Here is a 136687-nt window from a genome sequence, read left to right as displayed (position 1 = left end):
GAATTCAACAATACCCACAAACGAAATCCCAAAACGAGGAATACCCTTTAAGAATACCAGGTAAACTTCGCATAAATAAACCCCCCACCCCTCCCACTTCCACTCGCCTCGCTGATCAAGATTAATCACTGCTCAAAGCTTGTTCTTTTTCTTCTAATGACTGCTCAAGATTTGTCGACTGAAATTCATCAAAGATGCCCACCCACCGAACTAGACCACCCGTCGTCATCTAACGATGCTAATTAACGCCGATTGGCGAGATCCAAATGCTAAAGAATAAAGACAATATACGAGATCGCAAACGCAAGAAACGGAGCGACAAGAGAGCACGAACAGCTTAGCGAGGAGCTCGACGAGGTGGGGCTTCGCGAGGGGCTCGAGAAGCGAGCGGAGGTGCTCCTCGGAGTCGGAAGAATCGCCATTTCCGGCGATCTCGTCGAGCTTTCTCTTCTTCAAATCTTCCATTCTTTGCTGCGCTGAATCTGCCCTGTTCTTCTTCAAAGCGTCGTGGCTTCTGCTTCCTCCGGGTCTGCTAGGGTTTGTGGCTTTATTGATTGGACTCCTTGCGGGGGTTTCCACGTCACCCGTCAGATTTATTATCCTCGAAAAATCTTATTTTTTAACTCTTTTTTTTTTAAGTTAATAGCACAGAAAATCCTAAATTAATACGCTCGCTACAAATTTACCCTCACCATAAAAAAATTCTAAATTAAATTCGTTATGGGTGTACAATTTTTTTGGTATTAACCCTTTTGTTTATCGATCAAATCCCTGCATTTGATTTAAATTTTATTCTTTGAGATGATAAGTCTTGATTTTGGGATGTCTTGGTTCTGCATGAAAACTATTCTGGTTCTGTCCAGAATTGGTTTTTTATTCTCAGAATCAGTTTTGGACCAGAAACCCGTTTGGTAACGCAATTTCATTTTTCTATTTCCGGGACAAGTTTGCTTCCAAAACTGATTCTAAAACCAGAAATGAGAACAAAAAAAAAAGTTGGTTTTTCATTTCTGGAACAAAAGTGAGAACCATTTCTGAGGAATTCATTTTCTTCAACACACATATTCATATGGAAGTCACGATCTTTGAGGTGAGAAAAAAAATCAAAAAATCAAAAATTTCAAAACTTAACAGAATGGTTTAGAATCTGTGGCTACCCACTTTCAGTGAAATTTAATTTTTTTTAGGTACCGGAAAAAATAAATAAAATAAATAAAAATAAAAAATTTCAAAATTTCACAAAATGGCTTAGAAAACCTATGGCCACCCACTTTGAGCAAAATTTAATTTTTTTAGTTGCCAAAAAAAAATAAAAAATTCTAAAATTTAAAAACTTCACAGAATATCTTAGAATACCTGTGGCCACCCAATTCGAGCGAAATTTTATTTCTTTAGGTGTCGAAAAAAAAAAAAGCAAAAAATCAAAAATTTCAAAACTTCACAGAATGGCTTAGAATACTTGTGGCCATCCACTTTGAGTGAAATTTAAAATTTTTTAGGTGCCGAAAAAAATAAAAAAAAATAAAAAATTTCAAAACTTCACAGAATAGCTTAAAATACCTGTGGCCACCCACTTTGAGTGAAATTTAATTTTTTTTATATGCCAAAAAAAATAAAAATAAGCAAAAAATTAAAAATTTCAAAACTTTACAGAATGGCTTAAAATACCTGTGGCCACCCACTTTGAGCGAAATTTTATTTTTTTATGTGCCGAAAAAAATAAAAATAAAAAGAAAAAAAGAAAAAATTTCAAAACTTCACAAAATGTCTTAGAATACCTGTGGCCATCCACTTTAAGCGAAATTTAAATTTTTTTAGGTGCCGAAAAAAATAAAAAAATAAAAAATAAAAAACTTCACATAATTGCTTAGAATACCTATGGCCACCCACTTTGAGTGAAATTTAATTTTTTTTAGGTGTCGAAAAAAAATAAAAATAAGCAAAAAAGAAAAAGTTTCAAAACTTCACAGAATGGCTTAGAATACATGTGGCCATCCACTTTGAGTGAAATTTAATTTTCTTTAGGAACCAAAAAAAATAAAAAAATACCATTTGGGCTTCTAAAAAAAATTAAATTTTACTCAAAGTGGGTGGCTAGAGGTATTGTAAGTCATTTTGTGAAGTTTTGAAATTTTTGATTTTTTATGTTTTTTTTCACCTAAAAAATTTAAATTTCACTCAAAGTGGATGGCCCATGTATTCTAAGTCATTCCGTGAAGTTTTGAAATTTTTTATTTTTTGCTTTTTTTCACCTCCAAAAATTAAAATTTCACTCAAAGTGGGTGGCCACAGGTATTCTAAGTCATTCCAGAAAGTTTTGAAATTTTTGAGTTTTTGAATTTTTTTGGGCACCTTAAAAATTTAAATTTCACTCAAAGTGGTGGCCACATGTATTCTAAACTATTCGTGAAGTTTTGAAATTTTTGATTTTTTGATTTTTTTTGGGCACCTAAAAAAATTTAAATTTCACTAAAAGTGGGTGGCCACAGGTATTCTAAGCAATTCTGTAAAGTTTTGAAATTTTTGATTTCTTGATTTTTTTTGAAAAAATTCAAAAAATTTCTTATTTTCCCGAAATCTATTTTTTTTTTATTTTCTCGACATTTTGATGATTTTTTCTGGAATTTTTCAATTTTTTGGGATTTTCTGAATTTTTTTAAAGATTTTTATGAATTTTTCGGATTTTTTATTATTTTTATTCCATTTCTAAAAAAATGGATTTTTGTTCCTGGAAATAGAATTTTCTGTTGTTTATCAAACGGGTTTTTATTTCAGGAAATAAAAATTTTGTGCTGTTATCAAACGGGTTTCTGTTCTAGAAATAGAAATTTTTTGTCATTATCAAACGGGCTTTTTTCCTCAGAAACTCATCCAGGAACCAGAAATAGAAAAATCTATTTCTGGTTCAGGAACTCATTCCGAAACAGAATGGTTATCATTCGCTACCCTTATCTCTAACTCTTTTTTTTTTTACTTTTGCTCTGCCTATTTACAAAGCACAAGAGTCAAACCTTGCATCTATGATACAAGCCTTCTCACCCTCCAATCCCTTTACTAGCGGGGCCGCATTCCTATTAGCTCCACCTTTCGAGAAAATATTGCGTGAGTGAGATATTCCACATCAGCTATGCATAACACCACTGAACGAATGACATGTGGCAAGCGAGCCCCACAGATCAGATTTATTAAAAAATCTAATCTGAGCGAATGACCTTCTCTCTCCCATCGTCCGGTCAGAGGGGGCCCACCCGGTCAGACCTCCAATTTTCAAAATAAAGTTCTCTCGCGCCCGAACCTTTCTCTCTCCTCCTGGATAATAAGGCGCTCGCGCCACCCCAAAACACCTCTCTCTCTCTCTCTCTCTCTCTCTCTCTCTCTCTCTCTCTCTCTCTCTCTCTCTCTCTCTCTCTCTCTCTCTCTCAGAACTTGCGCTCCGTTCGACACCGCCTCCGACGCCGACGCCTCCGACTCCGACGCCGAGGCCGACGCCTCGACTCTACGCGCTCGCGCTCCCAACCTCTCTCTCCTCCCAGACGCGACGCCTCCGACGTCGACGCCTTCTGCACTCTGAGAACTCGCGCTCCCTCCGACGCGACGCCTTCGTCGCCGCCTCCGACGCCGACGACGAAGGCCCACCTTAGGGACGAGGTTGGGAGGTTGGGAGAGGGCATTTTTTCTTTTTGGTCTAAGGCGGCAGCTCGCAAGGTGAAGGTGGCTGCCGCAGCCGCCAAGCCCAAAGCAGCTGCGAAGCCGAAAGCTACGGCGGGTGTGAAGAGAAAGGCGGCCGAGAAGCCGAGGTTGACACCCGAGAAGAAAGCTGTGGAGAAGGTTGCCGCCGCGAAGCTGAGGAAGACGCCGGTGAAGAAGGCCAAGAAGTGAGTCGGTGATGTGTCCTTTACCAGGGTGAAGCAGAGGCCGAGGGGCGGGTGACCGCCCTCGACAAGAGCTTCGGGTTCTCAAGGTTCGCAAGCACGAGCTTGGGTACAAGGTTGAAAGAGGGCATTTTTTTTTTTTTGAAGGGAGAGCTAAATGTTAAAGTTTGTCATTCGGGCTGTGTAGCGTAAACAAAGTGTAGTGCAAGAGCCGGCCCTCAGTTGACTGAAAATGCTCATCGCTCATCAGGAAATAAAGGGAATCCAGTTCAATCTCTACTTGCTCAACTCAGTGGAACTTTTATTCCAATTTCTCTTTTGAAAAGAAAAATGACATTTCGTTTTTCAAAACATTGAGTAATATATACAAATAAAGACCCCATGATGATGGGCACAAGATAATAAACTACAGGCAACCATCGAGCATTTTCTTCAGTATCATGTTCTCGCTTGATATAATTTGTAACGAGAACCCAAATGAAAACAATGCAGAATCACCATTCAGTCAGCAGTTTCTCCGACCCATTTAGAGTTCTTGGGAAATCCCAGTGAGCCTCAGAAGGAGATGGAACTTTCAAAAAGCAATTCTGGCTCCAAAAAAGTTCAAAACGAATGCGCTGCGAAAAGTTTCTTATTTCCCACCCTTTTTTTCCTGTCAAATTAGATACGCAAGCGATAATTCCTACTTTTCTATGGTTGGAGAAACTGATGCAAAATAGAGAGTTTCGATACAGACAATTATCTATGGATCCAGTTTCGTCCGGTCCATGAGAGACCAATACACCATCTCACTCTTTCATTGGAATCTTTTATGTAAGATAAATTAATGCCTCTCTTCGTTTTACATTGCCATCGCCAAGAATAACATTATAGTTAGCGTGTGCGACGAGAAAGAAAAGAAACGGCCAGACCCAGAAGAAGAGACTGCCATTGGAGCACCACACAAGTCAGAGCTTTTCGATTCCCCATTATCAAACACAACCATTTAATAAAACCTCCCCTAGAAGCTTATATAGAATATGCGCTAACAAGAATAGAGTTAGCACAATTCAATAACGAAGAGAAAAAGAAAGAATAAGAAAGAAAAGGCTACGTCAAATGTTGCCAAACCATCTACACACAACCAAAGCCTCGTCTAAAATGCCGTCCCCTATGCTAGTAAAGGACACATCACCGACTCACTTCTTGGCCTTCTTCACCGGCGTCTTCCTCAGCTTCGCGGCGGCAACCTTCTCCACAGCTTTCTTCTCGGGTGTCAACCTCGGCTTCTCGGCCGCCTTTCTCTTCACACCCGCCGTAGCTTTCGGCTTCGCAGCTGCTTTGGGCTTGGCGGCTGCGGCAGCCACCTTCACCTTGCGAGCTGCCGCCTTAGACCAAAAAGAAAAAATGCCCTCTCCCAACCTCATCCCTAAGGTGGGCCTTCGTCGTCGGCGTCGGAGGCGGCGACGAAGGTGTCGGAGGCGGCGACGAAGGCGTCGCGTCGGAGGAAGCGCGAGTTCTCAGAGTGCAGAAGGGGTCGACGTCAGAGGCGTCGCATCTGGGAGGAGAGAGAGGTTGGGAGCGCGAGCGCGTAGAGTCAAGGCGTCGGCCTCGGCATCGGAGTCGGAGGCGTCGGCGTCGGAGGCGGTGTCGGACGGAGCGCAAGTTCTGAGAGTAGATCCGGGAGGAGAGAGAGAGAGAGAGAGAGAGAGAGAGAGAGAGAGAGAGAGAGAGAGAGAGAGAGAGAGAGAGAGAGGGGTGGCGCGAGCGCTTTATTATCCGGGAGGAGAGAGAAAGGTTCGGGCGCGAGAGAACTTTATTTTGAAAATTGGAGGTCTGACCGGGTGGGCCCCCTCTGACCGGAGGATGGGAGAGAGAAGGTCATTCGCTCAGATTAGATTTTTTAATAAATCTGATCTGTGGGGCCCGCTTGCCACATGTCATTCGTTCAGTGGTGTTATGCATAGCTGATGTGGAATATCTCACTCACGCAATATTTTCTCCCACCTTTCATGTTAGATAGTCATTCTTTAATTCACATGTTGCCACGCCAAGATTCAAAATGTCACTAAGCTTCATGATTGAATGATCTTTAGTAACTAAGGCTCCGTTCGTTTCGCGGAAAATATGATGTCAAGAAGTTATTTTCCAGGAAAATAATCGTATTTTCTGGTGTTCGGCTGAAACCTAAAAAATATCCGGAAAATATTTTTCACCTTTCGGTATGGAAAATCTGATTTGATTTGCTTCCTTGCACTCTTTTTAATAAATTTTTATTTTATTTATCTTTAAAAAAATTCAAATTTTAATTTTTAAATATTTTTAATAATTGTTTTTCTTTTCTTTTTACCCTGCCGGTCGTGGGCCACCGCGACGACCGGCGACAGGCCATAGGCTAGGCTCGGCCTTGCTCACCCGAGGCCGGCGACCTCGAGCAAGACTGAGCCTCGCCTCGCCGACCTCGCTCACCCGAGGTCGGCGAGCTTTGGCGTGGCCTAGCCTAGCCTCGCCTCGTCGGCATTGAGCGAGGCCTCGCTCTAGCTTGTCGGCCTCGAGCGAGGCCAGATCTGGCGAGGCCTCGCTCGAGGTCGGCAAGGAGAGGTCGGGCCTCACCCAAGGCCGAGCCTCACCTGTGGCCATCGACTGGCCTCAGAAGAAGGTCAAAAAAAAAAGAAAAAAAAAGAGAAAATTAAAAATAAAAAAGATACTTAAAAATTAGAATTTTTAAAAAAAAAATTAAAATGAATGGTGAAAGAATGAGAGGGGAAAATGTTTTCCTCTTTTCAAAAAGAGGAAAATATTTTCCACACTGTTGAAGGTGTTTTGTCCGTTGAGGTAAATTGTTTTCCATGATTAGTTATTTTCCGTAAAACGAACGCATGAAAACCCAGAAAATGTTTTCTCGAAAGTTATTTAACATGAAACGAACGGAGCCTAAAAGAATATTTGTACCCGATCGACCTCTCTAGTTTTCGAGATTAAAATTCTTTTACACAAGGATGATGCTTCTAGAGTCCCCTTAGGAATTGTTCCTCAAGAGTTGACAATTGTATTCTAAAAGATATATTCTAGTGTTTGTCTGTTGCGACAATTTGTATGAAAATTAGGACAAACTGTAGACCGTTACGATCACGTTACAATCAGAGACTGGTTTTAGAGGGACCACACTGGAAGACCCCTAGGGAGAAAGATAAAAAATTATATATCATCTATGAATGTGCAATGTGGAGCGGAGATCTATATCGTGATGTTCCTGTTACATTTTCGAGAAAATGTATTTTTCCTTCTGTGCCAGTACATTTCTAAAGGCATTGGTAAGTATAAAAAAAAAAAGGATTTTATGGCTTGTTTGTTTGCAATTGAGTAAAAAATTATTTTTTTTTAATTTTCCGCCATCAACTCCTTGAGTAACTGATGGAAGTAGTGTGATCCGCAATTGAGCAGTGAAAGAAAGATCAAATAATAAATATCCTATTCAAAGTCTTCGTTGCATATGGGTACCTTAAACGTAGGGGTAGAATTATTGATGTGAGATGGATCCAGATAAAAGAGGAATTTAAAAATATTATCTAAGTTCAAAATGTTACGGAAAAAAATGTATGTGAATGCTTTTTTTTTCCCTTTCAAATTTGGTCTTTTTCATGTTTGGGAGAGACGTGAGTGCTTTCCACGCTTCAGAATGGTTAACCCCCGTTAAAAAGGCAAACCCTATTTGCAGAAGTGAAACATTAATGAACAAATAAATCACAAAAACCTTTTAAATTAAGGGACGAAATTCGTAGAAATTACACATCGAATATTCCCGGGCCACTTTCATGTAAAAGATTGTGCTGTAACTCTAAACTTTCATTTAATTCTAGTCTTTAATTTTTTTTATAACGTATGTCAAGATCTCTTCACTGGTGTCACCATCCAAATTGACTAGAAAAATTAGTCAGCAAAGTTTTTCTCCCTCACCCCAGAGAATACTCTCGAGTTTAACATGCCAGAGTTTAGATTAAGTCTTTTAAGGTCATGTTCAGTACCTCAACAACCACCATAATTGCAGCCAATGAAAGTAGGAGAGAACAAAAGAAAATCAGTAACCTAAAGTCTGACATCTCAAGTCCACGTTAGTGAATCAAGGGATGATAAAAGAACGTGTGAAAAGAGAGAATAAAGAATCATGTTTAAAAGGGGGTGGAGAGCAAAATTACAATGACTCTTTTTCCATGACATGACAGACCTTTTAAGCATCGAGAAATTTCCTGTCAATTGTAGAGTACATGAAAGGGAAGAAGACAACCAATGCGTGGAAAAGAAACGCTAGTGAATAACTTCTTCTCTTCGCTCTTGATTTCTCCTCCTCCATGTTTTTTAAATTTCTAACAATCTACGTACGTGGTAAATTTTCAAATAAAAAGAAATCCTTTTCATTAGGTTGTTATAACTAGATAAAAGTCTTGGGAGAAAAAAAAAATATGGGTTGACTAAAAAACTAGCTTCCTTGGAGAGAAAGCCAAAGGATTTATAAATTAAATTATACAAACAATAATCCCTTGAAGAGCTCATCCTTGAAAGCTAGTTATTTCGTTAATCAACTTAAACGATTTATAAATGCACATGCACCATCACGTATTATCGATGTGGGACAAGTTTTATACATACATGATCTTTTAACATTGCTTTGTAGAGGCTCTTTAGAAAGAAGATACCAATTTTTTTTCATATGCACTTTCCCCCTAATAAATTATCATAATTAAATTTGTACACGCAATAATCCCTCGGAGAACTCATCCTTCAAAACTAGTTATCGAGTTTGTGGACTTAGAAATTTATCAACCACACACCATCATGTACGATTGATGTTGAACACTTTACGTATCATCTTTTAACAAAATTTTTCAGAGGCACTCTAGAGATGAGATATCGACTTTTCGGCATCGAAATCTTATCAAGTCAGCATTGGTACGTGCAATGGCACGAGTCAAGTAAACATAGTAATTAACATCATTTTTCAGAGGCACTCTAGAGACAAGATATCGGCTTTTTCTTCTCGAGTCTGCATCGGTACATGTAATGGCACGAGTCAAGTAAACATAATAGTTCCCAAAACCCTAAAATGTTTTACCTTTATAAAAATCGAAATCTCTTAGTCCACGAAGAAACGCTAATGAAGAAATTTTGTACGCTCTTGATTTCTCCCCTTCCGTGTTTTTAAAATTTCTGACAATTTATGTGCGTGGCTAATTAATTCATTCACATAAAAAAAGTATTTTTCATTATGTTATCTTAACTAGATAAATCTATAAAGTCTACCAAACAAATATCTTGTTTTTTTTAAGGATGAGCTCTCCAAAGGTCTATTGTTTGTGCAATTTTATTCCTAGTGTCCAAGTCCCGTCCCAAGAACATCAAAAGGATAGCAACGACGGATATTTATAGTTTAGCGAGGGCACCCGCATGCTCATCGATCCTGAGTTGCGCTTTTCTTTCGAAATCTCTCCTTCTTTACATGTTTCCAACACTCTTTTTGGCCAGAACGATTGACTTGAGGATGGAATCTTATGTTTGTTCCATTTAGCTGTTTCGTTGCAGCTTCAATCGTGCCTTGAAGTGAACAAGGAAAAGAAGTAATGAACTCCCTGAAGTCATCGAACTACTCCTTGTTTCAGTGGACAAAAGTCAATCTTAATGCTGAACTTACAGTAGCTTCTGCGATACTCGATTAGAACTCATGGGGGGCGGCGAGTGATTAATACTCATGCCAAATAACATTCGCGTTATCAAACTTGATATTTCTCGGCAAAACGGACATGATGGGTACATGTAAAGTGCAAAAGCTATTAAAACTGATAAACGATTTTCATAATGAGGCACATATACGTTTTAGTTAACATGATATATAAAAAGGCAGATAGCACATCAACTTTATTCCATATCTTTCCACTTGACCTCGCGGCCGCATTCGGTCACCTGTTTACGTGCATACTAGTGCAGAATTCTGAAACTCAATGGCCATATTTCCATGGGAAGCATCGCAATTTAGAGCACGACCCCTCCGTCCACTCGCTTCTGCATTCACCTCTCTCGCCGTCGCAGCACTTGCACTGGAGTCCGAGAGTAGCATACATTTTCGAGTCTCCTGCAAAATTCACAACAGGATCACCGATTCTGTCGTTATGAAAGAAAAGGGCAAATAAAAAAACTGTGGTTTACATGCTGCACATATCAGTTTGGTTAGAACTCTAGAGTTCAGAAAGAAATTAATGATGCTGCATATTTCTTGGTTAAAGACGTTGGAAATAGATCTTCATACGGAGTTGATGATGGATAACAGATGGAGCTGCTCCAACTTCTCTCGGGCTCGTGCACATTGCAACGATCACCATCACAAGGAGGCCGAAGTGCTTGAGATCACTCATTGCCAAGTGAATGAACAAGAGCAGATCTCTTTCGAAATGTTTATGTGACTAAGAAGGGAATGAAACCCTTCATATTAAGCTCCTATTTAAAGAGCTCTGGATCTTCTAGATAGGAGCCACGTGTTTTTATGGAAGGAGAGGAGAGTGCTACTAATTCAAAGTTTTGGAAATTTCTCAAACGTTCCATGCCGTGCAAGAGGCTATAGAGGAGGAATTATCGCATGAATTTAGTATCTATGCTAAATTAATTTAGACCATTGAAAATGATGAATCGTTTGTGGGTTTTACGTGGATCTCATCAGATCTGACGATTCAGATTAAGTTTAGTGTATATAATGGATCCACGGAAGCCTTGCTCGGCCATAAGACGCACGGCAACAGTGCGTATTGTCATGCATGGTCCTCTTCTTAGTTTCTACGTTGTTTAATTGATTTTGACACGCGTTTTTTTCTCTTTGTTTGAGGCGATAGGTCTTGATCTGTCGTGTAGCACGGCTTTGACTAAGAAAATTGCCACCTTTCGTGTTAGAAAGTCATTCTTTGTGAGTCTTTAATTCACATGCTGTCACCCGCGATTCAAAATATCACCAAGCTTCCAGATTGCTTTTCCTTTCGAAACGACCAAATCGGATGTCTTTAAAGTTCCATTTATTTCGCGAAAAATAAATAATTTAAAAAATATTTTTCATGAAAATAATTTTTTGTATCGCTTAAAATGACTAATTGATAAAAAAAAACAGTTTATGTTTAAATATTTTTGTAGATAGTGAAAATATTTTTTTGTCATTTCATTTTTATAAGCGATACAAGTAACATTTTTTAGGAAAATATTTTCCAAATTATTTACTTTTCGTGAAACAAATGCACCCTAAAATAACGAAGATGTTACACCCTCTAAACTTAAAGAACCTCCGTACACGATCAACCTCCGGTGCTTTCTAGCTTCCGAAGACTAGACTTCTTTTACACTCGGATGATGCTTCTACAGTCCCCTCGGGAATTGGTCCTCGAGAATTGATAGCGATTGTATTACGAAGAGATATATTCTAGTGTTCGTATGTTATGACATTTTGTATGAAATTTAGGACGAAATGTATGGTCGTTACGATCACGTTACAATCAGAGAACGGTTTTTAAAGGGACGACGTTGGCAGAACCTTGGGGAGGAAAAGAGAAAATTGAATATCATACATAAATGTACAATGTTAAAGTGAAAATCTATATCACAATTTTCTTGATACATTTTCGCAAAGTTGGATTTTTTTCTTTCGTGCCAGTATATTTGTAAAGGACTCGGTCAGTATGAAAAATACATTGGGGCTTGTTTGTTTACAATCGAGTAAAAAGTACTTTTTTACTTTTCCGCCAATCACTCCTTGAGTAACCAACGCAAGTGGTATAATCCTTAGTTAGGCAATGGAAGAAAGATTATATAATAAGTATCTGATTCAAAGTCTTCGTTGCATGTCCGGGCTCGTGTGGTACGTAGGGGTGAAGTTATTGCCGTGAGATGGATCTAGAAAAAAGAGAGATTTTAAAAATGTTATATAAGTTTCAAGAAATTACGAAAGAAATGTATGCGAATGCTATTTTAACCTTTCAAATTTGATATTTCTCATGCTTGAGAGAGACGGCAGTGCTTCCCACGCATCAGAATGGTTAACCCCTGCTAAAAGGCAAACCCCATTTGCAGAAGTGAAACATTCATGAATAATAAATCACGAACAACCTTTTAAATTAAGGGACAAAATTCGTGGAAATTATACTCGAATACTCCCGGGTCACTTTCATGCGGAAGAATATGCAATCACTCTAAATGAAAGTCAAGCCACTGGAATTTGCAGAAGAATCATGGTCGAAGTCAAGATTCTATGAAGAAAAGCAGGAGAGATCGATAATGGCGTGGAAAAGAAACGCTAGTGAATAACAACTTTCTTCGCTCTTGATCCCTCCTCCTCCTCCTCCATGTTTTAATTCTCTAACAATCTATGTACGGGGTAGAAAATAATGGGTTGAATGAAAAAAACTAGCTTCCTTGGAGAGAGAGCCTAAGGATTTATAATTAAATTAAATTATACAAACAATAACCCCCCGCCTTGAAAGCTAGTTATTTAGTCAATAAACTCAACAGATTTATAAATGCGCAGCGCACACACCATCATGTGTTATCGATGTGGGACAATGTACACATGATTAATATGCATATCGAATTAAAATTTAGCTTTCTTAGAGAGAGAGAGAGCCTAAGGATTTTGTACTGTGCACAACCCACATACACTTTCCCCTTAATAAGTTATTATTAATTAAATTATACACAGTATAATCCCTCGGAGAGCTCGTCTTTGAAAGCTACTTATTTAGTTGGTAGACTTAAAAGATTTATAAACTTACACATCCCATTACGCATCACCGGTGTGGTACGACATATGCATGATTTTTTAAAATAACTTTTTAGAAGCACTCTGGTAACGAGATATCAACTTTTTGACGTCAAAATCTTCTCAAGTCTGCATTAGTAGATGCAATGGCACGAGTCAAGTAAACATGGTCGGTTCCCAAAACCCTAAAATGTTTTGCCTTTCTATAAATCAAAATCTCGTCTGCTCTTGATTTCTCCTCTTTCACTAAATGAGAAAAGGCAAAAGAAAACTTATGTTTGCATGCTGCAAATATTGATTTGTATCGAACTCTAGAGTTTAGTGAGAAATTGATCATGATGCATATTGTTCGTTAAAGACGTTGGAAATACGTCTTCATACGAAGTGGATGATGGATAGTATTGGGAGCTGCTCCAATTTCTCTTGGGCTCGTGCACATCACAAAAATCATCATGACAAGGATGCCAGAATGCTTGAGATCACTCACTGCCAAGTGAACGAAAAAGAACATATCTCTTTTGAAATGTTCATAATACTAAGAAGGGAATGAAACCCTTGAAATTAAGCTCCTAATTAAAGAGTTCTAGCTTGCCAAAAGATAACTTAATTAAAAAATGAAAAGAGTTCTAGATCTTCTAGATAGGAGGCCGGTGTCCGTATCAAAGAGAGACAAAGCTACTAATTCAAAGTTTTGAAAGTTCTCAGAACTTTCATGCCGTGGAGGAGGCTAATGGAGAGAAATTATACGAGTTTAGTATTTTATTGACTGAATTTAGATCATGCAAAATGATAGATCTCTGGTCATATCCATCAGATCTGACGATGCAGATTAAGGTTAATAATATGCAATGAATTCATGGAAGCCTTGCTCGGGGACAGGACACTCAGCGACAGGTATACATTGCCATGCATTGTCTTCTTAGTTTCCACTTGGTTTACTTGATTTTGACATGCATGGTTATCTCTTTCTTTGAGGTGACAAGTCTTGATCTGCCATGTAGCACATGTTTTGGTTTTGACCAGAAAAATTTCCACCTCTCATGTTAGAAAGTCATTTCTTCATAATTCGTTTTTCCACATGCTGTCACCCAAGATTCAAAATGTCACTAAGCTTCCAGATGCTTTTTCTTTTCGAAGTGATGAAACTGTGTGCTTCAATCGAACGAAAATGTCAAGCTCTCGATACTTTCCGGTTTCCGATGACCAGTATTCTTTTTCACACGGATGATGCTTCTAGAGTCCCTTCAGGAATTCTTCCTGGAGAGTTGATGGCCACTATATTACGAAGAGATACATTTCATCCATGTATTAGAGAATTTTAGTGTTTGTATGTTACGAGTATTTGCGTTAAAATCACGACGATAAATAGATCGTCACGTTCACGTTACTATGAGAGAATGTTTCTCGAGGGACCACCTTGGACGAAGGCCCTTGGGGAAAAAGCGAAATTTGAATGTCGTATGTGAATGTACAATGGAAAGTGAAAAAGTTTATCCCCGTTTTATTGTTACGTTTTAGGTTTTACCAAAAAAAAATGGTGCTGGTAAATTTTTGAAGAAATTGGTAAAATAAAAATGAGTCGAATTAAAAACTAGCTTTCTTGGAGAGAGCCTGAGGATTTTTGTATTGTACGACACCCACTTACACTTTCCCCCTAATAAATCATTATAAAATAAATTGTGCACGCAATAATCTTTAGAATAGCTCATCCTTGAAAGCTAATTATTTCGTTTTGCCGTGACCTTCGTTTTCCGTTAAGGGTAAAAGAAACGAGTTTAGGGATATTGTCTAGTGGTGGGGCAATGGCTCTAGATTAGGCGCGGGTTCTCCCAAGCCCGTACCTCGCGCGACATTGAATTTCATTTTAAGTTTTAATTTTAAAAGATTTCTACGTGAGACGGGAGTCGCCACTAATCTATTGGGGTCGGTTAGAAACTAAGTGAGATACGGGAGTTTTATCTCACTTCCTATGCAACCAACAATTAATTAGGTTCAAGGACTTAATTATGCTAATAACCTAATGAGCGCCCTTTTGTTACCTATAACTTGGTGGGATTGTTCATCTAACCAATCAAACATTTTTGTTACCAATTATGGACCCAAAAGGTCATTCAATATCGCTAAGTGTTCATGTAATGGTTTTTATGAGTTTATTATGATCATAAGACTTTCCCTAATCATACGAATAGAAAAATAACAATCAATGTATTGAAAGTGCATGAATTAAATAACAAGATGTTGAATTTGTGTCACAATGAGTATAGTTAGAGATTTTTCGTTGTATATATCTTTCTTTTATAAGAAAGTTTGGAGCTACTTTTTTTTTTTTGGTCGAATTTTTTGGAGCTACTGACTATGCCATAAAAGAGGAGAAATTCTTGTCAAAACCCTGGCCAACGCTTAGATGAATAGAAGAAAGACATACTTCTTGACTAAACTCACAACAACAACCCTGACTTTTTTGAATGAATCTCGGTTGAGGACAAGATTAGGTCAAGAACATCAAGAAAGGAGTAAAATCAAAGATCAAGAGAGATGCTTCTTTATCTTTTTCCTTTTATATTAAAAAGAACACGTGTTGGGAGTACTAACCACGGCGAGAGGAAGTACCATGTTATTTATGGTCAATGGAATTCAACATAAAACAGTCATGAAATATGAAATTTAACCATTAATTAACACTTCATTGAAGTATATATATTCTTTGAGAGGGTGTTTGTAATGGGGATGAATAGTTAAAAGCAATTTATCAATTTGGTAAAATAGCATGGTTGAATTCTTTTTGAATCAACTAAGGTTTTGGACTTTTATATGATTTTGGTTATGAAATGGTTAAAAATCAATTATCAGTAATTTTGTTCACCTAATTCTCATTTTAGAGAAAAAAAACCATCATAAATTGGTGAAATAGACTTTAGAACATTTTGAGTGTTTCGTTATGGGATAATTGACTTCGAAGATGGTGGTCTGGCGATGACTACCTATAGAGACGAAAAAACAATCAATTGGTTAAATAATTGCTTTCGATTCGTTGTCATGACCTTGATTTCTGCTCGAATTTGAGTCCGAATAGAATCTCACACTATACAATTTGGTGTTGGTGATGTCGGATGAGATAAACCCAGATGTGTCTGAACAAAATAGCTGATGAGAAAATCGGAAACTAGGAGTGAGATAGATCTGAATTGGATATAAAAAAATCGTGAAGAAGACCTTTTAAGGAGAACAATCGAACAACACCATCATTACCGTTGAAGGCCTGAAGCTTGCACGTCCTCGGAGCCAACATCGACCCCGAAGGTGTAACAACATGCAAACACCAAACAACGGTCGCCACTAGTAGGTGATTACCGCACAATGGCAGCCTGAGATCCCCCCCTTTCTTTCTCATCGTCTGTGCGGAAGTCACAGTCCTTAGACAACCACCGATGGTGGTCGCACGCCCCAAGTGACATCGCCGCGATGCCTCAATCATCATAGGCTGCAACCACCACCCACGATGCCTGTACTTCTTCATTTTTTCGTCACCCTTGATGCCCTTTGATTTCTATCGCGCTGCACCACCGCGACAGTAATGACCACCATTGCGGTGGTCGCCAAGAAGATGACCACCGTGGTGGTGATGACCATTATCAATCGAGACCCATCGTGGCGATAGTAATCCTTAGATTTAGGATTTTCCTGTTGAGTTTTTTTAATTTAATACTTGTTTTTAGTTTTTTTACAATCATATCCTAAGTGCACCAAATACTTGATGAGATTAAACATATTCACATCCATAAAAAAATTTCTAGTTCCTCCAATACTAAATTCGGTTAAATCCAGCTAACAAGATCGGACAATGTTGTGGTGTGACCTTAATAAAAAAAAACTTTAATGTGGACATTTACCTGGGTATCCACATTGGCTAAATTTTATTCCTGTCATACTTCGATTTTATCAATTTGTAGCTAAATTTGTCCATACACGTACATATGGGCTTCCGCATACTTTACCCACATCATATTTTGGTCAATCAACTAAATCCGGTCGAATCTATTGTCCGAAGGATTTTACTAGGAAATCTATGAAAGCAAAAGGACCTGACTTGGTGGGATTGTTCATCTAACCAATCAAACATTTTTGTTACCAATTATGGACCCAAAAGGTCATTTGATATCGCAAAGTGTTCATGTAATGGTGTTTATGAGTTTATTATGATCCTAAGACTTTCCCTAACCATACGAATAGAAAAATAACAATTAATGTATTGAAAGCGCATGAATTAAATAATAAGATGTTGAATTTGTGTCACAATGGGTATAGTTAGAGATTTTTGTTGTATATATCTTTTTTTTATAAGAAAGTTCGGAGTTACTGACCATGTCATAAAAGAGGAGAAATTCTTGTCAAAACCCTGGCCCGACGCTTAGATGCATAGAAGAAAGACTTACTTCTTGACTGAACTCACAACAACAACCCTGACCTTTTTGAATGAACCTCGGTTGAAGACAAGATTAGGTCAAGAACATCAAGGACGGAGTAAAATCAAAGATCAAGAGAGATGCTCCTTTATCTTTTTCCTTTTATATTAAAAAGAACACGTGTTGGGAGTAGTAACCACGGTGAGAGGAAGTACCATGTTATTTATGGTCAATGGAATTCAACATAAAACAGTCATCAAATTTGAAATTTAACCATTAATTAACACTTCATTGAAGTATATATATTCTTTGAGAGGGTGGTTGTAATGGGAATGAATAGTTAAAATCAATTTATCAATTTGGCAAAATAGCGGGGTCGAATTCTTTTTGAATCAACTAAGGTTTTGGACTTCTATATGATTTTGGTTATGAAATGGTTAAAAATCAATTATCAGTAATTTTGTTCTCTTACTTTAGAACATTTTGAGTGTTTCATTACGGGATAACCGACTTCGAAGAAGGTGGTATGGTGATGACTACCTATAGAGATTGAAACAACAAATAATTGGTTAAATGGTTGCTTTCAATTCGTTGTCATGACCTTGATTACCGGCCGAATTTGAGTCCGAATAGGATCTCACACAATCCAACTTGGTGTTGGTCATGTCGGATGAGAAAAACCCAAATATGTCTGAACAAAATGCCTGATAAAAAAATCGGGTACTAGGAGCAAGATAGACCCGAATTGGATAAAAGAAATCGCGAAGAAGACCTTTCTAGTTAGAACAATTGGACGACACCATTATTTGGCATGTCTCCTAAATAATTGGCATAAATTTCGAAACCATTTTTTCTTTTCGAAAAGGCTCTGAAAACGATTTTTTTTCTCTTTTACATTCTATTACTTGCAATAGAGTCCCACCAACCACCACTTCGGATTTTGCTTAAATGCGTGCCGTATATAAAATTTTAATCTTTCGGACAAGGAAAAAAACAAAAAGAACATGAAATTCATGGAACGCGTGAAACATTACGGAGTTCTTAGTCGTTATCAGCAGACGGGCTGGTCCGAATCACGCCGGGTCGGCGGTCGGATCGTCCGCCGATGATCCCTCCCCACCCCCACACACGTGGCGAGATCACAGCCCATCCCCATCCCCCCGCCCGCTCGCGCGCCACAAAACGACGCCGGAGCGGATATTCCAAGACAGGCGCCGTCAGATGCTCGGCGACGGGGACCCGCTCCAGCCCTTCCCGCCCCACCGCAACGCCTCGATCACGACCGCCGAATCCCCCGACCGCGGGGGCCTCGCCCCCCTCGAAGTCGACTCAATCGACGGTCGCGATGGGTCGCGGGGACGCGCGTGTCGGTTCGGTAAACTTTGCCTTGGACCTCGAGTGACGCAACCCCTAACGCCGTCACGCCTCTCTCTTTTCCTTTTGTCATTTTCTTCACATGCGCGAAAATGACGCAACCCCAATCTGAACGATACGACGTCGTTCTCGGACCCGCGAGGTGCTGCTGCTTCTCCTCCTTCTCCTTCTTCTGCTTCGACTTCGCTCTCTCCGTTCAAATTACGCACAGCCCAAGGCCGAGCTCGGAAAGGAAAGCGAAATTTCCGAGGGATTGCGCGAGCGAAAGGGGAGGTAAATTCGTCGGAGCTCGCCTTAAATCTGCGAGGTTGCGAGGGCCTTGGCGATGCCGGAGAGGCTCCGATTTCGATCCCGCGCGCCGTCCGTCGTTGCTTCCGCGTGAAGTCTTCTTTCCTGAGGGTCGGTCGGTCGGAGGACGCGAGCCGGATTCGAGCCGATTTTTGCGGACGCGGAGAGAGAGAGAGAGGGAGAGGGAGGGAGGGGGAGCGATGCAGACGGAGGCGAGGGTCGGCGTTGTGGTGGAAGGAGGCCAGAGAGGGATCGGCTCGGGCCACGGGAGCCTCGCGGCGGTGGACGGAGCGGCGCGCCAATGCTCGCAGCAGCAGCAGCAGCGGCAATCGCAGCAGATCGGGACGGTGTCGCAGCTGCTCGCCGGCGGCGTCGCCGGTGCCGTCAGTAAGACCTGCACGGCTCCCTTGGCGCGGCTCACCATACTCTTCCAGGTTGATCTTTCCCCCTCCTTAGAGTGATTTCCGGTCTTTCTTCTGGTTTGAGAAAACGTGGAAATAGGGTAGGGCTTCCCGTTTCGGCTTGGGCTCGTGTCTTTTGGCTGTAGTAGTCGTGGATGGAAGGGGCTCGCCGTGTGTGCAGGTTTTGATGTGCTGGTGCGGATGCACCTTTGTGTTGTTCTTTCGATTGTTTTCTTCCTTCCAGGAGAAGGAGAAGAAGAGGCGCGGAGGATGGAATTTGTTTTGTGACATTGATTGCATTTTCCGTTTTTATGTGCCTAAGGAGGAGCAGCTAGTTATTCCCCACGGATCTTCAAGAAACTTATTTTTGTTTCTTCTTTTTTCCAAGTTTTGACTCTGAATGATGGAAATGCAGTTGATGTGGTAATCAAGAAGTGGATGGACAATCTTGTCGCATTGACTCAGCTAGGCAATCCATGAGTTTGATCATTGAAAAATTATGCTACCACTTTACGTTTGCGTGGCTTAAAGCCATGTGTGAGTAGGAGACTGTTGATGCCGATTCTAGTACTCGGATTTGACCTTTAGTTGGATTAAGGTCGTATATTTGATGCAGGAGTTTGTCGCTAAGGTTCTTTTGCTATGGGTCTTTATTTGGTGTACAGAGTACGGCAATTTAAATGGCTGGATTATCTTTAGTGATATGTGCTATCTAACAGGAAGTATGGATCAAGTTTGTTTGACTTGCATTGTTAGGCTGGATGCCACTGATGGTTAGCGAGGACTGTAGGACTATTCAGAGTTCCTATAAGAGGCATCAAGTTTTTTTTTATTATGACCTATGAAGAAAACCCGGGCATGGAAATATATATTTTATGGCTTAGACATTGCAATAAAATTTAATGCTAAAATCTGCGACTTTTTACATCTTTACTACACATTTATCGTATATTGACAATTTCCCTGTGGGCACCCTCTAACATCTTCCATTTATGTATTTCATGGAACTTGTGCTTTCAATTGTTCTGTGATTAGAGTGCAAATCAGTGCAAGTGGAGTTGTAGGCATCTAGGATATTGAGTACCGTGCTATTTCTCGGACAGGTATTCGATTGCTGTAATTACCACTATTCGGCCTCTCTGCTGATATTTTTGTATGCATTTTTAGGTGCAAGGAATGCATTCTGATTCAGCAACTCTAAAGAAGGCCAGCATATGGAATGAGGCTTCAAGGATTGTGCGTGAAGAAGGATTTAGAGCTTTCTGGAAAGGGAATCTAGTCACAATTGCCCATCGCCTTCCTTATTCTTCTGTAAACTTTTATACTTACGAGCAGTACAAGAAGGTGCTTAACTTGACTAGCTTTTGAGCTGTATGGTATCATCTGATTTTATCATGTAGGGGTTGTCTTATGCAGCTTTTTGATTTGTTGAATAATCTTTCAGTTTCTTCATATGATCCCGGGAGTGGAAAGTTATAGGGGAAATACAAGTACAGAGCTCTGCATACATTTTGTTGGCGGTGGTCTAGCAGGAATGACAGCTGCAACTGCTACATATCCCTTGGATCTTGTCAGAACACGTCTTGCGGCTCAGGTATTTCGGTAGACATTTGGTGTAAAGGCCAAGAGCTGAATGCTTTCTTCTTTATGTGTGCTTATGTCTAGAGGTTGATGGAGGCTTCATTTTGCGGGTTTAATTCTGCTGATGACATTCTCCTTTTCATGGTTGTGCTACTCGATTCAAAATGCACTTAACTTTAATCAGTTTCTTTATTTTTTTTCCTTTTCTAATTGTGTGGTATTGTCATCAAATTGTTCTGAAGTCTGGTTCGTTCTTACTCATGTTCTGAGAGATAATTGTTGCAATTTTCTGTAGAATTACATGTCTTTCGTCCTTTCGTTCCTTAGTAGTAAATTGTAGCTAGCTATTGCATTATTCATCATTTCTTTTGGTAGGAAAAAGACTTAAAATTTGCATTAATCATCAGTTGCTTTAATAGTGTTTCTACATGTGCAACTTGATTGGGCCTCACTTGGTTCTGTGGTTGTCTTTGAGCTTAGAATCTTGTGTTTTTTAGGGACTTCTGCTTTCTCTGTTGCATCTTTGTTGAAACTTTTCACTTGTTATAATTCTTAAATTGCTTTGATGGCTGTGAAGTTGTACTCTGTGAACTGTATGGTTGTCCCCAGTTTGTAGAATGCGAAATTTATTGATCATGCGCTCATACTGATTACTTATTGTTTCAATGAAAATCTGCAGACAAATGTTATCTACTACAGAGGTATCTGGCATGCTTTACGAACAATAAGCAGTGAAGAGGGCTTATTAGGACTTTACAAGGGACTTGGAGCGACTCTTTTGGTATGTGCTTAGTTTTTATTCTGCTTAGTGCTTAGGCTGTATAACTCGATTCTTGACTATTTGTTTGTCATTGTTCCAGAGTGTGTGCCCCAGCATCGCTATAAGTTTTTCTGTGTATGAGACCTTGAGATCTTCTTGGCAGTCACATAGGTGAGCCTGAGCACCTTGCCAGTTTATTTCTTTGATGTTGTTTGATTTTGTTTCACAACGCCGGTAGTCGCATGAAATTTCTTTTTTCGCATGCTAAATGAGCTTTCTAACAATTCAACCAGGCCTGATGATTCCTTTGTTGCTGTTAGCCTGGCTTGTGGCAGTCTTTCTGGTATTGCATCTTCAACAGGTGAGTAATCCGTATGACTAGAATATTGCATACTTATGGATCATATATAAGAGCTGCTTCATGAAGTGTGTATTTCACTTCCTTTCTATTTTCTTGAATGTCATCCTCATAGAATGATTCTCATAATACTATATCATACGGTTCTGAGTTCTAGGAATTGCTGAGTTTTTTTTTGGTTATGGGTTAAATGACTGCTTCTAGTGACACCCTTCTACAGCAAATTTAGTGACTATTCATAGATCTTATATCCTTCAAAGTTTGCACATCTTCAGATTACATAGTTTTAACATAAAACTGAGTAGTTAATTCGTGTAGCTTTTTGTCATGCTTTTGATGCAGAGACACAGGTTGTGGTCCAAGCTCTGCACTAAGTTTCTAACCTGACTGACCCATAGAACCAGAGAGCCAGAGTGGCGTTGTTTTTTATCTGGCATTTGTGGATTTTAGTAAGAAAACAAGAAATTATATCCTGTCTTCCATCTAACTGTATCTTATATGAAAACCTGTGATTAACCTCCATCTCTCCAACATTTCCCGGGTTAATCATCTCCCAAGATGCAGTCGGTTCCATGATTTTGGTTGTTATGCAGTCCTCCAAGTGAGAGGTTTCCTCAGTGAGGTATGCTTCTCACTTAGGCTTGCTGAAACAGTTGATTAATGGGTTATGGAATCCTTCTAGCATCACCATATATCTCTGAGTTGTAATATGACTTATTGGGAATGATAGAAATATCCTTTCTTTTTATTTTCTAGTCTCAGCTGTCTCTGGAAGTGCTATATGTGTACTTGGTGAAGTCCTGCTGAGGTCCTGTAGTTAATAGATAAATGAATCATAAGAAATAAGATGGGATAGGCTAGTGATTCTAGCTTGATAGAGAAGATATGCGACATAAAGTGTTGACTGCACATATGTTAGTTTGTGCTTCATTGGAACATATGAGTTGTGATTTGTCTGCCAGACCATCCTGGCTGGACATTAACATTTGAAATACGGAAAGTCATTCTTGCGTCATTGTAGTTTTGCATACTCATTGGCAATTCTTATACGTATTACTAACTCAATTTCGGAGGTTGCTTTGAGCTTTAAATAGATCCGATCTTGACAAAATTTTTGTGCCGTTATAATCTGCAGCGACATTCCCGTTGGATCTTGTGAGGAGACGGAAGCAGTTGGAAGGAGCAGGAGGCCGTGCTCGGATATATCAGACTGGGATATTCGGTACATTAAAGCACATAGTCCGGAATGAGGGATTTCGTGGTTTGTACAGGGGGATCCTTCCTGAATACTACAAGGTGGTACCAGGCGTAGGCATATGCTTCATGACCTACGAAACACTGAAAATGCTTCTTGCGGACATTGCTTCTGATTTGTAGTGTCGCTGCGAATTCCTGGACGCCATTGGTCGAGGGGGAAGGAGGAGGTGGATCATAGGAGCATGGTGCTGTTTTCGCTCCCTCCGAATTGGCTTAGGTTGATTTTATTTGATGAGTTTCCTTATGGCAGTTAAAAGTATCGCGTGCTGCCGTTTGGTTCTATTTATCCTTGTATAGTATAGGTGCAACATGTTACACGTCTTTAATTGCCAGCATCAAGAAAGTCACAAATATGCTACCTCAATGGAAAGTCATTTCTTAGTTCATCTCTCTCTCTCTCTCTCTCTCCCTCTCACAGTTAAAAGGGCTGAGATTGCGCATTCTGTGTGTATTTTGGTCTTTCGTGATAATCAATACTCAATAGCTGACATTTGGTCCAAAAGATTATTCCATTGAACAGAAGGAAGAGAGCAAGTGCTCCACGAATACCATCAGCGAGACTCCTCATCGTGAACCAATAATATGATAACTTTCCATTCTATACATTGTGGAGATCCGCTTCCCTTTTTTGGTTAGTTGCACTCATTTTGGTTTACACATGACATCATTTTCGGCTTAAATTTCGGTTTAGACCAATACGATGCATGACAAAACATTCACTGACAAGTTGAAGAAAAACCAATGAAATGTGCTGCTCGTTTGAGATTTACGCCCGAAAGAGCCGTTCATCTTCCGTTACCCTTTCTTTTAAGTCAAAAAAGCCAAAACTGAATATGAAACCACATAATGCATATTATTAGGCATTGTAAACATGCATCTTTGAGAACCCCTAAAAAATTCATGGGGGCCGTTTACAATTTGCCATGGTCCACTCAAATCTCAGAAGCCGAAAGCATTTCCAATTCACATAAGCAATTGGAGAGGTCGCAATGTGGGCGATGAATGCTTTCACTAAGGGAAAAGACCGGTCAATTTAATGTGGTCCAGCGTACGTCGCAGACCGTACTTGTTGACTGCTGCATTGGCAGCCCTGAAACCTCCTCCATATGCCAGGGAGGTGTCGTTGGCAATTTGATGCATGAAAAACTTGCCGAGTTTCTTCTCAACCTCAGACTTCCCACCTTTCTTGGAAGATGTAGAAGACGAGGAAGCTGCTGATGTAGATGGCGCACTTCTGTATTCAGGCACGACTTCTGATTCGAGCCACATGTACGATAAAACTTGACATATGCCTTCTTCTACCTCAGGATTAAGATTACGGTAACCTACGAATATAAGTTCAAAAGTTCAAGAGAAGCCCCATTTGGAACTGCAACCAACGGAAGATGATGCTGCAGGGTAGAAAGTGTTCACCTTTAAGGCGTAACCATCCGTGCATTAACTCATGAGCAAGAATAGCACCGGTTAGCAACCTATAATCAGCAACGAAAAGTTAGATTTCTAAAACATAAGACAAAATCAAGGTGATGAATACTTGCATTAAGTTTCGCATCTTTAGCATCCTTAACTTTCTTTTATTTTATAAGTAAGAGGTTTCCTTTCTGCATCCTAAATTTATAGTGAGATCTCAGCTAGTAAAGCCTAAGATAAATACGTTTCCAGATACATGTCAAATTTTCTTATATTCTAGCTAAATGCGAGGTGGCTTTTAGTACAACAAGGAAAGCCTACAGAAGCCTGTTATGTCTCCAACAAAAAATTCCTTTCCTTGAGAAAAATGCATCCTTTGATCTATACAAGAAGTTTCATTAGCATAAGACCATTTTTCCGAAAGCACTATACCGGGAGAGACCCTCTGTCACGGCTCAATGGGACTTCCTAACGACTATGCATTGGAAAAGTTCTCAACGACTGCTTAGGAAGACTCGCCAGATACGTGGTTGTTTGTCAACTCATCCTTAAAAAGTCTTTCTAACCTTCTAATTTTTAAAACTTGAATATGAAGAGCTATTGTGTACTTAATAAATATAATCACTACTTTGCGAAACAAAAGCTTTTCAGTCGCACTTACCTTGGTAGACCATAAAGAACAAGAATGGCCGTAACTTCGCATTTCCTTGTCAACTTCTGGGGTTGAGTTCTCATTCCAACAAGCCTGTGGCCTCCAACTCTGGGCCTTCTGTGAACCTGAACACGAGCACTGAAATGAGTGTAAAATCGGACAAGTAAATCTTGCTCAAGAATTTACTCTGGATTTCGTGAAAGCAAAATCAGTAAATGTCCAATATCATACACTGGACACGGTTTGCTCCTCAGAAAGACATAAACCTCTCGTCTCAGGCATGTGATGGTGGCCCTGCATAAAAACTAGCATCAGGAATGGTGCACCAACTTTGAAAGAAAACCCAAATCTCGTAACATGTCTTACATTTTTTTCTCCAACAATAGCCTCATTAAGTGCTTGTCTTTCAACCAGAAGCATTGGAATTTGCTGATCCAATTTCATGTTCATTCCTTCATAGTAGTCTCTGATCGCATGATAAAGTGATTGACAGTCACCAGTATCCATGATAGCAGATTCCATGCACTCTAGGCATAAACTCCGTCCATCTCCCAAAGATATGTATGTTGGGTTCCATGACTGTCAGTAGGTAAAAGAAATAAAAGAATAACAGAAAAATGAGTACAGTTGCTTCGACACGTTTAAAATTTACAATCCCTGAGATTGTGGGAACAAAGCATGACATTGCTTTTACTTGTGCTACCCTAGACCAGTACCTCCAAACGCTCGCAACTACAACATCGGGCTGTGTTGTCATGCTCGTGCGATGGACAGTACTTCTGGGACCAGAAAGGATGGCATCTATACTCAATCAAACCCGCTCCATTTGTTGGGATCTGTGAATTGAAATAGAAGCTTACTATAAAATCAAAATGCAAAAGACTTAAATTACCTTAATGCTATACTCTCTTAAAATTGCATAAACATAATTAACAAGAACAACTTGGACTCAGCTTCTCTCACTTCGATAGTATGCGTTTTTAACAAATCCCAGGTCTGCATACAAAAGGCTCAATGAGCAATATATTTTTTAATGAAATCACTCATTATGTTTTCACTATGTACTTTTCAAAAATTAGAAGCAATCTCTTGTTATCGTAGAGCAATTCGACTTGAGCTACTCCAGTGATGAGTAAGACTTTTTTTAGCTACCAGCATGACCACACACGGGAAGTCAGCATTGTGTGTAAAAGGACAGCTATTGCAGTGATGTACTACTTGAGAAGCAATAAATGTCATAAGCTTAGTAACATCGTCTCTACGAAATGTAAAAACTGCAAAAAATATTTGTCAGGTAAGATGTGGTAGATTGTTCTTACAAATTGATGGCAGACTTCACATTTTGGATGTGTCAACTCCTTGAAGCAAGACTGGTGATAAGGATCGCTTCCTGACAATGAAAACTTCAATCAACAGAAAAAAGGACTAGTAAGGGCTACCAGATAAAAGTTCCAGAATGAGACATATTCATGTCAAAGTTGACAGTGCCAGAGTGATAAAAGAAATACTGAATATTCACATGTATTGTAGACTGTAAATAACTTGAAGGTAAAATCTTAAACAAAAAGAGGAAACGAAAGATATTTCAAGAGGAACTACTTACGTCATATTCTGTAATGGGGTACCCGCAAGCACGACAGCAAAAGCATTCTGGATGGAAGAAAGTTCCCATACAACCCAAATAGTTGCCATAGCCTATTTCACGGTTGCAGCCACTACATACTCTGTACCGGTAGAACAAAGTCAATTCATGAATTGGTCCAATGACATTTCAAGTCCATAGAACAATAGTGCACAACATCTGTGGAAATTACTTTTAACTCTTCGCAACAGAACAAACTTGAGGCTCTCTGTCTATAATGACAACTTGGTTAATGACATAATGTTCCGGTTTACCAAAATCAACTTTCGCGTGCTATTTTGGCAAATCCAACATTTGTTTTCAATCACAACCAATGAAGTTAAACCCTCTGGACACCAAATACGCTGAAAATTTTCTTCTAGTTCATGATAACAGATATGCAGAGTAAGATCTGACTTGGTCAGCACTTCAGTCAATTTTGCAAAAATTTGCCAACCCGGTTATGAGGGCGAGAAAAAACCTTTCAATACTTTAGACAGCAACCTTGGAATGTTTAGTGACCTTAGTCTATCAAAGACACACTTTTGACTGCAAATTACCTAAATCTTCCTCTTGGATAATTTTGCGTACATGGGGGAGGAGGGTATGAAGGTCCATTTATACTATCATGAAGCTCCCTAGCAATGTTTTCATCGCTGTCTGTCCGCCGTCTACACCCTGGCAAATCCGCGACATGGTTAGACATTACTTTTTGGAGGGGGAGAGAGAGAGAATTATTTATTAGCCTCGGACCAAAATATGAAAGTCAAACCTACCATTTTGCCGCCTCAGATCTTCGGCCAAAGAGAGTGCAACTGCTCTGTCAAGGTCCTCTTTTTCCTTGTCACCTCTAGAGTGATCATCCTGATGATGTCATTAACAATAAGAAAGGGGTTACTGAATTCAAAAGCAAAATGCGATAAACATCACAGCATTCGAGAAAGCCAGTCGGTGGTAAATGGTGAGTAATGTACAGATGAATATTTTCCCAACAGACAGGGGCAATGATGATAAGAATAACAGGGAGTTTACCACTGATCTAGCAGGTGCGCGCCAGACCATGTTTTCGTCGCCTAGATACTGTGGACAACGACTAGACCCTCCTCGCCCAGATCCACTCTTAAAGAGTTTCCCCAGCCATCTCATAAAACGTGATTTTCTCTCTGCGTACGAAGACACAAAGTCCCCTGCTTAACATAAAAACCCGTCCAATAAACCCCCATCTATGAATAAAAAATATTGCGATACACCATTGTAAAAAAGAATAGTGTAACTCATGTCATCTATCTAGCAAGTAGCTACAGAGAACCCATACAAGAGATGGGAGGAAAAAAGAAACGGAGTCCAAACGCCAAAGTCCCATGTAAGGGACGAAAAAAGCAAGAACCCACATGGAGCTGATGGATCAATATAAACATTTCATAGAACAAGTGAGCGGCGACAAACCATTCGACCAAGAAGTACCGAAAACAGGGCCATGCTGCGTACCGTAAATACAAGGCTGGGAAAGATGGTTGACGCTGGAAGAAGGAGGAGCCATGTTGGGAACCGCGAAATATGTACAGAAAGTCGCCGGAATACGAACAGAGCAGGAGCGAAAAGGGGGGGAGGGGGGAAAAGGGAACAGGGCGGGCGGGGGGGGGAGGGCACAAAAGAAGGGGAGGGAAAGGGAGAATGGGGGTGGAGCATCGTTAAAGAAAAGATGATATGGGGGGTGGGGTGGGGCGTCGACGAAAAAGGAAAAGAGGAAAGCATCTCTTCCTCCCTTCTTTTTTTTTTTCCGGGGGCAGACAAGCGAGAACGAATTGTAAGCAAGCGGAGACGGATGAGATGGGTTGGCGAACTTCTCCTTCTGTGTGATCTTTTCCCTTTCCTTTCTTGAGGAGGAGCGTTGGGGGTGGTTGGGTGGTGATGGGAGATTCTTGGCTTGAAGAAAGCGATCAAGAAAGTAGCAGAAAGATGTCGGCCGGACAAGAATCTTCGAGGGAGGGAGGCAGGGGCGGGGAAAGCAACGGTGGACGACAGAGAATCGGAAGAGAATTGTCCGATCGCCGCAGGGACAGAGAGACAGAGAGGGAATGAATGATGTGGAAATGCGTGGAATGGAGGTGGAGAAGAATCTCTTTGGCTTTGGCTACGGCTTTGGCTCTGCTTTTTCTTGCGGCAGGGGAGGAGAGGGGTTGGGGTTCGTCCTCTGCTTTTCTTCTTCTTTCCAGGAGGAGAGGGTTCATGAAAAATTTTGAAGAATGGGGGAAGGTTTTTGCCGCGTAATCCGAGGAGCTTTTGAGGTTTGGCCGAGTCCTCTTTTTATTCTCTTAGCAGGAAGAATAATGGCACATGGATGGCATTTCAATTGATCTTGATTTCATTTTTTTCAGCTTGTGATAGATTCTCCAAGGACGTTTTGCTCATGGCCCGACATATTTAGATGCTCGTTCGCATTCTTCGATTGTTACTATGTAGACGTTTTCGTAATTCGAACGCTAATGTTGTGTATGATAGAGGCACGGCAGGAGCTTGTCGCTCACCGGGTCAAATCTAGTTGGGAAGGATATTTTAAACACGTCGCCCCTTTAGGTCAAGAGCAATGGAGATTTATTTTATTTCGAAAGTGATTGTTCAATCAACGTGGCAAAGAACGATACGATATTTATCCTTTGGTTTTTACGCTCAAATTCAAGATATTGTTTGAATTTCAAAAATCTGTGAAAAGGGTGCATGTGAGTCCACGTGTCAGCATTTGAGCTTTCTAAAAGTTTCGAGAGTTTCGGGTTTAAAAAAAATCGAAATATGCGGCTTGCAAGAGTTAAATTAGGCAAACGGGGTCTTTTCAATTTAGACAAAAACCTTGAGCGTTTGCAAAATCCCAGTATTAGAGTTTTTTCATTGCCAGATGTTTTTAAATCACATTGCACAAATTACAATTGTCGAGAGTCCCTTTTACTTTTCCTTTCGAAGTCAAGAAGATCGGTATCATTTTTTACGAGCATCAAAACCTTCTTTGAGTGGACTTACTCTACTTATCGCTTTTACTTTTCGTAAAATTTTCACCGGAGTATCAATTTGGGGTTTTTCGTAATATTAACCCTAAATCTTAATACGAAATATCGCACATGACATTTTCTTATTTTTTTATTCTTGAAAACAGTTTTTTTACTTAAGTTTTAGACGAAAATTCGTTATTAGAAAGGATAAGTAATTTTTGTATTACTTCAGAGCACGTCTAGCAAGTTTCCTCCTTTGAAAGTGATTGAAGTTGCTTAATTAGGATTGATGACTCTTTTGATACTGATCTGGTCTGGTGCCACCCCGAGTTAATTTTCACGCAACGGAATAAACCAGCTTTCTCGGTCGAACGGCCAAACAAGAGCTGTAAATAGACCTGTCAAATGAGTGGTCGGGTCACAAATGGTCCGATCCAAATTGACCCATTAATCCGTTTATAATCCATTTATGCGTACTGCAATCGATCCATACCCGACTCGACCTGTATTGTTAAAACACTTCCATATTTTTTTAAATCTAGAAAAACTCATACCTAAACTGATATGAGAGTGCGGAGTAAGCGAGTGTGAGATTGAACGAGGGCGAGAGAGATGATTTTAGTTTAAATAAGTTGTAAACCCATTTACGATCTATTTATGACCCATTTAACATTCATATTATACCTATACCTATTTATGATCCATTTATTAAATATAATTAACATATTTATAATTTATTTATTAATACATGGATTAATAAATGAGTTTATAATCTATTTTGGCAGATTTAGATGTAAATTCACTTTATCACTCCACCAACGATGGGTATCAAAACTCCAGAGTTGACATCCACGGGACAACGGAGAAAGCTTTTTGATCATGAATAGTCAATGAAAATGATGTCTAGCTGGAATTTCTTTTGAGGGAACCGAACGAGGGAATAAATATGTGATTTTTTTCTTCAGAAAGCCTTATAGTTTCTAGCTTTGACATTAAAAATAAAAATAAAAAAAGAATCATGCTTCCTCAAATGTCAATTGAGAATCAAGATATGTTCCCACTTGCTCGCGTTACTTAAAATTATTCACCGAATTAGCTGCTCCCACTTTCAGACGTCATCACGCAGGTCGCCGAATTTCTTCTGAAAATGACAAATTTTCTTTCGACATTTCCGTTTTTAGCCCCTTTTATTTATTCATTCATCCATTCGTTCATTTATCTATTTTTGGCGTCCAAGCAACGCTGTTATTGTCACTATAGTCAGATTCAAAAAGCGCCTGTTATGTATTATAGGGACATCCAAAAATATAACTCGCTCACACATATATACTATAGTATGTACTAATGAGCGAGGGTCGCGCCCTACCTCCAGATTGGGGCCTGTGGACCCTTGCCGGGGACCGGCGGGGCCTCACCCGGGGCTGGCGAGGGTCGCCGGGCTTCGGGAAGGCCCAAACAACCTCTGCCGGCCCTTCTCGGCGGCTATACCAAAGGGCATCGGCGAGAGCTTGGCCTAAGCCGTTAGGTGTGTGTTGTGGGGGTTTTTTTAAAATTATTTAGTTTATTTTTAAATTTAAGTTTTAAAAATTGAATTTGGACCAAAACAACGTCGTTTTTATTTTGTGTTTTATAATTTAGTCACGTCATCGCCACGTAGGAAAGAGAAATATTAAAACAAGTCGCGTCAGCGCCACATCAGCGTTTTTCGTTAGCAAGCCAGATAGTGTTAAACATTAGAACTCGATTAAACTAACTTGACAAGTTTTAAGACTTCATTGTAATTTTTGCAAGTTTTAGGACTCAATTGCATTTACTTTTGTGACAAGTTTTAAGATTTTCAATATCCATATATATGTTTGTGTGAGCGCGCGCACAAACAAATTTTGGCGATGGGTCATCAAACTCGCAATGTTCTTCGTATCCCACCGCAAATATAACATGTTTTTTTTATACTTATGCAGTACGATTATCCTATGCTTGTCAAATAATTTATAGGACGAGCATGTAGGAAACACAATAAGAGACTTTCTTGTTGGGGAGACAGATCTCAAGAAACCTAAAAAGGCGAAATCCAGGTTGTAGCAAAAATGAAAAGCGATCGCATTGGCTGATCTGTGTAAAGGGTAAAGAGAGATTTATTCCATGTTACAACTCACTCTCGTCGACCAAGAGCATCGCAAAGCTGGCCAACGCACTTGATTTTTGCCTCTCTACCATGTGGAAGGGGCAAAAGAAGATCATTTTTCTCTCCTTTTTTTTTTTTATTGCACTTTCTTTCTTTTCTTTTTCAATACAATCGAGAAGCACGAGCACGGAGATCCAACTAATTTGAGGCATGGCAATTTGCACCCAGTTGGAGAGATTTGTACTAGGGGTGCGCAAAACGGACCGTTCAAATCGAGAATCGCCTAGATCGGACCGAACTGACCAGTTTTGGTCTGGTTCCTGGGAGTGTCAGTCTGATTCCTGATTGCCAAAAGTGGAATTTGTGTCTAGGCGGTTTGGTTCCCGATTCCAAGGAGGAATGGGATTGACTACATATACTTTTTTTTTTAATTTCTTCAAAAAATAAGTAAAATTTGAATTAAACTATAAGAGAACTTCATTGAAATAAATTCATTGACAAAAATTAGTAAAATGTGAACTCAATTTTAATTGAACTTCATCGATATGAATTCATCAACAAAAATTAGTAAACCGTTTACTAAACCGTTAACTAAACCCCTAAGTGACCGATTCCGTTGGACCGGACCGATTCTCGATCATAGGACCAACCGGTATGGTCCACGGTTCCTCATTTTGGGAATCGGGAACCGATCACTCCTAATTCCTGAGTTCTAACATCCCAATCAACTGCGCTAACCTTAAGAGGTTTACACTTTTTTTCTTCATTTTTTTTTTTGCCTGATGAACTTGAATGTGCTCTCGAAACGCAGAGCATGTCCTCACCACCAATATGTTGGATTATTTGGTAAAAGAGCTTGCTCATCTTCTTATCGTTTTAGTTTCAAAGTCGTAAAATCATTGTGTCGATGTTGGAGATAGCACGCCCTTAAGATCGCCTGAGGAGATGAACCGATCAAGGTGTCTAAAAACTGGTCCGAGCACTACCGGACCGCTTAAACAAATAAAAAAATAATCGTGCCGTCGATCTTCATGTGTCCTTATGTTGCATGTCAATTTATGACGGGTCGTTCTTGAACTGAATATTTCTTTGGCAATCGATTCCAATTACAAAAATTCAAAGCCAGCACCTCGGGATCGATAAGAGCGAGAACATTTAAGGACCAAAGGTCATAGAAGCCAGAATTCGTTGGTCGGGCTGGGCCGGGTTAGGCCCAACTTACAGTCTATGGATACAAAAATTATTATGCCCGTTGCAATAGTGTTGCCCAAGCTTGGCATGAAGAAAGCGCAAGCCTAAGATTTAGTAGGCTCGAGTCTCAAACCGGTTTTTTTTTTTTTTTTTAGGGGTCAGATTCGAACCGGGTTTGACAAGTAAAAAAAAAAAACGAAAAAAAACCATTCTGAAAACCGTCTGAATAGAGTGCGGGAAAGATAAATTTAGTGGTTAAATGGAGCCAAGCTATTAGGGAGTAATTCGGGCTCAACTCAATGATTATTTGAGATTGACTCGCCCTATTTTGAATCGAGCTCGAGTTTGAAGCACTTAATTATCTTCTTGAAAATCGATTTCTAACTCACCAATACTATGCTCGATACACTTGCGAGCCTAAACGGGCTTCTATGTGAATTGCAGAAGAGACAAAGAAGGCGCTAAAATCACATATTTAACCCTCATAAACATATATGTAGGGAAAATGTTCGAACTTATAAAATTCGAGGTCGTGTTCACATATAACTCATATTACAATCGAATTGAATTTGAGTATTTGAATTTTTTCCTGGAGTCGAGCTCGAGCCTAATTCGGACAGTTTCCTTTTACGTGACATTCTTTTTTCTTTTGCAAATGCACGTTAAGAATGTAATTTTTGTTGCGGCATGAGTATGTCTAATTCTGCGATAAGCACTTAAAGATAGCAAGGGGAGTGAACTCATGGAGCAGTTTCAGCACCAGATCCATCTTCCCTTTTTAGCTTACGACTTCAATAACATTCAATCTTGAAATGAAGCTCCCTTTCGGTTCTTTCAACTAATTTTTTTGACAGATCCACGATGAAATATGCTTCTGAACAAAAGAGAAAAGCCTGCCAAGAAAAGATCTTAAGAGAGAGGCTCAATGAAAGGCTCAAAGAAAAGATCGAGCATTGCATGGCATGAGTTTCCAACAATATGTTGCAGCGCATCCTCCTCTTTACTTGGCAAGCACCAAAACCAGGCTGTACCCTTTAAATCACCCGATGCCAATGTACCAAAAATGCAGCCATTTCCGCTGGATATATTTCAAGGTCATGTCCTCCCGCCTCCCGCTGCGTAAGTTCAATCTAGACGGTGGTAGATCGTGTTTTTGCCTCGGTATCGAATCTTGAAGGTGCGTGCATAGACTTACAAGTTCGGTTTTCTTACATCGAGTGCAAAGTCGATGTCATCCTATGGCGTTAAAATTGTTTGTCTGGAAGAAGGAATCGAATCTGTAAATACACAGGCTTGCTGAACAGAGAGCTTGAGGACGAGGGCTATGCAATTGATCTCTACAGGACTGGTTTCGACCTTTTCATATTAATGAGAAGAGATAAGGATATTCTTGAATATTTCAAACTGAGCTATCAAATTGTTCACTGTGTCTTTGATGAGGAACCTCCAACTGCTGTGGAGCATATTGAAATGTTAGGAAGGCCGTCTAGTCGGCATTGTCGTTTCGAAAGGCAAGTTGAAACTCCTCGAATTACATTGGAATGATTAATTAGAGATGAAATTAAGGAAGAATAAATATTAGGGGGTTAGTACCGAAATATTGTTAAACCTATTGCATTAGTACAGATTCAGTCCTAAACATTTCAATTGGACCAATTCAGTCCTAAACCTTTTTACATTGGTACCAATTTAGTTCATCCGGCCAATTTAGGCCGGAAATCGCTGACATGGATTCCGGCCGTCCTACATGGCCCGGCCAGCGTTGACATGGTTAATAATATTTTAATAATTTTTTGAAATTTTTTTACTGTTCTTTTCTTTTGTTTTATTTTTTTTTCCTTCATTTTGGCCAGTGAGGGTCAACGAGGGCTTGCGAGCCAAAAAGCGCTCACCCCCCCTGGGCGAGGTAGCCCTCGCAGCCCTGCTGGCTTTGGGTGAGTGCCGCCGGCCAAAATGAAGAAAAAAAAGAAAGAAAAAAAAGTAAAAAATTTCAAAATATTATTTAAAAATGTCAAGGTTAGCGCTAGTCATGCCTTGTAGGACGGCCGGCATCCATGTCAGCGATTTTCGACTCAAATTGACCGGATAAACTTAATTGGTTCAAATGTGAAAATGTGTAGAACTAAATCGGTTTAATTGAAATGTTTAAAACTGAATTGGTACTAATACAATAGGTTTAGAACTTTTTCAATACTTTTCCCATATAAAGGGTGCAACGTGGTTTGAGTATCATTGGACAATATTGACATAGACTCATAGTACTTGGCTGAAGGATTCAACATATATTTTAGGGTCAAGTCAATGAAGTTCTAAAACGACTGTGTTGAGTTAGCAAACTAGTTGGTTTATAGTGTCATCGTCGTTCTTAATCTTGAAACTAAATTACGACGGCTTTTCTTAAACTCAAAGCTAACTTAGTATAATTGTAAAGAACAAGATGTGACTTAAAGATCTTTTTTTTTTTGCTAGAAGACTTAAAGATCTATTAAGTACATACTAATGAGCGCAAACAATTACAATTTTTTTGGTTGGATCGAATCCACATTACGGTATAATTACAAGTCCTATATTTCTCATGTAAAGGAAATTTCATCTCTTAAACGAGGAATACATACGACAAGATTCATCAAGACTTTCATATTAAGGTCATAAAAAACGTAGGAATACCAAACAAGCAACAAGCACAATCGGATGCATTCCAAGACAGCAATACATAATATCAAAGCCAACTTTTAGTAGGAGAAACTCCCAGTAATGGAGCCGATAACAACCTTCGCAGCGATCGTGGCCAGGATCGAGTAAATCCTCTTCCGGTTGTCGCTTCCGCTCGTGGACATCGACGCTCCGCCGTTGATTGGCATGGCGTTATAGATAGTTTGATAGATGACCGGTTGATATTGATAACAGTAAGAAGGAGAAGCAGTAGGAACTCCCACGACGTAACCATACTGCCTGTGATGATACGTAGACGCTGGAGCAGTTACGATCTGGCGACCTGCCACTGGCTCTTGGAACGCGCACTCCAGATGGAGGTCGACGTGGCACGGCTAGCAGGTGTACCGCCAGGAACCGCACACGTGCCGACAGACCGCGCAATTCCGTGGCTCCGCAGGCCTGAGTGTGAGGAGGTGGTGGGGGTGCGCGGCGTGCGCCACCGACGCTGGCAGCTCCGTGCATAGCGGGTGGACGTCGAACCTGCACGCCCTGCACGTGTAGTACAGGCCATTAACGATATCGCCACAGAGGTCGCAGACCATGCCGAGGGACTGGTTGACGAGGGCGAGCGGGTGGGCCGGGTGGAGGTGGGAGGAGAGTGTCTGGTGGCACGTGGCGCAGCGTTCGTGGAGGTCAAAGGTGCAGGCGGAGCAACGGTAACGCTTTCCCTGGCCGAGGGCGTTGCAGCCATCGCACACGAACTCCTTGGCGATGTAGACCTCATGGAGAGGGTAATGGGGATGCAAGAAGTGGCGCAACGTCTTGGAAGCTTGTGGTGGTATCGCTTGAGCTTGAGAGGTCGTCAATGGTGCCATGCTCTCTGTCTCTCTCTCTGATACACTTATCAAGAACTTGAGATCACAACATTGGGATTGACGGAGGAAGAAGACTTCGGTGAAGTCTTCTCTCTATCTTTTTGTTTGTTTGTTGTTGTTCTAATGGGCCTTCTTTTTATTTTAAACGCTCAAGAAAGCTCTCCATTTGTCTGTCCTTGCGAGAGTGGCGATCTTCGTATTATATTTTTTGTGTCGAGAAAGGGACAGGGGAACTCAAACTGCTTCTAGTCATCCTAGGGTTTCCACCTTTTTTTTTTCTGGTTCTATTCTATTTCTATACTGGGCCAACCTCGAGTGGTTTAGGGTTTCCACTTCCAGTTGGTTGGCTTTTGAGCTCTTTTATTATCACAAGGACAATGGTGGAAGTACATATTCAGTCTTTCACATATATGTATACTCGTCGGTTGAGTTTCCATCTCTCTTAGTTAACATTCAATGGTGGAGCGAAAAAATTGAGATAAAGGGAGATTATAGAAGATTCTTAATCATGTTGATATTTATAACTTTTTCTTTTGCAAATTTTCATTTTCTAAAAATATGAGGAGTCTTTGGATTTAGAGGGCAGAGGCCACCGGTAGGTAACCCCGCTTAGGTTCGTCACCGGTAACATTTTTTTACCCAAAATGATTTTTGGGTCACAAAAAATTTCAAACTGGTACATTTGTAACAAATTTATCGCAAACTCATTTTTGGGTCATAAAAAACCCCAAGCTAATACACCTATGATAACTTTTACCCCAAACTGATATGGATTTCCACGTGAACTTGTTATGTCAATTGAGTTATTATTATGTGTCATCCAGCTGAGCAATTTTAATGTAAATTCAGTGGAAACTAACAGAGGGTAAATATGTTATAAGTGTACCAGTTTGGGGTTTTTGGTAACCCAAAAACTAGTTTGGGGTAGATTGTCATAGATGTACATTGGGTTTTTAGTGACTCAAATATTAGTTTAGGGTAAATTTGTTATAAGTGTATGGGTTTAGGTTTTTTCGTGGGAATAGAGTACGGGAAAGATAGATTTAGGGGTGAAATGGAGCCAAGCTATTAAAGAGTAATTCGGGCTCGACTCAATGATTATTTGAGGTCGACTCGACTTTTTTGAATCGAGCTCGAGCTTGAAGCACTTGAGCATCTTCTTGTCGAGTCAAGTTCAAACTTACTAATAATTTGCTCAATATAGTTGCGAGCCTAATCGAGCTTCTATTTTTCTAGGTGAAGAATATTTTGCAGAATAGACAAAGAAAACCTTAAAATCACATATTTGACCTTCATAAACATATATGTAGGAAAATGTTCAAACTTATTAAATTCGAGGACAAGTTCACATATAACTCTATTACAATCGAAGTGAGCTTGAGTATTTGAGTTTTCTTCTCCAGTCGAGCTCAAGCCTAATTCGGACAGTTTCCTTTTACGGGACATTCTTTTTTCTTTTGCAAATGCACGTTAGGAATGTAATTTTTGTGGCGGTGTGACAATGTCTTGTGAGGGGGTTGGGGCCGACATAAGGTGATGTTCATAGCTGGCCTAATTCTGCGATAAGCACATGAAATCGCAAGGGCAGTTGATTCATGGAGCAGTCCCAGTACCAGATCCACCTTTTCTTTTTAGTTAAAAATAGCTATGTTAGCATAACAATTTTTGGGCCACTGTGAGGAGTAACGGTATTTTGTGAGTCATAAATTCTTGAAACTCCCTTTCCGTTCTTTCAACTAATTTGTTTGACAGATCCCCGACAAAATATGCTTTTGAACAAAACAGAAAAGCCTGCCAAGAAAATATCAGAAGAGAGAGGCTCAATGAAAGGCATGATCCCATATTCTGTTCTGGATGGAAAGAAACATTGATATTGTCCTCTTCCCTATTCAGGTTTTCAGAATTTATGTTCAGTTAATAACTCCGGAGGACTTGCAAATAGTAGTAGAGCTATCATCCTCGGTGAACTATCATCGTCGGTGCCGCGCACAGAAGCAGAGAAGCTCGAGAAAAAGAATGAATCGTTAACTACAGTTCCATCTGAAGGTTATAGGTACATATTTACCCTACTTTTCATGTCTGTGTATAGCTTCTTCAAATGTCCTTTTAAATTCCCTTTTGGTTAGATACGACTAAGAGCAAGTGACGGAATGATGCTTCACTTTCTGCGATGTGTGAAGGCTTCAAGATGCGCTCCTTTTGTTAAACGGCGAAGTTTATAATGAAACACACTGAAAAGATAAAACTCATGGAAGAGAAGCTAAAGGTTAAAGTGGAGAAGGAGAGACAAGATCGAGCATTGCATGGGATGAGTTTCCAACCCTATGTTGCAGCGCATCCTCCTCTTTACTTGGCAAGCACCAAAACCAGGCTATACCCTTTAAATCATCCAATGCCAATGTGCCAGTAATGCAGCCTTTTCCGCTAGATATATTTCAAGACTATGTCCTCCAGCCTCCCGCTGCGTAAGTTCAATCTAGATGGTGGTAGATCGTGTTTTTGCATCGGTTTCGAGTCTCGAAGGTGCGCATAGACGTAAAGTCCAAGTTCAGTTTTCTTACATCAAGTGCAAAGTCGATGTCGTCTTTTGGGTTTAAAAGTGTTGGTCTGGAAGAAGGAATTGAATCTGTAAATACACGGGGTTGCTATGGAAATATTAAGGGATCCGGCTGGTTCCGGTCATCATCTAGCGCACCGAGATTCCGATAAGGCGAAATCTTCCTTTTCTTTCTAATTAGAGTTGGCTTGTAGCTTGCTGAACAGAGAGCTTGAGGATGAAGCAATGCAATTGATCTCTACAAGACTAGATTCGAACTTCTCATATTATTGAGAAGAGATAAGGATATTCTTGAATATTTCAAACTGAGCTATCAAATTGTTCAATGTGTCTTTGGTGAGGAACCTCCGACGGCAGTGGAGCATATTGATATGTTAAAAAGGCCGTCTAGTCGGCATTGTCGTTTCGAAAGGCAAGGTGAAACTCCTCAATTAAAATCGGGATGATTAATTAAAGATGAAATTAAGGAAAAATAAATATAAAGGGGGAAAACTACCTAAAAAGTACTAAACCTATTTCAGTGGTACCAATTCAGTCCTAAACATTTTAGTTGAACCAATTTAGTCTTAAACTTTTTCACATTGGTACCAATTCATTCCATTCGGCCAATTTATACCGGAAATTGCTGATGTGGATGCCGGTCGTCTCACATGGCCCGGCCAACGTTGACGTGGTTAATAATATTTTAATAATTGTTTGAATTTTTTTTATTGTACCTTTCTTTATTTTTTTATTTTCTTTTTTTTTCCTTTATTTTGGCTAGTGAGGGTCGGCGAGGGCTTGTGGGCCAGCAACCCCTCGCCGGCCACGGGTGAGGTGGCCCTCGTAGCTCGACCGCTTTGGGTGAGTACCCTCTCCAGTGGCCGGTGACCCTAGCCAGCCAAAATGAAGAAATAAAAGAAATAAAAAATAAAACAAAAAAAAAATTCAAAAAATTATTAAAATATTTTTTAAAAATGTCTAGATTAGCGCCAGCCGTGCCATGTAGGACGGCTGGCATCCACGTCACCGATTTCTGGCCTAAATTGGCAGAATGAACTTAATTGGTTTAAATGTGAAAATGTTAGGAACTAAATTAGTCAAATTAAAAAGTTTAGAACTGAATTGATACCAATATAATATGTTTAGAACTTTTTTGGTACTTTTCCCATATAAAGGGTGCAACGTGGTATGAGTATCATTCGACAATATTGACACAGACTCATGGTACTTTGCTGAAGGATTCAACATTCATTTTAGGGTCAAGTCAATGAAGTTCTAAAACGACGGTGTTGAGATAGCAAATTAGTTGATTTATAGTGTCATCGTCATCGTTCTTAATTTTTAAACTAAATTACGGCCGTCTTTCTTAAACTCAAAGCTAACTTATTGTAATTGTAAAGAACAATATGTGACTTAAAGATCTATCAAGTACATACTAATGAGTGTAAATGACTACAATTATTTTGGTTGGATCGAATCCACACGACGGTAATTAGATAAATCACAAAATTTATTGCACACGGATGATTTTGACAAGTCCTATATTTATCATGTAAAGGAAATTTCATATCTCAAACGAGGAAAACATACGACAAGATTCATCAAGACTTTCTTATTAAGGTCATGAAAAACAGTGGAATGCCAAACAAGCAACAAGCACAATCAGATGCATTCCAAGACAGCAATACATACGGTCAAAGCCAACTTTTAGCAGGAGAAACCCCCAGTAATGGAGCCAATAACAACCTTCGCTGCGATTGTGGCCAGGATCGAGTAAATCCTCTTCCGGTTGTCGCTTCCGCTCGTGGACATTGACGCTCCGCCGTTGATTGGCATGGCATTATAGATGGTTTGATAGATGACCGGTTGATATTGGTAACAGTAAGAAGGAGAAGCAGAAGGAACTCCCACGACGTAACCATGCTGCTTGTGATGATACGTAGACACTGGAGCAGTTACGAACTGGCGACCTGCCACTGGCTCTTGGAACGCGCACTCCAGATGGAGGTCGACGTGGCACGGCTCGCAGGTGTACCGCCAGGAACCGCACACGTGCCGACAGACCGCGCAATTCCGTGGCTCCGCAGGCCTGAGTGTGAGGAGGTGGTGGGGGTGCGCGGCGTGCGCCACCGACGCTGGCAGCTCCGTGCGTAGCGGGTGGACGTCGAACCTGCACGCCCTGCACGTGCAGTACAGGCCATTAACGGTATCGCCACAGAGGTCGCAGACCATGCCGAGGGACTGGTTGACGAGGGCGAGCGGGTGGGCCGGGTGGAGGTGGGAGGAGAGCATCTGGGGGCACGTGGCACAGCGTTCGTGGAGGTCGAAGGTGCAGGCGGAGCAACGGTATCGCTTTCCATGGCCGAGGGCGTTGCAGCCATCGCACTCGAACTCCTTGGCGACGTAGACCTCATGGAGAGGGTGATGGGGATGCAAGAAGTGGCGCAACGTCTTGGAAGCCTGTGGTGGTATCGCTTGTGCTCGAGAGGTCGTCAATGGTGCCATGCTCGCTCTCTCTCTCTCTCTCTCTCTCTCTCTCTGATATACTTGTCAAGAACTTGGAGATCACAATAATGGGATTGACGGAGGATGAAGACTTTGATGAAGAAGACTTTGATGAAGTCTTCGCTCCATCTTATTGTCATTCTAGGGTTTCCACTTCCAGTTGGTTGGTTCTTGAACTCTTGGAGGACAATGGTGGAAGTACATGTTCAGTCTTTCATTTGTATATACTTTCAGCTTCGGTTGAGTTTCCAGCTCTCTTGGGTTAACAACCCATGGTGGATGGAAAAAAAATTGATATAAGAGGTGACTATAGAAGACTCTTAATCATGTTGATATTTATAATTTTTTCTTTTGCAAATCTTTCTTTTTTTACAAAATACGATAAATTTTTGGATCTAGAGGGCGGAGGCCACCGGTAGGTTGCCTCTTATTAAGGAACGAAGATCTGATGTCTTCTATTCTAGTCTCCTGTGTACTATGTTTTGTTGTACAAATTCGGATTGGCATAAAATAGAATAAGTTAAAAAAATGGGTTGATATCACGAAAAATCCTAAAATAGTATATATGTGATAAATTTACCCAAAATCGATATGGATTTTCACGTGAAACTTGCCATGTTGATTGAGTTATTGTCATGTATCATCCAGCTCAGTAATTTTACAGTAAATTGGGTTAATTAAAAAAAAAAGCACCAACTTTAGGTCGAGAGACAATTCTGGCTCGAACTTTTTTTTGTCCCTTAAAAAAGCATCAACTTTAGGTCAAGGGACAATTTTGGCCTGAACTTTTTTTTGTCTCGTAAAAAAGCACCAACTTTCACTTAAATCCCAAATCTAGCTCTCATTAACTTAGAATCATTGATTATTTAACTTGACTATTCTACCTTAGCAATAATCCACGTGGCTTGCTGACTGGATTTAAAGCAATATTCATTATCTTATTCTCTAAGTCACAATTTGAAGAATAACGGTGAAACTGTTCGTTTCCTTTACTTCATCGACAAGTAAAACATATCTCTAGATTGAATCTCTCTGGCCAAACGTAATCTGAAACTGACCATCGCCTGTCGACAGACGCCATAGACGAGATTCGCCAAGCTCACCACCATAACCTTCTTTCTCAAACAATGGTGAAAGTCAACAGGGGGCCAGATTTGGGATTATGATGAAAGTTGGTGATTTTTTATGAGACAAAAAAAAATTAAGGGCAGAATTGTCACTAGATCTAAAGTTGGTGCTTTTTTACGGGACAAAAAAAAGTTCAGGCAAGAATTGTCCATCGACCTAAAGTTGGTGCTTTTTTATGGAACAAAAAAAGTTCAGGACAGAATTGTCTCTCGACCTAAAGTTGGTGCTTTTTTTTTTTTGAATTAGGCCTAGTAAATTTGACAGAAACTAATAGAGGGTAAATATATTATGAGTATACCAATTTAGGATTTTTTGTAACCTAAAAATTAGTTTGAGATAAATTTGTCACAAATATACCAGTGAGTTTTTGGGGACCCGAATATTAGTTTATGGTAAACTTGTCACAGTTATACCGATTTAGGATTTTTCGTGATATTAATCCAAAAAAAAAAAATCCTCGGAGTATCCTCTCGATTGTAGAAAATTCATCATATGTTTGATGCAACTTAATATAGGATTGAAAGTTTTTGAAAATCCCACTTTCTCAGCGCAATCTCCCGCGGAATCTTCATTCTTTATTTAATTTTTTTTAAATTAATTTTGATTCCTCAAATAATTAATTTGAAAATTTTTCTGTTTTACCCTGTAAATCGACTTCGTGGATCCTCATACTGACTTGCGACATTAGCATTAGGCCTACACAACACAGATCCTTTCTTAAGCCCAATGGCCCACGGTTCGATTAAAACTTCCATCTCCGGATTGGATTTAGGTAGTCTCGACTCTCGATCCGATCGAACAGGTTAAACCGGTCCAGACCGTTGACTCGTCCCCCTCTTCCCGCACTAGTCCAGTCACCTCTAACCGCAGTGGACCATATTGAAATGTTAAAAAAAGTCCGTCTAGTCGGCATCATCATTTCTTAAGGCAAGTTGAAACTCCTTAAATTAATCGGAATGATTAATTAAAGATGAAATTAAGGAAGAATAAATAAATAAATAAAGGGCGCAGGTGGTATGAGTATCATTTGACAAAATAGAATCAGATTCGTGGTACTTTGGTTGAAGGACTCAACATTCATTTCAGGTTCAAGTCAAGCCAATGAAGTTCCAAAACGACCGTGTCGAGTTAGCAACCTGGTTGGTTTATAGTGTCGTCGCCATCGTAGATGGTCATCGTTCATAATTTAGAAACTAAATTACGACCATCTTTCTTGAACTTGAAGCTAACTTATTAAGATCATAATGAACAAGATGTGACTTAAAAATCTAAAGATGATTTATTGAGTAAATACACATAGATCTAAAGATGATTTATTGAGTATATACTAATGAGCGCAAACAAATATGAGTTCTTTGGTTGGATCGAATCCACCCCACGGTAATAAGATAAATCACAATATTTATCGCGCATGGACGATCTTGACAAGTCATATATTTCTCATGTAAAGGAAATTTTTTCTCTCAAACGAGGAATACATATGACAAGATTCATCAAGACTTTCGTATTAAGGTCATGAAAAACAGTGGAATGCCAAACAAGCAACAAGCACAATCAGATGCATTCCAAGACAGCAATACATACGATCAAAGCCAACTTTTAGCTGGAGAAATCCCCAGTAATGGAGCCGATAACAACCTTCGTAACAGCCTTCACCGCGACTTTGGCCACGATCGAGTAAATTTTCTTCCGCTTGTCGCTTCCGCTCGTGGACTTCGACGCTCCGCCGTCGATTGGCATGGCGCTATAGATAGGTTGATAGACGACAACGGGTTGATATGGATAGAAGGAAGAAGGAGAAGCAGCAGAAGGAACTCCCGCGACGTGACCATACTGCCTTTGATCATACGTAGACACTGGAGCAGTCGCGATCTGGCCAACTGCCACTGGCTCTTGGAACGCGCACTCCAGATGGAGGTCGACCTGGCACGGCTCGCAGGTGTACCGCCAGGAATTGCACACGTGCCGACAGACCGCACAACTCCGCGGCTCCGCAGGACTGAGCGTGAGGAGGTGGTGGGGGTGCACGGCGTGCTCCACTGACGCCGGCAGCTCCGTGCACAGCGGGTGCACGTCGAACCTGCACACCCCGCACGTGTAGTACAGGCCGCTAACGTCCTCGCCGCAGAGATCGCAGACCATGCCGAGGGACTGGTTGACGAGGGTGAGCGGGTGGGCCGGGTGGAGGTGGGAGGGGAGCGCCTGGGGGCAGGTGGCGCAGCGTTCGTGGAGGTCGAAGGTGCAGGTGGAGCAACGGTAACGCTTTCCGTGGCCGAGGGCATTGCAGCCGTCGCACTCGAACTCCTTGGCGAGGTAGACCTCATGGAGAGGGTGATGGGGATGCAAGAAGTGGCGCAGCGTCTTGGAAGCTTCTGGTGGTATCGCTTGAGCTTGAGAGGTCGTCAATGGCTCCATGCTCTCTCTCTCTCTCTCTCTCTCTCTCTCTCTCTCTGTGCCTGATATTTACTGATCAAGAACTTGGAGATCACAATTGGGGTTGATGGAGGAAGACGACTTCGTTGAAGTCTTCGCTATATCTTATTGTTTGCTGTTGTTTTCATGGCCTTCTCCTTCTTTATTCTAAACACTCAAGAAAGCTCTCTGTTTCGCTGTCCCTGCGACAATGGCGTGTCTTCGTATTTATCTCTTTTGTGTCGAGAAAGGGACAGGGGAACTCAGGCTGTTTCTGGTCATCCTAGGGTTTCCACTTTCTTTTTTTTTTTGGGTCATGAAGGGTTTCCACTTCCAACTGGTTGAACTCTTTCATCATCCCGGCGGGCGCTGGTGGAAGTACATGTTCAGTCTTTCGGTTGAGTTTCCATCTCTCTTGGTTAACATTCCATGGTCGACCCAGGAAAATTTGATATAAGGGCGGACTATAGAAGATTCTTGATCACGTTGATATTTATAAATTTTTATTTCTTAAAAATACGATAAATATTTGGATCTAGAGGGTGGAGGCCATTGGTAGGTAGGCTTGCTTAGGTTCATCACCGGTAACACTTTTTTGATTGAACGATAACAGTATGGTGATAGTAGAGAGTAACGTGTAAAAAGGTAAAACCGGTATATGACCGACCGGCTCTTATTAACGGGACGAAGATTTGCCATCTTCTATTCTAGTCTCATGATCTCGGTACACTAGTTGGAGACAAGGCGACAAAACATATAAGTTTGCATTTGGTCGTCCGAATTCAGATCGGGACAAAATGAAATACGATGGGGAGAAAAGAAAATCCTTCGAATAGCATTCGGATTGTAAAAAATCCATCATATGTTTGGTGATGCAACCTACGATAAAATCGAAAGTCTTTGAAAATTTCACTTGTCCAGCGCAATCTCCCACGGAATCTCCATTCTTCATTTATTTATTTTTAAAATTTATTTCGATTGCCCAAACAATTAATTTTGAAATTTTTTTCGCTTTACCCTGTAAAATCGACTTTACGTGGATCCTCAAAACTCACGGTTGCGACATTAGCATTAGGCCTACGCGACACAGATCCCTCTCAAGCCCAACGGCCCACGGGTTCGATCGAAACTTCCATCTCCGGTTCGGGTTCAGGCAGGCTCGGCTCTCGGGCCGGTCGAACAGATTAAACCGGTCGGGACTGTTGACTCGTCCGCCCCCCTCTTCCCGCGCCGGTCCAGTCCCGCGCCCCTCCCCTCTTTCTCTCGGAGTCATCGTCGTTGCGTCGGAACTACGTTCTAGGGCTCGTTCTTCCAGCAACAATCGCAGAGAAAAAATCCCCACCAAAAATCTCCATCATCCGTCACGCGATGGCACTCCTCCGTACCTGATCGAGCGCCCCTCTTCTTCGCCGATCTCCTCGCGGCTCCGTCGCTTCCCTCGCATGGAGGCTTCCTACACCAGCCTCCCCACCAGCCACCTGCTGGGCTCCGTCCCCGTACGGCCTCCCCTTCTTCCTCCGGCTTCTCTCCTCGTTTTCTTTGTCGATGACGGCGTGGGTCGGTTCCGCGTCGTGTTTTTCTGGGCGTTTGATCGGCATTTCCTGCATCGACTCGACTCCTTTACGGAATCGATGAGTGGATGTAGTGCAGTCCTCGTGTGCGCGCGTGATCTTGCTTGTTGGTTTGTTGCTGATTTTTTTTCTCTTGCGCATGTTTTGGTTGCATCGCGTGGCGAATTGAGACGGAAGTGATGTGTTGCTCTGTAGTTCAGCTTCGTTTAACAAGGAAAGAGTGGGTTTTTACTCGGTTCTTGTTTGAGATAGCGATAAACTAGTTAGAGCCCTCGCGCTCGCTTGCAATGTGAGTTCGTTTGGAGAGGAAGATCTTTTGCTTTTCTGTTGGTGTAGCGTCCGTATTTTCGAATCTTTAATCAATTGGGACGTAATGGGGGGGATCTATGGTGAGCTGCTGTCCCTAAGGCTTCCTCCTCAATCTGCTTTATAAGGCCCGGTGCCTCGCAGCTGTTTACTTTGGTCCATAAACACAATGGTCTTCGATGGCAGTGTTATGAATAGTTTGTTAAAATTTCAATCCACATGAGGTACATTTGCTCGGGTGGGGTAAATTGATTGGTTTGTATCTTTCTCTGGTCCCATTTGCATTTTGTCCGTAAGTACAATTCGGGATGGTACGAGGATAAATGAACCTGTCAAGACTCCATTTGCTCATTCTGACAAATTTGTAGTGCTCATTCCGGCAGTTCTTTGTGAGGGGGGCAACTCTTTTGGCTTTGTTAGCGTAACATTTTCTCACCTTCTCCATATCTTGTGAAAACGGACTCTATTCTTTATGTGCTGTTGCTGAATCTGTTTGTTCTTCCTTCTTTGGATTTGTGATCTTTACCCTTTTGATCGTAACCCTCTTCTTCACTTTTCTATTAACCTACAATATGCAGGCTGTTGTTGATGATGCATCAAGTACCATTAACTATGAAGGTATGAGGTTTATTACTCAAATCCTTTGAGCCAAGCGAATGTCATCTATTCTACTCATGACAGTCTCACGCTGATATTATCTGTTGTTCTGCCTTGATCTTTCTGCAGTCCCAGAAGCAAATATGCAGACTTTTCCTCCAAATAATGGAGGAGACAGAGGGCGTGGCTATCAATCTCTTGCAGGTCCAAGTGGTATGGCGAGGCTATCAGTATTCTTGTATTTTGCATTTGGATGTTCACCTTACGAAATGGTCGGAGAGTAGTATCCAGCATTTACGTTTCTTACAGACTTGAGGTTTGATTGTTTAAGATGTGGATATGAGATGAGTTAGTCACACCATTCCTCTGAATTGTTTGCCAAAGTTAAATCGATTATGTGATCATTGAATCATGGACTTAAATTGTTTTTTACCATGGTTTGTAGATTATGATTGTCGATATTATGTCAATCTTTTCGTCAGTCTGACTTGAAGAATGCCAATTGTGAACTCTATTTTATTTTCTTATTGTTAATTGACCCATTAGTGGTCGTCGACCAAAAATAAAGTCAAATAGTGTCAGATTTCTCTTAGCATCTCTCATCTAGAATGGCATAAATCTGTTCCTCTGGAGCATAATGGCAATTCATGTCAAATGAGCAAATTCAAATTCTCTGTGTCTGCTGTGCAAATGTGATAGTTTGATCCTTATCCAGGTTCTTCCGTCCTTGTCTCTTTATCTTCTCTTGCTGTTTACAATCATTTTGCACATAAGACACCGCCTAGGTTCACCTGAGACAAAAGAAGAAAAGGTTGATGTCACAGCTTTCTGCATCGTGTTTAAGGTCCATGGTGCATGCAACATGACCCCAGTTCCCGGGAGCTACTTTTCAGTGACCCATGTTAGTTTAGTCTCGTCTTCTTGATGAGATGGAAAGTGTATGGGATTGTGTTGGTACTCACCGTAATTTAATAGGGTGGGGGCTTTATCTTGCAAATTGCCTTTTCTTGTCCGGGTTTCATCAATTTGGCATCCTCTGGTTACTGCCAGAATGTTTGTCTAGCTATGGTTGAACCTATGTGTTAACTTCGCTCTTATGATCTCTTTTTGATATCAGTAATGAGTTTTCTTTTAGTCAACAATTGATATTAGCAAAGTCTTACCAACTTTTCTTGCAGAGACGTTTGAACAACAACCCGCAAGCAACTGGAGAGGAGTCTTTAGCATCTCATCCTATACACAATACTTCAATGTTGATACAGATGTAGTGTTAAACAGATTGCTGGGTTCATTGTTCCCAACTAGTGGGGATTTTTTCAGCAAGATCGATGCAAATCCAGATCTGTGAGTCCTTCCCAATTGTTGTTTATCTTATCTTTATTTTTTCATTAATTCCTCTGTTGTGCCTTTTGGTCCTTTTGTTGGTGGGGAGTGTATACAAATTTTCTGTTGAAACAGATTAATAATTGTCTCCAATTTGCATTGAATAAACGAGAAGAAAAGAAAAGGACATCCGGTTCCCTAATATGCCATGCATTGTAGAAAATTAACCGCTGTGCAGTATCTTGATTTGTTGAATTGTGAGAATTCTGTCTATTTCACACTTTCACTTCCATCATCATAAACGATTATGCTGGGAAATGTTTAGATGAGTACCTAACGGCATGTTGTTAAATTCTTATATTGGTTAGATATGGGCCTATCTGGATCTCCACTACATTGATCTTTGTGATCGCTGCCCTTGGAAACTGTGCTACCTACCTCATGGAAAAGAATTCTGACACAAGTACTTCATGGAGCTTCGATGTTGGTTATGTGAATCTTGCAGTGTGGTCAATTTATGGTTATGCCATTGTGGTTCCGCTAGGATTCTACTTCTTGCTTCAGTATCTTGGATCGAATGCCAGCCTTATACGGTTTTGGTGCCTGTGGGGATACTCGCTCTTCATCTTTATTCTGAGCTCTGTAAGTGTCTGTTTATATACTGTTTAATGGAGCATCCATCAATCCCTCCCAGCAGCTTTTCTCTAACATCTCGACTCTTTTGAAACATTTTTGTGGAATAATTTTGCCACAATTTGCTAGAGTTAGGACTTAAATAACTGCTATAGATAATTAGACCTCTTTTGGAACTCATTTGATATGCTAGATGAATTTTCCGAGGCTTATTCAGAGAAGAACATGTTCTCCTCATATGATATATCTCTCGTTTGACTATACATTATATTTTAGAATCTTGACAGCTAATCTTCCTGTTTCACACATCCCTATTCCATTGCTTTGACTGGGATATCCGCGCCATTACTTGTAAACATCTGTTCTTAATGAGGAAGGGGAGCCTTGGCGCAATGGTAAAGTTGTTGCCGTGTGACCTGGAGGTCACGGGTCTTGGAAACAGCCTCTTGCAAAAAATTGAAAGTTAACGCTGCATACCACTGGACCCTAAGTGATCCGACCCTGGTCGGATCCCGTGCACTGTGGGAGCTTCCTGCTCTGGTTGCCCCTTTTTCTTCATGAGACTTATTGATTGTTCCGACCATATAAATGATTCCTGTGCCTTTGGTGCACTCTTGGAGGTTTTTACAGAACAATGGCTAAATGTTATTTACTCTGCGTAGCCTGAACTTATGTAAACCCTTGACGGTTGTCTAGGCTAGTATATGAATATGCAACTTGTTATCTGGTTAAGTTATCTAACACAAGCAATATTTTTTCTTCCAGTTTCTTTTGTTGATTCCGCTTGAGCCTCTCCGTTGGATCATCATACTCCTTGTTGGTGGGGCCTCGGCTTGCTTTGTTGCTTCGAACCTCAGGTCATACATGGAAGGGAACGATCTTACAATCGTAGTGGTAGCTGCGTTTTTACTGCAGATGGCTCTAGCAATTTTCTTCAAGGTCTGGTTCTTCGCATGAAGACCCAGAAAGATATTTCTCAAGGATCAAATCCCGTCTACTTCGACTTTTGTCTCTAGTGACATTTGATCCGCTGTCTAGCTGACTGGATCTCAACCGGCGACGAGTCTCTTTGAGTTTCCAGGTCATTTAAAGAGTGGCATTGTATTGTATCGATGATCTTGCTGCATTGAGTCTGAGAGGATGAAATGTTGAGGACGAACCCTTTAATACTTCCACGGAGATAGGGCTTTGTATTGCATTTTCCATTGTTTCTCATCAGCTATTAGGGTGATAGTTTTGGCCGGCTGATAACTCTTCTTTGAATTCTGGAGCATTGCATGTGGAAGTGGGGTTTGTAAATACGGATCTGCCTCTTTACAAGTAATGGTACAAACATGCAGTACTCAATCGACCATGCGTGGTGGGATCAGCTTTTCCATGGACTTTTTAGTCTGGTTTGGACTTTGCTCTTGGCGGCAATTGTACGAAGATGACAAGTTGTATTTCACGTGGTTGGTAACTTGGTAATTGACAAGGGACATATCGGGTCTCAAGGGTTCTTCATCGAAAGTGGAGGCCGACCCTTTTTTAAAATTCACTTCATTACTATCAATTTGGACTTTGTCCGTGTATAAATCCTGAGAAAGAGTGTTCGTCCTATTTTCAACTGCAACTTGATGGTATTTGGATGCATGGGCTTTGATTTGTCTCCATCGATGATGCTGTTTCATCGGGTTGTATGGCTTCAAAAATGATGCATCTTTATGTGATTAATTATCGAGAAACGAGATCAGAACCGATCGGGGGGGGGGGGGGGTAGAAGTTGAAATTCGAGAGGCAATGAAAATGGCTGTTGATTAAATACTAGATCGATACACTTTATCTGGCTATTCGTACTAGGAGTTTATTTAGAAAAAAAAAACCAATCTAAATACGTCGGCGAATTAGCAAACGAGTGGGTGAGATTCCGAAAAAACCGAGAGTGGGAACGAACCTACTACTTTGAATCCACCACAAAATCAGCACGAAATCTATGAACGAATCTATTTGTGTAATCTTGAAGTTAAATCTTTTTACTCTTGACCGGTTTTCCCTCGAAATCGCACCCTAGCAATGAATTCGTAGGATCATCGCCTAAAAAGATTGAATGTAAATGACTACCCACATACGATTGATTCTAAGGTCCCCACTTGTATATATTTTTTATTTTTATAATTCCATGATCTAAAAAGTCCAGCTCGGGATTGGGTAGGGGGGGGCTGAATCAGTCCACAGATTGGGGAGGGATCGTGCCGGCTCGATCTCGGGTCAAAGAGCTGACCCCCACCAATTCCGTTCGGCGGTTGAAATTTTTGCCCCGAACTTATCGCACGCGCGCCATCATCATCCCCAACCCCAACCCCAACCCCAACCCCACCGGGTAATTTAAACTATAATTACCACTACTTTTGGGCTCTGGGTCGCCGCCGCCGCTAAAATCAACGGCGGTTGCACGGAGGAGAGAGATCGTCGGCTCCTTTCAAATCTCGAAAACGGGTGACGCTCGCTGTAGATTTCCGTGCTTACGTGGCGCGCTGTCATTGCGCGTTCAGGAGGAATCAGATCAGCGCGGGCGTACGGTTTCGTTTTTTTTTTTTTTTTTTTTGGGGGGGGGGGGGTTTGGTTTTGGCGTTTTCTCCAGCCGAGCAAGAGAGAGAGAGACGTTTGGCGCTCCATAAAAACCCTATTACTTCGGCAGATGCCGACGCGCACCACCGGGACGACGCGGCAGGGCGAGCTCGAGGCGGCGGACGGGAACAGCATGGACTCCACCCGCGCCTTCGTCAGGGACGTCAAGCGCCTCGTCGTCAAGGTTGTTGTTTCGTCCCGCTCCTTCTGCTCGGAATGCGTGCCGGTTTGCTGTCTGTCTGTCTGTTTTTGTTTTGTTTTCTCGGGAAGCGCTCCTCCTGGTCTCGTGTTCTTCTTCCCCCGTGTCCGGGCGACTGATGATTCGGGTTGTCGGGAGACTGGATTGAATGCGCGCGCGGTCGGTCGACGCCGGCTCTCATTTTGGGCGAGAGCTGAACTTTGGCGGGAGAGACGATCGATCGCCGACCGCGGCGGCGTTTGGTGGTGGTGATGGTTTGGTGTGGCGGAGCGGAGGAAAAATCTCAGTTTCGTGCCTTCTTTTTAGGAGCTCGTCGATAGCAAATGTAGATGTCGAGATTGCTTTTCTCGGCATTGTTCTTTATATGGATGACGCTGAGGCTTTTGACCTGTTTGATCGTGCGCTTTTCATCTCTTGTTTTTATTCTGATTATGGTATGGCAGGTCGGTACTGCGGTTGTTACTCGAGCCGATGGGCGGTTGGCGCTCGGAAGACTAGGGGCAGTATGTGAGCAGGTACACCACCGCTACCCGTTTATGTTTTCCGCCGGGTTGAGAAAGATTTTAAGTGCCGCGTAGTAATCCGCTGTTCCTGAGCAGATAAAAGAATTGAACTTGCAAGGATACGAGGTCATTCTGGTCACGTCTGGTGCTGTTGGCGTCGGTCGCCAGAGGCTTAGATACCGTAAGCTAGTAAATAGCAGGTTTGTATCGCAACCATACCGCATTTAATCGTTTGGTCATTTCGGATTATATAGTTTATTCGCATTGCTTCGTTGGAGAACTCACTTCTATCTTCCAATGATACAACTGGGAACTAATAGATGAATTTTGCTTCCATCTGTTCCAAACTTTGTTCAAATGGCATATTTGAACGAATTATATTGGACTTCCATTCTTCTAAAGCCAATAAAAGTTCTTAGAGCGGGCGTTTGCTTTGTGTTACAGCTTTGCTGATCTCCAGAAGCCACAGGTTGAACTTGATGGGAAGGCTTGTGCAGCTGTCGGACAGAGTAGTCTTATGGCCTTGTATGATACCTTATTCAGCCAGGTGATTGAATAATTCTCTATGCTCAACTTATACAGGTTTTCTTATGCTCTGTTTGGGCACATGTCTAATTGGTTTCGCCACCATTTCCTTTAGGGCTTATGGATTAAGATGCTCTGTGTCCTTTCTTGTGCAGTTGGATGTTACATCGGCTCAGCTTCTTGTGACAGATCATGACTTTGGGAGTAAGGACTTCAGGAAGCAACTGAATGAGACCGTGCAATCGTTGTTGTCTCTGACAGTTATTCCTATATTTAATGAAAATGATGCAGTCAGTACGAGGAAAGCCCCGTATGAGGTATGCTCCTTTGCTTCGGTACTTCGTAAATGTTGAGTTCGTAGATGAATGTCTTTTTTCTTTTGTTAACTTCCTAGCCTCGGTGAACAAATGGAGAGAGTTCATCGAGCATCTATTATTGTTGAAATTGCATTTTGCAAATTCCTTGTAAATGTCTATCGACATATGTTCTTTTTGCAGGATTCGTCTGGCATATTCTGGGATAATGACAGCTTGGCTGCACTGCTTGCTTTGGAGCTCAAAGCTGATCTTCTTATATTACTAAGTGATGTTGAGGGTCTTTATAGTGGCCCACCTAGTGATCCGAAGTCCAGATTAATTCGCACATACATCAAGGAAAGGCATCAAGGTGAAATCACCTTTGGAGATAAATCTCGTGTAGGGAGAGGTGGCATGACTGCAAAAGTTAATGCTGCTGTTAACGCAGCAAAGGCCGGTATCCCTGTGGTCATTACCAGGTATTGTCAACCTGGTTTTGTCTGCATGCTTGTCTTAGTTCTTTGAGATAAAATATCTATTTATAGCGTTGGACACTATTGGTAAGATGCACAATGATCTGCATGATGCTGTGTAGTGCTTTGAACATAAAGTCTTTCTTGATCAATAGAAATCAAGGTCACGATATTTTGAACTCTTAGTGCAAACCCATCTCTCTCCCCCCCTCCCCCGCCCCCCTCTTTCCTTTATACAATATCTTTTTTTGGTAAACCCGTGGTTAAGCTAGATGCAGTGCTTGGAATTTGATCAATTCACTAAAAGATAGTAGGCCTGTTTAGTACTTGCCAAATTGTATAATGACCTACTTTTGTTTTTTCCATAGTGGATATGCTTCTGGAAATATCCTTAAGGTTCTTCAAGGAGAGGATATTGGTACTCTCTTTCATCGGGATGCACATTTGTGGGTACAAAGCAAAGACGTCAGTGCAAGGGAGATGGCTGTTGCAGCCAGGGAAAGTTCACGGATCCTTCAGGTGGAATCCTTAGCTTTGTGGTTTAGATTGTGTGTGATTGTTTTGCTTAATACCTTCTTTTAAGTTGATAAAACTTGCTAGATTTTGGAGTTTTTTTTCCCTGCATGGCTGATGGGATTGAACAATTTCTAGAATTTCCTGTCTAGCAGCTAGTGGTTTGTTGAAGATGTCATGTCTTAGATATGTCCACTAGCCATCTGGAAGCTTGTAACTAATTTGCAGAACAGAACCTCTGAAAGATCTGGTCTGTACAGTTGTTTACTCAGTGCTTCTTTCTCTTGACTTTTTATTCAAATGAGGGGCACATTCTTCTAGTTCAGCTTGCAGGGGAAGACGGTGGGTCTTGATTATTTTATTTTTCATGGACGGTTCCAAGGGAGCTGGTGTCCACACCAGCTAGACACTAGCTCCCCAAGGTCCAAAAATTTCTAATATCATATGCTTACTAAGTTAATATAATAATTTTATTCGTCTTTCAACAATCCCAAACCCCCCCTCTCCGACCCCAATCCTACCGAAAGATAAGCTTTAATGCCTTTCACTACGGAGTTTAAACTTTTAGACCGTATTTTTCCTTGCCAGGATCATATTGTTTTACGATTTGCTAATTCTTTGTTTGTTCTACAGGCCATATCATCTGAGGATAGGAGAAAAATCCTGCTTGAGATAGCTGACGCGCTCGAAGCAAATCAGGAACAGATAATGAATGAGAATGAAGCTGATGTTGCTGCTGCAGAAAAGGCTGGATATGAAAGATCTTTGATTGCTCGGTTGGCTCTGAAGCCTGGAAAGGTTGGAGGTTTGAGTATCTATTTAGTCATCACACCCAGTAAGAAGTCTCGACACATCACTTTTTTTTTTTCCTGAATGCAGATAACAAGCCTTGCCAATTCTATTCGTGTACTTGCAAAAATGGAAGATCCAATTGGGCGTGTTCTGAAGAAAACAGAGGTAAAAGAAGGGGGTCTTAAGCATTTCTTGCTTGGACTTCTTTTATTCTCTAACATACTAGTGCATGCATCAACCTCTTTTTAGAGTTTGTTTTACGTTAAACAACCGAGAAAATCATCGACATAATGATTATGGAGTTAGAATGGGACTAATGGTTGTTGACTTACTAGAAAAATAGGTCTTCTTCATGCGAAATCCTGGTGATTTTCTATAGCTTCTCTCATTCTTTTATATTGATTTTGCATCCAGCTGGCTGATGGGCTTGTCCTAGAGAAAACATCATCTCCTTTGGGTGTCCTGCTTATTGTTTTTGAGTCTCGACCTGAGGCTCTAGTTCAGGTAATTACTTCTTTCACTCTTTCACTCTTTCAAGGAGTGCTTTTTAGCAATTTATCAGGATCTTTATCTCTTGGGAGGGCCGAAATATGGGTCTAATCTGGGCTGCAAGAGTAGGCATATTGTCTTAAAATGTTATCTTGATTTTTGAAACATTGGAGCAATTTAAAGTATCTCACGGAAAATGGTCCAACCTTAATAGGTAGTGCACAGTGATATTCTTGTGCTACATAAAAGCTTGCTTGACCTCAAGTACTTATTGTGTCCTGGCGTATGGATCAGCGACTGTCTATGCTTCTAAAATGAGGGGCAATTGCATGAAGCTTTGTTTTGAAATGGGTTGAAAATCCGGTAAAGCTTGGATATGCATGTTGATAGTTGACATAGATATAGAGCTCGCGCACAAGGACAAGTATTGCTTTTACTTCTTAGGTTAGTTATCTGTGTGTGTTTTTCGTAGCAATATTTAGAAGTCTGATCTTATTTCTTGATATCACAAAGTAGGGATGCGGTCAGACTTCATACTTAACGTTTTTTATTGTGTAACTGAGCTATAACTTAGCTAATAACGTGTATGAACAATTGTCATTTTTTTTAATTTTCTAATATTGTGACAGATAGCTTCATTAGCTGTTCGAAGTGGGAATGGGCTACTCTTGAAAGGGGGTAAAGAGGCCAAGCGATCAAATACCATTCTGCACAAGGTTCAATTCATATAAGTTTATTGATTACAATTTTATTTTGATATAGTCCGGTCAGCAATGAAATTACTGCATCACGTTTCTCATATTCTCTCAAATCATAAGGTCATCACTGATGCTATTCCGGACAGCATTGGTGGGAGACTAATAGGACTTGTAACTTCGAGAGAGGAGATAACAGATTTGCTTAAGGTGAGTAAATATGAGTAAGGAACATCTGTCTAATCTCTTGGCGTCTATTACCATGATCAGTTGGGGAAATCAAGTCTCTGAGGAATTGTTGTGTATCAGCTTGATGATGTTATTGATCTTGTAATACCAAGAGGGAGTAACAAGCTGGTTTCCCAAATCAAGGAATCAACCAAAATACCTGTTCTTGGTCATGCCGGTGAGAAAGAAACCCCATGATAATTTTCTATTTCATCTTATCTCTTACGAGAAGAATGTGATTGTTGATCGATTGCATTTAATCACACTGTTTGTTTGCTAGATGGAATATGCCACATTTATGTTGACAAGTCCGCGAACATGGAAATGGCAAACCGCATCATTGTTGATGCAAAGGTAGATTATCCAGCAGCCTGCAACGCAGTGGTATGTAGCATATGCTTGTTTCTTTATTTTCAATCAAAATCCTGGAAGGGCTCGCTAACTTGCAGCGATTGTTTGGGTTACTCTACGATTCTGTGATATTTATTATATCTGCTTGGAAAGATATAGCCCCAAGTTACTATACATTGTGAGAAAATTACTACAATTGAGAAGGATAATGTTACAGGATACTATTGCGTTGCCGGGTGACTGTAGATGTACTGGATTTGTATACGTCTTTTGTTGCTTTGGACAGTTGGACTTTGGCTTACGTCCTAGTGCTTTCTCTACTTCCAGGAAACGCTTCTCCTCCATAAAGATTTGGTGCCAGCTGGTGGACTTAATGCGATTGTGTTTGGGCTTCGGAGCAAAGGTACTAGGATGATGAATTTTTGTTGATAAATCCCACTTATTACTCGAGTGGAAATGTGTGTAAGAAAGCTCTAAAATTGAGAAAGTTTACACATGTTAGGCATGGAATGTTGAATTTATTTTCTCGTCCTCATTTTATAGGGTGAATTTGCCTTTTTCAGTGCTTGTCTTGCAGGAATCACTGAAAGGTTTCAGATTTCAAGACAGCTTACTTCAGTCCTATTATTTTAAATTTTGTTTTACTGTCTCCAAATGCAAAAGAATTTTGTGGTCATTATTGTCTTATCATTTTACAGCTAGAAAACGAAAGTAGGTGCAGTATGCTAACGCCATTCTAGCAACTTCGGTGACCGATGCTGTCCAAGTACAGACAGCTATGAGTCAGCACTGAAGCATATATAGTGTGCATTCCCTCGTTACAGTTTGCATATTGAAATCTCTGATGCAATTGCTTAATCTTTTGCAGGTGTTACTTTATATGGTGGACCAAAAGTGAGCTCCATACTGAATATCCCACAGGCGCAGTCCTTTCATCATGAGTACAATTCAATGGCATGCACCATTGAAACTGTAGATGATGTTCATGAAGCCATTGATCACATTCATCAACATGGAAGGTACTTAGATATCTCTAAATTTGAAATTTTGGTGGGAAGCCTGCCAGAAGCAAGGAAAATATAGTGGAAGCTGGCCAAGAAACTGACTATTGCCCTGCTTTTGCTAGTGCACACACTGATTGCATCATAGCAGAAGATGACGAAGTTGCAGAAACCTTCCTAAGTCAAGTTGACAGGTATGAGTTCTTCTGTAACTTTAAATTCTTGGGTAGGCACAACTTTCTGAAGACACCAATCATATACTTTATATCGATGCGGAAAACATATTCTTTGATTACCGATATGTCCTTCACATATGCTGCAGTGCTGCTGTTTTTCACAACGCCAGTACGAGATTCTGTGATGGAGCACGATTTGGACTGGGTGCAGAGGTACTAGTCTTACTTTTCGTCAATTTTGAACTGTAATAAATTGGATCGTGAATATATTCTTCTGAAGAGCACTTTCAAATGGCCTCAATAGGTTGGGATAAGTACGAGTAGAATCCATGCTCGGGGTCCAGTTGGAGTTGAAGGATTATTAACCACAAGATGGTAGGATTCTGAACTAGTTTTTTCAGTTCTGGTTATCTGAAACAAGAAGAGGAACCAAACTATTTGACCCATTCCCCAATAACTGTGCATCCATTGATATTGAATATACACATGGTTAAAGTACAAGTATGTTCATAAATGAAATATGGCAAGTTAAACCATGCAGCAATGCCAATATAATGCCGGATGATGTTGCTTTTGTTTCGGGTATTCTGGTTTCATGCGAGTCGTTGAAGTGCCTTTTCTCTTTAATTGCAGGATTCTCAGAGGGAATGGACAAGTGGTGGATGGTGATAAAGGGGTCACCTACACCCACAGAGACCTACCCATCCAGTCATAAGTTGTTTCCAGTGGGGTGCAACCGTTGCTGCTGCTACTTATAATTTATTCACCTCCTTGAAAAGGGGAAGGCAGATTTACTGATACCATTGTCGTTGTAGAGTGTAGTTCGGGGTTCGCTTGTTTACCAAGCTTCCGGGAGAAGAAGAATTGTTCGCCTCTGTCGATTCTGTAGTTCACTTGTTTACCAAGCTATCCAGAGAAGAGGAATTGTTCGCCCCTGTCGATTCTGGTCTTGGCAGTTGCAGCTTTTTAAGTTGCCATATGTTTACTGCTAGTATTCTGGAGTCTTCTTATGGATTTTTTTTTTTTAATCTTGCTAACGATTTCTGGTCAGTCATTGCGGTTGTACTTCCCAATTCTTCTCTAATTGCGGCAAGGTTTGTGCTTTGGTGCCAAGTTTTGCTTCTTCGTTTCGTTAATTCCATTTTTCTTTTGTTTCTTATCTCCTCCTTCCTCCTGTTTACACGCATAAGCAACAGCGAAACCAGAATCGCATTCCACTTTCCTGAATGTCTCAGAAATTGCCTGCTTCGCCGAGGCGTATGGATGGCTTGAAAAGCCAAAGAAAATAAAGTTTGTAATCTTCCCAACTACAGCAGTCAACTTCCGTTTCCTGTACTCTCCGGTGTATGCGATCTCCCGTTTCCTCACCAGCTTTGGATTTGCAAGCTCAGGATTTCTGCTTCGGTAATTTACAAGCAGAGTGAAACAATTTCCTAAAATCTGTCCCAAATTTCGTGATTATTCTCTCGGTCACAGCTAGGAGACCGTCGATGATGATTCCACGTGAACAAACACTTTTCCACGATGGATCAAATTTCTGCAATTGCCAGAATCGGACCCGGGCACTTCTATTACTGTAATAGGCAGCTAGTCATAGTCAACAACAAAATGTCTACATGTAGACCCGCGGCATTTAAAGGAACAAGAGCAATAAAAAATTAGAGTTGTCATTTTATCAATAATTTCAGCTCTCTCGATTAAAGATGTTCGCTTCAAGCAGTGGACAACGCTTGGTAGTCTACATCCAGACGGAATAGGCTGCTGCAACGGAGGATCTTGAATCAAAACTGAAGACTGAAAAACCCTACCAAGTGACGACGCCTCCTCCAATAGAACTATGCCTCGACAAACTTCTTGAGGTTCTTCAACCACATCAAGTACTCTCTGCTGTCTTTGTTGATCATGTATTCATGCAAGAAATTGGTCGTGCTGGGCTTGATTCCTCTGATCTCTAGATACTTGTGGAATGCTTTCTGCAGGTTCTCATCCAAATCCCTGGAAAATTAGGAAAGCACGAGAGAAAATGTAGTAGTTAGGTCGATGGAGCGTGTATGACAGTAATAACGCCAATCACGAACTGTATCTTACAGAGAAGGGAAAAGAAAACTGAAAACGAAAAGAGCTTACTGAAAATCAGGTCCTTCATAAGCAATTTGGTCCTCAGAGTTTTCTGGATTCTTAACGGCCAAGCTGTCGATTGCGATTTCATCGGGGTAAGCAGTGCAGCAGAATTCAATAAATTGCCCATTACCCTTGGCAACGCTTACGACCAGAGGAATGCTCGACTGATTAGCCTTCTCATCGTCATCATTCTGGTTGTCCTCACCGCCATCTTCTCCAGTCACAAGATCAGGCATGCTGACCTCAACTTTTATCTCTTCACCCTGATACTTCCTTGACAGAGTAATGGTTTGAAATCCAGGCTTGTCTTCAATTTCAAAGGGGAATCCACCTGGTGCCTCTTCAACCTATTAACCACATCATAAGTTCAAAAGGAAATGTGAATCTCCTAACCACATCATTTTTTTGAAATTCTTATTTAAATTGCATTTTGCTTCGAATCTTGAAAGATAGGATCGGTTGGTCTCTCCAAAATCAGTATAGCAAGTTTTTCTCCCCTAGCAGGCTAGCACATCCTACACAGTTTTGCATAACCAAAACAGAAGCAAAAGCATATTTAACAGCATGATCCTTTGTAGCAAATTACAAACCAATTGGGTCTAGGAACTTGTCTCTTCTCTTCCTTAAGCTAGGTTTACTCCTCTGCAAACAAAGAAGTTTTGATCATTTCCCTAAAAGAATTCCATCCTTTTTTCTCCGCCCGGTTCTCAGCCACTGTTTTACTAGATGACACAAGTTTCTCCATGATCCTCTTTTTTTTTTTCTAACGATCCCAAATTAACGGGTACGCATATCCGGAAGGAAAAACCTCAGCTACATTTGCACCTACGGAGTTCACTAGATAATACAGAAACAAGACTCAGCAGCTTATGCCGAACAATCATCTGCGTTTCAAGTGAGTCTCAACCTTCGTGTCTTCATCAGCATATATTATTTTATCACGCCAAAACGAGACTCAGCAGCCTACCACGGCGAAATGATCCTCCTCTCCCTCACATTCCTCTCAGAATCGCATCAGACACGCCGACAAAATTCTCCCTTACTTAACAATTCCTTAGAGAGCAAACACCGTTCAAGAGGACATAATCAAAGGCAACAAAATCGAGGCATCGTCAAGCTCACCCGGTCGTGTTCGTCGGTTTCCTCGGCGCACTGGATCTCCGAGTCGAGGACCCGGAGGAGCGTCTCGTCGGAGCTCGGCCGCTTCGTGGAGTAACCGCGGGGAGGCGGGAGCGGGCCGAGGCGAGGCTCGCCGGCGGCGGCGGCGGGAGCGATCCCCGCCTGGTGAAGAGCGGCGAAGACGGCGGAGCGGCAGCTCCGCTGGCTCCGGAGAGCGCGGGCCGCGAGGGGCGCGAAGGCGGTGGCCGATCGGCGGAGAATGGAAGAGAACGCCATTTCTCAGTAGTTGCAGAAGAGAGAGAGAGAGAGAGAGGGAGGGTTTACGGGGTTTCTAGGGTTTAAGGAGGGAGGGGACGGACAGAAGCGAACGAGAATATAGGGTTTTAGAAACGAAGTCGGTGAAAAGAAGAAGGGTCGAGACGTCGGGCCGATACGGCGCGTCGTATTTCGCTGCGGGGGAGATGGGCTGTCAAGTCGGCCCGCAGAGGCCCGTTTAGGATGATCATGGGCCTCTGGGTTTCTATGCTGCAGGCCCCTTGAAAAAGGTGCTTGGGCTTCTTTCAGAATAGAAGAGACACTACCTCGCGTGCTTTTTTTACTTGGGGAAATTTCGAACGGGGAGGTCCTTCTGAAATGGGGTCGTTTTCTCGTAAGAGTCTCGAGAGTGGATATTGTCTCGAATAAGCCCACGAAGTGGACAGCTGAGTCTTGGATAAGGCCCTGAGTAGGGCCATCAGATGGGTGAGTCGAGTTCGATTTTGAGTTTGGTAAAAAATAGTCCAACCCAAATTGACTCATTTACTAAGGGTGAGTATGGTTCCAGATTCCGTACAAATTCCACTTGGAACTTAGAACCTACATGTTGGAATATGTTCCTCATTTTCTAGAATCTAAAATCTACCATGCATATCCTGAAACTTGCAATCTACCCAGGTTCCACCTGTATTATTAATTAAATAATTGTAATGAATCATTACCTTTAATGACCACCACTTGCTGCTACAATCCATTGACTACAACTTATATTTAGACACACGAATAATATAAAACATTAATAAAGTAAAAGTCTCGGTCATAAAATGGAAGTTCAGACTAGTAGTTCCATATTATACACTCGTCATCGGACGACATATAATACCGCAAGATCACGCCAAGACATAGAAAAAAAAACACAAAAACTTGTTCGAGGTTCTACCTTTCTAGAATCTTGAACCTATTCATCGAAACAGATTTCTCAACCGGTACCCGACCCGACCCATTTTGAACATAGACAACCCATATAATAGCTCAACCCATCACAGATAAGTTGATAAATGAGTGCACGACCCATTTTGACAGATCTAGCCCTGAGCTCGCCCAGCTTGCATGTGCAAAGCCGACGGCGAAGGAAAAAGAGAGAACTTATATGGTGGGTGGACTCTCTGTTCAATCATGGAGCGTCTGAAAGTAATCAAAAGACGTTTGTTTCAAAAGGGTTTAGGTGAGTTTTCCATGACTGAGGTCCATTAAGACCTTACAGCCAACGAACTTCTGCATGATCCATCACGATAAGTGGACTCGAGAGGCATTAGACACGCCGCCAACGAACTTCTGCATGATCCATCCCGATAAGCGGACTGGAGAGGCATTAGACACGCCCCTCATATCGCAGTGGTTGGCTTTGGAGCGTTTGTTAATTAAGTTTCTTAGTCCGCAGTAGTCGTTTGAGATCGTTGTCCTTATCTTAGGTGTCTGCTACTTTACAGGAAAACTGATCAATTATTTTATTAAAAACGAACAACCAAATTTTAAATACGACATAATTGAATTAGCATGTGTAAGATCTGACGGGCTTAGGCTGAACTGATAAGCACTGGAATGGCAGCCGATGGCTTCAATTATAGGACCCAGACTTTTCAAAGATTTTCAGCTCTAATTGTCCTTTTTCTTTTAATTAAAGTTGCTAATCTTTTGTTTCTTTGCGATGATTATAGACTTATAGTTGCCATTTCACATCACAAAGGGGTAGGCCGGGCTGGCATCGTCCTTTTCTCTTATCTCTCTCTCTATTTTTTGTTAATTTCCAATAGGGTGTGCTGTTTTATTTAAATAGGGAAAATCATTTCTTTATTTGAGAAGGACACGCATGAATCGCGTGGATCTCGGTCCCCCTCGTCTTGAAATCCTTAAACAAAGTGACCTTCTATTCCCCCGAGTTCAATAGAATTAGTGGAAGAATCAACGCAAATAGTTAGGCATAACTCATAATCAACCGTGGCCGAAACAAGAGTAGTTCGGGGACCAGAGTGGGGCATCGATGCTAATTAGCCGATTTATCAATGCTAATCGATCAAAGCCCTCATCCGGCATCAATCGCGGTACAATGATCTTCACACGCATAGAAGATGCTCTTTATTCGTATATTTTATCAAGTGTTTTTTCCGATGGTTTCATGCTGATTGCTTAGTCCGCTTTGGAAAAATTATTATATCGACAATCGAAGTCCTTGGTCATGGCATGTATTGAGAGTATCAGTATTATATTGATGAAATCACTATCAATTAGACATTGTCCCGCGATTTATAGCCAAGCCCCCTTTTCAAAAATGACATTATGAATCTCAAAGGTCTTGAATTAGACGACTAACACGATGATTATTAGGCAAAAATCCTAATATATTGATGGAATTCGCACCCTTGTCATACGATTCCATTGTAGACACGTAATGCTGAGGTGTGACTGGGACAGGACCAGCTACAAAATCCTCTGGTTCAAAGGAATAATTATCAATCTTCAACTACTTCGAGGGGAAATATATGTATTTTGGGGCAATATATAATAGTCACAGCCCACAGGTTGACAGCCAAATTGCATTGTTTTCGGAATAATGTAAAACTCCTTGCACCACCTCATCGACACCAGAAGCTACTAAGCTCATGCATTATGCTCAGTCAGCCGTCTCTCTCAAACAAGAAAAGAAGAAGGGAAAATGTTCACAGGAATCGATCCAGCAGTGCATTAAATGCACATTAAGATGCGTGCAAAGAAAACTACAAGGCATCCATCCATGTCCAACCCATTCAGATCGGTAGCCGAGCTGATGCTGTAAAGATTACCGTTTGTTCTGCACAGAATGTGTGCGGAGAATGCCCGAGATCTGTGGATCTTGTTATTCATGAATTGTGCTTAACAAGCTACGTCTCAAGCAATCTTGAGAAGAAAGGGAAGTAGCAGTCATTCTGATTTCTGAATTGTCCATCCAAAAGACAAACATAAATCAATCAAGATCTTGGCATGGGGCCACTCCTCATCATGTGACTTTTGTCACTGTAATTTGGGCCCCATGCACGTGCCACAATTCATGCAGCCATCACATGGTCCGCGGGGCCAATGGAGAGTTGCTTTACGGAGCACTCACACCAATGAATACAGGAAACAGGCAGTTGTCGAAATAAATGGAGTATCCAGCTAAGAAAATATGCGTAGTCTTCCCTACACAGTTCTGCGAAAAAGGCCAGAGCGACCAACCCATGATTAAACTTTATTTCTATACATGTTCTAGAGATTACAAAGCTCACACCAATCATAATTTGTGCCCTTACACTTCACAAGACACTGACCCTCCAACATACATGAGCTTCCAACATCACTCCACTCCCAACTTTTACACTCGTGCAAGAGAAAGGGAAAGGGGAAAAACATGAACAGACAAAGAAAAGAACAAAACACCTTCCTTTTTTTTTTCCTTTTTCTTTTTCCCTTTTTGAACTTGGATAGAATACAAACCCTAAGCATGCTCTACTTAACTGAAAATCTTACTCTCACATGACGATCTCCGGTTTCAAAATACTAGACTTGATCTCCTTGTGTGGTAGGACGACGCCTCCATTGCTGTAGATTTCATCCCCGACATGGACATCTTCCCCCAGAATAGTCATGTTTTCCACCCGGGCCCACTGCCCGACTGTCGAGTGCCATCCTATGATGCTGCTGGAAATGCAAGCATGCTTCTTGATGCGGACTCCGCGCATGACTGTGCAGCGAGATAGTCTAACTCCCGATTCGACCACACAGCCTGGACCAATTGCCACATCGGGACCAATCAAACATCCCTCGCCAATCTTAGCGGTCTCGTGTACCAAGACGTTGCCGACAATGTGGGGTCCAGTTGCCAATTTCTCTGATGACTTCTTTCTGATTGAGTCAAGGTAGAGTCTCAGCCCTGTGATGTAATCCCTCGGCTGTCCAATGTCCATCCAGAAACCAGGTAAGACCATAGCATAGAGCTGCTTCTCGGCTGCAATCTTGGGGAAAACCTCCTTCTCGATGGAAGTAGGCCTCAGTTGGATCCGATCAAGGACTGATGGGTTAAGCAAGTATATTCCGGCATTAATTTTGTTGCCAACAAACAGTTTTGGCTTTTCCACAAATTTCTCAACTCTACCAGTTGACCCTTCCATGACCACCACACCATACTTTGATGGCTCATCCACCTGCATGATGAAGGACGGAGTTTTGGGTTCTTGTCAGTGTGCACATAATCTTTAGCTTTAAATTTGTCCACTCAAAGGAAGGAGCATAAAAGAAGGAGGAATGACTGAGTGGGACATTCACCTTTGTTACCATTATAGAGGCTTCTCCTCCATGGGCTTTGTGGAATTCAATCATTTCTTTGAGTGGGTACTCGCTTATAACATCACTGTTGAGAACAAAAAACGGCTCACCAGAATCATCCAGCAACTTGTCCCTCGCCAAAGCAAGAGGGCCAGCAGTTCCAAGTGGCTCAGTCTCTTGTGAGCATGTGATCTTAATCCCAAGCTTGGTCTCAAAGTCTTTCAAGAAGTTCAGCATAATCTGAAAATCAAAGAGTATACCAAATCATCAAACTAAACAAACACCACTCACTTAACGAGTACCATAGACAAACATATTGTCGAAACATTCACCTCTGGTTGGTAATTGATAGCCAAAACCACTTCAGTCACTCCAATGGCCTTGAGTGCCTCTATCTGTACGTTCCAAAGAGGAATAAGCTTAAGTGCATGACAGAAAGCAGCCACAAAGGATGAACACAATCAAGGACGTAGATTCTCTACATCAAGAAATGAGTATCATCATCTGAAAAATAAAGAGATTCAACTTCTAAAACAGTCTGACCAAAAGAAAAAAAAGAAAAACTTCTAAAACAGAGTCCGAACTATCCGAAATAACTATGATCAGACGTCTCTCCTAAACAGCCAGGCATCAATAAGATGCTATATCTTACTTGGTAGAGAAAAAGCAGGTCGATAATCTAGCAAATCATCCAAGAACATGGTAGATATAGCTAAAACCGGTCTGCAGCCGATAGTGAATTTACACTAGGATTACAGTCTTACTTTTCTCACAGACTGAATACATCTCACAACACAACCAAGATAAAGTTATCTTCAAGGATAGAAGAGCAAACATGATTATACAGCATCAGAACAGAATCTTGAACAAAAGGATCTGATACAATACCTGATGCAGGATCATGGGTTTGTTAGCGAAGTCAACAAGTGGCTTGGGGACACTAAGTGTCAGAGGCCTCAACCGAGTCCCAAATCCACCAACAAGAATTAGAGCCTTCATTATGATGCTGTCCCTAGGTTCCTGTAGGTTACAAAAATCTGTATATCAGAGGCGGCTTGAGGTAGAAGACTGGCGTCTGCAATCTTGTATATGTTTATAGGAAGATCAAATTGCACACCCTTCCTCATATACTGACACGAAGGGAGAAACGGCTCTAATAAACTCCTAGTCGATATCAGTAAAATTACGAGGCAATGTCAAAAAGCAGGTGCTCGGTGACGAGTGTTTCTAAAGCCGTAAAAAGATGCCAGATGCAAATAAAAACAACACCAATCTATCAAGTCACAGATAAAACACCACAGAATACTGATTAAACATATGACAAAAGATTCACGCAAGCACCACAGCTTACATCACCCCATTTGAAGTGCTGGAAAAAGCACACTGGTGGTAGGAAACAAATTCCAGCTGCAACACAGCCGGGAGTTATAAATGAGAGAAACGAATGAGTTTGTCTACAATCCAATGCTAACGGGAATTCGCGGTTACAAGCCGAGACTCAAAATGACAAATATACCTCAAATGGAAAACAAACCAATAACATGTTATTCAGTTTATTACAACGACATCTTACAATCACTACCTTCAGTCATTATCGACAAAGCTCATGTTAAGCAAAAACTCATAAGACCGCATGCATAATTCTAAGCCTAAGACAAAATCACTGAAATAAACAAGAACTATAGGGACTCAGCAGGGGGAATGAAAGGGTGTTGAGCCGTGTATGTGAAACGGATGTGGCTACATACCGACAAAAGGAACACTCACACAACCCAGTAGCTGGATCGGATTACGGTTCACAAGAACCAGCAGCAATAAGAGCAGATCTAACCAAAAAAAAAAAGCTTTTTTTTTTTTGCAGCTATTGAAGCTAAAATAAGCTTAAAAATGCCCGTTTCAAATGATTGAGGGAAGATGCACAGAGACGATTCATGAATTACTTACACCACCGACGCTTCTCAAAAGCTGAAAATGAAAGATGCAGAAAGAGAAAAGAGAGAAGAAAAGAAAAAGGGGGTATGGAAATGTCAATCGTAAAGCCAAGACAAACAACGGAGAGAGCAGTTTCAAGATAAGCCAATCATGCATGTGGGGACAAAGCTTTCAAATTAACAACCTTTCCTCCCAACAGAGACACCAATCAAAGAAGAAACAAGAAAAGAAAATCTCAACCCAATCAAACCCAAACCCAAATTCCAAAACCCCCCCATTTACATTACCCAGAAGCGATCAAATCCCGGCAGAAGCGAAGGAACGACCTCGCCAAACCAGTCAGCATTCCATCAAATACCTGGAAGAATCAACCGGATCCGGACGACGGAAAGGCCGCAGACCCGAGCCGGAAGCGAGTCGGGCCGTCGGCGAGTTGCGGCTCGCTGCGGCGGAGACAGCCTCCCCGACCGGAGGAGGAGGAGGAGGAGGATCAGGGGGCGGAGAATGATGAGGAGCGAGGAGCGAGGGGGCTAGGAGAGAGATTGGTGGGTATTTATATGTGCGGGCTCCATCAACGAACACTCAAAGCTCCCTCTTCGCATCCTCGCGGGACACGAACGAAATTATTACGGTTAAAAAAAAAAAGAAAAAAAAAGAGAGGAGAAATTCGGAAATTGCGAAGGTTTTTTTGGCTTTATGTGTGGTCGAAGGAAATTCGGGGAGCCCCGGGAGCTGTTTCGCGGTGGTTTCTGTTTTTGGCCGCTTCGAGAGGATGGGGATAAAATTGTACTTTCCATAATTGCGGGTCGAACAAAAAAGGAGAAAAAAAGAGGGGTTAATTCCAAAAAAAAGCATCAATTTTAGGTCGAGGGATAATTCTGGCCCGAACTTTTTATTGTCCCATAAAAAAGCACCAACTTTAGGTAGATGGACAATTCTGGCCCGAACTTTTTTTTGTCTCGTAAAAAAGCACCAACTTTAGGTCGAGGGACAATTCTGGCCCGAACTTTTTTTTGTCTCGTAAAAAAGCACCAACTTTCATTTAAATCCCAAATTTGGCCCCCCATTTGACTTTCTGTCTGAAGTTACCCTTGTTTGAGAAAAAAAGTTATGGTAGTGAGCCTGGCGAATCTCTTCCATGGCGTCTGTCGACGGACGGTGGTCTACAGCTTCAGATTACGACAAAACGACGAAGTTTGGCCAGAAATATTCAATCTGAAGATATTTTTGACTTGCCGGTGAAGTGAAGGAGACGAACAGTTTCACCGTTATTCTTCAAGCTGTGGTTCAGAGAATAAGACAATGAATAATGCTTTAAATCCAGTCAGCAAGTCACGTGGATTTATTGCTAAGGTGGAATAGTCAAGTTGGAAAATCAATGATTTTAAGTCAATAACGGCCAGATTTGAGATTTAAGTGAAAGTTGGTGCTTTTTTACGAGACAAAAAAAGATTCGGGCCAGAATTGTCCATCGACCTAAAGTTTGTGCTTTTTTACGGGACAAAAAAAAGTTAAGGCCATAATTGTCCCTCGACCTAAAGTTGATGCTTTTTTATGGAACAAAAAAAAGTTTGGGCCAAAATTGTCTCTCGACCTAAAATTGATGCTTTTTTTTTAATTAACCCAAAAAAAGAGAGCAGTTGTTGATAATATTCCTCTTTTATGGAAAATGTGTGGACTTTATAGGGGAAAAAGAAAAGGCAGGCTGATGATGATTGGGCGATATGATTGTGATTTTTGTTTTAGCTAATTAATTTTTCTTTATTTTTAATAAAAAATTATGGCTGTTGCATGAAAGTGTGCGACTATCATTTCATAAAGAATAGCTTATATAGTCACGATGCAATTCGGATCCACTTATTTTCTTTTTATTGATTTCTCATTTTCCGGATCTGATTGGAACAGTGGATAACTTACCTTAAACTCTCCAAATACTATATATGAGAATCCATGGGCGTGATACTAGTGTTTTTAGTAAATTGAGCTTTCTGATAGTGACTTTTTTCGTTTGACAAGGCAACGAAAGACTGCTTCAACTTTTCTAGAGGTTTTTACTAATAAGATTGACAAATCTTAGAGAAATCGATAAGAGAGAGTTTAAAAAATATTTAGGTTGTTTACCGATTCCACTATTATCTTCATCTTAGAATATGCAGATTTCCTTATCCGGTATAGTTATGATTTTCAATCAATCATTTTTTGATAGCAACTCAAGAAAACCTCTTATCATGCATTATTAGTTTGTTGTTCTACGATAATTATTGTCGTTTTTATTCACAATTAAATGGATGTTCTTGGATCATGTAAGCGACATTTAAAATGATTGGATTTCAAAAGGAAAAAAAGGATATATAACCAAAAAGATTGCGAATACGCTCCATTTTAGATAAGTTGGGATTTCAAATTTGTTTATTTTAAGATTTCTTGTTCAAGAAGGAACAACATAGAAATAAATACGAGGGTGGAACAAGAAAATATAAAAATCACGGGAAAATCTTCCAAGAGCTCACCATTCATCACGGATTCATTATAATTAAAAAAAATTAATCGAAAAAGACATTATAAAAATTGCATTATATGACGGAGGTCACATGCAACTTCACACTAAGCTAGTACAAAATAGGAAGCGTTTAGGAAATGTTTCGCACGTGGGTAAAAGTTGAGCCACGCTCATTGTGCCTAAGAATGTCCGTTGGCTCATCTAGTACAGCTTGCAAGCAAGCTAATCAAGAAATTGAAAAGTGAAGGAGCATATTCCTCTGTCAAGCCATCTAACTTTAATTTTCTTTTATTTTGTGGCCAAAAAGTTAATTAAGAAACCCTAAAGCTCGAAAATGTTGACTTCAGATCTAAGTTGACTTTGGTAATTTTCTTTTTGGGCGAGGATTTTGGTAATTTATTAGGTTAAATCTTGACCGTATGGCAATTCCAGATCAAGACCATCTTCTCATTATGAAGCATTTAAACCGGGACTCCAGAAGAAACAGGATGCTAACTATCAACCTAGAGCCAACATTGCCATTGATGATGCTTAGGTTAATCGCTAATCTCCACGTATTTAATGTGCAATACATGTGAACTAGATAACCCATGAATGGTTTGCGTCTAGGACATCATGTGAATTGGGTCATGACTTGCAAGCGCGGTTTTGGCCCGAGATGTCGTGGCTCACCGAGCTATTTTGCGATTTGACTTATCAATTCGCGACTTCGTAAAGTGTCATTGAATTGACAATGCTTAGGTTAATCACTATTCTCCATGTATATAATGTGCAATACACGTGAACTAGATGACCCATTAATTGTTTGAGTCTAGGACATCATATGAATCGGGTCGTGAGCATGCAGAGTTTTGGCTTGAGATGTTGTGGCTTCCCGAGCTACATTGTGATTCGACTTGTCAATTCGCGACTTCGTTTAATTTTCGAAGTAAAATGTCAATCATCACAAGATAATAATGCTTTGATAATAATGCAAAAGGGCGAACTAAAAAATTTGTGTTTACATTTCGAGGTATTACAATGAAGAGTACATTGGCCTATTTATAGGCTTCAAGAGATGGTTATCTAAGGCAATGAAATCAAGATATACACAATTAAGAGAGATATACGTGTAACCTTGAGAGATAAAAATAATCAATAGTAATATCACAATTATTTCCAACGCACGTAACTGTCCTGTGAAAGGATTTTAAGAATTTCTAATATAATATCGCCAAGAAGCACGAAACCACCTTGGATTCTAGAGAGACAAACAACCATCAAGAAAGGCTTTCTTGATCTAGTCCGATTCTAGCGGCGGATCATTGACCACAAAGCAAAGTAGAGAATCAGATCTGGGTCTCGAACATGCCACCCTTCAATTAATATCGAATTTGACTCTGATTTTTCCTTTTCGTTTCCTTGTTTTTCTGGTCATCCGCCTGCCAACATGTGCCTTCATTACGGTTTCTTCCCTTAATCTATTCATTTATTCGTCGGAGATAATAAATGGGCACTGAAAGTAATTAGGTATTATAGGTCGAAATCCAGCGCAGGACCGTGTTAGGATGATCCTTGCTTAGGAGTTCGATGCTAGAGAAGTGTGAACTTGGATCTGGAGGAGCTTCTGTACTCATAGATGCCTACCTTCATGCGAATAACCTAACACAAGAAATGGCGTTGACTTTCTTTTGGTTGTCACCCTTTGACCGCGTACCAAGTTATGGCTACGTTTGGTTAAGATCCTCTTTTTAAGGTATTGGGCGGCTTAAGGTCAGAATATTCTCGTACTGCCGAAGTATGTTACCTAAAGGTTATGGCCTGATTGTCCCTTTTCAAACCCTTTTTCTCCCTTTTTTGTAAGGTTGGCCGCTCCTAAATCTATACATGTCGACGATAGTTCTGTGTTGAAAGACGTGTATGTCGACGATCTCGAACCCTCTCGGCCCGCCAACTCGAATTCTCTTTATGATTAGGGTTTCTATCGAACATGTTGATGCCGATCGCGCAAGTCTTGTGGCTGTAAAGGGAAGGGTTGCAATGACCCAGATCAGTAAAGGGGAAAAGGATGTATCTGCTGAGAGAAGCTTGGGAGATCTCTCTTTCGTTGGTGTATCTTGAGGTGCACAATTCACTATTACTTTGCGGGAATATGAGCCATAAGATCTGGGGGGACGTGGACCGACATGGACTTTTAAAGCCTCGATTAGGGGGTAACAATTAGGGTTTAATTAAGGTGACCACGGTCATGCAACTCTTGTTTCTTGGGCTGTCGGTGTGGTTAATGACTAGTTTTCTAAATTGATCAAAAGGGCTCAATTTAGTGATTTACTAGTTTGCTACATATAGGAGTCACTCACTTCCCAAGTTACGTGTGTTCTAGTGGACATAAGCCAATTTGAAAATATTGTTATAGGTTTTAAATGCTACATCAGGACACACAAATGAATGAAACCGGATGGAGTAAAGAGTATGATAAACTCTGGGTCTAGTTAGCTAGCACTCAAATTCCGTCGAGCTTAAGATGTGATCGGTTAGTTTTGTCAGATTTGAGTATGCCAATTCGATATCTTTCTAGCTTAAATTAGATATAAAGCATGTGGGTTTCATCAGAAAAAAATGACTCATCATTGATGCTTGCTTTCTTGGCTGTTTAAGACAAAGGTCTAATAATGCTTGTAGAAATGACTTTGTTCGCTAGTATTAGAATACCCTGAACCTTCTTCATCTTGTAAAGAAATCAAAAGAGATTTCGCTGTGACAATAGTCGGTTCTGCGATGCAATGACTTGTCAGTTAGAAAACTTATTAACAACGCGTATTAATTGAGCCAAAAACCAAATTTCTGTGGCCTTGGTCTGTCTATGACCATATGTAATTGTCACATGACCAGCATCAGAACATGGGTAGAAGTAGAACCATTTCTTCGCTCTTTTTCTCCTCCTCTCTCTGTGTGTCTATTCTTTACCAACTTCATATCATGATGAATCTCCTTATGTGCCACCATTCGGTTCCAATCTGGCTTTCATTCAAATCAGAAAGAGAATGGTCAAGGTCCTATGTATGTCTTATAGCGATGTTGTGATTGCATTGACCAATGCGTAACACTCATTCGTCAATTAACCCTTGATCTGCCGAACAAGGACCAGCCACCTCTTTAGCTTGACTCGGACACATATTACCCACATGGCTTCTTTATATGACGATTTTTTTTAAAGGATATAACAAAGTGGGGCTTTATACTCATGGTTATCGTCAGCATCGGAAAATTTTCAATTTACAAGTCGGTGCTCACTTGTTCAAATCCCATTGATCACGTGTATACTGTTCCGAGTTAGGATCACTCACAAGAATCCAAGCACCGAATTGGATTGTTTTCATAAGACTTGCATAGTTGTCTCTTGATCTCCAAGAAACCGGGTTTCTGAGGTCGTACCCCTGATTTGTCAGAACAAGGTGAAGCTCTTCGCATCATATAAATACACTCATACCATCCTACAATAACTTTCTCTTCAAAGAGCGAGATCAGGATTATGAGTGCTATTTCATGGTTAGATAATTTTTGAAGTGGACGTGTGCAGTGATTTCGACGCCATACGAGGAAACAACGCGTCACTGAAAACGTTTTTTTATTACAAAAAAATAAAAATAAATCCTAATGCGAATCCTTGCTTTATTCTTTTTATCTTATTTATGTCATGCCATTCCGTCTTGCAGAACAAAAAGTTTTTATCGGGCCCGATAAGCAGGCCCGAGTACAAAAGTGGGCCGCATGCCCGGCCCGCCCGTCACAAAGCATTCTCCTATTACAGGCCCTGATCCACCAGCCTCTACGGGCCCGAACACGTCATCTAAGCCCGCCCGAACGATGATATATCGTTTCCTCCTCCTCATCCTTTTCCTCTTCGACTTTCCTTCGTCCTCGCCACACAAAACCCTAGAACTCCACCGTCGCCACCCGACCTCGCTCGATTTCTCCTCGAGCTCTACAGCATGGCGTTCGACAGGAACGGATCGGCGGCGCCGGCGAAGCCGAGCAAGCTCCGGTGGGGGGAGCTCGACGAGGACGACGGCGAGGATCTGGACTTCCTGCTGCCGCCCCGCCAGGTGGTCGGCCCCGACGAGAACGGGATCAAGAAGGTGATCGAGTACAAGTTCAACGAGGACGGAAACAAGGTGAAGATCACCACCACCACCCGGGTCAGGAAGCTCGCCAAGGCTCGGCTCAGCAAGAGCGCGGTGGAGCGCCGGAATTGGGCGAAGTTCGGGGACGCCGTCCACGAGGACGTCGGTGCCCGATTGACGATGGTGTCCACCGAGGAGATACTGCTCGAGAGGCCTAGGGCTCCTGGTATTGTCCTAGTCTTTTTTTTTTTTCTTCTTTCCGGTATTTTCTCTCTATGACTGTGATTCTGTGCGCGTATATAGGTACGTATTACTATGTTGCAAAACTGTGGGATCTTATTCTGTGGAGTTTGTGATTGAATTTGCATCTATAGTTGGTGCTCAGCATATGAACTCCATTGATTTTCTTCCATAGACATCTCTTTTACAGTCAATTCAATTGTTTCTGGAGAAGAAATCTGATAGTTTGTCTTCCTGAATCTGTCCAATTACATCTTGATTAGTTGATATTCTATTGGGGTTGAATTAGATCTCCCTGACCAGCTGATCTCTTAATCGACTGCTGGAGAAAGCAATGTGGAAAATTTGAGTAAATTCTATCTGTATTTCATGGTGAGGACATATGTACTTGGCATTTTTCCTGCTGATGAAATCTCTCAGTTTGATAAAGCTTTAAGTGGGAGTGAATTAGCAATCTCAAGTGAAATTGTTTCTTGAAGGAATCTTTATAGGGCCAAGTTGGTCAGTTCTTTGTCTAATAGAAGGAGATCTTGATGACAGGTACTAAAGCTGAAGAATCAAAGGTAGCTGGGGATAACTTGGCTCAGCTTGGGAAAGGAGGTGCTGTTCTCATGGTTTGCAGGACTTGCGGTAAGAAGGGTGATCATTGGACATCGAGATGTCCGTACAAGGACCTTGCTCAACCAGTTGAGACTTTTGTTGACAAGCCTGCGACAGCAGAGACAACAAGCACTAAGGGAGCTTATGTGCCTCCGAGCATGAGAGCAGGGGCAGAGAGAACCGGGACGGAGATGAGGCGTAGGAATGAAGAGAACTCTGTCCGTGTAACTAATTTGTCGGAGGACACTCGGGAGCCCGATCTGCTTGAACTGTTCCGCACATTTGGCCCAGTTAGTCGTGTGTATGTTGCGATTGATCAGAAGACAGGTTTGAGCAGAGGTTTCGGTTTTGTCAACTTCGTAAACAAAGAGGATGCTGAGAGGGCCATCAATAAGCTCAACGGATATGGCTATGATAACCTCATCCTTCGTGTTGAATGGGCGACGCCCAGAGCAAACTAAAAGGAAATAGTGCTGCCCTAGTTGACCCACAAGCACTGCCGGTGTGTCCGAACTCTTTCTTCTTTGGTTGTATTGAAGAATTTATGGTATTTTAAAGTTAATGTTTCCATTCTCTACTCTCTCGAGGAACTTGTTGCAAATATTGTTAGGGGAGTGGGAACTGAATTTTGTATTGCAATATTAAAATTACCCTGCCGCTTAGGTAATGATCAATTTCAATCTCATTCAAGGTTAAGACATTTCCCATTTTTATAGGAACTTCTTTGCCATTGCTTCCTGGACAAAAAGAAGTGAATGTCTTGTCTCACGAGGCATATATCTTTGGACAAGATGTAATAGTCTTGTCTGAGCTCCAGCTTTGCTAGTTGAGAGGTGGAGCTTATAGCATGGTTTGCCTGGCTTGTCTAATCTTGCTTGTTAAATTCAGTTTGCTTATTGTGGATTTAGATCCTCAGCTTAGCTGATGACTGTGTATAGTCGGAATGTATGGACCTGAGCTCGCTCTTCAATGTAATGTATCCACCCTACTGCGTAAGCGTGATTCCTACTCCGATCATTGTTACCTTTACGGCTCTGAATTTTGTACAGCCATTATGTATGTCGCCATGCTTTAGTGCTTTTTCCTCATCAAGATGGTGTGGATGTACTAAGTTCAGTACTTCCATAGAATCCTGAACGATCTCTCTGAAAATCAGGAAGTCTTGCGATTCTCTTATCCTTAGTTGGTAGGTCATGTGTATAAGCGTCTTCGAAATCCTGTGAAGGGGCTTTAGTTTCTTACTGTTGGATGCTTGCACTACCATAGAAGAAGAAACAGTTCTACAGGATGATGAACTTGATCTACAGTTTAGAGAGAGAGAGAGTGCCTGTAGAACACGTCAAACAATAGGAATATTTGATGCATACTTTGTAATTTACATGGAAATCTTTTTCATACTGCCAATTTGGATCACGGCCAAAAATTACACACTCCGGTTTCTGTCCCACAAGGTACCTTGTACCTGCATAGTTGTAAGCCAAGATATATCTTGCTGAAAATCGACCGAGGGACTCCAGGACAATGCAATCTTCTGCAGATGGTGATACGAACTAGGTTCTTCGCACGCGTTAAATGTAAGCTCCGGTACTGGGACTTCTAGCCAAAGAAACCTCGTCGCTTCTCCTACTCTAGGGGTAACTTTGAGAAAATGCAAAGTCATTTCCCGAAGGTTCTTTGGCTCAAGGGTATTTTGCTCAAAGCAAATGCATTTGGTTAGTGACTTTTTGGTGTTGTTTTTTGCAAATTACTTTGAAATTAAATAAAAAGGGAAAAGAAAAACAATGGCACTGTTCATCTCCTTCGTTGAAGAGAGGGCTTGAGTTTGCAGCATCTCTCCCATCCCCGTTTCTTTGCAAATCCTCAATCCGAAAGCCCCAATCCATCAACACCCTAACTTTCTCGCATTGGCTATTGTGTGGTACCTGAGATTGATCGTGTCACACCAAACAATAGGCTACCGAGGTCACGCGACCGCAGGGCGACCTTGATTTGGCCCTTCGATAGTCAAAGCGACCCCAGGGGAGGGCTGTGGAGGATGCGTGACGCCAGGTGAGTCAACGCTGAGGTCACGCGATAGTGAGGCGACCTAGATCCGGCCCTTCGTCAGTTGAAGCAACCTAGGCGAGGGCCATGGAGGATGCGCGACGCTAGGCTGTGGAGGATGTGCGACACTAGGCGAGGCAACGACAAGGTTGCGCGATCACCGGGCAACCTAGATCTGGCCTTTCAACGATCGAAGCGACCCAGGTGATGGTCTCATGTAGTACTTTCCTAAAAAGGCCCTAATTGGGTTTACGGCTTCTCGGGACATCCATCAGCCAGACACGGCATCAATTCGTGGGAATTTACTTCAAACAGCATCCCTCTGTCAATCAAATTGCAAAATTCTTCGACCAAAAAAAACTGCAAAATTCACATGTTGACGACAGTTCTTGCAGCTTGTCTGTTGCTACTAATGGCTTTGCAAACCGTAAAATATGGGTTTCCAAAGTCAACAAGTCAAAAGGTCGAAAAGCAAAAAGAAAAAGAAAATTGGACGTTCAACTCATTAAAATGGGAAAAGGAAAGGCCGAGACAGACCGAGACCCACGGAGAGGAAAGAAAGGAAAAAGAAAGGAAGAAGAAGAAGAAAAAGGACAATGAGAGTGGGCTTTGCACGTACACCTCACGGCTCAGTCACTCTCGACCTCTCCTCTTATCTTTGGATTAATATTACGAAAAATCTTAAATTAATATATTTATAATAAATTTACTACAAATTATTTCTTTCAGCACAAAAAACCCCAAATTATTTCTCAACTTCCCAGTAAAATTGTCATAAACATATCAGTTTAGAATTTTTTATGATAAAAAAAATAATTTAAGATAAATTTATCATAAATGTATCAGTTTAAAATTTTTTGTGATATTAATTCAAAGGAAAAAGGAGAGGCCGAGAGAGGCCGAGACTCACGAAGCTTCCGTAACGTGCAAAGCCGACTCTCTTTGTCCTTTTTCTTCTGCTTCTTCCTTTCTTTCCTCTCCGTGGGTCTCGGTCTCTCTCGGCCTCTGCTTTTCCCATTTTAATGAGTTGAACGTCCAATTTTCTTTTTCTTTTTGCTTTTCCACCTTTTGACTTTTTGACTTTGGAAACCCACATTTTACGGTTTGCAAAGCCATTAGTAGCAACAGACATGCTACAAGAACTGTCTGTCAACATGCGAATTTTGCAGTTTTTTTTGGTCGAAGAATTTTGCAATTTGATTGACAGAGGGATGCTGTTTGAAGTAAATTCCCACGAATTGATGTCGTGTCTGGCTGATGGATGTCCCGAGAAGACGCAAACCCAATTAGGGCCTTTTTAGGAAAGTACTTCATGAGACCAATGGGGCAGGAAAGTGAAAAGTTGGTTTTATAGTCGAGCAAAGCTGTGTTGTCATCGAATGACCAAAACACGTTAAGGTCTCTGTATTTGTAGGAGTTGGGGTGTGACAGAAGGGGAGTTGTTTGTGCCATGATCCACGGTGCTCAAATTCTCTATTTCCAAACATGTCGAACTCGACAAATACAATTTGGTTCTTTGAGCCAATCGAACAATCCTAAGTAGGCACAACTGGAGTTGGGTGGGATTACATTGATTAGGTGAAAGAAAATCAGGTCGATAAATCCTATTAATAGTGTCATAACTCTCTTACTGTGCTCATTTTGATGTTATAAGCTTCCAAGCGATCAATAAAGTGCCACAATTGTAAAGAAATCGATAATTCAAATGGCGTTGATCATTTGTGTCGCATGGAAATCTTATGCGGCTTTATTTTGGAATAAATCATCTTACATGCCATCATCTAAGATACAAATCAAATGACACTGTTCGGCAGCACAATTTTCTTATGGATTGAGAAATTAGGTTCGATTTGCTCGACAATTGAACCCTAAAAGCAGCTGAAAATGTTTACACGCGGTTTTTCTCGCGGAGCATTTCCAGATGTAAATGGGGACCACGTGACATTTCAAAAGCAGCAACTATGCAGAGCGACGTTATTTGAGTTACGAGAAAGACCAAGCGACCGAGTAGAGATTTTTCTTAGTGAACGGGTCAAAAATTAGTTTTAGGAATGGGTCAAAAATTGTCCAAGGAGTTCGGCAGAAACTGCGTAGAAGCTGGTGAAATGGGTCAAAATTTGGTGTTAGGAATATGCGGTTCATTATAAAGCACAACAACTCAAGCCATGTTGAATGGTGCAAACCTCATCTTTAAAAAGTTATAGAAATACAGTTCTCCCCACAACCATGTCTTGTTCTCTTTCTCGGTGCACTCTCTTAATCCTTTTCTCCCTTGTCTACCATCCTGCTATCCCCTTTGTTAGTTCTCTTTCCTTCAATATAAGTAGCTTTGACGCGAATGGAGGCGACATACTCCTTGAAGGAGCTGCGAGAATTTTGTATGGATCCGTTGAACTAACCGAGAGCCCTTTCCCACAACCATACTATCTAGTAGGCCGCATTCAGTATTCCAAACCCATGGATCTATGGGATTCTATTACAGGGAGACAAGCAGACTTCTCTACTCGCTTCTCATTCACCATCACCACTGTTGAGCCCAGTGGATATAATGATAGCATGGCCTTTTTTCTTGCTCCTGTTGGCTTCACAATCCCCCCTAACTCAGGTGGTCCATATTTAGGATTGTTCAATGCAAGCATAGTTGATGATGGGCCTCGGAACCAAATTGTCATGGTCGAGTTTGATACTTATTCAAACTTGGAATTTGATCCTCTAGGGCAGCACATTGGAATCAACAATAACTCACTCTCGTCGCTTGAATACACCAGTTGGAACGCTAAATCACACAACGGGAGTGCAACTAATGTTATGGTGACCTATAATTCCACTAGCAAGAATCTTAGTGTATTCTGGTCATTTGATGACAAGCTGGTTTCTCCAGATAACAAAAGTTCCTCACTTTCTTGCCAAATTGATCTTGCTAAAGTTCTTCCTAAATCAGTAGCAATTGGATTTTCAGCTTCGTATGGCATGGATGTGGACAGACACATCCTCCATTCATGGGAGTTCACTTCAAACTTGGATGTTGTACATCCCACATCAACAGATACAACAAAAAAAGGGGTAAAATGTAAGATATATAGGTTGATAACATTTATCACAGTTCCCGTAGCATGTCTCTTGCTGGTTATTTCAATAGGTTCTTGCTTATTTATGATCAAGATGAAGGAAAAATGTGAGTTTCGGGCTCTGACTCACATTGACAAAGAGATAGGAGCATTGCCACTGAAATTCTCTTATCAAGAGTTGTTCGTTTCTACAAATGGCTTTGCAAATGATCGAAGACTAGGCCAAGGAGGGTCTAGCCAAGTTTACAAAGGATTTTTGAATCGTTTAGATCGCCTAGTCGCTGTCAAAAGAATCTTTGCAGAATCCAAACATTTAGAAAAGGTTTTCATCAACGAAGTGAAGATAATAAGCCGCACGATACACAGAAATCTGGTGCAATTCATTGGATGGTGCCAAGAGGAAGGTGAGTTTTTGCTTGTTTATGAATATATGCCTAATGGTAGTCTTGATAATCATCTCTTTGGAACTCGAAAAAGTCTGCCATGGGATGTGAGGTACAAGATAGCTTTGTTGTCGGCTAAGTTCGTATATCAGAAATTAAAATCAAACGTTAGGAAAAAACTAACCTGAAAGCAGTACAACCAAATAAGCAGAATGTTGATCCGAGCCCAACGAATTAACGTCGTGTCCTTAAGACGAATTTGGCCCCTCAATCGCACCCGAGGATATTGGACAATCGTCTCCCAGGATAGAACGGATCTCGTTCCTCCGGCGGTACGTATTCGGAGGACTCCAACGAACGCAATTTTGCGTAACAATCGCACCAAATGACAATGATGAAGTGAATATGCGTAGAGTGCGTCTGGAAAAAATGAATGCCACGAAGTGATATTTCTATTCCGAACTAAACTGTTCGGTCTTATTCAAGTGACGAAAAATGAAGAGTCGCGAGTTTTCGTGAATAGTAGCGAAGGTTCGCTTGAACCGGTTCGGTTCATGAACAGTCGCGAGAAGGGCTTCGGTTTTCTGTTCGGGCGAACCGAACCTCACGAACATACATGTTTATTTGTCCAAAAATAAATAAATAAATAAATAAATTCTAAACAACGTGTCTGTTCGAAAAAAAAAAAAAAAACCGATAGAGAGTGGACCCGGAACCGAACCGAGCCGAGCCGGCCGGACGGACGGCGGCGGCGCGCGCGCGGGAGGTGGACCGACCTAGCTTGACGTAGGTCCTCTCTCTTCCACAAAAGTGGGGTACCCCTTGGGGCCCAAACCCATTTGTGAGGCTCAACTATTTGAACCCATCTCCCATCTCTCTTCTACCCTATGTGGGACACTTTCACCCACACACTTCTCATTCAATTCTATGGGATTTTGGTTCCAAAATCCCAACAATCCCCCACATGAATGAGAAGTTCAGATATCATGACTCTTTGTGTATGCATGAGATGCAATGTGCGATTATTCCATGAGAAAACGTTGCATCAGGATAAGTAGTCCGAGACCTTGAACTTTCCTTAGTGAAACCTATCGGACTTACTCGGTCAATCGAGACTTGATGTCTTTGAACCGTCGACCTTTGGTGTAAGCCTAGACAATAGAAATCACACAATTTTTTCTCGAACAAAATTGGTTCTCACTGTTGTGTTCGTTTTGGCCATGAACACCGCCTGGTCTCATGAGTGTTTTAGAGAATTCGGCCTTTTCAATTCTCACAGAAGCGGCCCTCACTTCACACTCACATAGGTGATTTCTGAACATATAGTATATCACATACTCAATTCAGAATCATTAAAAGCTTTTGCTTAACCTTCACATATTAGTACTGTCTTCATCAGGGAATGAGTAAAAATTTAACAGTACTCTACACTGTCTTCATAACTTAGTTGTCCCTTTGAACCTAGATCTTGGGATCTCCAGTCAACTAGGTAGGGTTTCCGCTATGATGACTTGTTTATAGGCCTTAAACCCATTCCCCTTGATGTTTTTGCAACCATCTCTCCAGTTAGGCCTTTTGTCAATGGATCCGCAATATTATCTTTTGACTTCACATAGTCAATGGTGATAATTCCACTAGAGAGAAGTTGTCTTACTGTGTCATGTCTTCGACGTATGTGTCGAGACTTACCGTTATACATGACATTCCTTGCTCTTCCTATTGCCGCTTGACTGTCACAATGTATACATACAGCGGGCACTGGTTTAGGCCAATTAGGAATATCTTCCAAGAAATTTCGAAGCCACTCTGCTTCTTCACCGGCTTTATCCAAAGCAATAAATTCTGATTCCATAGTGGATCTAGCAATACAAGTTTGTTTGGATGATTTCCAAGACACTGCCGCTCCCCCAAGTGTGAATACATATCCACTTGTCGATTTTGTGTCTTTAGTGCCGGTTATCCAATTTGCATCACAGTATCCTTCAAGTACCGCTGGATATTCTGTGTAATGCAAAGCATAATCTTGAGTATGCTTTAAGTAGCCCAATAAACGTTTCATTGCTTTCCAATGATTTTCATTTGGACTAACTGTAAATCGACTTAGCTTGCTAACCGCACAAGCTATGTCCGGCCTAGTACAGCTTCATGACATACATTAAACTGCCTAGTATACTAGCATACTCATTTTGAGCCTTACTTTCACCAAGATTCTTCGAAAGATGTAAATTAACATCTATAGGAGTCTTTACCGGTACAATATCTAGATTCTTGCACTTTCCAAGAATCGTCTCAATATAATGGGATTGTGATAGAGTTAATCCTCCATATGTTTTATGGATTTTAACTCCTAAAATAACATCTGCAACCCCCATATCTTTCATATCAAATTTACTTGTGAGCATGCGTTTGGTCGCCTTAACAACCTCACTATCGCTGCCCATTATAAGCATGTCATCTACATATAAGCACAAAATGGCAAAACCATTATGAGTGTTCTTAACATATACACATTTATCACACTCATTGATCTTGAAACCATTCGACAACATGACTTGGTCGAATTTAGCATGCCATTGTTTCGGTGCTTGTTTCAATCCATAGAGTGACTTGATAAGCCGACATACTTTCTTCTCTTGACTTGGAACAATGAACCCTTCGGGTTGTTCCAAATATATTTCTTCTTCCAAATCTCCGTTTAAGAAGGCCGTCTTAACATCCATTTGATGGATTTCAAGCTTATACACCGCTGCTATGGCAATTAGCATCCTTATGGATGTAATTCTAGTAACAGGTGAATAAGTATCAAAATAATCAAGACCTTCTCGTTGCTTGTATCCTTTTACTACAAGCCTAGCCTTATATTTATCAATAGCACCATCCGCTTTCATTTTCCTCTTGAAAATCCACTTACATTGTAGTGGTTTATTACCAGGAGGAAGGTCAACCAATTCCCATGTATGGTTTGACAAGATGGATTCAACTTCACTATTGATAGCTTCTTTCCAGAACGGGGCTTCTGGCGAAGTCACAGCTTCTTTGAATGTCCGAGGCTCATTCTCTAACAGATACGTTAAGAAATCGAGTCCAAAAGACGTGGAAGTCCTTTGTCTTTTACTACGTCTAGGTTCATCCTCAATTGGATCATTTCTAGATATAGTATCTCGAGACCTCTTATTATTATCAATTGGCTCATATACTATGTTATACGGAAATATATTTTCAAAGAACGAAGCGTCCCTTGATTCAATTATCGTATTAACATGTATATCTGGGATCTCTGACTTGTGAACAAGAAAACGATATGCATTGCTATTCTGAGCATATCCGATAAAAACACAATCAACAGTCTTTGGTCCTATCTTAACCTTTTTAGGCTTAGGAACCGCAACCTTAGCCAAACACCCCCACACTTTGAGATAATTCAAGTTAGGCATTCTGCCTTTCCATTTCTCATAGGGAGTTTGTTGTGTTTTTCTGTGGGGCACTCTATTTAAAATAAAATTCGCCGTCAAAACAGCTTCCCCCCACAAATTCTGTGGTAAACCGGAACTATTCAACAATGCATTCATTGTTTCCTTTAAAGACCGGTTTTTCCTTTCTGCCACTCCATTAGATTGCGGCGTATAAGGAGGAGTCATTTGGTGAACGATACCAAACTCAGTACAAATTTCCTCAAAAGGAAATTCATATTCACCTCCTCTGTCACTTCTTATCATTTTAACTTTCTTATTCAACTGAGTTTCAACTTCGGACTTATAAATTCTAAAAGCATTCACAGCCTCATCTTTGCTACTAAGCAAATAAACATAACAATACCTCGAGCAGTCATCTATAAATGTGATAAAATACTTATTACCACCTCTTGACGGTATTGATTTCATATCGCATATATCTGTGTGTATTAAATCTAAAGGTTCTGAGACTCTATTGTCTACAGAATGAAAAGGAGGCTTAGAAAATTTAGATTCAACACACACTTGGCATTTCTCACTAGAACATTCGAATTTTGGCAATAATCCCATGTTCATTAATTTCTTTATCGACTTATAGTTAACGTGTCCTAATCTATCATGCCATAAATTAGGAGACTCAAGCACATAAGCAGAAACAGCTTTATTCATAACAACATTGGGTACAACAGTCATTACATTTAACTTGAAAAGACCATCACTGAGGTAACCCTTTCCTACATACATCTCATTCTTGGAGAGTACAAACTTATCGGATACAAAAACCAACTTGAAGCCATTCTTGCTAAGAAGAGATCCGGACACTAAATTCTTGCGTATGTCTGGCACATGTAGCACATTATTTAGTGTCACAACTTTCCCAGATGTCATCTTTAGAGCAACCTTTCCAACACCTTCAACCTTAGAGGTCGATGAATTACCCATGTAGAGTTTTTCATCACCTTCCATAGGCATGTAAGATGAGAACATTGATTTATTGGCGCAAATATGACGAGTTGCTCCAGTATCAATCCACCACTCCTTGGGATTTCCCACCATATTACACTCGGATATCATGGCAGTTAGATTGATATCATCAACACCATTGGAAATTTCTTCCACCACATTAGCCTGAGTTTTCTGTCTTTTCTTGGCTCTGCAGTCTTTGGCTCGATGTCCAGGACTTGCCACGTTGAAGCACTTGCCAACGAACTTCTTCGGCCTTGGGTGAATCCCTCTCCGAGACTTGCTAGTCATTTTTCTCTTCTTGTTGGGTTTTGATCCTTCTTCAACAACATTGACCCTTGAGACCGCCAAATTGCTGCCAACTTTCTTTTCGGAATTTCTATTGTCTTCCTCTATCCTCAACCGAACAATCAAGTCTTCAAGTGACAACTCCTTTCTCTTGTGTTTGAGATAATTCTTGAAATCTCTCCAGGATGGTGGCAATTTTTCAATGAATGCAGCCACTTGAAATGTCTCACTTAGAGTCATTCCTTCAGCATGAATATCATGCATAATCACTTGAAGCTCTTGAACCTGACTTAAGACGGTCTTTGAATCAACCATCTTGAAGTCCAGAAATTTACCGACAATGAATTTCTTCAATCCGGCATCTTCGGTTTTGTATTTCTTGTCCAGACTATCCCATAACTCTTTAGCCGTTTTTAGCGGACTATATACGTTATAGAGAGTATTGTCCAGACCGTTGAGGACATAGTTGCGACACAGGAAGTCAGAATGATTCCATGCATCCACAGCAGCAAGCTTTTCTTTATTTGTCTCTCCAACGTCCAATTTAGGACCATCCTCATTGAGGAATCTAGCCAAGTTCAAGGTCGTGAGATAGAACAACATCTTTTGTTGCCATCTCTTGAAATCCGTACCATTGAACTTTTCTGGCTTTTCTCCGTGATTCGGAACAGGATTAACCGAAGTCGAAGCCGAAGCCATTTCTGAAATATAAACACATACCATATTCACGAACAGAATTGAAAATTTCTAATATGAACAATATTCGAAAAATTCGTTAACGAACAGAATGTGCAAATAGAATCGTATTCTATACGATATGACAAGGAACATACGAACTATACAAAAGTTCGAATTAAAGAAACGGGAATATGATATTTGATATGAACAACGCATAAGAATATACGAACAGAACCGAAGCGAAATTCGTCTTAAGATTGTTGTCGGCTAAGTTCGTATATCAGAAATTAAAATCAAACGTTAGGAAAAAACTAACCTGAAAGCAGTACAACCAAATAAGCAGAATGTTGATCCGAGCCCAACGAATTAACGTCGTGTCCTTAAGACGAATTTGGCCCCTCAATCGCACCGAGGATATTGGACAATCGTCTCCCAGGATAGAACGGATCTCGTTCCTCCGAGCGGTACGTATTCGGAGGACTCCAACGAACGCAATTTTGCAGAACAATCGCACCAAATGACAATGATGAAGTGAATATGCGTAGAGTGCGTCTGGAAAAAATGAATGCCACGAAGTGATATTTCTATTCCGAACTAAACTGTTCGGTCTTATTCAAGTGACGAAAAATGAAGAGTCGCGAGTTTTCGTGAATAGTAGCGAAGGTTCGCTTGAACCGGTTCGGTTCATGAACAGTCGCGAGAAGGGCTTCGGTTTTCTGTTCGGGCGAACCGAACCTCACGAACATACATGTTTATTTGTCCAAAAATAAATAAATAAATAAATAAATTCTAAACAACGTGTCTGTTCGAAAAAAAAAATAAAAACCGATAGAGAGTGGACCCGGAACCGAACCGAGCCGAGCCGGCCGGACGGCGGCGGCGGCGGCGCGCTTCTTCCACAAAAATGGGGTACCCCTTGGGGCCCAAACCCATTTGTGAGGCTCAACTATTTGAACCCATCTCCCATCTCTCTTCTACCCTATGTGGGACACTTTCACCCACACACTTCTCATTCAATTCTATGGGATTTTGGTTCCAAAATCCCAACAAGCTTCAGGGCTGGCAGTAGCCCTTAACTATCTCCATGAAGATCTAGAGCAGTGTGTTCTCCACAGAGATATAAAAGCCGCCAACATATTACTCGACACGAACTTCAACACTAAGCTCGGAGACTTCGGAGTGGCTAAGCTCGTTGACCCCCGTTTCAGGACACAAATGATGGACGTGATAGGGAAATATGGTTACTTGGCACCTGAATATTTGAGTGAAGGTAAGGTTACTAAAGAATCCGACATGTTCAGCTATGGGGTCGTGGCTCTAGAAATCGCATGCGGTAGGAGGACCTATCAGGAAGGAGAATTTCACGTTCCCCTACACAAGTGGGTTTGGCAGCTCTACCTTGCTGGAAACATGCTTGAAGCAGCTGACGAGACATTGGGTTTGAATTTCGATAGGAAGGAAATGGAATGCTTGATGATGCTGGGACTGTGGTGCGTGCATCCAAATCCGAAGAGAAGGCCAAAATCTGGACGAGTTATCAGATTTCTTCAGCGAGAAGTCCCAATGCCTGAGCTTTCACTTGGCACATACGAGGCTCCCACTTCATATCAGCCATCAGCACAAAGAATAGAATCGTCTTCTATTGAAGAATTCAGTTCCTGTTCAGCAAGATAGATGCAACACATTATGACTTTTCGGAAAATAAAATAGATGTTGTGAGTCTTGTGACGGAATATTTATGATCAATCAACCTACTCTTTGCTGTAAAGATGTATCATATGTATTGTATTAGTTGATTGATTCACCAAAGATAATAGCGACCAGGGATCGCTCATGAACTCTTGCATGATCACACTAGGAAGTAAGCAAGAAAATCTTTGGACTGCGTTTGACATTTCTCAGTTATGCCACATGAAGCTACTCCAGTTCTCACATCTGTCACTACGCTCTTGCCCCTTCAGCAGTAGTAAAAATCAGTGTATATCTAATCTCCGAGATTGAGTATTTATTGATCATGGAAATGTTGCCATAAACATTGCCATAAACAAATGTAGGATACACTATTCAAGCAGATTTTAAAGTGATTGTTTACAGTTCATTCTTACTTCTATTGAAATTCTGAATCTTTCTGCTGCGCATCTCTTCTCATGTCCAGTATACTTCTCATCTTTTTCCTGATTTCGAGTTTGAGGTTCATCCATCAAACAGAGCAGCTACCTCTGTGAGATGAATTTATAGATCTACGTAACAGTGACTTCAACTCCTTTCAGGTGCAAAAACTTTCGTTCTTCTAGGTTCTCTCGTCGAAAGAATCAAACGAGTTTCTCAATTAGTCTTTCACATGCTTCCTTCCCTGTGATTTATATTGGTATTGCCCTTACAACTCCCACCTAATGCTGTTGGAAGTCAAAAAATTCAGTAAAACACGTCAGCTTTTCTTCTTGAAAAATGCTACTGTAGATGTAATCAATTAATTTAAACTACTCATGACGACCCATGAACTCGATGGAAAGCTTGCAAGGATAAATGTAGGGAAAATTATCCAAAAAGTCCTAAATCTATTGTACTTTTGCCAATTTAGTCCTAAACCTTTTCACTTCTTGCCAATTGAGTCCATCCGATCAATTTTGGCTGGAAATCGCTAACGTGGATATTTTTAAGTAATATTTTAATAACTTTTTGAATTTTTATGGTTTTTTTCTTTTTTTTTTCCTTTTCTCTTTTTTTTTTTTGGGTTTAAGAGTTAGGGCCAACGAGGGTAGCCGGTCGACCCTCGATGGATCTGGGCGAGGGTCGCGATGCCCTTGCTGGCCAAAGCGAGGGCACGCGAGCTCTCGCCTAGATCCGGCGAGCGCTACGATGCCCTTGCCAGATCTAGCTAGGCGAGGGCTTGGCGGCCCTCGCTAGCCCCAGAGCTAGCGAGGGCCGTAATGCCCTTGCCCAGAGCTAGCGAGGGTCGGCCGGTCACCCTCATCGGCCCTAGCTCCAAAACCCAAAAAAAAACTGAGAAAAGGAAAAAAAAAAAGAAAAAAATGATAAAAAATTATTAAGATATTATTTTAAAATGTCTAGGTTAACGCCGCGTGGCCGACCGGGTCCACGCTAGTGATTTCCTGCCAAAATTGGCCGATTGGACTCAATTGGCAAGAAGTGAAAATGTTTAACATTCAATTGGCAAACTTGCAAGGTTTAAGACTAAATTGGCAAAAGTACAATGGGTTTATGACTTTTTGGACAATTTTCCCGAAAAATGTATATTCAGCTCAAATTTAAGCAAGGATTAGAGCATGTCGAAATCATGTTAAGAATCAGAAAGCTTTCTTTCTTTCTTTCTTTTTGTCTTCTCATTGGGCGTGCTCTCCACTTCCCCTTTAATAGCTTAAGGTCCACTTTTTTCCTTTTGTTGACTGGTCAACGCTTTTTTTTTTACGGGCGTATGCTCTTTTGACCCGGCCAACACCGCTATTGCAATCCACGTCAACGGAAAGTGACCGCATTTGCTCGATCTTTTTCCTCTTCTCCACGAGCAAGCATAACCCGGTCACAACCATTGATAGCAAGAGACGCCCCGCAAGAACCGTCACAAAGTATGGTCAACCTGCGAATTTTGCAGTTCGATTGAGAGAGGTTTGTTGTTTGAAGGAAATTTCCACGAATTGATGCTGTGTCTTGCTGATGGATGTCACAAGAAGCTGAAAACCCAATTCCGACCTTTACAGGAAAGTACTTCATGAGATGAATGAGGCCGGAAAGCGAGAAGTGGGTTTCATAGTCGAGCAAAATTGTGCCGTCATCCAATGACCAAAACACGCTAAGGTTCTTGGTAACTGAAAATTTAGGTCACCAAGACATTAATTGCTTTCCATTGTACATAACTTCGGGATTCCAACTGCCATGTACCAACGAGGAAAGTGAGATTTTGATCCCACTGTGCGGGTATAAAGGCTTAACTTCTCTCTTTCCAAACTTGTCAAACTCGACATATAAAGTTTTGGTTCTTTGTGCCATGATCGCCAAACAATTCCAAGTAGGCTTGACTGGAGTTGGGTGGGATTACGAAGCCAACCGGCACGAAGAAAAATGTCAAGCCATCGTGGATTTTTGTGGGACTAAATCTTCTATGGGTGAAAGAATCAGGTCGAGAAATCCTTTTAATAGTATCATAACTTTTTTACGGCTCTCATTTTAATGCCATAACCTTCTAGACGATTAATAAACCGTCACAATTTTAAAGAAATCGATCATTCAAATGACATTGACAATTTGTCGCATGAAAATCTTATTTAGCTTTATCTTTAGAATAAATAATCCAACTTGTCTTGCTAGAGATGTCGACATTTAAAATACAAATCAAATGACGTTCGACAACACAATTTTCCTCCGGATTGAGAAATTAGGTTCAATTTGCTTCGTAACTAAACCCTAAAAGTAGCTGAAAATGTGTACCCGTGGTTTTACTCGTTCAAAATTTCCAACTGAACACGAGATCGATGGAGCTACAATTCAGATTTTTCAGAAATCCCTCTCTCACTCACCAGCTCTTTTCCACACCTTCTTCATCTTCACATGCAGGACAAAAGTGCCATAGCCAATCCAACAGCCAGGCTTCAAAGCTTGTGGAGCTTTCCAGTGCTGGATCAACTCCTCTGCAGCCACATGACAGAATATACACATCGTATAATTTTTTCTTTTTTTCTAGAAAAGGACCTTACACAAAATTATTTGGGAAAAATCGGCACACAGAGTTTGGGAGAGGAGGGCGGGGGGGAGAAAAAGCGAAAGAACCCTGTAGATGCCAAACGGGCACACCTCACTGCATTTGAATTCCCTCGCCATTACACACCTTCTTCGTCTTCTTTCATTTCGAATCGGTTCAGAAGTTAGGGTTTCGCTTCTCTCGTTGCGAAGATGGAGCCTCCGTAGTTAGGGGTTCCGTTGTGTTTTTCCTGATTGTAATCTGAAACGACAAAGTCAATTTCGCATTTCCCTCATTTTCGTTCCTGTTTTCTTGCCGATTTTTGGATTTTCCGGTCGCTAGGCAAAGAGATTCAGTGGGATGGATGAACTTAACAAGGAGCAAGAACAGAAGATGTGAGGGAGGGGTGTTTATTTATTTTGCTCGAAGTGAGGGGTGTTTATGGAAAAGAGCAAGTGAGTGGAAAAGGGATTCTGAAAAATCAACGAATGGAGTGATTTATTGCTAACGCGGACACCGAAGACGGGGGACTTCGCGAAGGAGTGACATTTCAAAGACAGCCACTTTGGAGAGCGATGTTATTTAAGTTTCGAGAAAGACCGAGCAACCGAGTGGATATTTTTCTTAGTGAGAATGTCCCTTGTCCAAGGAGTTCAGCAGAAACTGCGAAAAAGCTGTTTTGAACGTTTCAAAAATTGGAATCAGTAATGTGCGGTTCATTATAAAGCACATTATCTCAAACCAGTTGAATGGTGCAAACCTCATCTTTAACGGTCGTAGAATACAGTTCTCCCCATAACCATGTCTTGTTCTCTTTCTTTGTGCACTCTCTTAATCCTTTTCTCCCTCGTCTGCCATCCTCCTATCCCCTTTGTCAGTTCCCTTTCCTTCAATATAAGTAGCTTTGATGCGAATGGAGGCGACATATTGCTCGAAGGAGTTGCGAGAATTGTGTCTGGAGCTGTTCAACTAACCGATAGCAATATCCTCCAGGCCTACTTTCAAGTAGGCCGCATTCAGTATTCCAAACCCATTGATATATGGGATTCTGTTACAGGGAGACAAGCTGACTTCTCTACTCGTTTCTCATTCACCATCGATACTAACAACGCCACTAAATATAGTGATGGCATGGCCTTTTTTCTTGCTCCTGTTGGCTTCCAAATCCCCCCTAACTCAGCTGGTGGATTCTTAGGATTGTTCAATGACAGCACACTTAATGCTGGGCCTCAGAACCAAATCGTCATGGTCGAGTTCGATACTTGGTCGAACTCGAGATTTGATCCTCCGGGGCAGCACATAGGAATCAACAGCAACTCACTCAGTTCGCTTGTTCATGCCAGTTGGGATGCTGGATCACACAGCGGCAATCCAACTAATGTTCTGGTGACCTATAATTCCACCAGTAAGAATCTTAGTGTATTCTGGTCATTTGATGACAAGTCGGTTTCTCCAGGTGACAAAAGTTCCTTTCTTTCTTACCAAATTGATCTCGCTAAAGTTCTTCCTGAATCTGTAGCGATTGGATTCTCAGCTTCTTGTGGCGTTTCTTACGAGAGTCACAGCATCAATTCATGGGAAATTAATTCAAGCTTGAACGTTGAGCGTCCCTCACCGGCGGATACATCAAACAAGGGGGTCTCTAAGTTGTATAGGATTATAACATTTATCACTGCTCCCGTAGCATGTCTCTTGATGGTTATTTTAGCAGGTTCTTGCTTATTTATGACCACGATGAGGAAAAAATGTGAGTTTCGGGCTCTGACTCACATTGACAAAGAGATAGTAGCATTGCCACTGCAATTCTCTTATCAAGAGTTGCTTGTTGGTACAAATGGATTTGCAAATGATCGAAGACTAGGCCAAGGAGGGTCTGGCCAAGTTTACAAAGGATTTTTGAACTGTTTAGATCGCCTAGTTGCTGTCAAAAGAATCTTTGCAGAATCCAAACATTCAGAAAAGGTTTTCACCAACGAAGTGAAGATAATAAGCCGCACGATACACCGAAATCTGGTGCAATTCATTGGATGGTGCCAAGAGGAAGGTGAGTTTTTGCTTGTTTATGAATATATGCCTAATGGTAGCCTAGATAATCATCTCTTTGGAACTCGAAAAAGTCTGTCATGGGATGTGAGGTACAAGATAGCTCTAGGCTTGGCATTAGCCCTTAATTATCTTCATGAAGAACTAGAGCAATGCGTTCTTCACAGAGATATAAAAGCCGCCAACATATTACTCGACACAAACTTCAACACTAAGCTCGGCGACTTTGGAGTGGCTAAGCTCGTTGACCCACAGTTCAGGACTCAAATGACAGATGTGGTAGGGACACGTGGCTATTTGGCACCAGAATATGCGAGTGAAGGGAGGGCTACTAAGGAGTCTGACATGTTCAGCTTCGGGGTTGTGGCTCTAGAAATCGTTTGTGGTAGGAGGGCGTATGGGGAAGGTGAATTTCAAGTTCCACTGTACAAGTGGCTTTGGCAACTTTACCTAACTGGAAACATGCTTGAAGCAGCCGATGAATCATTGAATTCGAGTTTCGATGGGAAGGAAATGGAATGCTTGATGATGGTGGGATTGTGGTGTGTGCATCCAGATCCCAAGAGAAGGCCAAAAGCAGGACAAGTTATAAGATTTCTTCAGCTAGAAGTTCCGGTGCCCGAGTTTCCACGTGGCACCTATGAGGCCCCCACTTTATATCAGCAATCGGCACTAAGAATAGAGTCTTCCTCTTCTATGCAAGAATCACTTCCCGTTAAGCAAGACACGTCATGGCTCCTGAAGCCATCCAGCAACACATGTTGACTTTTGGGAAAATGAAACAAATGTTGTGACGGATTATTTATGCTCAATCGGCCTTTTCTTTGCTGTAATATATTGTCTAGCTGCTGATGTAGATGTCAGAGAGACATCAGTACCATTAAAGATGCCCACTTATGCAAAAGCTCGCATTGCATAATCTGATTTTATGAGGAATGATTCCAACGAAGTATGTTCTTTGACTCTGTTTCAGTTACAATCTGGAGATGCCTTAAGCCTTTACAGGGAGATAATTTAGTCGAAAGATTGGGTGGTTATAACAGGTAGAAACTTTCTAATAAAAAAATTATTTAATTTATGCACCGAGGATAGTAGCGAAACAAGAGCAGTAGAAGCGTGCCTGCAATTTAGAGGTAAACCAAGGGAAAAAAACCGTACTGGTGACAGATTGTAGGTTCTTGACGAGTCATTGTTAAGAACTATCTATCTCTTAACACTAGGTATATCCAATCTTGCCGTATTACCCGTGGTGGTGCTTTCTTGTCTTTAAGTAGAACAGTCCATTCTGGAAATTAGCGTTGCTACATAACTTGGTTAATGTCACCTACAAAGTTCTTGTTTCTATTTCCTTTAAATTCTTTGCATGAGGAACTTGTCACTAATTGTAAATTTTTCTCTCCCAAAGAGAAAATGTCATACTCGACCAAATCTTTCCAGTCCCACCATAGCTTTTGCATTTTTCAGGATATAATGGTCCGCCGAAGAGGTTTCAACAGGTAAGTCAGCACCATCGAAATATAACTTTTGTTCTGCTTCCTGGGATCAGTTAATTTAAGGGGAGTCAGTTCTAGCAAGAATCTATGACTGGACTGATATTGCAAGAACAAGTAAGCCTCGACCTGTTTTTTACTGTTAGATTACCATGTATTCTCTCCATGCTAGCTCTCGGTAGATTATGGAGGGAAATAGATCTTGCTTTACATATGAAGCAAAGATCTGGCTGCAACATTTTTCTCGCCGCTTGTTAGATCAGTTCATATAATATAGGAGCAGGCTCTTAAGATCTTTTACCCTTATATCTCATTCGAGTATTTTGGTCATTTATCGGGATAACATAATCAGAAAAGCTAATAGGAAGATGAGTTGCATGATCCGCAATTGCAAACTAAACCAATCAGAAAAAAGAAAAGCAGAAAAGTGGAAAGGTGCCCCAGACTCGAATTTCTATGAGCATGGATGGATGTTTCAGCATGTCAGGATATATGCAACACTGATTGAATTCGTCTTGGTCCATTTTTGAGGCATCGGTTATAATCGAGTGAAGCAGCCAAAAGAATTTGAAAAGATAAAGACTCTTTATGTTTCCGGATAGTGAGGTATGACCCAAATGCATGTAGTTTAAGCTTATTCACTAGGAGATGTACTTGTTTGAGTCATTCGATAAGATTCTCTTGTTCGAGTTAAAGAAGATGGAGCGTGTCAATCACTTAGCACAAGAAAAATTGACAATGGAACAGTGATTCATCATTCATCAGTAGATTCTGTCAAAAAAGGCACCACTAGTGCTAAATACAGAAGTAAGCCTACGGTAGAAAAAACTGCCTTCTGAAGTAAGCACATGTATCTAGAGGTTTTGTATTATACATGGAGAGACCTAACTTCAGGATCGTGGGGGGCTCCATCTCTGTGCTAAAAGACACGTACAACAACCACACATGATTAACAGAAGCAAACAAAACATAACCATTCGTCTATGTGCCTAATTCTGCAGAATTAACTCTCTGCTACTTTGGCCGTTGCAATACTTATGATATACTCGATTTCTTCAGCGACTTCTTTCATAGAAGGACGGTTCTGCCTACGTTCCTCCAAGCATCCCACGGCAAGAAATCCGAGCGCCTTCATGGTCTCCACGTCGACGGTGCTTGCCTTTTCCTTCAGCATCGGATCCACGACATCCATTATCCTCTCCTCCTCCACTGTCCTCTGCACATAGACTGCCAGATTCACATCATCGGCCGCTCGATTGAAGTCTATCGCCTTTTGAGACGTCAAGAGCTCCAACAGCACTACTCCGAAGCTATAGACGTCACTCTTATCAGTCAACTGGTAGTTACGATAGTACTCGGGGTCAAGATATCCAAGCGTACCCTGAGCACACGTCGATATGTGGCTCATATCAGTGTGAGCCAACCGAGATAACCCGAAATCAGAGACTTTGGCAGTCAATTTCTCATCCAGCAATATGTTGCTTGACTTGACATCTCGGTGATATATTGGAGGAACTGCCGAGAAGTGAAGGTAAGCAAGGCCCTCGGCTGTGTCATGCGCAATCTGGAGACGACGAGTCCATGACAGTTTACCCCATCCTTCACTGCGGAGATGATCGAATAGAGTGCCATTTTCGATGTACTCGTAAACCAAGAGCGGCTGCTCAAGCTCGACGCAGCACCCGAGTAAACGAACAAGACTTCGGTGATTGACCTGGCACAGGATTTGGACCTCGTTTAGGACCTGATCAGTTCCTTTGGTGTTCCCGAGTTTCGCACACTTGATGGCGACGATAGTGCCATCATCTAGGATGCCTCGATATACTTCGCCATAACCGCCAACACCAAGAAGCCGGTCCTTGGAAAAGTTGTCCGTCGCTTTCTTTATTTCTTTTCCAGTGAATAATTTGGCTGCTCTGCCACCATTGGCATTGAGGATATCCTCACGCTCTCTTGCGAGGCGTTCTTGAGCCTCTTTAATGCGCCGATGACGCCTGTATAGCAATAGAGCAACAATGGTTGCCAGAAGGGCCATGCCTATTCCGGACGTTAAACCTGTACCAATTACAAAGTTGTCAGACAGTAGGGAACTACTGCATTCGATCTCTAAAGACAGCGGTACAAGATGCTTCAACGTAGCTGAAACCGCAACAGTCATCTTCTAAGTTCTAAGAGTTATCATGAACAAGGAACTCATCTAGATGCAAATACTGATGATCGGCAACTTAAACATGAAAGGTCTAAACATTTTGTTTCTGAACAATCTTGTTAAATTGGGCTATCTTGGTTTAATGGAGCTCGATTTCCTAGGCTAAATTCAGTGGAATCAAGAGCCATGCTTTCAAATGTTGATATCAGTTTATGATTTGTAAAAGTAAAACCAAATTCCTAAGCTTAAAACTTGTCCTCTTCATTAAACGAAATTATAATGCAGAACATTTCAGAAAAAAAATCAAGATGTTATAATTAGAACAAGGAAGCAGGTACCTGCAATAAGAGGAGTCTTGTCCGTTCCACAGCCATCCGGATCTTGACATGTCACGTCTGCACCAAAAGAACAAGAAAATCCACTTGTTACCTATTTCCTTAGTGTCATCCAAGAATCATATAGACTATGTAACTCTATAAATTAGTGTTCCGGACGTAATCAACAGAAACGTTAGAGCAATCAAATGATATGTCGTGATAAAGGAATGCGGTCTGATTGTTACTCTGCACCATAATATACGAAAGAACAAAAGTGCCAAAAACACTTCAAACTTACTCTCCACACAAACTCCTTGGATGGGGTCCCACGTGAGCCCGGCATGGCAGAAGCACCGGCTGACCCCGCTCCCCGCCGGGTCGGCCCGGCACGTGGAGTTCCCGTCGCAGTCGGACTGGGCCCCACAGATGGGCTCCGAGGGCAGCACCCACTGGATCTCCATCCCGGGCTTGGGCCAGAGGCTCACGGGCTCGCTCGTGTCCAGGTTGACGAAGCTCGTGTACGCCCGGCAACCCGCGTCTCTGACCCGGATCGAGTACGACGTCGTGGATCCGACCGCCCGGTACGTGCAGCAGATCGGAGCGGCCCCGCAGGCCGCCGCGCCGGGCGTGTTGTTCACGTACGTGTGGCAGAGGCTCGCCGACGAGCAGTTCAGCGGCGAGTTGAGCAGCGTGGTTGTGCAGTTGAGGTAGAGGATGGTGTTGCTGCTGGTGACGTTGAAGGGCAAGGAGGAGTTGAGCTGGACGCCCTGGTCGGCGAGGTCGGACGTGACGCAGGTGTTGGCGAGCAGGCTCGCGGGCTGGATCACGAGTCGCTGGCTCTCCGGGTCGACGGAGGTGATCGGGTACGAGTTGTTGACGGTGTCGAAGAGGAGGGTCCCGCCGGCATCGCACTGGACCTTGTACGACTGGTCGCCGCACGTCGGGGACGTGCTCAGCGGGTACGGGACCGGGGTGGAGCCGCAGTCCGGGCACCGCGTGGCAGCGTAGGACAGGGACAGCAGCGGCAGCGCCGCCGCGAGGAGGAGGAGGGCGGCGGCGGCGGCGGCGGGCATCGCGTGAGGGACGGGGATTACGATCGCAGTGGGAACGAAGGCTCTGCGAACCGTGATCAAGGGGTGTGTGTAAAAATGGTGGTGGTGGTGGTGGTGGTGGGGGAGGTTGTTGATTGTCAAAGTCAGTGAACAAGAGATGATCTCATGGGAAGATTCGTAGGTTCACAACCATGATTAAGAGATGATTAGTTTAATTCAATGAGCTCGTGTCTGAACTGTAAAGTTTCGACTGTTGGCCAGAGAAGAAGATAAAACACGAGAGAGAGAGAGACGTAGTTTTGACTTTGTGCATCGATTGCGTTGCGGCGTTCTTGGTCAAATTCGTGGTTCTTCAGCTTCTGGCACTTTAGCTTCGCTTAATAATCCATTTTTTTTCGGCCGAAGTTAACGAAAGCTAAGTAAAATAATTTGATGGACAGAGCAGTACGTCACTCGGGAGGGAGGCATTTCGACCACGGATAAGGTTTGTAATCCCCAGGCTGGAGTCTGCGAAAAACCCTATTCTAATTCTAGAAGACTTGGCGAGCTCAAAAGTCTTTTGTCAGAATAATAACCCCCCATGTTGTGCGCTCTTCGAGATTTTTAATGAGAACAAGAGGGGGGGCATCTAGAGAGAATGGCCAGCAGATGAAGTTGCGTGTCGTGGTTGTGGTGGTGGTAGGCCCAGACCATGTGTTTTTCGGCTAATCTTTGACTTCGGATGTAGTTGGTTTTGATTCTTCCTGCCAAACATTGCAGAACGTCCAACGTGGAACATTCGGCCCATGACTTGATGATACGTGTGAACCAGCATCTGGAATCATTTGGGTTCAATCCGTATGTTTTACACACGAGTTGAATGTCACCACACTATTAGCTGCACTGATGCCCATGGACAATGTGATAATCTAGGAGGAAATAGTCCTGACCCACATGATTACTCTCCCTTATTCGTGTAGCTGTCCGATGGATGTCACGTCCAACTCGTCAAAAACACATCCAGATCGAACCGAACGAACCATAAACACCTCGAATAGCCGGTCTTTCACTTAACTGGCTAAAAGAAAAAGGGAAAATAGAGATGCAACGCTAAACGTACCGATTGAGAAGATGCATCAACCAATCCTTGTGAACCCTCGGCATGCAAACGGAACCTCTCATGAAATATGTGAGTCCGCTGGGCACCGAGTCATCCATTAGTACATAAGCAAACATCGGGAACTGGCTAAGTAGGAAGAGATGGATCAGATTCAGAGGCAGAAGAAGAGTGGAGTGAGCTGCTTTCAGATGCCACTCCATTACCCCAAGTACACCAGCCAGGACTACATGGCCATGCCAGAGTGGAAGCTTGATTGCCTTCTTGCTGAGTATGGCCTGCCGATCACTGGTGACTTGACCTACAAGAGAGACTTCGCCATGGGCACTTTCCTCTGGCCCGATCATCGCCAAGACCCAAGGCCTTCCTCTCGAGGCTGCGTTCAAGGAAACTTCTCTTCGCCAGAAAATCAAGTAGTTTTGTGATTTTATCTCGACAACTTCCGAGATTGATCTCATTCTGTCCTGCCCTCTCTTTTCCTTAAGATCAAAATCAGTTTACAGTCCTTTTGTAAGTGATCGCATGCAGTAATTTACTTTTCCAAACAAACGGACCAAATACTAACTAACAGAGAGATACATACATGTCTTGCAAATCAACATTATAGCACTGCTTTGAATCCTGGATATGATCATTGATGAAGATATTGCACTGAGCGTATATAAAAAAGCCGGGTGTTAAGCATTTACCATCATGCACCGTTCTACATCAACATAAACCCATGGGATCAAGTTAGATTGTTACAAACAACAGAGATTCGAAATTCACTTAGGCTGCAAAATTGTCAGTTTCATCCTCTGCAAGGACTGCTCAGGTTTTAAGGCAAATAATAATAATTCTTCACCGAGACCTCTTGAAAAAAATAACACTCTTCACTAGTTGATTGGATTAAGAAGAGGGAGAAAGCAGAATAGAGCCATTCCATTCAATAAAAGGTAAGTTGAACATACATGTACTGTCCACAATGAACCAGACATATGATCCCCAGCTAAGAATCTTTGATAAAAGCAATCAACTCCAATAGCAGGAACCAATGCATCCTGTCCTCGAGCTCGGTCTTCGACACTCCCCTATTTTCTAGAATTCAAGCCGTTAAGGCAGCAGTACTAGCAGATCCAAGATTCAGAGTTCACACTCAGTACAAGGTGCCATTGACCCTCATCCATTTACCTCTCTGAAATCTGTATGATTCTCTGAGCTGATCTACCAGCTCAACGATGCCAAGCATTAAAGGAGGGCACCGACGAGAACCACTGTCTGCAAGATGGTACCAGTTTTTAAAAAACAGCATCCAATTAAACCCCCCGAACACCTAAGTTAACAAGTTGCCATTAAAGACCAGATGAACTTAAATTTCTGAAACAGATCTCGTGGGTGATTTGCACTTGATGAGGAATGATGAAGTAACAATAACAAACTTTGTCACCTCAATAGAATTTCTATGCATCAATGCTAGAATAAGATACCAACAGACAAAAAAGACTAACAGAAATCCTAGAAAGACCAAGAGGATTGAACTAAGTACATGCTCAGGCAACTAATTCATCTTAAATTCCGCCTCCTCACACGCCTTCCATCTATATCCCTGTGTTCAGCTCCGGTCACAACTGGCCCCGTATCTAGTCCGTAAATGCTGCCGCTTCCCCTCTTCTTACTTGAAAATCGGTCAGAGGAATCATCCACAGTTACGAAAGCCTTGAGCAGTTCAGACAACAAGGAAGGGCAGCTCTCCTCCAAGTGCCTGAAGCCTTCTGACTGCATTACCACTGCGAAATTCAAAAAGATACTCCCACATCAAATCCATTATTAAGGGCACACTCGGAAGAGTAGCTGATTTCCAGATTATCACCAGTAAAGAAAAGGCGGGCATAGGGAAATAATCAAAGGTTAAACAGTAGGCAGCTACAGCAACAAAACATACGTCAAATATAAAAAATAGCCAAAAACCAATAAGATGAACAAGTGTTTCGCACAGCAAGGGAGGGAAGGAGGGAAGGAGTAGGGGGAAGAGGGGTTGCCATAGATGAGGAAGGGTACTTCAAATCACTGAAAGCAAATCAACCACAACAATCAGCAATAGAGAAGCAACTGAAAAGATTTAGCATGTTCAAAGACCTCTAAATGTGTCAAATCAAATTTTTGTGAGGAACAAACTTTGAAATACTTTTGCAGTCGAACCAAAGCACAAACTGTTAATTATTAAGATTTTTTTTTTGTTGTAGAGAGAAGGGGGGTCAAAGCACAAAAGTGTGATTAACCAGAAAAAAAGTGCCACAATATTTTTAAGACGCACCCGCCAAGTTTGTTGGATGTGCAGCAAATTTTAGACACATTGCCTTCAGCTGTCCAAACTGGTGCTGCTCAGCTAGGGCAAGTGTTGTAGCCACTGTATCAGCAGTAATTTCCTCACATAATTTCGACTCGCATAATAATTTCAATCGTTCTAGATTGTAGCGGTCGGCAGCAGCTAAGAGATGCTGCACCACGTTAGTCAATGTACCAGAAGAGGATGAGCCCGTGATTTCACGTAAATCAGGCATTTCGTCAGTGTAAATGAACAGGATCATTGCCTGCAGGAGCAAATAGAAAGAAAAAAAAATTGCCAGCTGGAGTCAGACATGGTGGTTTACATACTAGCACGATCAGTGCCGAATATACAGCAGGAGCGGGGAAAGAAACACATTGAGAATCATGCGATGCCAGTTTGCCAATATCAACATCATAAAGATTTTAATACATAAGAAACTCGCACTGGTCCAAGAAAAACTTAATATCTTACCTTAAAAATCGAGGGATCAACATCCTCTACGACAACTTTCTCTATATTGCAATCACCGACGAGACCAAAAAATTGGGCTCGAAAGACCGGAGAACGAGCTGCAAGGATCAATTTATGAGCTCTAAAGGTTTCGTCACCGACAACGAAAGCTATGTCACAGCCAACTTCAGAATCTAACAGGGCCTTCAGATGCTGGCCCATGTCGGATGGCGGAATGGGAATTCGGTACTGTTTGGGTCCCTCGGTATGGGTTCTCACAACCCCAACGGTACAGTGCATCACAAGGCAATCGTCCTTGATGTAATCAGAAGTCTCTAAAGCAACTCTCCTCAAGAAACGCTTGTAACCCCTGAAAGAGTGGCAAATCACAGACATGAGAAATGGACTCAGACATTTCAAAAGCTATTTGGTGCTAGTGAGCTCGAAAACCATTCACAGTTCGATAACAACGTCAGGGAGAGACACAACAAGAAGCCATCAGCATCGCTGGAGTCGATATACGCAATTCGATTGACGATCCCCTAGAAACCTAACGCCACGAAAAATCACGCGGATATGGGAAAAAGTCGTAATTTTGGACCTGATTCACCCCCGACACATCCAATTTAAGACCTAAATCTCAACATTCAACACCCGGCGAATCGCAACGGGACATCAACAGCAGCAATCGCAGCCTACAGAAAATCGAAATGAACGATCAAAAACGAATGAATGCCTACGTGCTCTTACCACATGCTGCCGCGGTACTTGAGGGTGTAAGGCCCGCTCTGGAGGGCGCGGTCGAAGTGGCTGTGGACCTTGTGCTTCCCCTTCCCGCTCTGGTCCACCAGCGTGAGCTCGAACAGCGCCCTGACGTCGGAGCCGTCGCTGGCCAGGGCGATGAAGACGGAGACGTACGTCGTGCTGTCCTCCGGGTTCTTCCCGTCGGGGTAGAAGTAGATGGCCCAGTCGTAGCCCCCGACGGTGAAGACGTCGCTGGTGATGAACTTGCCGGCCCCCATCCCCTTGGCCAGGGAGTAGCCGCTGATGGTGAACGCGTGGGAGCCGTTCACCGTCCGGCTGATCGACGTCGAGCCGCACTCCTCGTCGTCGTGGCCGGGCACGATCGGAGCATCCATCGCTTGCTCCCTCCGGTGGGGGCTTCGGCCAGGAATATTGGGGTAATCCATCGGGGTTTGAAGTTTGAAGAGGGGTTAGGGTTAATGATTTTTGATCGGAGATGAACGAGGGGGGAAGGATTCAACGACGGTATGTTGCGGGATTTTTGGCCGGAAAGTCATTCGAGCTCCGGCTGCATTTTCCGGCGGATTCTCTCTTGCATCTTCGCCTTCCTCATTGGGAGAGGGGTTGTGTGATGGGAGGGGGAGGGGGGTGGGGGCAAAGGAGAGCAATAAAATAAATCCGTTTCTTTTTTTTTTTTTTTTGGGAGCTTGTGAATTACAAAGTGTTTTTGAATTTTTTTTTTTAGCTGACTTGGTGATGGATTGCGCTTTCTTCGGATATGTAGGAATAAAATCAGTTTCTCCTATTCAAAGTATATATATGGCCCTTGGCCCCACCCCCCAAAAAATATGAAAATTTTAGATTATAGCTCTAGCTCGAGCACGAGCTACGAGAGTCTCTGGTAGGGTCGAGTTGGAGCTCGTTGATACTCATCTCGATATATTTGCGAGCCTGATCGAGCTTCTGTTACCCTCTTTTTTCTTCCAGAAATATTTTTTAATAAAATGGAGGTCGTTAAAGTATGTATCTAAACCCCTCTTATCCGTAAATGCGAGAAAAATGATCGAGTTTATTAAGCTCGAGTAACAACTCTAGGACGGCGGAGTCGAGGTCGAGCATTTGAATTTTCTATTAGGTTCATTTGTTTCGTCGAAAATGAATGATTTGGAAAAAAAAATTCGTTGAAATGATCGCTTGTATTTCTTACAAAATTGGATAAACGAAAACAATTCCATCGTCCATGAAAATATTTGGAATAATAATTAAAATATTTAAATATTCCATCAATAATAAATAGAAGTCCTGTAATTGCTCGCTTAATCATTCTCTGTCTTTTCATAAAGGAAGATCATTGTAAGTATAGATATATTGATTATTTGAAAATAATTTCCATATTTATATCCATACGATGAAGGAAACCACTGAAAAATCCACATGGTTTTGAAATTAACAAGAGGCTACGAGATAGGGTTTTGAACACAAAAAAAAAAACATATAATAAGTAACATTCTTTTTAAGTCTTGCAATCACAATAACGAAGTTGACAAATCACCGCGACGCAGTACGTACGTCGAAGAAGGGCCTCTCGAATTGTGATCTTCCTGAGAGCGCGTTCATGCATAGTAGCCAGACGAACTTAAAAATTCAAGCCAGAACTATACCGCTTTCATATCGAAATTCTCTCCATATGGACCAAAATCTGTGTTATGAATTATCAAAGAGTGCAAAATTCTCTGCCTTCTCAGCCCATCCTCCTCCTTCCAGAGCTGCATCCCCATTCCTCATTTCATGTATGGTTTCCCTGTTCCGGCCGTTACCCGACCGTGCTGCTGCTGCTGTTCCTCCTCCCCGGATGGCCGGCAAGCTCATCGACTGTGCTGGTCGCTGACGGCCAGGAGCAGCTCCGACAACACCGAAGGGCAGCTCCCCTCCAGGTGCTTGAAGCCTTCCGACTCCGTCACCGCTGTGAAATTTTAGAAGATTCAAAACTTCTACTCGATTAGTCAGGGCGTGCTTGGTATCTCTATGAAGGCTGGCTCACCTCTCAAGTTTGCCGGGTTTGTAGCAAATTTCAGGCACATTGCCTTCAGGTTGGGGAACTGGTGCTGATCCGCCAGCGCGAGTATGGTCGCCACCGTAACAATGGTGATCTGCTTGCCCAACTTCGACTCGCACAGTAGTCTCAATCGATTGAGACCGTAGCGGTCAGCAGCAGCCACTAGATGCAGCACCACATTGGTGGATGCAAAACGAGAGGTCGAGCCCGCGATCTCGCCGACGTCGGGAAACTCGTCGGTGTAGATGAATTCCAGCATTGCCTGCAAGAAGTTCGCCTTGCTAGTTCAAGAAAAGCTTGATATCCTCACCGATAACAGTTTGAGCAAGGAGAATTAGTCACCTTGAAAATGGAAGGATCCACGTCCTCCACGACGAGTTGCTTGATGTTACGGTCGCCAACAGGACCGAAAAACTGGGCTCTGAATACCGGTGATCGAGCAGCGAGAATCATCTTGTGGGCTTTAAAGATTTCGTCGCCAACTACGAAATTTATGTCGGTACCCAATCCAGAATCCAACAGGGCATTCAGACCCCGACCCATGTCCGACGGCGGAACGGCAACTCTGTAGCGTCTCGGTCCCTCAAGTCGGGCCTTCACAACTCCGACGGTGCATTGCAGGGTAAGGCAGTCGTCCTTGATGTAGTGCGATGCATCGGGATGATCTCTCTTCAAGAACCGACGGTATCCCCTGCAATAGCACAAAATCAAAGAAAGCATGCCGATAAGGATCGACTCGAAAGCATCAAGTGCGTCTTAACTCTCAAGATAAACTATCAAATGCAATCAAACAGTGATCAATCAAATGCGTACCACATGTTTCCGTACATGATCGTGTACGGGCCGTTCACGAGGGAGTAATCGAAATGGGTGAAGACCAGGTGGTTGTCGTTCCCGCTCTGGTCCTCCAGCCTGAGCATGAACAACGCCCTCACGTCCGAGGCCTCGCTCATCAGTTCGACGTACACCGACGAGTAGTCGCTGTCCGCCGGGTTCCTGCCGCCGGGGTAGAAGCGGATGGCCCAGTTGTAGCCGCCGGCGGCAAACACCTCGCTGGCCAAGAACTGGCCCACCGCCAGGCACTGGGCCTGCGAGAAGTTGGGGATCGCGAACGTGCACGAGCCGTTCACCGCGTTGAACACCACTCTAGAGTCGCACTCGTCGTGTCCGGCGGTCATGGGCGGAGCGACGGCAGGGGCAGGGTCCCGTGGGGTCGAGGCGGCGGCGGTCCTGGCCGGTTCTTGGTGGCGGGTGATCCCGGTCACGTATCAAGGCCGGATTTCGGAGAAGACTCTGTGGAGGAACCGGAGGGAAATCTTGGAAACGTTCTTCATCGGAGATGAAGAAGCAGAGGACTACTCATTTGGGAGGGGGCAGGTTTGAATTCGACGGTCGCCGTCGTGTGTGAGCGTGTGCGTCCGCAGGAGGAAAAATTTTCGTGCGTTTTTGCAGTTTTATAATTGTCCATAATGTCAAAAAAAAAGAAAAAGAAAACATGATTATTGTGCTTCTCTTAGTTGTTATGGATTTTTTTGTTTTTTGGTATATCTTGTTTAATTGGATTGAAATGATTTTTTTCGTTTTTTTAGTTTTTTATTCTTCTATATTTAGTGCTTGAAATTTATAGTTTATTATAATACCGAATACTTCAAATCATTCAAATTATATAGATATCTACATGCGAAATCTCTTTTGAAATCACATCGTAGAAGATAATTGAGCCTTGGATTCTGGAAATTTTATTAGATACGCCTTCATTATATTCACTATTTGGTTTTCGACACGTGGAAGAATTTAGTTGGAAAACTAACTTGTTATCTTGAGTAATTACTTTTTGACTTTGTAGAAACTGTCTTTATGGTGACGCCAAACCACCATGCACCAACCGGTGAATGAATCAAGACCCTTCTACCCAAAAAAGGGAAAAAAAACAGCATCGACAGTTTTTACAGTTGAGATTTGCGCTCTCCAGCGAGTCAACATCCTGATGATGAAACAGAGATCTAAGGTCGAACCTGATCATCAAAATCTTGGCATTGGGTCAATCTCCCTTTCTTTTTCTTGGGGAAGTACTTCGTTCAAATTCAACCAAGAAGAGGGTCAGATCCGCTACAAACCCAAAACTATACCCACTTTCATTTCAAAATTGTCGCCCTATGCACAAACATCTCTATGCAAAGAACACAAACTCCTCTGCCTTCTCAGCCCTCCTCCTTCCAAAACCGCATCCTTCTTTCATCTACCTACGGTTTCGGTTCTGGCCTTTGCCCAACCATGCTGCTGCTGCCGTTCCTCTGCGGACGGTCGGCAAATTCGTGGAGTGTGCAGGCAGTCAAGAGAAGCTCCGACAGCACCAAAGGGCCGTTGCTCTCCAGGTGCCTGAAGCCTTCCAACTACAACACTGCTGTGATATTTTCAAAGATTCAGAACATCGACTTGATCAGTAAGGGCGAGCTTGGTATACAATGGTTTATCTGGGAAAGAACTTCACCGCTCCATTTCTACAAAGGCTCACCTCCCAAGTTTTTGCCGGATTTGCAGCAAACTTCAGGCGTATTGCCTTCAACTTGTGGAACTGGTGCTGATCAGCCAGGGTGACTATTGTCGCCACCATTTCGGCGGTGACTCGCTTGCCCAACTTTGACTCACATAATAGTCTCAATCGATTGAGACTATGATGGTCCACAGCAGCCACCAGATGTAGCATTACATTGGTGGATGCAGGAGGAGAGGCCGAGCCTGCAATTTCGCCGAAATCAGGAAACTTGTCGGTGTAGATGAATTCCAGCATTCCCTGCAAGAAGTTTTAAGCACATAAGAAGCTCATCATGCTAGTCCAAGAAAAGCTTGATATCCTTACCAATAACAGTTCGAGCAAGGAGAATAGTTACCCTGAAAATAGTCAGATCAACGTCCTCCACGACGAGTTTCTCTATGTTACGGTCCTAAGTGGGCTCTGAATAACGGAGATCAAGTGGCGAGAATCACTTTGTGGGCTTTAAAAGTTTCGTTGCCAACTACGAAATTCATGTCGGTTCCCAATCCAGAATCCAACAGGAACTTCAGACCCTGACCAATGTCCGGCGGAACGGCCACCCTTTAGTGTCTCCCTCAAGTTGGGCCTTACGGTGCAGTGCAGGATGAGGCGGTCGTCCTTGGTGCAATGGGATGCCTCGGATCATCTCTCTTCAAGAACCGATAATATCCCCTGCAATAGAACAAAAGCACAAAAGATGTCTATAAAGATCTACTCGAAAGCATGAAGTGCGACCCAACTCTCAAGATAAATAATCAAACTCGATCAAATGCGTGCCTCATGTTTCCTCGGTTCATCAGCGTGCGCGGGCCCTTCGCAGGGGGTTGATCAAAATGGGTGCAGACCAGGTGGTTCTCGTTCCCGCTCTGGTCCTCCAGCCTGAGCCCGAACAATGCCCTCACATCCGAGGCCTCGCTTATCAGCGCGATGAAGGCTGACCAGGTACTTGCTGTCCTCCGGGTTCTTGCCGCAAGGGTAGAAGTAGATCACCCAGTCGTAGCCACCAGCGGCAAACACCTCAAGACATGAAGTGGCCCACTCCCCGAGACTGGGCCTCCCAGAAGTTGGTGATCGCGAACGTGCACAAGCCATTCACGGTCTCAAAGACAGTTCTGGAGTCGCACTCGTCGTGTCTGGCGGTCATGTTCGGTTCTTGTTGGTGGCCTGGTGGGTGATCGGGGGAGGTTTCAAGATCGGATTTCGTAGAGGAGAACATAGTGTCTAAGCGCTTATCGATTTCAAGATTGTTAAGCTAGTCAGCAACACAATTTCATTCTCGAGAATTATATTGCACTTTGAGCTTAAAATGAGAACTCAACAATCTTCAAATATCTTTAAGCAAAATAGGCCTTCATTATCAACCATAAGCTTTGGACGTACAAGATTAGCGACCACTGTAGAGTCAATCTCAATAATCATGTAGTGAAAATCAAGTTATTTTACGAAGCTGAGTCCCAACCACAATGCCCAAAGTTTTACTTGTAATGATGAACATATTCCAGTGAAGGTTGTAAAACTACCAAGCCAATCACCCGCTATGTTTTTGAATAATCTCCTGCACCTACAAGTCTTGCATTACCTTTAAGGGCCCCATATCAGGGTGGAATAGGCAGTCATCAATGCTTAGTTTGTGAAGAGCTCGATGTTTAGTGGACTAGGCACTTCTCCAATTTTGGTTTGTTGGCATCCTCCACCTTCAAGGTGGATTGAACCTATTTTTTTAATTTTAATAAATATTCACTCTCACTCATCATAGAGAAAAGGGGAAAAATTCAAATAATGGCCGGAGATGGGACCATCTTCTCAAAAAAAAAAAATCTAAAGTAGACCTTATTTCAAATAAAATGTCTAAGTGGCTTAATTAGTATCAAATAAGAGCTTGAGCCCGCCAAACATCAAACAACTTTACAGTAAACATTTACTTTCTACAGTGAGTCACCATCCTAGCAATGAAACAGATATATGAAATCGCGCATCTCCCTCTCGAACCCGATCATTAGAATTTTGGCTTGAGTCAATCTCCCTTTTCTTTTTCTTGGGTAAGTACTTCATTTAAATTCAACCAAGCAGAGGGTCAGATCTGCTGCAAACCCAAATCTGTTCCACTTTCAGATCAAAATTGTCACCCTATGCACAAAAATCTCTATCCAAAGATCAAACAACTTTCTTCTTCAACTTCTTTAACTTTCAGGGAAAGAAAACAATGTTATGAATCATCAAAAAATGAAACATTTGCCTTCTCAGCCCTCTAGAGAATGGAAACCCCATTCTCCATTCTACGATAACTTTAATAAGAGCCTTTCATTTGCTTCTCTTCAATGGAAGTTTTATTTTCCCGGACTGTATCCTATTTTTGGCCTAATTCTTTTTATGATTGATTCAACCTATGATAAAAAAAAAAGATATACCTTGGTTTATATTTCATCTCTCCAACAAGTTTGGTAATGAGGATAACAGCCCTATTGTGCCGGTTAAAGAGAAGAGCCTAACATTATCTTTTCAGGAGATTTCCAAAGGCCTTCCAAAACCGCATCCTCCTGTTCATCTATCGTTTCCCTGTCTGGCCTTTGCCCGACCAAGCTGCTGCTTCCGTTCCTACCCAGACAATAGTCAAGAGAAGACCGAAAGGCAGTTGCTCTCCAGGTGCCTGAAGCCTTCCGACTTCAAACACTTCTGTGAAATTTTAATAGATTCAAAAGATCAACTCGACCAAAAATCTGGGGCTCTGAATACCGAAGAGATCGAGCAACAAGAAATCACTTTGTGGGCTTACTAAGAAATTTATGTCGGTTCCCAATCCAAACTTTAACAGGGCCTTCAAACCCTGACCCACGTCAGACCGCGAAATGGTGACTCTGCAGTGTCTCGGCCCCTCAACTTTGGCCTTCACGACTCCAACAATGCAGTGCAGGATGAGGCGATCGTCCTTGATGTAGTGCAACGCCTCAGGATGATCTCTCTTCAAGAACCGAGGGTATCCCCTGCAATAGCACAAAACCAAAGAACGCATGTCAATAAGGATCAACTTAAAAGCATAAAGGGTGACCCAACTCTGAAGATAAACAAACAAATTCGATCAAACAGTGATCAATCTAATGCGTACCGCATGTTTTCCCGGTACACGAGCGTGTGCGGGGCCCTTCACAAGGGGGTGATGGCAAAGGGTGAAGACCTGGTGGTTCCCGTTCCCGTTCTGGTCCTCCAGCCTGAGCTCGAATAACGCCCGGCGGCGAACACCTCGCTGGCCCACTCCCCGAGACTGGGCCTCCAAGAAGTTGGTGATCACGAACGTGTAGGAGCCGTTCACAGTCTCGAAGACCGTTCTGGAGTCGCACTCGTCGTGTCTGGCGGTCATGGGCGGAGGGGTCATGGTCGGATCTCCAACAAGAATTAGTGCGTGGGGGACAAATAGCGGGGGTTGAGAGGGTTGGGGATTCTTCATCGGAGATGAAAGGCCGAGTACTAATTTGGGAGGGGTAGGCTTGATTTCAACGTTGGTCGCGTGTGTTAGTGTGTGCTCTGCAGTAGAAAAAATTTCATGCATTTTCCAGATTTATTTCCCAAAATGGCAAAAAAGATTTTTTTTAGTAAAACAATACGGTATGGATTCTCTTATGAAATCAACTATTTAATTAAATTGAAATGATTTTTCGTTTTTTGACTTTTTTATTCTTCTCGTTTTTAGTGCTGGAAATCTGCTTTTTTATTTAATACCGAACGCCTCAAATCTTTCAAAATATATAACTTTATAGGGGGGATTTTTGTTAGATCCACGGTTGGTATAAAAGATATTAACATATTCATTTTTTGATGGTCGACATGTGGAAGAATTCAGTCACAAAACTAACTCTCCGAAGACACATGCTATAGTAAAAAAGTTGTTATACTAGTGACGGGCTCAATCATAAAATCCTGTTTTGGGAAGGAAGCAGTGGTTACTTTCTGACTCTGTAGAAAAGTGAAGACGGATGCATCCGAATCATATAAGAAAAGCGAAGATAGTAGAACTGGCAAATTGTTTACCGATTGTCCATGACAACCGACCGTAATGGCTACCATCGTCGATGGCCAGGTTGCGAGAGGAAAAGGATTGGGAGGATGGTCGTTTCGCTCTATTCGAATCACACTATATTTTTCTTTCTGCAGATAAAAGGATCGAGTAGGTTGTATTTATATGAGGTGGACAATAAGAAGTTGTCAAAAAAAGATAGAAAGCAAGACCCCACATGCCATATATGTGTGACAATACATGGCACATTGTGGGTAAGTGAGATCCAAATAGTAATGAGGTGGATTCTACATCTGGAAATATTTATAATGAGTTGGATCTGTATTTTCTACTTCTGGAAATAAATACAGCTAAGTACATTTATCTATAATGAGGTGGATCTGTATTTTCGTCATAAATGACGTAAATTTTCAATAGTTTTGATCACGATAATAGAAGAATAATCGTTGTAAGTATTGTTATTAAAGCGAAAAACATCAAGTAATGACCAAGTTACTTTGGTTGACAATGTTCTTTCATGATAATTCAATAGAAAATATTGCTATCGGAGGAAAAGGGATCGATGATCAACATGTCAAAATCCACTTCTGAAGCAAGAATAGCACTGTCCAAGACTTCATTCTTCCAAGAAGACACTCTAAATCTGAAGAGAAATTCTAAATCCTCTAAAGTATTTGGTCAAAGTTAAAGGTGCCACAAGTCAAGCAGCACACGCAGAAGCCCTTGCCCTTGCTGGGACCCTCACACACTTAAATTCCCGAACTAGAGTTAGGTTCTCGAGTCAAACAATTCCAAGTTGATAAATGAGTCGAAGTCCGCAGATCAGAGTTCTCGGGAAAGTACCGCTCATCACCGAAGGGCGTGATCTGTTGACTCGATTTTAAGATATAGAAACCGATGGAATCGCAGATTGGGATACTAAAGCCCAAAGGAAAAACGTTTTCTCGAAAAAATTTGGTTGGCCCAACCCCCCCGCCGGTCCTGTAGAACTTACTCTGTTCAGTTTGTTCTGAAGCCTCTGTCTTATGGGCTCAAATGTTCCTACGAAACCGCTATTCCCACATGCAATATATATGTGGGAATTGATATACATTGTGAGCAAGTGAGATGGAAATAGAAATTTTTATTTGGAAAATGAAGAAGTGAAACTAATTGCCAATATGCATGCGGCCCTATTGGTTAAGGGATTGGGGGGTGGGGACGCTAATATCACAAGTGCGAGGTTCGACTCCCGCGCTCTGCAAGAGGCAAAGAAAAAGTCAGAGAGAGAGGAGAGTTAGAAATAGAACAGACTTAAAAAAAACTAATTTTTGCTACCGAAAATGAATATAGCTAGTAATTTAATTAATCTAAATTTGCACGGTAAACTAGAAATTACGGCAAGTCTTTAATTAATTTACTTTGGAGCACTTCACAATGGGATATAAGCATCTTCTTTCCTTGGTGATTTTGGGCAAGAGATCTGGTGCACTTTGCTTTGGTTGGATCCCGCAAAGGCCCAAATTAGGCTTCTAACTTCAATTTAGGAAACAAAATCTTGCATCCGCCACATATTTGGTGAAAAATAAAACATATAGATACACCTTGGTTAATGACCAAGTCACTTTAATTGAAAATCATCACATAAATTGCGAGTCACCCCCACTCGCGAAAATATCATTTAATGACCATATGTCCCGATGATTATTATTTAATAGAAAATATCACTTTTGGAGGAGGAAGATGAGTAATCAATCGGTCAAAATTCCACTTCTTAAGCAAAAATAGCACTTTACAAGATTTTGCAAGAGCAAATTTGGATCCCCATTTATATATAGTAGATCCCGATGATGTAAATGAAGTGGGTAGTGCTTCAAATGATGATACAGCTTCCTACACGGCACGTTTACGTAATCAAATAGCCATAAATTTAGCAAATATTTAATGATGGTTGTGATTTTTAGGGATGCTTGTAGTTTTTAGGGATAATGAATTTTTTTCCTTCGGGGCGTATGTTACCACGTTCATTGTAATGAAATTACTCTCTTTTTTAACTAAGAAAGAATATACTTTGATGTGATTTTTTCCATGTGATTTTTTTTTTTAGCAAAAACACGAAATCTTATTTTTACATTCTTTTACATTATTGTCAACATATAAATTGTAAAAGTCGCGGGCATTATTTTTTTCAATTTTAAACATATTAAAAGTTAAAAAGTTTAAGTTAATCTCATCAAGTGACTTTTCAAACGTGTTTCCACTAAATAACATTTCTTTCAAAGTTGCTTTCCAAAATCTTTTTCGATTACATTTTACCAAACAGTATTCTAGTGCGCCCTTGTTTGGTTAGATCTTGCAAGACCCGAAAGAGATCTTGATTAGGCTTCTAACTTTTGCACCCGCCACATATTAATCGAAAATCAATCACATGAATTGCGGGCCCCACGACTTGTGAAAATATTGTTTAATGACGATTATTATTTAATAGAAAATGTCGCTTTTGGTTTTGGAGGGGGAGGATAATCAGCCGGTCAAAAATCCACTTCTTAAGCAAGAATAGCAGACTCATTTTTCAACAACTGTCCAAATCTCGAGAAAATTTTTATGTCCCTAAGTTTCTTGGTGCAAGTCAAAGTTACGAAAAGGCAATCGATGCGACAATTAAATTCATTAATAATTTAGTGACTTCGAATGATTTTTTAAAATGGTTATTACCACGAAAAACTCTTAAATGATCCACATGTGACAATTTTATCCTGAATTAATTTTTTGATCACCATAAACCCCAAACTGGTACATCTGTGACAAATTTACCTCGAACTATTTTTTTTACCACCAAAAACCCCAAACTGGTACACTTGTAACAAATTTACCCTTTAGATTAATATCACGAAAAATCACAAATTGGTAAACTTGTGACAAACCGAGGGGTAAAACCCAAACTGGTACACCGGTCAACTACCACGTGTCATCAAACTTAGCAATTTGATAGTAAAATTTAACGGAAATTGATGAAGGGTAAATTTGTCACAAATATACCAGTTTTGGGTTTTTGGTGGTCAAAAAATTAATTCGGGGTAAAATTGTCATAGGTGTACCAGTTTGGGATTTTTGGTGATCAAAAAATTAGTTCGGGATAAAATTATCATAGGTGTACCAGTTTGGAGTTTTTTATGGTCAAAAAATAGTTTAGGATAAATTTAAAAAAACGCAACTTTAATCCCATCGTTCACTTCAGAGCGCATGAAACGGACGACTCCTTCCTTCTTTTTAAAGAAAGTATTCGCAAATTATTTCGTCCATAAATGGTTTGCCGAAATCCGTTAAAGCGATCTTGACATACTGGGTTTCTCCCGTGCGTGCCGTTTCCGGTCAAGATTGCTGTAGCACACGACGAGCCCGTATTTCGTGGTCGGCACTCTGAGCGTTTTGCTCGGTTGCCGGCGTCGAGTGATCCGAGCCTAGAATCCTTGAATTCGTCTATCTTCATCTCTGCTTCCGTCGCTAGAACTCGGAAAAAAGTTTCCCGTTATGGCCATCTCGAAAGTACGCAGGTAAAATGTGGTCCCTTGTGAGAAAGTCTTGGAAGTGGGTGGTCACCAGCGTCAAACGTTGGGCAACCTAGAGATGATGGACCTGGACATCGGTTGATTGGAACACGCCACCAGTTCGCGGAAAATTATTCGCATCCCTTGAAGTAATTAGTCGGCGAAAAGATTCGTCATTATCATCAACGGTATATATTTAAATATTTTCGCCCGTGATAAAAATATCTTTCGCATGTCCATTTTTGGGAGCGATACGAACAATTTGATTTTGGGAAAATATCTTCTGAATGATTACCGCTCCGCGGTATCATGACACCTTATGAATGGCCAGTATTTACACGTTTGTTAGGCAGAATTGATATTGATCGGGCAATGGAGAGGTGGGTCCTTTGTACTTCAAAGAGAGTCTTGCACGCTTTAGGAAGGTACCTCGACGACTTGAGGTTGCATTTTCGTGAAGAGGTTGCCCAACTCCAGCTTGCGTCTTTGTGCAATGAGGGATGGGGAATTCAGAGGCAAGGGAGGCGGGTCACCACTAGCTTCCTTCGATGTACAAATCTCGTGATGTGTCCATCGAGTTCCTTTTGGCTGCATTCGGTAGACGGGGTAAAAGTCGTTTTATCCTATGTTTGGTTCCTGTTCGAGAAAGCATAGTGTCGAGCATAAGAGGGATATAGCCCACATGAAAATATCACGCGTGGAGGGTGAGATAAAGGTGAATAGCCCGATAGGATTTCCTATATCCATGGTGTGAAAGCTAATTTTCAACCATTGATACTTTGATAGCAAGAGACGTGCCGCAAGAACCGTCACAAAGTATGGTCAACCTGCGAATTTTGCAGTTCGATTGAGAGAGGTTTGTTTTTTGAAGGAAATTTTCTCGAATCGATGCTATGTCTTGCTTATGGAAGTCACAGGAAGCTGAAAACCAATCGTGACCTTTACAGGAAAGTACTTCATGAGATGAACGAGGCAGGAAAGCGAGAAGTGGGTTTCATAGTAGAGCAAAATTGTGCCGTCATTTAATGACCAAAACACGCTAAGGTTCTCAGTAGCCAGAATTATAGGTCACAAAGACATTAATTGCTCTCCATTATCCCAACTGCCATGTACCAGCCAGGAAAGTGAGATATTGATCCCAATGCGCGGGTGTGAAGGCTTAACTTCTCTATTGCCAAACTTGTCAAACTCTACAAATAAAGTTTTAATTCTTTGTGCCATGATCCACGGTCCTCTCGCCGAACAATCCTAAGTAGGCATGACCGGATTAGGGTGGGATTACGAAGCCAACTGGCCCGAGGGAAAATGCAAAGCCATTGCAGATTTTCATGAGACTAAATCTTCTATAGGTGAATCAATTCCAAACTTCCTTTAACAGTATCATAAACTTTTTTACAATGCTCATTTTAATGTCATAACATTCCAAACGATCAATAAACCACCACAATTTTAAAGAAATCGATCATTTAAATGACATTGACCATTTGTGTCGTGTGAAAATCTTATTTGGCTTTATCTTTAGAATAAATAATCCGACTTGTCTCGCTTGAGATGTCGACATTTAAGATACAAATGACATGACATTCGGCAACACAATTTTCCTCCTAATTGAAAATTAGGTTCAATTTGCTCCATAACTAAACCCTAAAGCAGCTGAAAATGTGTACCCGCATTCAAATTTCTAGCTGAAGACGGATAAAATATCGGATGGACGCGTCTTGCCAAGTCGGTAATAAGCCATTCCATTCGTTGATCAACAATTGTCTGGTGAAGTCTACGTTTCAGATTTTTCAGAAATTCCTTACTCAATCACTTGCTCTTTTCCGTAGCCACTCCAACAACTAAAGCTTCAAAGTTTGTGGAGCTTTCCGGTGCTGGAACAACTCCTCTGCAGCTGCACGACAGAAACAGAAAATACACATCGAATAAAAAAAAATTTCCTTAGAAAAGGACCTTACACAAAATAATTTGGGAAAAATCGGCACACACTGTTTTTGCGCCGATTTGGATTTTCCAGTCGGTAGGCAAAGAGATTCTGTTCGATGGATGAACTTAACAAGGAGCGAGAAAAGAAGATGTGAGGGGTGTTTATGGAAAAGAGCAGGTGAGTGAAAAAGGGATTTCTAAAAAATCTGAAACATGAGAGACGTTCCACCAAATGGAGTTATTTATTGCTGACACCGACATTGAAGATGGCGACCCGCGAGGGGGAGGAGTGACATTCCAAACGGAGCCACCTAGAAAAGCGAGGCTATTTAAGATACGAGGAAGACCAAGCGACTAAGTAGATATTTTTCTTGCAAGAGTGCCCCTTGTCCAACGACTTCAGCAGTAACTGCGAGGAAGCTGTTTTGAACGGGTCAATAATTGGATTTAGGAATGTGTGGTTCGTTATAAAGCACACTATCTCAAACAAGTTGAATGGTGCAAACCTCAACTTTTAACAGTCGTAGAATACAGTTCTCCCCACAATCATGTCTTGTTCTCTTTCTTTGTGGACTCTCTTAATCCTTTTCTCCCTCATCCGCTATCCTGCTATCCCCTTTGTCAGTTCCCTTTCCTTCAATATAAGTAGCTTTGACGCGAATGGAGGCAACATACTGCTCGAAGGAGTTGCGAGAATTGTGTCTGGATCCGTTGAACTAACCGATAGCACTACCCCACAACCAAGCTTTCAAGTAGGCCGCATTCAGTATTCCAAACCCATCGATCTATGGGATTCTGTTACAGGGAGACAAGCAGACTTCTTTTCTCGCTTCTCATTCACCATCACCCCTTTCAACTCCACTCTATATTGTGATGGCATGGCCTTTTTTCTTGCTCCTGTTGGCTTCACAATCCCCCCTAACTCTGGTGGTCCATTTTTAGGATTGTTCAATGCAAGCACAGCTGATGGTGGCCCTCGGAACCAAATCGTCACGGTCGAGTCCGATACTTTGTCGAACTCGGCATTTGATCCTCCGGGGCAGCACATAGGAATCAACAAAAACTCACTCTCGTCGCTTGTTCATGCTGGTTGGAATGCTGGATCACACAGCGGCAATGCAACTGATGTTATGGTGACCTATAATTCCACTAGCAAGAATCTTAGTGTATTTTGGTCATTTGATGACAAGCCGGTTTCTCTAGATGACAAAAGTTCCTCGCTTTCTTGTGAAATTGATCTAGCCGAAGTTCTTCCTGAATCAGTTGCAATTGGATTTTCAGCTTCCTATGGCATCTTGGGGGAGAGACACGGCATCAATTCATGGGAGTTCATTTCAAACTTGGATGTTGCACATCCCCCATCAACATATGCAACAAAAAAGGGGGTAAAATCTAAGATATATAGGTTGATAACATTTATTACAGTTCCCGTAGCATGTCTCTTGCTGGTTATTTCGGCAGGTTCTTGCTTATTTATGATCAAGATGAGGGACAAATGTGAGTTTCGGGCTCTGACTTACATTGACAAAGAGATAGTAACATTGCCACTGCAATTCTCTTATCAAGAGTTGCTTGTTGCTACAAACGGCTTTGCAAATGATCGAAGACTAGGCCGAGGAGGGTCCAGCCAAGTTTACGAAGGATTTTTGAACCGTTTAGATCGCCGAGTCGCCGTCAAAAGAATCTTTGCAGAATCCAAACATTCAAAAAAGGTCTTCACCAACGAAGTGAAGATAATAAGCCGCATGATACACCGAAATCTGGTGCAATTCATTGGATGGTGCCAAGAGGAAGGTGAGTTTTTGCTTGTTTATGAATATATGCCTAATGGTAGCCTTGATAATCATCTCTTCGGAACTCGAAAAATTCTGCCATGGGATGTGAGGTACAAGATAGCTTTAGGGCTGGCGTTAGCCCTCAACTATCTTCATGAAGATCTAGAGCAGTATGTTCTTCACAGAGATATAAAAGCCGCCAATATATTACTCGACACAAACTTCAATACTAAGCTCGGAGACTTCGGAGTGGCTAAGCTCGTTGACCCCCAATTCAGGACACAAATGACGGACGTGGTAGGGACATATGGTTACCTGGCACCTGAATATTTGAGTGAAGGTAAGGTTACTAAAGAATCCGACATGTTCAGCTTTGGGGTTGTGGCTCTAGAAATTACATGCGGTACGAGGACCTATCAAGAAGGAGAATTTCACGTTCCCCTACACAAGTGGGTTTGGCAGCTGTACCTTGCTGGAAACATGCTTGAAGCAGCTGACGAGACATTAGGTTCCAATTTCGATAGGAAGCAAATGGAATGCTTGATGATGCTAGGACTGTGGTGCGTGCATCCAGATCCGAAGAGAAGGCCAAAAGCAGGACAAGTTGTCAGATTTCTTCAAGGAGAAGTCCCGGTGCCTGAGCTTCCACTTGACACATACGAAGCTCCCACTTCATATCAGCCATTAGCACAAAGAATAGAATCGTCTTTTATTGAAGAATTCAGTTCCTGTTCAGCAAGATAGATCATGGCTCCTAAAGCCATACAGCAACACATTTTGACTTTTCGGAAAATAAACTAGATGTTGTGATAGAATGTTTATGATCAATCGACCTACTCTTTGCTGTAATAATGTATCATATGTATTGGCGATAAATTGGTTCAATCAAGTCCTCCTATTAGCTCCATCCAACTTGGCTAATGGAAAATATTGATTTGGTTTTTTTTTTCTCTCCCACATAGCGTTGATGTGGCTAAAACGACGTCGTTTGATCCAAATTTGATTTTTTTAATAAACATTGTATTTAAATTATAATAAAAATAAATTAAATTTAAAAAAGGAAGGGAAACCAATCACCTTTGCCCCACCATCACCGGGAAGGGCCAGCAATGGTGGGGGATGGCTGGCAAAGAGTCGGTGAGGGTCGCTACCTTCACTCAAATTGGGCGAGGGTCACCAGACCTCACCCAGATCTTGCCGAGAGCCACCACTGGCTGAAACTTTTGGTAGTTGGACTTTTGGATATGAGTTGAGATAGTGGTTGGGTTTAGTTGAGTTTGGCGATATATATTGCTTTTGGTGGATTTTAGAACGTTGATTCTATAGCCAACACATTGTCTTGATAACGGGTTATTGTTTGTTATGTTTGAGATTGCGTCCTTCAGGTATGAGGACAGCCGTTTCATTTCTTCTATACTTGTGGGAGTCAGGGTGTGACAAATAAAGCATCTTGCATTCGCTTCCTACTATGTGTAGATAATCGTGATTATTCTTGATGTAGTGTCGCACACCTAACGAAGTATCCTCGTTTCTAAACTAGTACACAGATTGCAAAAAGTAAGCATACTATTTGATAGGTATGTGATATCGTGTCAGCATAATAATGCATTATATTCAAGACCATCGTTAACAGCAAGGTCCTTGTAATTGTGGTACAGCTACTTAATTATGAGATTATAATGCTGAGGTACGCTATAATTTAAGTAATAATAATATTTAAACCAAATGTTTGGTCCAGTGAATTCATGTGTAATGTAAAAGCCGCTTAAACTTGTTTAAACCTGCTAGGATACCTCTTTATATGCTCTTGATCAGCCAAGAATGGTCATCTTGGTTAGGGGTGAGTGTGGTTCCACGGTAGAACCGAAAACCGTAGAATCGGACCCGGTGGGTCCGATTCGGTTCCAGATTCCATGTAGAGAGGGTCCGGTTCCCCATTTTTAGGATTTGGCGGTTCCGGTTCCTTGGGGAACCAGAATCAAGAACCGAGATCCCTAGAGGCCAAAACAAAAATTATAATCTCTAATTCCCAAATCTTACTATTTTGGTCTTTTCTCACTTCAGTTTCCTTCACTTCTTCCTTGATCTCGAAGGCGGAGACCGTGAGGAAGGACGAAGGAGCGGCTTACCAGTAGAGCGTCGGATGGAGCTTGGCTCTTTCCTCCCCTTAATCTCTCCGCCCTCTTCTCCGTCGATGAATGACTCTTCGAGTCTTCTGGAGGAAGACGAAGGTTTCGCGGGCGTGATTTTCCCCCAAAATCCGATGCCCTAATTCAGAGACTCGCCATTTCACGGGCGTGATTTTTCCCCAAAATTCGGAACGGCCCGACGGGGGTCTTGAAGGTGATCTTCCCGGTGAGCTCCTTGATCTTCCCCCAAATTCCTAATCTTGCCCTACTCCACCTGGGCCGTGATCTCGGGTGTGTGGGAGACCAGCTTCCCGATCTTCTTGAGCTTGTAAGGACCTAACTGGGTTTTCTTTGGAAGGGCTGCTGGCGTCGGAGCTTGGAAAACTTAGTCAATTACGATCTCTGTAAGTAGGCCATTTCGATTTCTTTGAAGTTGAGGAGATCTTACCGTCAGCCCTTACTGTAAAATTACACATCCAAGCGAAATTTAGTTATATTCTGTCTATTTGACACGTAAGTTAACTTATGGTAATGAGGAGAAAATTTCAGTAGAAAGCCTGGCACTTTTATCTAAAAACAAAGTTGTATGTGCTGGGAGTTCTTGCCTAAACTCTTGTGTTAGAAAGTTGACAATTTCATTGTTATTATGATAACTGATACATAAGTCTGGGCAAAAGAACACCAGAAGTGTCATAAGTCGTGTACGGATGTCACTTTGGTGCCATAACTTTTTTTTTAGATCACTTTGGTGCCAATTTTTTTTGAAAAACGATCAATTTAGTGCCAACTCCGATTTGCTTGCCGGAAATCCGACGTGGCCCTGACATGGCTCGCCGAAGAGTTCCAGTCAGCATTAAAAACAAAAAACGACGCCGTTTAGTCCGCTGACGTGTAATTTTTTAGAAAAATAAAATTTAAATTATATTAAAATAATTAAAAAACAAAAAAAAAGGAAAATACCACCAAAAATCCCAAACTATGACACTTGTGACAATTTACCGTGAACTTTTTTTTGACATGAAAAACCTCAAACTATGCTATTTGTGACAAGTTTACTCTGAACTTTTTTTTGTAATACTAAAAACCCCAAATTATACTTACTGTGACACATTTACCTCACAACACTTTAACCCAAGGTTATTTTCGTCTTTTTCCTTTTTCTATTTTTTTTTTATTTTTTCTTTCTTCTCCAGCGAGGGCGACCCGCCCTCGCCTGACTCAGGCGAGGGCTTCCCTCACCCACCCAGGCGAGGGTTGCCCTCGCCGGATCTAGCGAGGGCGACCCTCGCCGGCGTCGGGCGAAGGTCGCCCACGCCCGACTCAGGCGAGGGCGACCCTCGCCTGAGTCGGGCAAGAGCTACCCTCGCCGGCGTCGGGCGAGGGTCACCCACGCCCGACTCAGGCGAGGACGACCCTTACCCGCCTAGGCGAGGGCTTCCCTCGCCCAACGTCGGCGAGGGCCAGCGAGGGTCGCCCTCGCCATATCCGACGAGGGCAACCCTCACCTGAGTCGGGCGACGGAAGCCCTCGCCCGGCCGGCGGTGGTGGGGCGGTAGCAAACCCTCGCCTGTTGCTGCTTCCCCTTTTTTTTCTTTTTTTTTTCTTTATTTGAATATAATTTAATTTTAATTTTTTTTAAAAAAAAGTCACCTAATTTCCATGTGTACAAGGTAGACCATTTTTTTTAAAATATAAATGCCAGGTCACCATTTTTTTTAAATGTAAATGCCAGGTCAATTTTTGGCCGGAGTCACTAAAGTGATCTATTTTTCTCCGACTTGGCACTAAAGTGATCAAAAAAAAAATTATGGCACCAAAGTGACCTCCGTACACAACTTATGGCACTTATGGTGTTCTTTTGCCCATAAGTCTGCATTGTCTAGTGAATTTTACGTTGATCTTCTGTACTCCTGATAGATCATAAGTTGATTGTGTCAGACTTCATCTTGTTTCGAAGATTGCTACCACGTATAGTTATATGCTAGTAAGAATCAGACATCTGAAACAGTAGATTGGATGCAAGATATGTCCCAATCTCTGTCTTAACCATATGCAGTAGTACTTAATTCAATATGTCAAGGGGTGGTAGATACTTCTTCTTCGGCAGCAATCTGAGGATCATTGAGGTAAGAACGGGCATTTTAACTCTCGCTACTGAGAGAGCCAACTTAGCTAGAACTTCGACATGAAAAATGTGTGATTTTCTCTTTTAGTGCTTGAAAACTAAATCACAAGCTCTGCGTAGCCATTGTGAGTCAGATGAGTACGAAAGTCTAGTGAGTAATCTATTGATGAGAGAATAATCCGAAATATCATATGACTTTCTATAATCCTTAAATATATCCCAGGTTTCTTCTATTTGGTGATCTTTGAGTGCAACTCCAATTTTCTCCGGCAAAAGTGCTCGAGTTGAATTTGGTGCTATTTTAGTGTTTTTGCAGGGTGTGAACTCTCCATTTTGCCTCCGTGACAAAGCTCTCTTCTGACTGAAGTAAGGAAAAAATAATCTCAAGAGATGGCTCTTTCCAGTGCAATGATGCACAATAATCTCTCCTCGTGTCGTTAAAGCCATTCATATACAAGTCAGATGGCCCTTTTATTTGGAGAGAGTCTGGGATTTGCAATAGGTACTACTATCAAATGCTGTGAAGCATTCATCATATCTTGATATGAACAACCATAGGCATATTTTCATAAGGAGCAGAATTAGATGACCCTTGTATTTGGAGTCATTGTCAAACTATCATACTTGCTTCCTGGTCTACCAGGCTTAAATCTCACCCACATTGGGAACCTGTCCTTCTGTTCCCTGCACCTAAACACCACCCTGCTGAGGTAAATTACAAAGTTTGAAAGGTTAAAGGGATAAACATAGTCCACTCATTCAGATTCATGATGCATTGTAACTTTCAATGTCGAATTGTACAGTTTCTCAGCGATTACTATCATACTTCTTGTCTTGTTAGAAATTCATGCCGAGTTCCTCACGTTAATCTTGATATTTTCGCTCCTGTAGGCCTGGAGAGTTGCTGAGGCTCCGAAAAATGACAAGTATCAATACACATACTTCGGACACAAGATAAACAGTTTCAATAGTGCTCCCAAAAAAGTTCTGGCTTCTGACTCTCATTTACGTCCCGATAGATATGCACTTGAGCAAGGTGACCTCCCTAAAGTTGGTGCTGAAAAGAGCAGGTTTCTCTTCTTCTTCTTCTTCTTCTTCTTCTTCTTCTTCTTCTTCTTCACTTTAGATGTGATGTTTTAATTTGGCATTAGTTGGTACATGCGAAAAAAATGAATTTTAATTCTTGTTTGGGCTTGCTTTTGGTGTTGTTTATGGTTAATTTAGTTATGTGCAGCTTGTAGAGGATTGGCTTTTGTTGACATTGTGTTGTTCATTTCATGGAGGTTTCTTTACTTGGGTTCTGTTGCTGAGAATAGAGGATGAGCACTTCATGTTTCCGAACTTGAGGAGTTGTTGAGTGGTTGCATTGAGTTAGAAGTGAGCTTCATAGTCTTCAATCATCAGTAGACCCTTAATGCAAATATTGCATAAATTGATCAATTACAAATGCATTGTGTAACAGGCCACTCTTTATTCTTTACACATTCACAATCTCCGTGATTTTTCCAACAATTAGTCTTTCGTTTTGATTAACTAAAAATGAAAAAAAATAAAAAAAGAACCTGTCAGATCCTGAAACCTGTGACAGGGTAGGTTCCAAGTTTCACGTTTTGACGGGTAGATTCCAAGTTTCAAAAAATGAGAAACCTGTACCCGATGGTAGGTTCCAGGTTCCGGGTGGAACCTGTAAGAAACCTAGAACCACTCACCCTTACTCTTGATCGTCATTTTAATATTCTTATCAACCGAGTCAGACCTTCGTGGCCTATATAATGCCTTAAAACTCATGTCTCCAACTCATAAGCCTTAATTGAAGCCCTTAATCATGTTTAGCATGCACTTGGTGACTTCTGCTCTTCATTCTCTGTCCTCTCAATTGCTTGTCTATTCTATTGTTTGCTACATACATATCCCTTACTCACGCTGTTCTCCTTCAACATTACTTGCTCCGAGCCTGATCGAACGACGCCGGGATTTATAGGGCGCCATCAATCTCACTAGGACTGACGATGTCCTATTTCTCCGAACAGGTCGCATTCACTACTCCAAGCCAGTGTACATATGAGATTCCTCCATAGGAATACAAGCTAACTTCTCGACGCATTTCTCTTTCACTATTGAAACGGTGAATTCCACCACCTATAGCAACGTGACAAATTTATTCTAAATTATTTTTTGACATCCAAAAACTCCAAACTGGTACACCTATGATAAATTTACCCTCTGTTAGTTTTTATTAAATTTTACCGTCAAATTGATGAGTTAATGACATATGGCAGTTGACAAGCGTACCGGTTTAGGATTTTACCCTCTATTTGTCATAAGTATACCGATTTGTGATTTTTTCGTGATATTAATCCAATTTAACAGAAACTAACGAAGGGTAAATTTGTCACAAATGTACAAATTTGGAGATTTTGATGGTCAAAAATTAGTTTGGGGTAAAATTATCACGACTATATTAATTTGGGGTTTTTTGTGGTAAAAAAATTAGTTTGGGGTAAAATTGTCATAAATATATCGGTTTGTGATTTTTCGTGATATTAATCGTAAAGATAAAATACAAAAACCTTCACGCAAGCAAATGCTATAGGACGTTTTCTGACCCCTAAAAATTAGAGTGTTTGGCCAAAAAAATAATAAAGAAAATAAAACATGCATTTGCAAACCCAGACAAAAAAAGCCACCATTTGAATCAGTTGCCCCGTAAAATCAGGTAAGAAACAAGGGCACGAAATGCATTGTTTATTTGATTATTCATTGATTTATACTTTTGATTCAAAGAAAACAATTTGCATTACATTATTTTTTTTAAGTAAATGTGGGCTCTACCTTAGAATTGGTCGGGCATAATCCAACAAGCTATTCAATTGAGGTTGTGACTTGCAAGCCATGGGCAAGGAGGATGGGACTTGTTGAGAACCGAGTCACAAACTCGATGCAATCGCAATCGAGGGTCGATGTTATTCACTAAATCAACGGCTGTGATGACCACGGTTTATGCGGAACTCGATCGTTCCAACAATTTTCCGAGCAATTAAGGGCTTGTTTGGATCAATTACATGATAGCGGATCATCACTAAGTCGAAATCAGTAGAGTTATCCACGCAAAGATATATTGCTTGCAAGCCTAGAGTTAATTTCTTGCAAACAACAGGGTAAGTAATCAAATAAACCCTCTCTTGACTAGTCTCAATCATGAAAAACACACCTTCAATCACTTGCACATTGAACTGATCAATGAAGGTCGGACCGAACCACCCGTACCACGCAAACGTAGTTTGGCTACATTAACGTATTCTGCCGTATAGTTTCTAATACCAGGAGATCTTCAACTACCCAACTTGGTTACGCTCGTGCGAATCGACAAGAGAATATGCTTACCGCATGAAAAACACGAGCATCTGGCTCTGTGACCTAAAAATGGGAAGACATAATAGTCTGTTGCATGTAGATTGCAACAAAACAAGTACACAGAACTTGAAGCTGAACGTGGTGTGACATTTTCAGTGAGAGCATGTACAATCCAACGCACAAAAGTATGAACCAGTGTTCACAGAAACAAGTCAGTTCTCAGTTTCTTCATCCTCGTTTTTTTGATAGCCGAAAAACTCAACTTTATGACTCACCCGGTATGGTGAACTTCGGGACCTTGGACGGAGTTGCTACCAGAGTCCGACGAACTCTCCTAATTAGCGCACCGGTCCACGAAATATCAAAGAGCAGGAGTGAACTTGGGCTCTTTGCTCCTCAAGGCAATATCTATATGCGCCCTCATCATTTAGGCAGCCCGACCATGTCTCGGTTTCTTCAGCGAGTCAGGTGTAAGTTTCCTTCCAAATGAACAGGGTCCGCGTCTCATAGAGTCAGGTTCCACACAGAGCTCAAATAGAGTTTTTGGAATCTTCGAGTTTCAGCTTCTTAGGAGGCCGAGGTCCTAGAACACTCATATCTACAGCAGCCCCGTAATCCTGAGATGACCGTACGACCGCATCGTAAGCTTTCGTGGAGAGATTCAGGCCCTCGTTGTGAGCCCTCATATACAATTCATATGCTAGCCTCGGTTTTCCGTCTCTTGCTAATGCCTCTATCAACATCTCGTAAGTGACCTCGTTCAGAGGTACATTCTGTACTTTCATTCGGTGAAACCATTCGTATGCTGCACTTCCCATGCCGTTCTGTGCACATCCGCTTATGATCGCGTTATATGTCACAACGGTCTTATTGATCCCCAATGAACTCATCTCCTTAATTACAGCATCCACCATCTTGATTTTTCCCTGTCCCGTGAATATAGAAGCCATGATCGTGTATGCATACAAGTTCGGCTCGACACCAGCCTTGATCATGTGGTCCCACACCTTGAGGGCCTCGTCGTAGAGCTTCCCTTTCTTGAGCGCACTAAGCAACGCCCCATAGGAGATGATCGTCGGTTGCTCTCCTTCCTCTACCATCCTTCTAAAAATCTGTACGGCAGCACTAGCTTCCGATGCCTTGGAACAGGCAACTAGTACTGCGTTCCATTCCCTGCTTCCAGGTTTAAGGCCCTTGTCTTCCATTTTATTGATCAATCTAACGCTCCATCTCCAAATCCCTTTTCTTCTAGCCGCGGTTAGTAAGATGTTAAAATGAGACATGATCAATTCATGCGACATGTTATTCGGCTTCGGTCCCTTGTCCAACAAATCCTCGTAAATCTCTAGAGCCGCCCACCACCTCTTAGCCTTCCCCATCAGCCAAATCAAGTGATTGCACACAGATAGGCTGATCTCCCAATGCCTCTCTCTTATTCTTGTGTATAATTCCTTTGCAACAACATAATGGTCTTTGTGAGTACAAGCCCATATGAGGCGCTCGTGTTCTGCCCGACCAGGCTGAAGCCCGGCCTTGTCCATATCCGAAAGAAGCTTCATTACTTTCTCGCTCAAGTTTTCTTGTTTCACGAGCCACCTCCGCATCACTTGGTAGCAAACGCGAACTGTGAGATTCTCGAGCTTGAAAATTCTTTCTCCCAATCCTCGTCCTCATCTTTTTCTATCTCACCCCTCAAATATTTTTCCCTAAATTCAGTGAAGAACCTCAAAGCCCCAATTCCATCTTCCATTCTTCTATAAGCCAACAAAGCAGTGGAATAGGATACTGCAGAGGGAACAAGGCCAACTCTTCGGATCTCCTCAAGAACATTGAGGGCCTCAATAGCTCGCCCTTGCTCCAAATAAATTGCCATCAGAGTATTATACGTCACGACATTTGGAACCACACCTTCGCTGGTCATATAGTCCACGGACCCTATCCAGCTCGCCAAACTGCTCAGACTGTTTCATAGCACCCAAAAGGCTATTATAGATGAAGAGACTAGGATATATCGCACCATTAGTCTCTTCCTTCTCCCTCTTAAGCCACTCCATGACAGCCATCGCAGGATCAATTCTTTTCTCTTTCCCGAAACCTCTAATCATACAAGAGAACTCCTGAAGGGGCAATACACCCTTGTCCTTGAGGACCTCCTCCACATCGTCCGCAGTTTCTGCGAGCCGCAAGCTCCGGGCCAAAGAGCGAACATCCACCCTTGAACAATCTTCCTCCCTAACTTCTCCGGCATTTTCGCCATCAACAACCTTCTCTTCCTCATCACTGTTATCTTCAGTGCCACTCGCTCCATCAATGCAAAAGCTGTCAGATTTCACAATCTTGGTTTCTCCAAACTCCCCATTGATTTCATTTGAATTCCCATCACCGAATTCACTACCGATTGCTTGTTGCTCCAATGCCCAAGCCAATGCAAACGAGGCGCCAAAAGAGCATTTCTTACTCTTGTTGGCTCCACAATCCCAGCTAACTCTGCCGGTGTATTTCTAGGATTGTTCAATACAAGCATGCCCCACAATGCGCCACAAAACCAAATCAACTGGTCTAGTTCGCCACCTACCCGAACCCCAGTATGACCTTTTGGCCAATTAGCACATTGGGATCAATCTCAATTTACTTACCTCTGTCGTTTATGCCAATTTGGCTACTGGATCACATAGTGGCAAAGCAGCTAATGTTTTGGTCACCTAGAATTCTATTAGCAAGAAACCTTAGTGTGTTATGGACGTTTGACAACAAGCCAGTTTTCCAGACAACAAAAGTGCTTCTCTTTCCCTGCCAAATGCGTTCTTCGTAGAGATAAAAAAATCAGCAAATAAACTACTCGATACAAATTTTTGGACCAAGGTCAGTGATTTTGGAGTAGCTAAGTTTGTCGTCCCACATTTGAGGACTCAAAAGATGGCTTGGTAGGGACTTACGACTATATGATTCCGCAGTATATCAGTGAAGGGAGGCCTACGCATAGATCAGCTATAGCGTTGTGATTCTGGAAATCGCCCATGGTAGGAGGACCTCTCAGGATGGAGAATTTCAAGTTCCACTGTACAGGAACGTTTGCCATCTTTATCTTGCAGGAAATGTCCTTAGTGCAGCTGATAAGACGTTGCTATCGAGTTTTAATCCTAAGGAAATGGGATGCTTGATGGTGGTGGGACTGCAGTGTGTGCATCCGGATGCCAAGACTATTCCGGGAATAGGACAACTGATTAGGTTTCCTTGGCTAGAAGTTCCACTACCAGAGCTTCCTCGTTGCTTGTATGATGCTCCTGGTAATAGTTCGCATGACCATCTACACTCAAAATGGAATCTTGTTCTGCCCAAGAACCTACCTCTTCACTCTCAGCTAGATAAATCGTGGCTTCTTAAGCCATAAAGAAAAAAAGGTTGGACTGTGCAATCGAAACAAGAGTAGCACGTACAATGTAGTTGTAGGTGACTAATATGCGTGCCTCAAAGCTTCATGTAAACATTAAATGTCGTATCAACACTTTCTGCTCTAACACTGCTCGTCCCCAATAATTGAGGTATTGTGGAATGATACCTAAGAAACCATGAGACTCTACCTGAATATTCCTTTTTGAAGCACGGTCCACATGGATTCAGGTTGGTGTAGAAAAAGACTCTCCTTTTTGTATTCAATGAATATTTTTTCTGTACATTTACAATGCTCAATCCTGTTATATATATAGGACATATGACAACCCTAATTAGGAGATATACAATGGGAAGGATTCTATACTAGGAAGAAATCTATATAATAAAAATGCCTAACAAATAGGCTAAAATAGCTCACGACCACACTCCCCCTCAAGTAGGTGCAAAGATGTCTTTGATACCCAACTTGATAAGTGAGCAATGAAATTCTCTACTTGACAGAGCCTTTGTCAATATATATCAGCTAACTGGTCTTCAGACTTGACAAATGATAACTGGATCACTTTTGCCTCCAAATTCTCTTTGATGAAATGTCTGTCAATCTCCACATGTTTGGTTCTATCATGCTGAACTGGATTATGAGCAATGTTTATGGCTGCTTTATTATCACAAAACAATTTGATTTCCAAACCTGGTGGATACCCGAGCTCAGTTAGCAGCTTCCGAAGCCATAGAAGTTTGCATAACTCCTTTGCTACACCTCTGAATTCAGCTTCTGCACTAGACCGAGCTACAACCTTTTGTTTCTTACTTCTCCATGTAACAAGGTTGCCTCCCACAAATGTAAGATACCCCGATGTAGACCTCCTGTCTGTCACACTTCCATCAATCGCATCTGTGTAACCTTCTATTTCAAGATGGCCATTCTTTGCAAATAGCAACCCCTTTCCTGGGGCTGACTTCAAATATCAAATGATGCGCCACACAGCACTCATATAATCCTCACTAGGTGCATGCATGAACTGACTCACCACACTTACTGCATGAGCAATATCAGGACGTGTATGTGATAAGTAAATCATTCTCTCCAGTTGCAAAGTTAGACACTATAAGAGTGTTGTTATCTCTGGCTGTAAACTTGGACTGGCCTTTGCATCAATTTGATGTGAAGAATGCATTTCTTCATGGAGATTTAGAGGAGGAGATCTATATGGAGCTTCCACCTGGATACAGATGCGCAGATAAGCCGAACATGGTTTGTAAGCTGGAAAGATCATTGTATGGGTTGAAGCAATCCCCTCGTGCATGGTTTGGTCGCTTTAGCTCAGCTATGAAAGGGATTGGATACTCCCAAAGTAACTCAGATCATACTTTGTTCTTAAAAGGTGCTCAAGGAAGAATGACAGCTCTTATCATATATGTAGACGACATGATTATTACAGGCAATGATAGTGCAGAGATTATGAGACTGCAGGAATTATTATCTAGGGAGTTTGAGATGAAGAACTTGGGAGGTCTGAAATATTTCCTGGGAATCGAGGTTACTAGGTCGAAGGAAGGGATTTACTTGTCTCGGCGGAAGTATGTTCTTGATCTTTTGACCGAAGTTGGCATGCTAGATTGCAAGCCTGCAGACACTCCTATGGTGCAAAACTGTAAGCTTGGAGAGTACCATGATCAGACGCCTACTAATAAAGAGAAATACCAAAGGTTAGTAGGTCGATTGATTTACTTATCACATACACGTCCTGATATTAAGTGTGCTGAGTCAGTTCATGCATGCACCTAGTAAGGATCATATGAGTGCTGTGTGTCTATTGACACCTGTTCGGACCCATGCAGTAATTCAGTGTTGTCTGGTCGTGCACCCTTAGAATCATGCAGCAGTAGCTCAAAATCTTCAGCCTCAGCAGCCTCATAATCACGTGGCCGTACGCACCCATCCGTCGCTCCTACAATTCCTACCTCCCACCAATGTCTGGTTCTACAACTAGTCTCCCCCTGAACAGGACATTGGGGGGAAGGAAAATAGGACTCCGTCTCGATAAATGTTACATCCATGGTGACATACGTGCGCTTCCCGGCAAGATCATAACACCGATACCCTTTCTGAGAAGGGCCATAACCAAGAAACACACATTTGACTGCACAAGGGTCAAGTTTGGTCCGCTGATTTTTGTGAAGATGGACATAAGCGACACACCCAAACACCTTAGGAGGCAATGTAAGAACCGAAGGAAGAGACACATGGGCAGCAAGTGCTTGCATTGGTGTGCGATAGCTCAGAATGCGAGAAGGCATGTGATTCAACAAATAAGCAGCTGTGACTACGGCAGAATCCCAAAAACGATGGGGAACATGGCTACCCTCCAAGAGTGCTCGAGTGGTTTCAAGAAGATGGCGATTCTTGCGCTCAGCAACACCATTCTGCTGAGGAGTCTGAGGGCAAGAAGTTTCATATATCAAACCATGTTCTTGAAAATAAGCTGCAAGAGGTTTACTTAAGTATTCGCCACCATTATCAGACCTGAGAACCTGAAGTTTGGCCCCAAACTGAGTCTGAATCATACGGTGGAAAGTCCGAAAGATAGCTTCGGCCTCATTCTTATGTTTCATCAAATATAGCCAAGTCATACGTGTGCAATCATCAACAAAGATGATAAACCATCGAAACCCAGATACAGTAGTAATAGGAGACGCACCCCATACATCAGAATGAATTAAGGAAAAAGGAGTAGAACTTATATTCAAACTGGGACGAAAACAAGTGCGATGGCTCTTTGCCAAAATACATGTATCACACTGAAAACTAGAGTTCGATAGACCATGAAATAACTTGGGAAACAAATGCTGTAAATACCCAAAGGATGGGTGACCTAACCGACGGTGCCATAACCAAAGTTCCTTCTCTTGAGCTAACTGTCCACGAGAATGATAGGTCCGTCCAGAAGTAATTTCATCCACAAAATACAGCCCCTCCCTCTTAGTACCACGCCCAATAATCTCCTTCGTGAGAATGTCTTGAAACAGGCAAAAATCAGGGTACATAAGCACAACACAGTTCAACTCACTAGTAAGCTGTCCAACTGATAACAGACGATTAGACAATAAAGGAACAAGCAAGGTATGAGATAGAGAGAGAGAAGGCGTGACAGACACACGCCCAGCAGCCGTCACAGGAAAGCTATGTCCATTAGCATTGTAAATAAGATCTCGACGTGGTGTAGTAGATGTAAGAAGGTCACCAGATTCCGGAGTCATATGATCTGTAGCGCCAGAATCAATTATCCACCCATGATGACCATCACCATGTCCATTAGCAAAGACAAACCCACAATTACCTTCAAGAGATTCGGCATTAGCATATTCAGGCTCCATGGGAATTAATGACAAGCCACTAGTCACTAAGGAGGCTTGTCCTCCATTCCGCCCCGATTCAGGCTCCATGGGAATTAATGACAAGCCGCTAGTCACTAAGGAGGTTTGCCCTCCATTCCGCCCCTTTTGGGAGCCTGGTTTCTTCTTCTTGGTCTGAAAATGATCCCACCAGTCCGGATAACCATGCAATTTAAAACAAGATGCTGCTGTATGATTAGGATTCCCACAGTGAGAGCATTCCTCGGATTGAATTGGCATACCAGGTTTAGGACGAGGTCCCCGGGCAGAAAGCACTAACTGATCACCCTTGCCCCGCTGTGACACCATGGTGGAACCAGAGGTGACCTCGACAGGAGTGGAGAGCATGACAGATTGGCGCATATCCTCTCGCCTGACTCGGGCATAAGCTTGCTCAATAGTGGGAAATGGATCCATCTTCATAACATCAGCACGAACATTATCCAGGCGGTCATCGAGACCATCCAAAAAAGTATAAACTCGATCTTCATGGACAATGGCATTATACCTCAAAATATCGGCCGGACATTGCATAGGATTAGGACGGCGGAAATCAATCTCACGTCAGAGCCCTTGAAGATCATTGTAATATTTCTCGATGGGTCCACCGCCTTGCTTCAATCGAGAAACCTGCCTCTTAACATCATAGATTTGGGAGGTGTCAGATCCATAAAAAAAGGTCGTTGCCACAGCATCCCATACGACTCTGGCAGTAGGAAACCGAATAAAGTTTGGTATCAAGGCTGGGTCTATAGAATTGATAAGCCAACCTTTCACCGTAGAATCATCGATCTTCCATTGTCTAAAAAACGGATCAGTAGGAGGGGGCTTAGGAGAATCACCATTCAAATAGCCCAGTTTGTCTTTGCCTGAGACATACATCTCAACAACCTGGGACCATACGCCATAATTTTTGCCATCAAGCTTGACAGCAATCGGTGCAACAGGAGGTTCAACGCGCGGCGACGCGGCCTGCTGGGTCAAGAGCTGCTTCATCGCAACGGTCAGGTCTGCTAGAATGGCAGTAGCAGAGGCACTAGCATCCGCTTGGTCAGTTGCAACAATCGGATGTTCGTTGGCCATGAGATTAGCTTCGCAAACTGAATTGCGATGAAGAAGATCGGGTAATACGCACGTCGGACGGCGCTGCCCCCGAACCCCCAGCCCGCTCACCGGCGAGCGGGACCGCCATAGTCGATGATTGACGTACAGTACCACAAGGATCAAACCCTAGGGCTCTGATACCATGTAGAAAAAGACTCTCCTTTTTGTATTCAATGAATATTTTTTCTGTACATTTACAATGCTCAATCCTGTTATATATATAGGACATATGACAACCCTAATTAGGAGATATACAATGGGAAGGATTCTATACTGGGAAGAAATCTATATAATAAAAATGCCTAACAAATAGGCTAAAATAGCTCACAACCACAGTTGGGACATTACCTCAACGAGCTACGTTAGACATTAAGGGTCTCGTAATGCATGTCATCAAGGTAAAACTACCAGCTTATATAAAAGTCAATTGGTAGGAGTGAATTGGAAAGATCGATCTGGAATTCCTGACTTGTATACTTATTAATGAAAGTCGGTTCTCATCTCCACTATTCTGCGGAAAGCAATCGTGTCTCACGGTTTTCTTCTCCATTCCACAGTGTGCTAACTCATTCAACTCAGGTAGTCAGTTTCCGTATCCATGATTTTCGCCCACGATTATGTAGAAATCCAGTGTTTTTCCCCAAGGGAGACTTTGGCAAATGGCAGTGGCCACTGTCCTAGGAAAGCCCTACAGATGTTTTGGTTATGAAAAACACCAAATGGCCAAGTTGATACATTCACAACATTTTTGGTAGATAGCAAACGTACCAATAAGAATGTCCCTTGTCCATTGACTTTAGGAGAAACGGCAAAGGAGTTGTCGATCTATACGTGTTCCACATAGATGTTTTAATTGTGAAAAGCACCAAGTCCCCAGGTTGAAGCGTTCATTACATGTTTGGTAGGTAGCAACTGTACTAGTAAGAATGTCCTTTGTCCATTGACTTTAGGAAATAACTTTGAAGCTGTTGTTCTATACATGTTTCCACAGATGTTTGGTTATAAAAACACCCAATGGCCAAGTTAATAAGTTCAATACATATTGTTATATAGCGACCGTACCAATAAGAATGTCCCATGTCCATTGACTTTAGCAGAAACACCACAGAAGTCGTTGATTTTTACGTGTTCCCATAATGTTTTGGTTATTAAAACACCATAGCAACTGTACCAGTAAGAATGTCCCTTATCCATTGACTTTAGGATAAACAACAAAGAAGCTGTTAATCTATGCTTGTTCCTCACAGATGTTTTGATTATGAGAAAAACCAAGTGGCCAAGTTGATACATTCATTACATGTTTTGTAAATGTTAGGATTAGGGGCACAAACACAATGAATTCGAGAGTAAAGTCGAGAAAGAGAAATCAAGACACAAAGGTTTATCCCGATTCACCTTAAACTAAGGCTACATCCAGTAAAGAATTCCACTATAATTAACATCCCGCACCTCTATGTTACATCACTCTCAATTAAAAGAGAAAGTGAATATAAATATATATATATAGGCATTCAATAGCTTTTCATGATCTCAAGCCCAAACTATCAATAAATAGCAACTGTACTGGTAAGAACCACACCTTAATAGATGAGAACCTCCGTGCCTTCTTGTCGATGGGGAGTAAAAATCACACCCCCAACAAATAGCAATTGTACCAGTAAGAATGTCCCTCATCCACCGACTTTAGCAAGAACAGCTTTGGGGCTATTGATATATACGGGTTCCCCACGTGTTTGGTTATGAAAACCAGTGGCCAAGTTGATAAGTGCGTTACGCATTTGGTAGATAGCAATCGTACTAGTAAAAACATCCCTTGTCCATTGACTTTAGAAAAAATAGAAACTGTTGATCTATACGTGTTCCCTATGATGTTTTGGTTATAAAAAACACCAAGTGACCAAGTTGATACATTCATTACATCTTTGGTACATAGTAATTGTACTAGTAAGAGTGTCCCTTGTCCATTGGCTTTTGGAGTAACAGCAAAAAAGCTGTTGATCTATACGTGTTCCTCACAGATGTTTTGATTATGAGAAACACCGATAGGCCAAGTTTATACGTTGATTACATGTTTGGTATATAGCAACTGTACTAATAAGAATGTCCCTCGTCCATTGACTTTAGCAGAAACAACTTTGAACTTGTTGATCTATACGTGTTCCCCATAGATATTTGGTTATGAAAAACACGTTGTGGCCAAGTTGATGAATGTCCCTTGTCCATTGACTTCAGCAGAAACAGCTTTGAACTTGTTGATATATACGTGTTCTCCACAGATGTTTGGTTATGAAAACCACCTTGTGGCCAAATTGATAAATTCATCACATGTATGGTATATAGCAACCGTACCGGTAGGAACGTCCCTTGTCCATTGACTTTAGTAGAAACAGCAACGAAGCTGTTGATCTATATGTGTTCCCCACAGATACATTCATTACATATATGGTAGATAGCAACTGTACCAGTAAGAATGTCCCACGTCCATTGACTTTAGAAGAA

The 136687-nt window shown here is 41.7% G+C and overlaps 20 protein-coding genes, 1 long non-coding RNA gene and 2 pseudogenes across 28 annotated transcripts in view; 9 read left to right on the top strand and 14 right to left on the bottom strand.

Annotated features, from left to right (window-relative positions):
• LOC115673205 (UBP1-associated protein 2A-like) overlaps nucleotides 1-569 on the bottom strand; it is a 3542-nt gene extending 2973 nt beyond the window's left edge. The window contains exon 1 of the mRNA XM_030595294.2: nucleotides 335-569. Within this exon, the coding sequence (XP_030451154.1) occupies nucleotides 335-465 (131 nt within the window). The 5' untranslated portion in view covers nucleotides 466-569. The remainder of the gene's footprint in view (nucleotides 1-334) is intronic.
• A 2638-nt stretch (nucleotides 570-3207) lies between these two features.
• Nucleotides 3208-3879, top strand: LOC115673165 (histone H1-like). The gene is made up of 2 exons (XM_030595247.2): nucleotides 3208-3251; nucleotides 3534-3879. Exons 1-2 carry the CDS (start codon nucleotides 3208-3210, stop codon nucleotides 3877-3879), a joined length of 390 nt encoding a protein of 129 aa, XP_030451107.2.
• A 14692-nt stretch (nucleotides 3880-18571) lies between these two features.
• Nucleotides 18572-23439, top strand: LOC115673209 (uncharacterized). The gene is made up of 7 exons (XM_030595298.2): nucleotides 18572-19132; nucleotides 20267-20443; nucleotides 20544-20693; nucleotides 21360-21461; nucleotides 21541-21611; nucleotides 21734-21801; nucleotides 22934-23439. Exons 1-7 carry the CDS (start codon nucleotides 18899-18901, stop codon nucleotides 23173-23175), a joined length of 1044 nt encoding a protein of 347 aa, XP_030451158.1. The 5' UTR covers nucleotides 18572-18898; the 3' UTR covers nucleotides 23176-23439.
• A 444-nt stretch (nucleotides 23440-23883) lies between these two features.
• On the bottom strand, nucleotides 23884-28960 carry LOC115673208 (protein DA1-related 2). Of its 5 annotated transcripts, none has more exons than XM_030595295.2 (12): nucleotides 28227-28959; nucleotides 27771-27928; nucleotides 27515-27602; nucleotides 27299-27416; nucleotides 26721-26841; nucleotides 26437-26520; nucleotides 25834-25953; nucleotides 25484-25696; nucleotides 25349-25411; nucleotides 25127-25242; nucleotides 24469-24527; nucleotides 23884-24380 (listed from the first exon to the last, which is right to left on the bottom strand). In XM_030595295.2, exons 1-12 carry the CDS (start codon nucleotides 28276-28278, stop codon nucleotides 24067-24069), a joined length of 1506 nt encoding a protein of 501 aa, XP_030451155.1. In that variant the 5' UTR covers nucleotides 28279-28959; the 3' UTR covers nucleotides 23884-24066. The 5 variants fall into 5 exon arrangements, with proteins under 5 accessions (XP_030451155.1, XP_030451157.1, XP_030451156.1 ...); XM_030595297.2 differs by having other exon boundaries at nucleotides 27771-27901; XM_030595296.2 differs by having other exon boundaries at nucleotides 27771-27925; nucleotides 28227-28958.
• A 6810-nt stretch (nucleotides 28961-35770) lies between these two features.
• LOC115673263 (protein VACUOLELESS GAMETOPHYTES-like) lies at nucleotides 35771-36568 on the bottom strand. The gene is made up of 2 exons (XM_056308129.1): nucleotides 36099-36568; nucleotides 35771-35990 (listed from the first exon to the last, which is right to left on the bottom strand). Exons 1-2 carry the CDS (start codon nucleotides 36566-36568, stop codon nucleotides 35771-35773), a joined length of 690 nt encoding a protein of 229 aa, XP_056164104.1.
• A 4246-nt stretch (nucleotides 36569-40814) lies between these two features.
• On the bottom strand, nucleotides 40815-41612 carry LOC115673164 (protein VACUOLELESS GAMETOPHYTES-like). The gene has a single exon (XM_030595246.1). It carries the CDS (start codon nucleotides 41610-41612, stop codon nucleotides 40815-40817), a length of 798 nt encoding a protein of 265 aa, XP_030451106.1.
• A 2546-nt stretch (nucleotides 41613-44158) lies between these two features.
• On the bottom strand, nucleotides 44159-45292 carry LOC115673262 (protein VACUOLELESS GAMETOPHYTES-like). Its single transcript, XM_030595374.2, has one exon. The coding sequence runs from the start codon at nucleotides 45153-45155 to the stop codon at nucleotides 44340-44342; it is 816 nt and encodes a 271-aa protein (XP_030451234.1). The 5' UTR covers nucleotides 45156-45292; the 3' UTR covers nucleotides 44159-44339.
• A 1127-nt stretch (nucleotides 45293-46419) lies between these two features.
• On the top strand, nucleotides 46420-50823 carry LOC115673252 (uncharacterized). The gene is made up of 6 exons (XM_030595364.2): nucleotides 46420-46648; nucleotides 47608-47647; nucleotides 47756-47839; nucleotides 48805-48970; nucleotides 49318-49591; nucleotides 50348-50823. Exons 1-6 carry the CDS (start codon nucleotides 46595-46597, stop codon nucleotides 50537-50539), a joined length of 810 nt encoding a protein of 269 aa, XP_030451224.1. The 5' UTR covers nucleotides 46420-46594; the 3' UTR covers nucleotides 50540-50823.
• A 1410-nt stretch (nucleotides 50824-52233) lies between these two features.
• LOC115673085 (delta-1-pyrroline-5-carboxylate synthase-like) lies at nucleotides 52234-59543 on the top strand. The gene is made up of 20 exons (XM_030595145.2): nucleotides 52234-52373; nucleotides 52832-52903; nucleotides 52988-53091; nucleotides 53336-53438; nucleotides 53572-53733; nucleotides 53914-54191; nucleotides 54554-54704; nucleotides 55332-55496; nucleotides 55578-55655; nucleotides 55905-55994; nucleotides 56609-56695; nucleotides 56798-56884; nucleotides 56984-57080; nucleotides 57183-57286; nucleotides 57581-57656; nucleotides 58122-58272; nucleotides 58380-58448; nucleotides 58577-58643; nucleotides 58735-58805; nucleotides 59064-59543. Exons 1-20 carry the CDS (start codon nucleotides 52260-52262, stop codon nucleotides 59143-59145), a joined length of 2208 nt encoding a protein of 735 aa, XP_030451005.1. The 5' UTR covers nucleotides 52234-52259; the 3' UTR covers nucleotides 59146-59543.
• A 421-nt stretch (nucleotides 59544-59964) lies between these two features.
• LOC115673086 (uncharacterized protein At2g39795, mitochondrial) lies at nucleotides 59965-62038 on the bottom strand. The gene is made up of 3 exons (XM_030595146.2): nucleotides 61674-62038; nucleotides 60558-60898; nucleotides 59965-60425 (listed from the first exon to the last, which is right to left on the bottom strand). The coding sequence occupies exons 1-3, from the start codon at nucleotides 61944-61946 to the stop codon at nucleotides 60266-60268; spliced, it is 774 nt and encodes a 257-aa protein (XP_030451006.1). The 5' UTR covers nucleotides 61947-62038; the 3' UTR covers nucleotides 59965-60265.
• A 3128-nt stretch (nucleotides 62039-65166) lies between these two features.
• LOC115673120 (mannose-1-phosphate guanylyltransferase 1) lies at nucleotides 65167-68855 on the bottom strand. Of its 2 annotated transcripts, none has more exons than XM_030595201.2 (5): nucleotides 68554-68855; nucleotides 67152-67283; nucleotides 66596-66658; nucleotides 66264-66503; nucleotides 65167-66142 (listed from the first exon to the last, which is right to left on the bottom strand). In XM_030595201.2, exons 2-5 carry the CDS (start codon nucleotides 67260-67262, stop codon nucleotides 65471-65473), a joined length of 1086 nt encoding a protein of 361 aa, XP_030451061.1. In that variant the 5' UTR covers nucleotides 67263-67283; nucleotides 68554-68855; the 3' UTR covers nucleotides 65167-65470. The 2 variants fall into 2 exon arrangements, with proteins under 2 accessions (XP_030451061.1, XP_030451062.1); XM_030595202.2 differs by lacking the exon at nucleotides 68554-68855 and adding an exon at nucleotides 68031-68076.
• Nucleotides 68856-74577: 5722 nt separating this feature from the next.
• Nucleotides 74578-76334, top strand: LOC115673221 (uncharacterized). Its single transcript, XM_030595320.2, has 2 exons — nucleotides 74578-75024; nucleotides 75579-76334. Exons 1-2 carry the CDS (start codon nucleotides 74667-74669, stop codon nucleotides 76097-76099), a joined length of 879 nt encoding a protein of 292 aa, XP_030451180.1. The 5' UTR covers nucleotides 74578-74666; the 3' UTR covers nucleotides 76100-76334.
• A 3542-nt stretch (nucleotides 76335-79876) lies between these two features.
• On the top strand, nucleotides 79877-88469 carry LOC115672989 (L-type lectin-domain containing receptor kinase IX.1-like). Its single transcript, XM_056304937.1, has 3 exons — nucleotides 79877-81259; nucleotides 85508-85509; nucleotides 87571-88469. The coding sequence occupies exons 1-3, from the start codon at nucleotides 79908-79910 to the stop codon at nucleotides 88185-88187; spliced, it is 1971 nt and encodes a 656-aa protein (XP_056160912.1). The 5' UTR covers nucleotides 79877-79907; the 3' UTR covers nucleotides 88188-88469.
• Nucleotides 88470-91658: 3189 nt separating this feature from the next.
• On the top strand, nucleotides 91659-96027 carry LOC115672988 (L-type lectin-domain containing receptor kinase IX.1-like). The gene has a single exon (XM_030595000.2). It carries the CDS (start codon nucleotides 92011-92013, stop codon nucleotides 94015-94017), a length of 2007 nt encoding a protein of 668 aa, XP_030450860.1. The 5' UTR covers nucleotides 91659-92010; the 3' UTR covers nucleotides 94018-96027.
• LOC115672997 (wall-associated receptor kinase-like 20) lies at nucleotides 95475-98830 on the bottom strand. The gene is made up of 3 exons (XM_030595010.2): nucleotides 97507-98830; nucleotides 97230-97286; nucleotides 95475-96797 (listed from the first exon to the last, which is right to left on the bottom strand). Exons 1-3 carry the CDS (start codon nucleotides 98279-98281, stop codon nucleotides 95746-95748), a joined length of 1884 nt encoding a protein of 627 aa, XP_030450870.1. The 5' UTR covers nucleotides 98282-98830; the 3' UTR covers nucleotides 95475-95745.
• A 1427-nt stretch (nucleotides 98831-100257) lies between these two features.
• LOC115673214 (BTB/POZ and MATH domain-containing protein 3-like) lies at nucleotides 100258-103506 on the bottom strand. The gene is made up of 4 exons (XM_030595309.2): nucleotides 102865-103506; nucleotides 102136-102484; nucleotides 101650-101926; nucleotides 100258-101122 (listed from the first exon to the last, which is right to left on the bottom strand). The coding sequence occupies exons 1-4, from the start codon at nucleotides 103302-103304 to the stop codon at nucleotides 100899-100901; spliced, it is 1290 nt and encodes a 429-aa protein (XP_030451169.1). The 5' UTR covers nucleotides 103305-103506; the 3' UTR covers nucleotides 100258-100898.
• Nucleotides 103507-104683: 1177 nt separating this feature from the next.
• Nucleotides 104684-106345, bottom strand: LOC115673277 (BTB/POZ and MATH domain-containing protein 3-like). The gene is made up of 4 exons (XM_030595394.2): nucleotides 105728-106345; nucleotides 105257-105605; nucleotides 104900-105176; nucleotides 104684-104821 (listed from the first exon to the last, which is right to left on the bottom strand). Exons 1-4 carry the CDS (start codon nucleotides 106090-106092, stop codon nucleotides 104724-104726), a joined length of 1089 nt encoding a protein of 362 aa, XP_030451254.1. The 5' UTR covers nucleotides 106093-106345; the 3' UTR covers nucleotides 104684-104723.
• Nucleotides 106346-107049: 704 nt separating this feature from the next.
• On the bottom strand, nucleotides 107050-108594 carry LOC115673163 (BTB/POZ and MATH domain-containing protein 3-like; annotated as a pseudogene).
• Nucleotides 108595-109921: 1327 nt separating this feature from the next.
• LOC115673162 (BTB/POZ and MATH domain-containing protein 1-like) lies at nucleotides 109922-110820 on the bottom strand. Its single transcript, XM_030595245.1, has 3 exons — nucleotides 110623-110820; nucleotides 110255-110502; nucleotides 109922-110045 (listed from the first exon to the last, which is right to left on the bottom strand). The coding sequence occupies exons 1-3, from the start codon at nucleotides 110818-110820 to the stop codon at nucleotides 109922-109924; spliced, it is 570 nt and encodes a 189-aa protein (XP_030451105.1).
• Nucleotides 110821-117431: 6611 nt separating this feature from the next.
• Nucleotides 117432-119502, top strand: LOC115673038 (L-type lectin-domain containing receptor kinase IX.1-like). Its single transcript, XM_030595062.2, has one exon. The coding sequence runs from the start codon at nucleotides 117461-117463 to the stop codon at nucleotides 119429-119431; it is 1971 nt and encodes a 656-aa protein (XP_030450922.1). The 5' UTR covers nucleotides 117432-117460; the 3' UTR covers nucleotides 119432-119502.
• A 1175-nt stretch (nucleotides 119503-120677) lies between these two features.
• LOC130135753 (uncharacterized) lies at nucleotides 120678-124400 on the top strand. Of its 3 annotated transcripts, XR_008814997.1 has the most exons (4): nucleotides 120678-121220; nucleotides 123247-123718; nucleotides 123833-124011; nucleotides 124225-124400. It is a non-coding gene; the product is annotated as an uncharacterized LOC130135753 (long non-coding RNA). The 3 variants fall into 3 exon arrangements; XR_008814995.1 differs by having other exon boundaries at nucleotides 120680-121220; nucleotides 123833-124400; XR_008814996.1 differs by having other exon boundaries at nucleotides 120681-121220; nucleotides 123247-123672; nucleotides 123833-124400.
• Nucleotides 124401-126104: 1704 nt separating this feature from the next.
• Nucleotides 126105-129374, bottom strand: LOC115673161 (protein LOW PHOTOSYNTHETIC EFFICIENCY 1, chloroplastic-like; annotated as a pseudogene).
• A 2099-nt stretch (nucleotides 129375-131473) lies between these two features.
• Nucleotides 131474-133501, bottom strand: LOC115673159 (uncharacterized). The gene is made up of 2 exons (XM_030595244.1): nucleotides 132585-133501; nucleotides 131474-132215 (listed from the first exon to the last, which is right to left on the bottom strand). The coding sequence occupies exons 1-2, from the start codon at nucleotides 133499-133501 to the stop codon at nucleotides 131474-131476; spliced, it is 1659 nt and encodes a 552-aa protein (XP_030451104.1).
• Between the last annotated feature and the right edge of the window lie 3186 nt (nucleotides 133502-136687).

Source organism: Syzygium oleosum, unplaced genomic scaffold, assembly GCF_021117445.2.
Source record: "Syzygium oleosum isolate NSW1041296 unplaced genomic scaffold, Sole_v2.1 Sole_v2.02, whole genome shotgun sequence".
Lineage (NCBI taxonomy): Eukaryota > Viridiplantae > Streptophyta > Magnoliopsida > Myrtales > Myrtaceae > Syzygium > Syzygium oleosum.
This window is presented reverse-complemented; position numbering and strand designations above follow the sequence as displayed.

Coding starts and splice junctions, on each gene's coding strand:
- LOC115673165 (XM_030595247.2), top strand. CDS start 3,208: ATGACCTTCTCTCTCCCATCGTCCGGTCAGAGGGGGCCCACCCG. Junction 3,252..3,533: donor GGTCAGAGGGGGCCCACCCG/GTCAGACCTCCA, acceptor CTCTCCTCCCAG/ACGCGACGCCTCCGACGTCG.
- LOC115673209 (XM_030595298.2), top strand. CDS start 18,899: ATGCAGACGGAGGCGAGGGTCGGCGTTGTGGTGGAAGGAGGCCAGAGA. Junction 19,133..20,266: donor GGCTCACCATACTCTTCCAG/GTTGATCTTTCC, acceptor ATGCATTTTTAG/GTGCAAGGAATGCATTCTGA. Junction 20,444..20,543: donor CTTACGAGCAGTACAAGAAG/GTGCTTAACTTG, acceptor ATAATCTTTCAG/TTTCTTCATATGATCCCGGG.
- LOC115673208 (XM_030595295.2), bottom strand. CDS start 28,278: ATGGCTCCTCCTTCTTCCAGCGTCAACCATCTTTCCCAGCCTTGTATT. Junction 27,929..28,226: donor TTCCCAGCCTTGTATTTACG/GTACGCAGCATG, acceptor TTTTATGTTAAG/CAGGGGACTTTGTGTCTTCG. Junction 25,412..25,483: donor CTATTGTTGGAGAAAAAAAT/GTAAGACATGTT, acceptor GTTTTTATGCAG/GGCCACCATCACATGCCTGA.
- LOC115673263 (XM_056308129.1), bottom strand. CDS start 36,568: ATGGCACCATTGACGACCTCTCAAGCTCAAGCGATACCACCACAAGCT. Junction 35,991..36,098: donor CACGTGTGCGGTTCCTGGCG/GTACACCTGCTA, acceptor GTATCATCACAG/GCAGTATGGTTACGTCGTGG.
- LOC115673164 (XM_030595246.1), bottom strand. CDS start 41,612: ATGGCACCATTGACGACCTCTCGAGCACAAGCGATACCACCACAGGCT.
- LOC115673262 (XM_030595374.2), bottom strand. CDS start 45,155: ATGGAGCCATTGACGACCTCTCAAGCTCAAGCGATACCACCAGAAGCT.
- LOC115673252 (XM_030595364.2), top strand. CDS start 46,595: ATGGAGGCTTCCTACACCAGCCTCCCCACCAGCCACCTGCTGGGCTCC. Junction 48,971..49,317: donor ATCGATGCAAATCCAGATCT/GTGAGTCCTTCC, acceptor TATATTGGTTAG/ATATGGGCCTATCTGGATCT. Junction 49,592..50,347: donor TCATCTTTATTCTGAGCTCT/GTAAGTGTCTGT, acceptor TTTTTCTTCCAG/TTTCTTTTGTTGATTCCGCT.
- LOC115673085 (XM_030595145.2), top strand. CDS start 52,260: ATGCCGACGCGCACCACCGGGACGACGCGGCAGGGCGAGCTCGAGGCG. Junction 54,192..54,553: donor ATCCCTGTGGTCATTACCAG/GTATTGTCAACC, acceptor TTTTTTCCATAG/TGGATATGCTTCTGGAAATA. Junction 55,656..55,904: donor GTGTTCTGAAGAAAACAGAG/GTAAAAGAAGGG, acceptor TTTTGCATCCAG/CTGGCTGATGGGCTTGTCCT.
- LOC115673086 (XM_030595146.2), bottom strand. CDS start 61,946: ATGGCGTTCTCTTCCATTCTCCGCCGATCGGCCACCGCCTTCGCGCCC. Junction 60,899..61,673: donor AAACCGACGAACACGACCGG/GTGAGCTTGACG, acceptor TGTGGTTAATAG/GTTGAAGAGGCACCAGGTGG. Junction 60,426..60,557: donor TATGAAGGACCTGATTTTCA/GTAAGCTCTTTT, acceptor CTAATTTTCCAG/GGATTTGGATGAGAACCTGC.
- LOC115673120 (XM_030595201.2), bottom strand. CDS start 67,262: ATGAAGGCTCTAATTCTTGTTGGTGGATTTGGGACTCGGTTGAGGCCT. Junction 66,504..66,595: donor CTATCAATTACCAACCAGAG/GTGAATGTTTCG, acceptor TTTGATTTTCAG/ATTATGCTGAACTTCTTGAA. Junction 66,143..66,263: donor CCTCTATAATGGTAACAAAG/GTGAATGTCCCA, acceptor TTCATCATGCAG/GTGGATGAGCCATCAAAGTA.
- LOC115673221 (XM_030595320.2), top strand. CDS start 74,667: ATGGCGTTCGACAGGAACGGATCGGCGGCGCCGGCGAAGCCGAGCAAG. Junction 75,025..75,578: donor CGAGAGGCCTAGGGCTCCTG/GTATTGTCCTAG, acceptor TCTTGATGACAG/GTACTAAAGCTGAAGAATCA.
- LOC115672989 (XM_056304937.1), top strand. CDS start 79,908: ATGTCTTGTTCTCTTTCTCGGTGCACTCTCTTAATCCTTTTCTCCCTT.
- LOC115672988 (XM_030595000.2), top strand. CDS start 92,011: ATGTCTTGTTCTCTTTCTTTGTGCACTCTCTTAATCCTTTTCTCCCTC.
- LOC115672997 (XM_030595010.2), bottom strand. CDS start 98,281: ATGCCCGCCGCCGCCGCCGCCGCCCTCCTCCTCCTCGCGGCGGCGCTG. Junction 97,287..97,506: donor CCAAGGAGTTTGTGTGGAGA/GTAAGTTTGAAG, acceptor CTTTTGGTGCAG/ACGTGACATGTCAAGATCCG. Junction 96,798..97,229: donor CAAGACTCCTCTTATTGCAG/GTACCTGCTTCC, acceptor TAATTGGTACAG/GTTTAACGTCCGGAATAGGC.
- LOC115673214 (XM_030595309.2), bottom strand. CDS start 103,304: ATGGATTACCCCAATATTCCTGGCCGAAGCCCCCACCGGAGGGAGCAA. Junction 101,927..102,135: donor TTGATCCCTCGATTTTTAAG/GTAAGATATTAA, acceptor TTGCTCCTGCAG/GCAATGATCCTGTTCATTTA. Junction 101,123..101,649: donor ACATCCAACAAACTTGGCGG/GTGCGTCTTAAA, acceptor TGAATTTCGCAG/TGGTAATGCAGTCAGAAGGC.
- LOC115673277 (XM_030595394.2), bottom strand. CDS start 106,092: ATGACCGCCGGACACGACGAGTGCGACTCTAGAGTGGTGTTCAACGCG. Junction 105,606..105,727: donor ATCATGTACGGAAACATGTG/GTACGCATTTGA, acceptor GTGCTATTGCAG/GGGATACCGTCGGTTCTTGA. Junction 105,177..105,256: donor TGGATCCTTCCATTTTCAAG/GTGACTAATTCT, acceptor AACTTCTTGCAG/GCAATGCTGGAATTCATCTA.
- LOC115673162 (XM_030595245.1), bottom strand. CDS start 110,820: ATGACCCCTCCGCCCATGACCGCCAGACACGACGAGTGCGACTCCAGA. Junction 110,503..110,622: donor ACGGGAACGGGAACCACCAG/GTCTTCACCCTT, acceptor GTTTATCTTCAG/AGTTGGGTCACCCTTTATGC. Junction 110,046..110,254: donor GGTTTGAAGGCCCTGTTAAA/GTTTGGATTGGG, acceptor TTGTCTGGGTAG/GAACGGAAGCAGCAGCTTGG.
- LOC115673038 (XM_030595062.2), top strand. CDS start 117,461: ATGTCTTGTTCTCTTTCTTTGTGGACTCTCTTAATCCTTTTCTCCCTC.
- LOC115673159 (XM_030595244.1), bottom strand. CDS start 133,501: ATGGATCCATTTCCCACTATTGAGCAAGCTTATGCCCGAGTCAGGCGA. Junction 132,216..132,584: donor GCTCAAGAGAAGGAACTTTG/GTTATGGCACCG, acceptor TCAGGTTCTCAG/GTCTGATAATGGTGGCGAAT.